General features: G+C 39.4%; 12 protein-coding genes across 13 annotated transcripts in view; 9 read left to right on the forward strand and 3 right to left on the reverse strand.

The window, feature by feature from the left end:
* Positions 1 to 22530: 22530 nt before the first annotated feature.
* On the forward strand, positions 22531 to 29275 carry LOC104433480 (probable leucine-rich repeat receptor-like protein kinase At5g49770). 2 transcript variants are annotated; one of them, XM_010046245.3, is made up of 19 exons: positions 22531 to 22916; positions 24232 to 24358; positions 24500 to 24571; positions 24745 to 24819; positions 24929 to 25000; positions 25096 to 25257; positions 25408 to 25482; positions 25557 to 25628; positions 25724 to 25795; positions 25876 to 25944; positions 26037 to 26111; positions 26202 to 26273; positions 26340 to 26471; positions 26567 to 27039; positions 27116 to 27262; positions 27392 to 27531; positions 27618 to 27837; positions 28015 to 28250; positions 28601 to 29275. In XM_010046245.3, exons 1-19 carry the CDS (start codon positions 22763 to 22765, stop codon positions 29108 to 29110), a joined length of 2955 nt encoding a protein of 984 aa, XP_010044547.2. In that variant the 5' UTR covers positions 22531 to 22762; the 3' UTR covers positions 29111 to 29275. The 2 variants fall into 2 exon arrangements, with proteins under 2 accessions (XP_010044547.2, XP_039161772.1); XM_039305838.1 differs by lacking the exon at positions 27116 to 27262.
* An 8531-nt stretch (positions 29276 to 37806) lies between these two features.
* On the forward strand, positions 37807 to 44335 carry LOC104433485 (probable leucine-rich repeat receptor-like protein kinase At5g49770). Its single transcript, XM_039305846.1, has 19 exons — positions 37807 to 38065; positions 39376 to 39502; positions 39637 to 39708; positions 39862 to 39936; positions 40023 to 40094; positions 40165 to 40350; positions 40494 to 40568; positions 40642 to 40713; positions 40809 to 40880; positions 40961 to 41029; positions 41122 to 41196; positions 41287 to 41358; positions 41426 to 41557; positions 41648 to 42126; positions 42203 to 42349; positions 42478 to 42617; positions 42703 to 42922; positions 43103 to 43338; positions 43596 to 44335. The coding sequence occupies exons 1-19, from the start codon at positions 37930 to 37932 to the stop codon at positions 44112 to 44114; spliced, it is 2976 nt and encodes a 991-aa protein (XP_039161780.1). The 5' UTR covers positions 37807 to 37929; the 3' UTR covers positions 44115 to 44335.
* A 4847-nt stretch (positions 44336 to 49182) lies between these two features.
* LOC104454310 (probable leucine-rich repeat receptor-like protein kinase At5g49770) lies at positions 49183 to 55881 on the forward strand. Its single transcript, XM_010069125.3, has 19 exons — positions 49183 to 49655; positions 50906 to 51032; positions 51170 to 51241; positions 51401 to 51475; positions 51566 to 51637; positions 51733 to 51894; positions 52038 to 52112; positions 52188 to 52259; positions 52367 to 52438; positions 52517 to 52585; positions 52678 to 52752; positions 52843 to 52914; positions 52986 to 53117; positions 53221 to 53693; positions 53770 to 53916; positions 54044 to 54183; positions 54270 to 54489; positions 54668 to 54903; positions 55253 to 55881. The coding sequence occupies exons 1-19, from the start codon at positions 49502 to 49504 to the stop codon at positions 55769 to 55771; spliced, it is 2964 nt and encodes a 987-aa protein (XP_010067427.3). The 5' UTR covers positions 49183 to 49501; the 3' UTR covers positions 55772 to 55881.
* A 5979-nt stretch (positions 55882 to 61860) lies between these two features.
* Positions 61861 to 68362, forward strand: LOC104433495 (probable leucine-rich repeat receptor-like protein kinase At5g49770). The gene is given in 20 exon segments (XM_010046262.3): positions 61861 to 62126; positions 63380 to 63506; positions 63645 to 63716; positions 63874 to 63948; positions 64038 to 64109; positions 64206 to 64367; positions 64512 to 64586; positions 64662 to 64733; positions 64841 to 64912; positions 64991 to 65059; positions 65152 to 65226; positions 65317 to 65388; positions 65460 to 65591; positions 65674 to 66095; positions 66098 to 66142; positions 66218 to 66364; positions 66501 to 66640; positions 66725 to 66944; positions 67098 to 67333; positions 67691 to 68362. Coding segments are annotated over 20 exon segments (2949 nt in total). The 5' UTR covers positions 61861 to 61981; the 3' UTR covers positions 68210 to 68362.
* A 7573-nt stretch (positions 68363 to 75935) lies between these two features.
* Positions 75936 to 82082, forward strand: LOC104433452 (probable leucine-rich repeat receptor-like protein kinase At5g49770). The gene is made up of 19 exons (XM_039310167.1): positions 75936 to 76505; positions 77337 to 77463; positions 77573 to 77644; positions 77764 to 77838; positions 77929 to 78000; positions 78100 to 78261; positions 78395 to 78469; positions 78545 to 78616; positions 78732 to 78803; positions 78890 to 78958; positions 79054 to 79128; positions 79230 to 79301; positions 79392 to 79529; positions 79616 to 80088; positions 80169 to 80318; positions 80422 to 80559; positions 80646 to 80867; positions 80989 to 81224; positions 81336 to 82082. The coding sequence occupies exons 1-19, from the start codon at positions 76409 to 76411 to the stop codon at positions 81843 to 81845; spliced, it is 2907 nt and encodes a 968-aa protein (XP_039166101.1). The 5' UTR covers positions 75936 to 76408; the 3' UTR covers positions 81846 to 82082.
* A 2145-nt stretch (positions 82083 to 84227) lies between these two features.
* LOC104433438 (probable galacturonosyltransferase 7) lies at positions 84228 to 91906 on the forward strand. The gene is made up of 11 exons (XM_039316615.1): positions 84228 to 84876; positions 85177 to 85210; positions 85292 to 85304; positions 85357 to 85416; positions 85613 to 85672; positions 88071 to 88152; positions 88244 to 88293; positions 88389 to 88687; positions 89695 to 90052; positions 90144 to 90689; positions 90968 to 91906. Exons 1-11 carry the CDS (start codon positions 84735 to 84737, stop codon positions 91244 to 91246), a joined length of 1923 nt encoding a protein of 640 aa, XP_039172549.1. The 5' UTR covers positions 84228 to 84734; the 3' UTR covers positions 91247 to 91906.
* A 1427-nt stretch (positions 91907 to 93333) lies between these two features.
* On the reverse strand, positions 93334 to 94814 carry LOC104433427 (protein LURP-one-related 5). The gene is made up of 2 exons (XM_010046173.3): positions 94418 to 94814; positions 93334 to 93990 (listed from the first exon to the last, which is right to left on the reverse strand). Exons 1-2 carry the CDS (start codon positions 94685 to 94687, stop codon positions 93595 to 93597), a joined length of 666 nt encoding a protein of 221 aa, XP_010044475.2. The 5' UTR covers positions 94688 to 94814; the 3' UTR covers positions 93334 to 93594.
* Positions 94815 to 100279: 5465 nt separating this feature from the next.
* Positions 100280 to 106055, reverse strand: LOC104433418 (probable serine/threonine-protein kinase PBL8). Its single transcript, XM_018872278.2, has 7 exons — positions 105851 to 106055; positions 105020 to 105296; positions 104302 to 104639; positions 104055 to 104190; positions 102415 to 102551; positions 102203 to 102326; positions 100280 to 101255 (listed from the first exon to the last, which is right to left on the reverse strand). Exons 2-7 carry the CDS (start codon positions 105075 to 105077, stop codon positions 100771 to 100773), a joined length of 1278 nt encoding a protein of 425 aa, XP_018727823.1. The 5' UTR covers positions 105078 to 105296; positions 105851 to 106055; the 3' UTR covers positions 100280 to 100770.
* A 1520-nt stretch (positions 106056 to 107575) lies between these two features.
* On the forward strand, positions 107576 to 110327 carry LOC104433410 (50S ribosomal protein L17, chloroplastic). The gene is made up of 2 exons (XM_010046150.3): positions 107576 to 107917; positions 109794 to 110327. Exons 1-2 carry the CDS (start codon positions 107656 to 107658, stop codon positions 110201 to 110203), a joined length of 672 nt encoding a protein of 223 aa, XP_010044452.2. The 5' UTR covers positions 107576 to 107655; the 3' UTR covers positions 110204 to 110327.
* An 8438-nt stretch (positions 110328 to 118765) lies between these two features.
* Positions 118766 to 120309, forward strand: LOC104433402 (protein LURP-one-related 8). The gene is made up of 2 exons (XM_010046138.3): positions 118766 to 119212; positions 119333 to 120309. The coding sequence occupies exons 1-2, from the start codon at positions 118946 to 118948 to the stop codon at positions 119765 to 119767; spliced, it is 702 nt and encodes a 233-aa protein (XP_010044440.2). The 5' UTR covers positions 118766 to 118945; the 3' UTR covers positions 119768 to 120309.
* Positions 120310 to 128572: 8263 nt separating this feature from the next.
* LOC104433396 lies at positions 128573 to 135526 on the reverse strand. The gene is made up of 4 exons (XM_010046126.3): positions 135314 to 135526; positions 131605 to 132674; positions 130462 to 130635; positions 128573 to 129214 (listed from the first exon to the last, which is right to left on the reverse strand). Exons 2-4 carry the CDS (start codon positions 131779 to 131781, stop codon positions 128855 to 128857), a joined length of 711 nt encoding a protein of 236 aa, XP_010044428.2. The 5' UTR covers positions 131782 to 132674; positions 135314 to 135526; the 3' UTR covers positions 128573 to 128854.
* A 5308-nt stretch (positions 135527 to 140834) lies between these two features.
* LOC120295448 (TMV resistance protein N-like) overlaps positions 140835 to 141342 on the forward strand; it is a 3176-nt gene continuing 2668 nt past the window's right edge. Inside the window, exon 1 of the mRNA XM_039316618.1 lies at positions 140835 to 141340. Within this exon, the coding sequence (XP_039172552.1) occupies positions 140835 to 141340 (506 nt within the window). The remainder of the gene's footprint in view (positions 141341 to 141342) is intronic.

Here is a 141342-nt window from a genome sequence, read left to right on the forward strand (position 1 = left end):
TTGAGAGTGTGCACGATAGAAGAATTCCAAAGTCTGAAGCTCCTTGTTTCTAGCCAATTCATTTGTTGAGCATAATCGTGTAAACAAAAGAGAGTCTATATTCGTGAGAAACCTTGAGGAAGTGTGGTAGAACATCTACACTGTGGAATCAAGGAAAAGCTGTGCTGTAACTTCTCTCTTGTTCATAGTGAAATCCAGCCGGTGGGCATCGGTGCGGAAGAGTGGACGTAGGCTTGGAATAAGCCGAACCACTATAAATCTTGTGTTCATTTCTCTCTTCTCTAACCTTTACTTTACTTTGATCGTATTTTCCTTTCTATCGATTGCCTAAAATCGCTTCCGTATCTCGAAAATTTGTTTGTGCACCTATTCACCCCCTCTAGGTGATTATACTAGCTATCTCAATTGGTATCAGAGCCTGTGTACTTACTTTTGTTGAAGTGTTTTACTTCAGAGTTAAAGATCCATGGCTAGTATGTTGGCTCCAGGGCTGGTAGAAGGGCAAAGCAATACCAGACCACCTTACTTTGATGGAAATGATTACAACATATGGAAGAACAAGATGAAAGCATTCCTAAGATCAAAGGATCATCGGAATGGGACGTTGTAGAAAAATGAATCATTCCTAAAGCTGCATCCGTCTCGAGAAAAGAGGAAAAGATGTTGTTGAGTCTAGCGAAATGACTCAAGAAGAGAAAATCAAGAGACAAGCTCTTGATGCAAAAGCAATTTATTCCTTATATTGTGCTTTATCCCCTACAGAATATAACAGAATATCTTCTTGTGTTACAGCTAAAGAAGTCTGGGATAGATTACATATTACTTATGAAGGAACCGATCGAGTGAAAGAGACTAGAATCAAAATTCTCCTCGGCCAATATGAAGCCTTCAAAATGAAACCAGGAGAATCTATAACTGATATGTTTAGTCGTTTTACAGATATTGTGAACGGTCTTGAAAATCAAGGTCAACCAATTTCTGATCCCATGAAAGTAAACAAGCTACTACGTGGACTCTCCAAGGATTGGAATCACATAAAGACCTCAATCAGAGAGACCCAAAGGATCATGCCTCTATCTGTTGATGAGTTGGTTGGGACTCTTCAGTCTTATGAAGTGGAACGAATCAATGAAGACGAAGACCCTAAAGGTAAGAAATCCATTGCGTTAAAATCTAATGATGATTCTGATGCTACAGATTTTGAAGACGATATGGATGATGAGGAACTTGCTCTCATGATAAGAAGATTCAGAAAGATGAATAGAAAAGGAAGAAGATTCAATCCAAAGAAACAAAGCTTTCAAAAGCAACAGACTAAGTCTGTTGAGGATGATGAATCAAACAAAGATATAGTCCGCTTTGAATGTAAGAAAATGGACACATCGGACTAACTGTCCTCTTCGAGGAAGAAGAAAGGAAAACTGAAAAGTACCGAAAAGCTCTTAAAGCTGAAACACGGAGTGATACAGAGTGTGAAGAAAGTGATGATGATTATGCCAATATATGTCGATGGCACAATCGGATTGATTCAAATTCCGAGACAAATTCAGACTCGAAAGCGAATTTGAGGTAAGTAACTTCAAAATCCCTATTAAGGTTTCAAAGTATATTGATGAATTGTGTTTCAGTCTTAAGACTTCTCTTAAAAGAATTTCCGAACTCAAGAAAGAAAATTCTGCTCTAAAACAACAGGAAAATATTTTGAAAGAAAAAGTGAAAAGTTTAGACAAGAATGTTTCTTCTCTTAAGGAAAGTGAAGATAATTTGTTAAAAGAAAATGCATTCTTGAAAAGAGATATCTCAAATATTTCCAAAAGATTTTCTATAGGATCTGAGAAACTAGAAAAAAATCTTTCTGTTCAAAGACCTTATTTTAATAAATCTGGTTTGAGAATGACTGATGAAACCATTCCTTTAATTGATTTTCCTAAGGTGAAAGAAAGAATCAAACAAAGACCCACAAGAGATGCTTACAAAAATCATTTTAAAAGAATCTTTGTAAAACCAATAGGTCGCAATGCTCTCGGATGCTCAAAATGCAATAGTGCAGATTATTTTGAAAAAGAATGTCCTATGATTTGGAAACTTGTTAAAAGATATGGGCAAAAACCGCATATCATACTAACACCAATTGACCCAAGAAAATATGGGTACCAAAGAAGGCTTGAGTTTCTTTTTTAAATGCAGGTCACTACCAAGAAAAAAGTAAAATGGTATCTGGATAGTGGATGCTCAAGACACATGACAGGAGACTCAAATTACTTCATAAAGCTTGTTCGAGTAAATGGTGGAAAAGTTTCTTTTGGAGGAAACAACAAAGGAAAAATTATGGGATTTGGAACGTAAAGATTGGAAATCTCAAAATCAGCAATGTTTCCTTAGTGGAAGGGCTCAATTACAATTTGCTAAGTATTAGTCAGCTATGTGATATTTTTGGTTTCAAAATCAACTTTCAAGAGGGAATATGTTCGAATTAGTAAAGATTCTACTCAGTCATTCATGGGTCAAATACATGGAAATATCTACCTCTTGGATGTGAAACCAGATGAATCACAATGTCTAATCTCAATCCAAGACGAAGCAAACTTATGGCACATAAAGCTTGGGCACGTCAATATGAAGCAAATAGCCAAAATCTCAGCAAAGAAGCTTATTCGTGGACTACCCAATTTATCATATCAAAAGTCTGATCTATGTACACCATGTATATTGGGAAAACAGGTAAGAAATTCCTTTAAACCAATAAATCAAGTTTCCACTAACCGTGTACTGCAGCTTTTGCATATGGATCTTTTGGACCAACAGAACGCAAAGCATTGGAGGTAAGAAATACTGCCTGGTAATTGTGGATGATTACTCACGATTCACTTGGGTATATTTCTTGGCAAGTAAGTCTGAAACCTTCTCTCAAAATAATAGAAAAATCGCTATGAACCCACTCCACACATTGACGACCCTCGATTGTCGTGGAAATCTCGAGGAGTCAAATACGGAACAAGGTATCAAAATAATAGAAAAATCAGTCTAGTACCGGCCGACGAGAATTTTCCAATTTAGTGGTGTCACTCACGATTAGCCACTCGTCTCGCCGAACCGACCTATCTCTCGATCTCTAATCGATTTATATCCGTGCCGTAATGATCTCGGCAGATGAGCACGATCGAGTAACCGATCCCTAGTCGAATTCTCAAGTCTATTGTATTAAAATTCCTTAATGACTTCCCCAGGTAGTCTAATTTTCTTAAGAATGATCAGCTCTGAGAACAGCCCTATAGGTGCGTCAATGAAATGCCCGATTTATTTAGTAGAAGACCGGATTGAGAATCTAGGATGTCACAAAACCCATCATTTCCCACTCGCACATGGTGGGCCGAACAAAATTTTATTTACCTCTCTGCAACATTCATACCAGTGAATAATTCGTGCGACCAACATACTTTGAGAGCTTGTTGCCATATATCTGTTAGGAATATATAGCAGCTTATAATGAGCATCACAATTTTGAGTAAGTATAGTATGCAGTACTTTAGATCGATCGATCACATTTATATCATTCTTGATCTCTTTTTAACAATGATATATTGTATTTACAATTATGATTATCCCAAAAACAATCATAATTGGTCGACCAGTAAATACAAAACTAAAATGTAATTCTCCAAATTCGATCTTCCTCTTTTCTTGAAACTCTCAATTTCAGTTTAACTTGCTTTTCTAGAAATGTCCAATTAGATTGAGTCAATTCATGATTATTAGCAACATTTTAAGATATCAAACATTGAATAAAAATCTTGAGAATAAGTAAGAGTCATGAGGGCACTTAATGGAGGAACTATTTTCCTCAAAAGTCTCACATGGCATGAAAGTTGAGATAAAAACTTTTGCCACTCTTGTTGGTCGTTTCATGCATACTTAGTATGAAATACGTATTACAGTATTTAACTCATTTCTCATGGAGCGTATGTCTACACTTTCAATACCGTACAAATGATAGTTCAGACATACCTAGGTGATGTTTGATAACCATCCCAACAGTGATTGATTCTGATTTTTTGTTCTTGGGAGAAGTTTGGGAACATAATTACGTTTGATAAAAATTTTGTTCCTAGGAACAGATTTGGAGTAGAATCAAGAATAAAAAAAAAGTTTATTTTTATTCCGGGAACAAATTTGAGAATCAAGTCTTCTTCTATTTTCTTTTCTTCTTCTTCTTCTCTTTTCTTCTTTTTATTTACTACCATCCTGCAATTGCCCCTGCCGCTGTCCACCATTCACCGTCCACCATCCGCCTGGGCTGCCATTGTCGGCAACCGATCGGTGAGCTTCGCTGGAGGCTCGCTTGGCCAAGGCGAGGTTAACGAGCCTCCCATGAGCTCGCTGGAGGCAAGCTTAGCCACCGACGAGGCTAGGCGAATCTCGCCGGTGGCTAGGCAGGCCTCGCCCAACTCCGCCGAGGCCGGCCTAGCCACCGGCAAGGCTGGGAGAGGGCTAGGTGACCTCGCCCAGTTGCTGGTGAGGCTTGACCGATGAGGGCCAGCCTTGCCGAGGGTTGGTGATGCTCCGGTGAGATCACCGGCCCTCGTCTAGTCGATCGCTGGTTCGGCGATCGGCCGAAGAAGAAGAAGAAGAAGAATATGAGAAAAAAAAAAAAAAAAAAAAGGAAAAAGGGAAGAAAAGAAAAGAAAAAAAAAAAGGAAAAAAGTATAAAAATTATTTAAATATTAAAATAAATTGATTTGGAACATAATCAATGAGCACGGTACCAAACACATTTCTAATCTAGAATCAGAAATTTTGGACAGCTACCAAACAGCTTAAAATGCTTAGAATCTGTTCCCCATAACAGAATAAAAAAGAATAATTTCTTATCAGAATTTACTCCCGGGAACAAAATTATTGCCAAACGTGCCCCTAATATCTAACTTGAATTCACGTATCTACTCTTTCACGGAATTTATCAGAACTCATGTCGACATCATAGATAGATAAAGTAAAATACATGGGTTATTTTACTTTTAGACATCGTAAAATATTATGTCTTCATCTTAACACTTAGTTAAGTGGACATATATATTTTAAGCTTGAGCTCTTAATTATCACAAAGATAATAAGTTTAAAAACCGTCGCATCCTTATTTATCACATAATGAATAGAGACGATTATCCATGTGAGTGGGCTAATTTTGTATCTGTCTGACATACCTTCTCAACTTTATATAATGCACTAAGCATTAAGATGCATAAACGTCAACCAAAGATTCATAGGCATTAATAATGAATACACAAATTCATTAAATGTGAACACTTAAGAGAAATTATAATATTCAGTACATCAGCCTCTACGTAGTCCTAAAGATTTCACATGGCCACCGAACACATCTCTAGGTATTGGTTTCATCATAGGATCTGCTACCATTCTTTGACAAAATTATGCTTGGTACCTATATGTTTGGTCTTGCCATGATATTTTGGATTTTTGGTGTACGTTATTGCTGCTTGGCTATCACAGTTAACCAATAATGAGTTTGTAGCATTCTCAATAATACCTAAATGATCTAAAAATCTCTTGAGCCAAACACCTTTTTGTATTGTTGCTGAAAATACCACGAACTTAGCTTCCATCGTGGACAATGCTATACATGTTTGTTTCTTACTGCTCCAAGATATGACGCCATTATTCAGTAAGAAAAAAAATCTAGAGGTAGATTTTCTTTCATCTAAATCTCCTCCTCAATCAGCATTTAAATAGCCTTCAAGTCGCAAATCATTTCCTTGATAACTCAGCGTATAATCAGCAGTTCCCTTTAGATACCTTAGTATTCTTTTAACGGTTTTCCAATGTGCTTAACTTGGATTTGATTGATATTTACTTACCATTTCAATTGCAAAACATATGTTAGGTCTTGTACACATCATTAAGCTTCCAACAACATTAGCATAAGGAACATGTTGCATTTGTTCATTCTCTTGTGGAGTCTTTGGACACATTTTATGATTCAATCCTTTACCTTTTACAATAGGAGTATCTATGAGTTTACAATCTTGCATACAAAATTGTTCAAGAATCTTATTGATGTATGTTTTCTGCAAAAGAGATAATGATTTCTTTGAATAATCTCTTGAAATCTTAACTCCAAGAATGTGTACATTCACACCCATGTCTTTCATCTCAAAGTTGGAAGATAACTAACTCTTGACAGTATTAACAAACTCCATATTGCTTCCAGCAATCAGTATATCATCAACATATAATGATATGATCACAAATTGATCTTTGGATCTTTTGATATATATATATATATATATATATATATATATATATATATATATATATAATGATCCTCATCGATCATTGAAAAATCACATGTTATTATGGCATTATGAAAATGTATATATCATTGTCTCGACGATCGCTTAAGGCCATATATTGATTTCAAAAGTCGACATACCTTTTGTTCATGGCCTTTTATAATGAAACCAACAGGTTATTCCATATATATTTCTTCATTTAATTTTCCATTGAAAAAAACAATGTTTACATCCATTTGATGTAACTTAAGATCCATACTAGCTACTATTGCCAGAATAATGTGAATCGAGATAAATCTCACCACATGAGAAAATGTTTCATCATAATCAATTCATTCCTGCTGATTATATCCATTTGCCACAAGACGAGCTTTATGTCTTTCTATTGAGTCATTAGCTTTATGCTTTATTTTGAAAATCCACTTGTTCCCAATGGCTTTGCGTCCTTTTGGAAGATCAACTAGTCCCAAACATGGTTTGACTTTATTGACTCAATTTCCTCTTCCATTGCATACATCCATTTTTCCTTATTAGGGTAATTTAGAGCTTCATTTACATTTCTTGACTCATCTTCATCTTGTGGAACAACCATGAAAATTTCCTATTCAATGTCAAAATGTCGACGGAGAATACTTTTGTGACTTATTCGTTGTACGGGAGATTGTACACTTTGCACATCATTGCTCATTATACTTACACTCGGATGAGATAATGATAATATCGTCTCATCATGTGGTTGTAATTGAGAGTGAGTTGAATTCAATTCATCACTTCTCATGTTACTCCCACTTGGATGACTCTACTAATTTCATTATCTTGATCTAAGGTTTCGCATAGGGAGTAATCCTTACCTATTTCGTCATTCTTAGGAAATTTATTATTTAAGAATGTGACATCCCGTGATTCGAATATAGTTTTACTCTTACTTTTCTACTCACCTATAAACACATACCCTTTCGAGTACTCTAAGTATTTTATAAAAATACTCTTCTTGCCTCCGAAACCCAATTTCCCAAACTTGTGAGAGGGCTCATAAGTATAGGCAGCACAACCTCACAGTTTAAGAAAACTTAAGTCTAATTTTTTACCTGTTCATAACTCATATGGAGTGGAATTAATTGATTTGGAATGCACATGGTTAAATATATAAGCAATAGTTAATAAAACATTACTTCAAAAAGTGATAGGTAAGTTAGCATGCGTCATTATGGACATAACCATTTTCAGTAGGGTTTTGTTTTTTTTTTTTTTTCTGCAACACCATTTTGTTGAGGAGTGTAGAGAATAGACAATTGTCTTTCTATTCTTTATCATCACATAAATTTCTGAACTCATCAAATAAATATTCTCGACCACGATCGGATCTCAATATTTTTATTTTCTTATCTAATTAATTTTCTGCCAAGCTAAAACAACTCAATGCTTCAGATTTATGATAAATTAAATAGACATGTCCGAATTGAGTATAATCATCTATAAATGTGATGAAATAAACAGTCTCACGCCTTTCTCTCACATTTATTGGACCATAGATGTCAAAATGGATTAATTGCAAAGAAAATTAAGCTCTTTTACATTTTCCAAATGGTTTCCTTATTGTTTTTTTTACTAGGCAATGCTCACATATTGACAAATTGACTTTTTCAATGTTGCCAAATAAGCCCACTTTGGCTAGTCTATTAATATGTTGTTGACTAATAGACCAAGTCTAGCATGCCCCATGTTCACATAATTATCATATGAATTTGAAGGCGTGAAAAGGGAATAAAAAACATTGACATTACCACAGTTAACATTCAATACAATAAAATCATCTAGAAAAGAACCACAATTATAGTAGTTTGTATTCAAATACAAATTCACACCATTATTATGGAAGTTTAAACTAAAACCAAGCTTTACAAACACTAAAATAAACACTAAATTCCGACGAATCTTCAAAGCATATAATACATCATGTAGGAACAAAGTGCATCCACCATGCATGTTCAATTGGCAGATGCCAATTCCTTTTATTTCGGCTCTGGAGTTATTTCTTACATATATCCACTTAGTTCTAGTCAGTATTTGTCGAAATTCCACAAATGATTCTCTATCCTTCGCTACATGGTCTGTTGCTCCCAAATTTACAGTTCACAAAGGATTAGATTCAGTTAAAAACACAAAACTTGACACATAAGCAAAGTTTTTAAGAGTACGAGGGGTGACTACCTTCTTTGGCTCACAACAATTGCGAGCATAGTAACCATTCTGGTCAAAATTATAACATTTCATCCTTGAAATTCTTTTCACTCGATAACGTTTTCCTCTCTTATGTTGGTTAATTTTTAGTTTCTTACTGGCAGAAGTACAACCAAAGTGCCAAAACTTGGTACGAGGGGACACTTAAGTGCCAAAAATTTGGAAATGTACACTTAAGTGTCAATTTCTTTGAAAAGTGGGACACTTAAGTACCACCTCTGGTGAATCTTACCAAAAATCCTAAGTGACAATATTTAATTATTTTTGCTTGCCTACGTGGCTCACCAGAGAACTAACTCAGCTCTAACTCACCCGAAACAATGCCATTTCCATAGTTGGCCAAAATAAAAGGTCTGAATCTACAAAAATGACGTTGTCTCCCAAATTGCCCCAAATCTAAAATCCGAAATCGGCCAAAATCCTTATTGAAGTGCTCAAATCCAAGTCTCGAACTCTAATTTTGATTTGCCCAAAATTCCATCATCGGATATTGGAAATGGAGAGCATGACTCGCAACAACACCTCAAATTCCTCTCATCAAAGCGAAGGAGAAGGCCAGAGTTTTTGTTTTTGTGGGTTAAAGAGTCCTAGAAGAACATCATGGACTCAAATCAATCCTAGGAGAAGATTTTATGGATGTGCTTGATATAAAGAAGGGTCGAAGTGCAAATACTTCAAATGGGTTGATGCAAAATTCTCTGACTGAGCCACAGATGTGATATTGGATCTACTTTATAAAAGATATCAATTTCCATCTATGTTCGTGGACAACTTGGACGATGTTGACTCAATGTAAGCTCAAGCATCTTTAGCTAAACTTTTCAAGAATGAAGTCTCAGCTCAAGCATCTTCAGCTAAACCTTTCAAGAATGAAGTTTCAAGGATGAAAATTGAACGGAAATGTTACCAAGCGTTTATTATGGTGTTGTTTTGTTGTCTATCATACTTTATGATGAAATGTAAAGAAATTGAAGATGAGAAAAAGTTTCTTTGACTGCCATAGTTAAAAACGAGTGGATAAATGTAATTGTTTTGGATTAAATGTAGGCTTTTTTCTTTTTGAAAAATGAGAAGAAGTTTGTGTTGTTCTACAAGATCGTTGTGGCTTTGTTGTTGTTTGTGCTGTCAAGTATATTGTGGATTAGTTCTTGTGTTTGTGGGGACGTTAAGGAAATTGAATGAGTGAATTAGATGCTGCTTGTACGAGTGAATTAGATGCTGCTTGTACTATGTTTTTACTTGTTCTTGAATATAATAAACCAATAATGATAAATGTGTATTGGGTCAATGTATTGTGGTGGCTTTTGTACTTGAACCAAATATAAACATAAACCAGTAGCAAATATTGGAATTGAATGGAGTCGCCATAAGTTAAATTACCATCACCTTCTCCGTTTTGCTTAAGACCAGTATATACACAAGACAAACATGAGTTATTACCCTAGTGTTATAAGTTGTATTTAATAATCACTTAAGTGCTAGTCGTGATGAAAAAAAGATTACTTAAATGTCAAGTTATTATTAAAGTGATCACTTAAGTGTCACTTATAATTAAAAATGAACACTTAAGTACCAAGTTTTTTAGAATGTGATCAGTTAAGTGCCAATTTTTTGTAGGTTTTATCTAAAAATTGTGCTAGCCACCACCACCACCAGCTGTGCCACTAACCATCACCATTAGCCACATTAGGCGCTCCAGCCACCACTATGCTAGTGGTGTTACTGCACAAGATATTGGTGTAAGTTGAACCTTGCACTAGCTTGCACCAGTACACATGGTGTAAGATATGCAAACTGCACATTTGCACCATATGCAACATAAGCCCATAATTCCCACCACAAGCCCATAATCACCAGACATCACCAGTCACCACCACCAGCCACACTAGCACCCCAGCCACCACATTAGTACCCGCACAACAAACTCACTACCACCAAGCATCACCATCCACCACCACCAGTCACACTAGCGCTCTAGCTACCACCACAGATCCAATACCAACAGTAGCATGTAAAAGCAGAATCCATATCTTATAAAAAACAGAAGAATTTGACAAGCAGTAAGATCATTCCATTGATATTGATATTAAGTGACAAACTAAAGAAAAAAAGAAGATAACCATCCATAGCAAGTTATTATAAACGTTTACAAAATTGACTCCTAAGCTCCACAAATCTTATCACGCTCCATCTCATCAATTAATATACATAACACCCTATATTCATGCTTCTTTTGATGGTCCTTTCACTTGATTCATAACTCTTGCACTCTTTCTAACTGGACGTACAACTTCTTTTTCAACATTCTCAATATCCACTCACTCAAATTGAGCTGCAAATGTCCCAGGCTCAATTGATTCAAAAGGAGCTGCAACTGTCCCAGGCTGAATTAAATCAGATGGACCTGCAACTGAGTTTTTGCTCTTCTTTCTTGTTGGCGCAACTGCTGTTTTCTTTTTTGTTGGTGTAGCCGTTGATTTTTGAGTTGGGCCTGAGATAAGAACCTCTGAACTTCTCCCAAGCTACAAAAAGACAATAAATTGTCAACAAAAGTCTGCAGCATAAATTAAATTAAATGTAGTCAATAAAACTTATATTCATAATGACTGTTCCAATACGCTCATCTGTATAAATGCCATAACCATATTGTCTTAACCTCTTCCCAACTGTCCCTCTTGTTTGAAGAGGGGCGTCGCTTTCAAGAACTTGTGATTTGTTCGCTCTTTTTCTTGCCAGTGATTTCTTGGGCCCTTCAACTACAACTAGGGCTTCTTCGACCAATTCTTTAGCTGGGCGTCTTCTAGATGGTCTTTGTGTAGTTGCCCCTTCACTTGGCCTTCTTCTAGTTGTCATTCTGTGTAGCCCTTCAACTTTAGTGACACCTTCTGTTAAGCCTTCTAGTGGTACTTGTGGTGACCCTTATAGTGATTCTTCTGGTGGCCCCTGTGATGACCCTTGTGGTGGCTCTTGTGATGGCCTTTCAGTTGGCAGTTGAACTCCAACTTGCATTCTTCAAACTTGAGAAAGAGGCAAAAGACACCATAAATATAATATCGGGTCATATAATAACGTAAAGAAAAACTGAATACAAATTGTTGAATTTACTAGGTATTTCTTTCTCTGCTGAAGAACAGTCGACTGAATTGGCCGTTTAGCTGCTAGGGCCAATCATTCAGCTAGTCGTCTTTTACCTTGTTTTCTTTGAACATGTTGTTCAGTTTCATGATTTATCGAGGTTCTTCTCGTGACCTAATAAAGACATTACATACAAGGTCAAATAAGATATTATGTACAATGATAAACCACAAAGCAACATAAACATAAATTTTATTTTATGACTTACTGGGGTTCTAGTTGTCGACTAAAGAATAGTTGACTCACTTGGCCCTTCCGTTTGCCTTTCTCCAACTGTCTCTTCACTAGGCCCTTTAGCTGGCCTCAACTGTTCTTGTTGCTTCCTTAATTGACAACCTTTAATATTGTGCCTTGCTATGCGGCAATAAGAGCCCGTCATCTTTGCACCTGTCCTGCTCATTTTTTGCTGACCCAAGCCTTCTCCCTCCGCCACTCTTTGTCTTCGTTTTGACCTTCTAATTTTCTTCTTCAATGGCAAATGTTGAGATGCTTCATAATTCGTGGGCTCCCAAAACCTCCTACTTCTAATTGGCTGCATCATAAACCTGGTACAAAGCAATGTATTTTGATTTTTTGTACCAATCATCAATGTAATCCTTTGTAGTGTGGCCCTTCAATTGGATGTCACATATGACATGTGCACAAGGAATTCCACTTAGTTGCCATGCTCTACATGAACACTTCCTTGTACTTAGACGGACAACATACTTATCAGAACCCTTCATTATTTCATATCCATCATCTCCATTCCAAATGGGATGACAATGCTTACTTGCAGCCAAGTTCTCATCCAATTTCTTGGCAATCCTAGGACAACATTGTTTAGTTCACTTTGCAGCCTCATCTCTTCGTTTCTGCAGCTGAGTTAGGACCACAATTTGTATATCTTCAAGCATTGAGATGGTTGGTTTGCATCTGACATCTATTATCTTCGAATTAAAAACTTCACAAATGTTATTGTCGATGTTATCGCACTTGAATTCCCCATTGAAGAATGCCCTATACCAATGCTTCGGTTCTAGTTAAAATAATGTAGTGCAACATTCCTTTGTCAACTGAAGCAGTCCTTCTTTGGCTATTCTAAAGTTAGTCATGTTTGTACTCTTTGCTAATTGCCAAAATTGCAATTGCAACTTATCCCCTTTGTAGGTCTTTGCTCAATTTCCGTATATGTGCCACACACACATTCGATGTTCAACATGGGGCAACAACTCGGTTCTTACACGCGAACCAATCTCTCGCAATAATTTAAAGTAAGAAATGTAAGCAAATAACATGTTAATATTACAAAGCAAACTATTGACTAAATTTTTCAAAAAGCAAACATTACTTTTTGTTGGTCGCTCATAAACGTCCACCCTTCCTTGTTTGTTATCTCTAAGTCAGCCATCAAATTTTTCAAGAACCAGGACCAATTGTCCTTTTTCTCAATTTTTACAACAGCCCAAGCTAATGGGAACATCTGATTATTCGCATATCTTCCAATCGCCGCCAACAGTTCTCTCTTGCACAAGCCCTTCAAGAAACAGCTGTTCAATCCTATAATCCGTCTACAATCAGCTAAAAATCCTCGTTTGCATGCATCAAAGCACACATAAAACTTATTAAACTTGGTCCCACTATCAGGAAGCGGCCTTTCCATCACCTCTACATACACTTTACTTGAAGGGTTTTACAACCTACACTCCTAAGCATACTCCCACACCTACCCATATTCCTTGCCATATTGACCAATAAGTATCTTTATCACCTTTTGCTTTTCTCCTTTACACTAACTCCTAGATATATTGATGCTTACATACTCCTTCACCAGCATCCTAAAGTCAGTAATTTTCATCTCGGGCCTTAGCTTAATCAGATCGAAGAAGTGCTTGGACAACCATGCACTTGTTACCCTTTTGTTTTGAAAATTAATGGAACAAGTGTGTTTCTCTTAGTAGGCTCTAATCTGGAAAGACCTACTCCTCTTAACAAACGTGCCGTAAATCTTCCATGGACAATTTTGTTGCGAACATCTAGCTCTTATAAAGTTCTTAGTGTTTATAATGAAATCAATATTTCTTTGTGCAACAATGGAGTTCTTTAGTATAGCTTCCCTAAATTGTATCACATCTTGGAATTTCATACCTACTGAAAAAGTAGGAGAGGCAACGGAAGGATCATAGGAAGGAAACTTACTTTTTCTTCTATGCACAGCTCCTTGATCTTCTTCAAGCTCGTCCTTGGAAGTAGCAATGTTGATGCTTTCTTCATAATCCGTCTCTTGGCCAACAACACCAGCATCTGCAGGGCCTTTGTCTCTGTTGGGAACTTCATCAGCTACCTGCAAAGTTGCAAATCTATCTGACAAAAAGTCCCTTTGTTTTTTCCTTGACTGTGTAAGCTCCTCCTCGTCGTCATCACTTAAGATCAAGAAATTTTCAGCAGCCAACCCTTCATCGTCATCATCACCATCACTGAATTCAGCTACTTCTCAATCTAATTCAGTGATTGTGACATCACCTATGTCACCATCACTCTAGTAAACAACATCTACGCCCTTCTCCTCCCTGTCTTGTCCATCATGCCCTCCTTCATCCCTAACTTCAGTACTAGCTTAAATATCATCTCCTCCTTCTACTACTTGGGTGCTATCGTTGTCATCATCTTCATCCTCATTATCACTATTGTATTCAACATATACTTTTGCCTCTTCGCCATGAAAATAATGATATAAGACATCCCTAAAACCATTATAATCTTCTAAATTTCTTAAACCATCTCTTAACCCTTTTCCTAGGAACACGGTACAACAACTTTTGTACTTTATAAGGTAAATATGTCACCATATCCCTAACAAATCCAATATAAGATGCCTTCTTTATATCTGAAAAAGATAGTACCCTCATTCCCCCCTCATACTCCCACTCATCCTCCCCAATCGCAAAATACCCACCAAAGCAAACAATGACAGCAACACAGTTCTTATCATAAGTCATTTCCGCAACAAAAGAGGAAACAAATACAATTAATTTTTAGGACCACATTCATGAAAGACAACAGACAATTGTATGTGGAGGTCCTTACACTTTTTATTAAAGAAAAGAAGAAAGAATGAAAGATGCACAGATCAAATGACAGTTACTTTGATTATGTCGCATTCCCTTAAAATATGGAGACGTCCCCCAGATAAGCATGGGTCCTCATGACACCAATTTCAACATTGTAATTTAAAAAAAAAAAATGCCCATAAGTCCCCATGACAATTACTCTGAACCCTAACAATCACCATCGCACATCACATTTCACATTTGACCCATACAAATTACTTTCGCACATCACAATTCCACATCCGAGCCCTACGTCACACATCACAGTACTTAGCACCACATTTGAGCCTTAATTTTCCCCCCGCCGAGCCTTACGCCAAGCTCTACTTTTTGAGGTTGATCATAAACTGTCAATCCGAACCCTTAATAGGGTTCTAGCACCACTTCTAAGCCCTAAATCTTACATCAATACCATCCAAGCCTAAGATTTCCTAGCCAACTCCCAAATCTTACATCAAGTTGGAGTCCTAATAAACGAGTCGAAGCCCTAATTTCACCACAGGGGAGAGGAAGAAGAGAAGATACCTGAGTGAGCAATGATGGCGAGCTACGACAGCAAGCGACAACAACGAGCGACGATGATGAGCGATGACCTGTGAATGGCGACCTGTGAACGGCGATGGAGAGGACGTCAGATCTGGTGTGAACGCGAGCGACGGCCAGTTAAACCCTAAATAAGCTAAACAATGTTGTTTAGCACTATGGAAAAACGACGTCGTTTAGCTTGGCCAAGGCAGAGTGGATGGGGCGACATTGTTTTCCTCCTCCACTTGTGCCTTTTTTTTTTAAATAAAAATTGCCACATCGGTTAAGCATGTTGTTGGAAAATACCACATCTATATTTTGGCCAGATTTTGGCCGGATTAGTACTTAAGTGATCCATTTTGTTCCGATTTTGACACTTAAGTATACCTTTCCAAACTTTTGGCACTTAAGTATCCATTCGTGCCAAGTTTCGATACTCCAGGTGTCCGTACCTTGTTTCTTGCTAGTAGGACTTGATCCTTTACATTTCCACCTTGCGCTTGCACTTAGAGCTCGAAGCTCCTTCTAAGCTAGAACCAGCACAGCAAATATATGTTTCCTGCTCAAATGCCTTTAAGCAGTCATCTAATAGCTCAAGGTGGCACACATCATTCTCGAGTTCTTCCATAACATGATTAAAAACTTTTAGTGCTTCTTACTTTTCAAGTACATATTGAATTTTCATATTCAATATTTCGCAATTCTCGCTGTTCAATTTCTCTTCTTTGTTCAACTTAGCAATTATACTTTTAGTTGCTGAAGCCATTGATATGAACATATTAGACACATGCACGAATTATTAATGTTTATCATTTATGCATCCATTTTGCATAAACTCACCATATTAATGAACAATTTTAAATAAGGTTTCAAAATCAAAATATCACTATATTTCCAATCATTATCCAAAATCCTAACTTGAAATTATCATTAACATAATCGTTCATGCAAAAAATAAGTTCAGCAAAGTCACTAAAACTTTCTTGAACTTTCGATAAAAAATTGTAAATTAACATACTAATTTACAACAATAGATAACATTGAACTTTCAATAATTAAATATGTCAATTACACTAAGTAATATATTCAAAGGAAAAATATCTACTTTGAAAGAGATAGTTACACCTAAAACATCTTAAACTAATCTAAGAAAAAATAATTAATTAAACCCAAATATTTTCATTTATCTCATAAACTGGGAAGTCTCTTCTAATCTCTTAGTAAATTTTTTTGAGAATTTTGAAGGTACATTGGTCAATCACGGAAAAACCTTTAAAGAGCCCTCATGCCACCTCCAAGGCACATTCATTCTGCGCCATGTGACACTCAACCCAAGGGTTGAAGTCTTGGTTAACTCGATTCTATAGTACCCTCTTACAAAAGCTATTACAAGCCTTCTATAATTTGTGATCACGTTAACCTTCCATAGGCGATCTAATACTGCTTGTCATTAAGGTAAAATAGTGTTCATTAAGGCCGGCACCTTCTCAAAATTCGGCATAGGATAACCATTCCAAATGATTTCTTGTATCATCCGATTGACCCTAACTACGTGTGATACTACATAACCGTCATTCTACCGATAATTAGCTAATTCTATTTTTAGCCCTTAAAGTCTCGCATTTTCTTCATTCATTTTCAGAAATGTAGGCATGCGTGCAAAACGCATCATGGTTCTTGCAACAAATGCATAACAAAAAAAGATTACTTATAATCCACAACGAACAAATCGGAAAAACATAATTTTCCCTTCTTTTTTTTTCTTTTTTTTTTTTTTGCCGGTCAACAACGATCAAAGCAGGTCAACGGTGATCAATGTAGGTCAACGATGGTCAGCGTTGGTTAACGGTAGTCAACGATGGTCAACGGTCAATGATCAATGGCCAAAGTCAATGGTCAACGGTCAACGGTCAGCGTAGTCAACGGATTGGGTCTGGTCAAACCAACCCGCCTAGGTGACGTCATCATGACATCACTAGCACGTACCCTGCACATGCGCGGGCAACTGCCGGTTGACGTCACGATGACATCATCTTGTGCATGCCATGCACGCACCAGCGGTTGCCGCATGCGTGCCACGCACACGCGTGCAATTACTTGGGGGAATTGCTTCGGCGTGTTAGTTGTATGCGCCGATGACTCCGGATCTTCTAGTTGCGCGTCCGACGGCCCCCGGCGGCGGGCCACCCTTCGTTTTTCTCATCTCGACAAGAATTACGATCCTTGTCTATCAGAAATGAGTTTTGATTTACAAAAAATCATAAATGGGGTGAACTATACGCAGTGTCGGGATTTCCATCCCTGAGCAACCGACAGTGGTGTTTCACAAAATTTCAACAAAAAAAAAAATATAAATATCAACACTAATCGGGAAACATGAACAACATTGCTCTGATACCAATGTTGGGAAACGGATTCCCAAAATAACGATCCAACACTCAATCGAACACAAAAAACGAACACGGAAAACATCCACAGAAAACACGTTACATCGATCATAAGGTATATTACGGAGTCGAACATACCTTATCTTTCATAGATTAAGCACCATTATCGTAGTTTGATGAGGAATTCTAATACTGTCCTTCAAGAGGAGAGTACTATTTTTGGGGAAAAATTGAGAGAACGTAGAAAATAGAGAGCGTGTTTTCTTTTATTTTCAGATTACGTAGCAACTGCCCAGATTTCTCTTTTATTCAAAAATCCAGATTTTTCTTTTATCTACAATAACTGCACTCTTCTTCTATGGGCCCTTCACTTATGGGCTGGGTTTTTGGCCCAACATGGGCGGACGGGTTTAAGTAGCCCCATCAAACATAAAAAACCCATCACACGCAATTGTGTTTTTCACGGAATGTCTAGTTACTTATTGGAACATTGATTTGTTTTTAACGTGTCTTGACTTGTCAACTTATGAACTCATCTTCTTTTCATTTCTTCCTTCTCCATTTCGATTTTTGCTTCATTCTGGTCGAATTTCCCGGTCAATGGCCACAAAATTCAAAGTGAAGTAGCCCACGTTTTGCACATTTATTAAAAGCACATGGTAAAAATAGCTAGCAACGCACAATTACAATTTAGAAGAATCTTGGAAAATCATTTGGAGAAAACAAGAAAGTGTAGTTGCTAATATAGCGATGGGGAATCGACGACGACTTATCTAACTTGAGTGGAGTCTTCCACAAGCCAGGTGGTCACATCATCGACGACTTTTATAACAATTAATAATCAACTCCAAATCACGAAAAGGCAAAAAAAGGGTTTTTTTGGGGGGGGGGGGGGGCATGAGAAAAAAATCCCATTTTTTAAAATTATTTTCCTTCAAGAAAATTATCGTAAATAACAATTTTGTAATTCACGATGGGTCCATTAGATAAGCAACTAGATGTATCAGGATGACATTATATGTAAGCACGTAAAATGCTTTAAATATGAAAATATGGAGATATAATAGTCAAAAGAACTCATTGCTATTCAATTTGAATCGCTCACAAATTGAGGACATTATATTAAGTTCTAATAATTGCGTGTGAAAAAGGAATCATTCAAATGGCTAGAACAAGGGGTGTAGTTTCCCCACATAGCCCTAGGGACCACCACTTCCTAAATACATTGTAAAGATACAACGTGACAAACTTACTACAATTGACCTTACTTTTGTATTTTGTGGCAAAAAAAAAAAAAACCTTGCTTTGTTATTTATAAGTTATCCCATTTTAGACGCGGATGAGAATAATTGTGTCTTAAATAAATCATCATTGGACTAGCTGCCTTGAGTTATGTGAAATGTGTGAGAGCCAGTGAGAGGAAATCGTCCCGACCAACTACACAATTTAAGATGACTACCACAATTCAAGAAAATACTCTATCAAAAAAAATTCAAAAGAAGATGAATAGTATGTGCTTTATTCCTTTTGTGATTGACCGGATTACTCTACCATGGTAAAAAGAACAATAATTATTTTTTTTAAAAAGGATGAAAATGAGAGGAACGTTCTGATGCAGCTAGACGGCCATCATCAGAAGATGAGTTAGAAAAAGAATGTCATTTCGTCGTATTAAATCGGGAGAGAGTGTGAACAGAATTAAATTACAGGAATGAGATACTCGATTATGTCTGTGTATATATACAAGTAGCTTCGTGTTGGTGACAATAGCAACGGGCCAAGAAAACGAAAGATGACGAAGATGGCGGTCTATTTATCTTCATTTCACATTGAGATTGTCTATGTATCATCAGCTTTTCTTTAAAAAATATATAATAAAATTGGATGGTGAACCGAATAATCACAAGAAACCCATTCGACCAAAAAATAAAATAAATCACATGGAACCCTAATTCTCAAACTGACCAAAATCTTGTCCATGTCCCATTCTTGATAGGTCAAGTCAACCCTAAAAATGATGAGGATCTCATTAATTTCCCTTCAAAATGATTATATCGCCCTTTGAAAAGGAGACATTGTTGTGTAAAATTGGTGGTTCCAGGACAAGTTTTTCCTTTGACGTACTTATTTTAAATTATTTTTTTAAAATGATTGTTAAAAACAAAACAAGCATTATTTTGAATATTCAACGGCCAACCTGCTTGTGAAAATTTCAAAGGTTCCGTACACGAAGAGAAACGCAAATTCCAAACAAGGAAAAAAAATGATGATCATATGTTGCAAGACGAGTTCCATTTACCGGGTTACAAAAACGGTTAAAATGTCGCATTGCAAATTGTCATATTTTCTTAATTGAATACTCGGACACAAGCTAGCTAACTAAATCTCGAGAAAAGTATAATTAGAGAAGCTGACCATTAACATTAATTTAAGGACTTATAAAGATTGAAACGAGGTTTCTCGAATCAAGATGACAAAATTGAATGATTCGTCGCATCGGTTCCTTCACGCGTGGGTTTACAATTTGCATGATGACTTTTAAGCCCAAATTAAAAAGAAAAAAAAAGATGTAAAAAAAAAAAAAAAAAAAAAAAAAAAAAAAAGCAAAAAAGAAAAAAAAAAAAGGAAGGTAGCTGCTAGGGGTGAGCGTGATTTCCAGGTAGAATCGGGAACCGGAGAACCGAACCGGAGGTTCTAGTTTGGTTCCCGGTTCTAAGGAGGCCGGTTCCGGTTCCCATAGGAACCGAACCGCCAAAAAAAAAAAAAAAAAAAAACCTAATCCCCTCCACATCATTTCCCCCCTTTCTATGAGTAAATGTATCACATTGTCACGAAAAAAAGTTTGGAGGTAAATATGTCATAATTGGCAAAGTTCGGAATTTTTTATGTCAAATTTTTTTTTTTTTTTTGTAAATTTGTCACTTTAAGAAAAGTTTGGAGTTTTTGGTAGTTTTTCCCCTTTAAAAAAAACATGAAAATGAGAGGGATGTTCTTATGCATCTAGACGGCCATCATCAGAATTAGAAAAAGAACGTCATTTCGTCGTATTAAATTGGGAGAGAGTATTAAAAATAACTAAATTAGAGGGACGAGATACTCGATTCTGTCTGTGTATATGTACATGTAGCTTCATGTTGGTGACCATAGCAACGGGCCAAGAAAACGAAAGATAGTGATGACGACGGTCTATTTATCTTTTTTTTTTTATAAATATAAAACAAAATTGGATGGTGACGGATTTGACCCGAATAATCACAGGAAACCCTTTCAACCAAAAAGGAAAAAAAAAAAAATCACAGGAAACCCTAATTCTCAAACTTGCCAAAATCTTGTCCATGTCTCATTCATGTTAGGTGAAGTCAACCCTAAAAATGATGAGCTCATTAATTTCCTTCCAAAATGATTATATCCCCGTTTGAAAAGGAGACATTGTTGTGTAAAATTGGTGGGTCCGGGACAAGTTTTTTGTTTTAAGTACTTATTTTAAATAAAAAAACTTTTTAAATGATTGTTAAAAACAACTCACATTCTTTTGAATATTTGAGGCCTATTTGCTTGCGAAAATTTCAAAGATTTCGTACACGAGAAGAAATGCAAATTCCAAACAAGCCAAAAAAAAACGATGATTATTTTACGTCGCAAGACGAGTTCTAATTACCTAACTACAAGAATGGTTGAAATGTCGCAAATTGTCATATTTTCTTAATTAAATGCTCGGACACGAGCTAGCTAACTAATTATTGAGAAAAGTACACCGAGAAAAGCTGACACTAACATTAATCTAAGGACATATAAAGATTGAAACGAGGTTTCTCGAATCAAGATGACGAAATTGAATGATTCTGATACGTCTCATCAGTTCCTTCACGCGTGGGTTTACAATTTGCATGATGACGTTTAAGCCCAAATTAAAAAGAAATAAAAGATGGAAAAAAAGCGAGAAAAAAAAAAAAAAACCGAAATAGCGGCGCCCATCTTAAGGATGCCACGCTTCTTCACCTGCTCCCATCTATTGACCCGAAGCTCATTTAAATGCATTTACTTCGGTATTTTTCTCTAAATCCCCTGTCACCGGTATGCACTCGGAGCATGTGAGCCGACACATAGAAGATTCAAATTTCGATATAAGACGACGAAGTCGAAAGAGAGTCGATGTAACCTTTTTGCATCATTCGTTCAGTCTTCTTTTATTCATTAGATTAGTATAGTAGTTAGCTCAAATTCATGCCATTCGAGGGTAAAGCACTCTTGTAATCATAAACAATATGGCGAGGTTCCGAGGGTAGGTTTTTATTGTGCAATCTGTTCATAGAACATCACTAATATCAGGGTTCTTGCTTTCCCGTGCTATGTCGACACATTGTATGGGTATCGCAATGGCATAAGCATGATAAACATTCTCAAGAACTATAGATGAAGATGGTTGATAATTCTAAGAGAGTAACCGAGCGATAAAGTCATCGAAAATCTTAGGTCTAAATAAAGCATAAGAGGTAACATTTCAAGATCTCTATGGATAAAACTTCTCGTGGCATCGTGGACAATATATCTTTGACCAAATCAGGTAGTTCGGTAGTCAATTCGTGCGAAAATGCTTGTTTTATAAGCCATCTACTAAAACGCGAAAAAGTGAAAACAAGAGGAGCAGAAGAATATTTCAAGCGAGCCTCCGTTTACCTGGTCTTCTCCCTAGGCTTTTGGTGGAGACCCTGCGGGGGGAAAATAAAGTGACGGATGTTAATTGACCCTGGTGAGAACTACTCAGATGGTTTAGAATGAGTTTCTTGACTCTTAACACAAAGCCGAAACAGGAAGGAAAGAAAGAAGGCAATCATCAGACTCAAACCCATCGAGCAAAAGAGAGGAAAAAATCCAAAGACTGTCCCATTTATTCCTCCCTCCTTTCTTGCTGACTATGAACCACATAGCCTTTGACAGGGTTTTCAACAAACCCCACCACTTCCTGGAAGGCGGATTTTTTGCTTTTAGGAAGCGCTAAACTGATAGCAACATATCAGTCTTGAACGAGCCCTTTGGTAACCTGTTTTGATATTGGGTCAGAACGACGTGCGTTAAGATGGTGGTGAATGGGAAGATGCAGAGTTTTCCCTTTGGAAAAGGAACGACAGGTCGCGGAGACATGGCGAGCAAGAACCTCCGGTTGCTCTTGTTTCTGGTTCTCTTCTGTTCTCGGATTCATCTGATTTGCTCTACTACAAACCCAAATGACCGTAAGTGCACACGCATGTATTTGTTTATGCATGTTGCTATGGTCTGTGGATTTATTGTCGTTCATGTTCGTTCATTCTTTCCATCTGTACTTCTTTTGGGTTCATCTTGTTCTGGCTTGGGGATGGTGTGAGTAAAAGGTAGCTAGTCATCAAAACAGCTTTTCTCTTATGGATTTTTCCCTTTTGAGGTTTCAGGGACTTAAGCTGTCTGCGTAGAACTTAGAATTCCTCAGGTTTTTAAGGTTGTGGCTTGTCTGGCGAGACATGAACATGTTCTGTTATTGGAACCAGGAAAGGGCTACTTTCGGTCTCTCTGAGCCCGAAGGATCATCTGGATTTTGTCACGTAGTTGAGAGGACATGCTTAAAAGGCTGCTAGTTTCGCAGGTCTTTCTTGTCTTAAATTGTCCCTGGAGTCTTGATCAACAAGGGGCATATACTTTTTGCTATGTGCTTTGGGATTGAGTCGTTCCAGCCTCGGTATAACTACTCAAAGGAAGAACCGACACTGGTGCAAGAAAGAGGTCTCCCATTATGTTGTTAATCATTAACAAGTTCATAAACTTGGACACGATTGCATACATTATTCCCTTAAAAGGATTTCAGCAACGTGGAACTCAAGAATAAATAGAGATTAGACACGCGAGTATAGAAATTGAAGCATCTAGCGGTTATTGCCGCGAAAGTTATCTTGGCCGTCCATTCAGTCAATTCAATTATCTGCTCCGAGGCATGCAGATCATGAAATATTTAGCCCTGTTCGAACATGTTGGTCTTTTTCTGCCTTGCAGATGTAGAACTAAATTCTAGAGTCCTGAAATTTCGTATCTAATCATACGCTCTGAGCAAACAATAAGTTCTGGCATTGATCATGAAAGAAATGCGAGTGTTAAATTTAGTGAGAGAAAGGAAAAGGCAAACTGTCTATCTATATCCGTCCCTGAATACTTGCTCAAGCAATAGAACAAAGATGCCTCTGCTGAAACAACGGTAAGATCAGTGGGAAGTCTGGACTCATAATAACTGTGACAAAAGTGCATGCCCGGATCTCTGTTGATGAACATTTTAGTGGAAGTGGCTGTCACAACAACTAGCTGTTTTACCCAACTGCTGGAGCCATGAGAGAGCTTCTAGTACAGGATGACACCGTGTCTCTTGCAATCAGAATTTTTTTCTTTAAAAATCTTGCATCGACAATGGATCTCACAAGGCTTGAACGTGCATTTGACCTTATTGGCCTGTGGCCAAGGCAAAATCTGTTCCCTTTCCCATCTCAAATTTTCACTCTTTTTCTTTCTTGCCATATAATTGTGCAGTCACCGTTCTTTTAGCCCTGAAAGCCCAGTGGCAGGACACACCGCCCAACTGGGGCAAGTCCAGTGATCCTTGTGGCCTGCCTTGGGTTGGAGTCACCTGTGACAGTAATTCAAGAGTGACCGGATTGTGAGTGCTCTTTACTTGTTCTCAGTGGTGCTCATTCCTGTTCTCAGTTCCTAGAACTTTCAGTCCTTTTCCTTGAATATCAATAATGCCATTTTAGCGGCCGTTGACTGTGATACTTTTTTTCTATTTTAACTTTGACAGGGGGTTATCTAGCATGAATATCAAAGGGCCGCTGCCAGCCGACATCGGGGGGCTCACAGAACTCACTTCTTTGTGCGTTTCTCGTCTTTCTATCTTCTGTCATGAGCAAATTTTTATTCTTAGATGTGTAATAGGAATTGCATAGATGAAGTACTTCAAAGCAAAGATGGTCGTTTTTCGTGTTCAATCATCAACTAGCATATGAACGAGTCTACTTATTTGCCCATTTCACCTTTGAACTGCAGGGATCTTTCCTTAAACAAGGGTCTCACCGGACCGATCCCTTCGCAGTTGGGAAGTCTGCAGAAGTTGAATATCTTGTAATATCCTTTTTGACTGCATTCATTGCTAAGACAGCTTTTCTTTTTTCTTTTTTCTTTTCTTTCCCCTTTTTTCTCATGTATGGACCTTGATCTTTCCAATTTTCAGAATCTTGGCTAATTGCAGCTTCACCAGTAGTATTCCTGATGAACTGGGCAACCTCACGGAGCTGACTTTCCTGTAAGGCTTGTCAAAATGTGAATGCCACCAATTCAATGCTTATGGAAGTTTAGCTATATGATTTGCTTAGACTTTCAAACTGCCGTTCTTACCAGGGCACTAAATTCCAACAATTTTAGCAGTAATGTACCTGCTTCTTTGGGTAAACTCTCCAAACTCTACTGGTTGGACGTGTCGGAAAATCAGTTATATGGATCACTACCAGTTTCGACGAACACCACCCCAGGGTTGGACCTTTTGTTCAATTGCAATCACTTGTAAGTTCTCTACAATAATCCCACACCTAGTGTGATGAATATAGACTAAGGATTTTTTTATTCCAGATTCTACTGATAAGTGATGCAATCTTTGTGTTCTTTCGTCATTAACTGTTTGGAATGTGCTGTGTGCTGCATCTGTAAATTCAGCCACTTCAGCAAGAACCAACTGTCCGGCACCATACCAGCTAAACTGTTCAGTTCAAACATGTCTCTGATACACATGTAGGTTACCAATTTCTCACTTCATATAATACACCAAGCTTTCTGCTCTAACTTGTGCTAGCTTTTGTTGACAGATTATTTGATGATAACAAATTTAATGGTTCTATACCGTCCACAGTAGGCCTTGTTCAGACGCTTGAGGCTCTGTAAGTAAACCATGTTTTGTGCTTTGGGATATTTAATTATCAACCATTGTCACCTACTAAATTTAGTTGGACTCACGTTGCACAATATGGCACAGCCGACTCGATAGGAACTCCTTTTCTGGGAACGTCCCTTCAACTCTCAACAACATTACACAACTCAGTGAACTGTGAGTATAGATTTTTTCATCAATGGTATTCTAGCGAGATCACAGAAAGGACTCTGCTCATTCTGCCAAGTTTTCTTCAGGAATTTAGCATATAATGAATTGGACGGTCCTTTGCCAAATTTGACGGGTATGAATTTCCTCAGTTACATGTAAGCAAGACACCCTGGTTTTGTCTCTTCCTCATGATATCACATAGTTAATCCCGCTGGGTGGTTGACCGGGCATAACTGTACATTTGCAGTGACCTCAGCAACAACTCTTTTGTGGCTTCGGCAGCTCCAGATTGGTTCTCAACTTTATTATCTCTCACCACTCTGTAAGATTTCTCAGTGCAATTGGTACAATGAGAAGTTGTATGGCTTTCTGAAACTAATGTGCAACCTCAAATTTATCTCACTATGACCAGAATCATACAATATGGACTGCTTCAAGGGATCGTACCACAAAACCTCTTCAGCCTTCCCCAGCTAGAGCAAGTGTAAGGAAGAAATATTTCTAATTTGTGTCTCTTCTACCATTTTGATGATTTTTCGAACTTCTACAGTGATATGAGAAATAATGCTTTCAATGGAACGCTGTACATGGGTACCAGCGTCAGTCCCAATTTGGAGCTTGTTAATTTGGAAGATAACAAGATTGAATTGCTGACGACCAGTCCCTACCAGAACAGATTAATGTGAGACAGACAGTTCACAGGTGTTAAGACTTCAATTCTGAGATAGGATAGACATTATGATGCTAATCATTTTTTTATTTCCTTTTTTGCACCAGGCTAAAAGGAACTCCAGCATGCAATAATGCGCCTGTTCTCTCAATTTTGGGGTACTGCAAATTTCAGCCGAAACAAGCTTATTCTACCCCAACCTACTGTGGAGGTGCATCATGTCCCTCAGAACAGAAGCTTAAACCTAGAAGTTGCACGTGCGCAGTTCCATATGAAGGAATAATAACATTTAGAGCTCCATCATTCAGCGATTTGTCCAATGCCACTCTGTTTGAATTGTTGGAAGTAGACCTGTGGCGGACACTGAACCTAACTAATGGTTCAGTTTCTCTTCAGAATATCTTACATAATCAAAGCAGTGGATATCTTATAGTACCTGTGTCTTTCTTTCCATCCAATGGGACAGAATTCAGTAGGTCAGACATTGTGAGAATCGGATTCGCTATGACTAACCATACGTTTACATCGCCCCCCATTTTTGGTACCTATCTCTTCAGTGCAAATCCTTATCCATTCCCAGGTAACTTAAATTCATCCTCTCATGTATCAGGTTTGACTATCATTCATATCCGTTTTGACATGAACTACCATTCCAGCTCACGAAATAAGAATCAGCATCGGTGTCATAGTAGGGATTGCCATTAGCTCCTCAGTCCTGGTTCTTGGACTTGTGTGGTCAGCAATATATGCTATTAAACAGAAGAAAAGAGCACAAAGAGCAATGGAATTGAGCAAACCATTTGGTAATTAATGCATGAACTCTTCATCCTTTTGCTACTGAAGCACTTTGACAAGCTGATTGCTGAGATCATTGAAAAGGAGTAAACTAAATAAGTTGTTCTCTCACTCACATTGATCTATCCATTTTTAAGCATCCTGGATACCGAGGGAAAGTGATGGCGGAGGAGCACCGCAGTTGAAGGGGGCAAGGTGGTTCTATTTCGACGAAATCAAGAAGTGCACCAATAGTTTTTCTGAAAGTAATGAGATAGGCTCGGGGGGCTATGGAAGGGTAAAATTCACACGCTGCACCGATTGTACGTAAATTATAATATGCTTCGTATCACTGCTTTGTAATTCTTTTTCATGATCTGATAGGTCTACAAAGGAATGCTTCCTGATGGCCAAGTGTTGGCAATCAAGAGAGCTCAGCAGGGGTCGATGCAGGGCGCACATGAGTTTAAGACGGAAATCGAGCTACTTTCTCGAGTCCATCACAAGAATCTCGTCGGCCTCGTTGGCTTCTGTTACGAACAAGGAGAGCAGATGTTGGTCTATGAATATATGCCTAATGGGACGCTTAGGGAGAGCTTGTCGGGTACTTTCCTTCACCTAAATAGCATCGAGCTTTGTGATCTTTAGATTCCATATAAAACTTTCCATATCATGCTTTGTCCTCGTCTCGTTATTTCTAGCATAAGTGCAAGCAAGACTTTTCTGGTGAATGAAACTGCCTATCGTATGTAGCAATGGACGCTGAAAATTAATGATGCAGGGAAAACTAGCATACCTCTTGATTGGACGAGGAGGCTGCAGGTCGCTCTCGGCTCTGCGAAAGGACTGGCATATTTGCACGAACTCGCAAATCCCCCAATAATTCACAGAGATGTCAAGTCCACGAATATTTTGTTGGATGAAAATTTGGTGGCTAAAGTTGCGGACTTCGGCTTGTCTAAAATGGTGGCGGACAGCGAGAAAGGACACGTTTCAACCCAAGTCAAGGGCACACTGGTACAGCATACTCCTATTTGAATGTCCAGTTTAGGCGACAGAGGCGGGTTACTAGATCTTAACCGAGTCATAACCTCTAGTTTTTCATCGAACTCCAACTGACAATAAGTTCCCCTTTGCCTTCCCGAAACTTCAGCAGATGATATGTTAATGCCAGATTTCCTAGAATTAGGGAAAACACAGGACACTCCACATAGGTGAACTGAAAGTAAAAAGGATTTTATAGAGTACCATTACGAAGTCTGAGTAGGTTTGACGAAGTTGCAATGAATTATAGATATTCCTCAGAAGGTGAAGTGTATGCTTTCCTGATTTCGAGTTTTGATTGTTCGTAACTTGTGATCTTGCAGGGCTATTTGGATCCAGAGTACTACATGACTCAGTTACTGACGGACAAGAGCGACGTCTACAGTTTCGGGGTCGTGATGCTTGAACTGATAACTGCAAAGCCACCGCTCAACAAGGGCAAGTACATCGTCCGTGAAGTTCGCATGGCGATGGACAAAAACGACCAAGACTGCTATGGACTAAGGCAAGTCATGGATCCGTCCCTTCTCAACGTGGGGTGTCTCGCAGGGTTCACAGGGTTCGTGGAGTTAGCAATGCGATGTTTAGAGGACTTATCCATGAACCGTCCCAGGATGAATGAAGTCGTGAAGGAAATCGAGGTGATCCTGCAAGCTGAAGGAATAGCCACAAGCACGACGTCTGCGGCCAGAGACGTCAGAGCATCACATTATGGTGCTCCTACACATCCTTTTTACACTGATGTTTCGCTCAGTAGTCAGAATGTTAGTTACAGCAATTCGTTCGATCACAGCAGCGGGTACGCACTTTCGATGAAGATCGAACCAAAGTAAATGTAGATCGCGCTTATTTGAATCATCAAATAAGTATGGTAGTTAGCACGAATCTGTTCCATTTTGAGGTGCAGTTCCTTGTTCCTTGTATATAAGGATGAGAATCAAATACTAATTTTGTACAGCTGATCGATACACAAGATTCCAGTAATATTGGGTATTTTATGTCCCTTGATCAAATTGATTGTTGTGACCAAATTTTCGGGTGAACCACCTAGAATTTGGTTAATGGATTACTAAGTCTAAACTCAATTCGGATTTTCCCAAACCCATACTTAGGTTCAAGTTCTTAACATCCATTAGAAACCTAAGTACCTTTTAGTGCCTTTCTCTTTTATTTTAAAAAAATGCTAGATTTATGAATTCAGCGATTTAATTACACTAAATTTCTCTAACGTCCTTTCAATACCTTTCTCTTTTATTTTAAAAAAAATTCAGACAACAACTTGAATTGATTTTAATTACATTTCTATTTTATTTTTAAAAAAATGTTTCTCAAACAACTTGAATTGATTTTAATTTTCTCTCCTAACAAAAAAAAAAAAAAAAAAAAAAAAGAAAAACATGCAATGTGCAAACTACCAATTTAACACCTAAATAAGCAAATAAAAAAAAAAAATGCAGGACTTATCTCATGGCAACGAAAGCATTTGCCTTGTTAGATCAGAATTCATATAAATGATTTCTAATTAACACGCAATCACTCAATTTTTGTTTTCACTTCATTTAATTGAATCATTTAATTAATCTATATATATATATATATGCAAAACAATACTAATAATCTAATATAAAATGATATGACATGATAATATGACATAACTATATGACATAAATAAAATGCGGTCTATCCTAAAAATCGAATTGATTTATTCTAAAACAATCTTTTTTGGATTTTCCATGAAACTCGCAATCTAAATGTGCAATTTAAATTAACCAAATGGCCTAATTCTAATGATGGTTAATTTCTAATTAAATGGACCTAATAACAATCATTAGATGATGTGCATTTCATGAACCTAAATCTATATGATATGTGCATGATTTTTTTATTTATGAAAATTCGTAATTAAAATCACTAAAAAATAAAAATCTAACTAAAGTGAAAACTAAAGTGAAATATTATCTATTCTAAACTAGGCTCGAACTAATGACTTCCACCATGTCAAGGTGACACTCTACCGTTGAGTTATATCCCTTCCCTGCTCTTTTAAACATGTGTTTTAAAAAAATAACTAACCTATCGTGCAATCAATTCTAATCTACATGAAATGCAAATGCAAATTTTTTTTTTTTTTTTGTATTTTCGAGATAAACAGAACAATTAAAAGATAAACACTAAATTATCCATGTGTTATCAAAAATGTTATCCACCTTTTTTTTTTTCAAATTGAAATTCAAACTTAATTATTTCGCTAATAAAATCGATAAATTGATCTCGCCCGTGTCGCGATATCAATTTTTTTACAAGTTTACCAAACGCATCCGCATATAATTATTCCATCTAAAGCCTTATAGATTAAATAAAAATTCGGTTTCAATCATGCATTGGAAGATATTTCAAACAAAGAGATAAAATATCAAAAACTAAAACAAGATAAAACAAATCTACCTAAAAATAATCCTTACCAAAAAAAAAAAACTACCTAAAAATAAAATAAATCTCTACCTAAATTGAATTTTTTTCCAAAAATCTGAACGGTGAGGTGGATTGCGATGGAAGCTCAGCGCAGCTAAGGACGGGGCAAGGGCAGCGGCTGTGATGGTGACTCAGTGTGGCTCGACAAGGCCGCGACAAGCTCGATGGTCTATGGTACGGGACACCAGGAAACCTGCAAAGCTATCGAAAACTTAGATAATCCGTCGGGAGGCTTGCCGGTGTCACTGAGTCATCGTCGGTGCTGAGAACCGGTCACGGTATTGAGACCAGAATGGTGAGGCTGAGCAATATCGTTGATGCGCAGCAAGACCGGCGAGCATCACCAATGTTGGGCTGGGACTAATCTGGGCCGAAGAACCTGTAGTCGTGCCCGCACGCTGCCCAGATCGTCTTGAAACACTCAGGGACTGCCAGCGAAAACAGGTTTGCAGTGGGGGTGACGGTGAAGCACTCGGCGTGGCCGAGCAACAAGAACAGCAAATTAATTGATGTTAGGGCGCCCTTCACGGACACGATACCAGCACCGGAAAGAGCTGCAGGCGCACGTGAAGATCACTGACGTCGATGGAGTCCCATTGCTCTACCGAAGGTAAAGAGGGCAAAGCTTTTCCTCACGATCCACCCTTTCCTCTCGATTTCTGCCAAGTGATCCCCAAGAGAAGACTCCCCCTTCGTTGACTTTTAAACACCAAAAAGAACCCACGAAAATTCAACAGAAAGAAAAGCCCTCACGATTTCTTCTCTCTCGCACGATTGTGGATCATGGCCGGTCCCCTCACGATTTCTTCTCTCTCGATGCTCTCAACTGTGGCCGTATGTATGTTCAATGTGTGGCCCCCAACCCTACGCATTTTAACCTATTTATAGGCCATGGATTAGGATTTTTAATTTTCCAAAATCATATCCACGAAGATTTTCTTTTTCAAATGCAATATTTACTTTTGAATTGAAATCTCGTAAAGATAAATCCGTAAAATCTCCCGAGGATACGGGCTTGGGCTGATTTCTTCTCTTCGCTTAGCCTGACTCATCAAATTAGAATTTATGAACCATCAATTCGAACCCATCCGTCCGCGGCCCAATGTAAATGTGAATTAAAAAATAAATGCATCTAAAATTATATGCTATGCAATTAACTATTTTTTCAGGGATAAAATTAACCCATAATTTTTTTTTAATGCGATAAATAACTAAACAGGTCACCAAAATTTAGGTGTCAACATTGATGATGCTACGAAAACAAACGGTTAGGTATGATATACATTCTCAAGGATCATAGATAAAAATGATCGGCGATTCAATAGGTTACTCGAATGATAAAGTCATTGAAAACTCTATCGTAGAGGGAGAGAGCTTGTTCGGTTCTTACTCAAACCAACATTTCAAGGCCAACAAAAATAGAATTCCTCTTGGCTTCCTGGACTATATGTCTTTACCAAATCTGGGAGGAACGGCGATCAATTTATCTATATATCAAATTTTTAAAATAAAATAAATTAAAATTGGTTGGTTACCAAATTGACCCGAATAATCACTTAAAACCCTAATTCTCAGACTGACCAAAATCTTGTCCATGTGTCATTTATGAAAGGTCAACTCAATCCTGAACGGTGAGGATCTCATTAATTACCCTTTTAAAAGATTCATTTCGTAACCTTGTAATAAGGGGTCTCCCATGAATCATTAGTGAAAGCTTATCCTTTTGATGTACAAGGACGGCGGGCTCCAAGAATGCATTCTTTATTTTTTCAATAGAGTCCTAAACATTTTTACTTTTGGATAATTGAATCCATCTTATCAATTTTGGTAGAAAATTACTGATGTAGATGTCGGCAGTGCCATGCTCAAGTAAAATCAAATTTTGCCTGGACTTGCTTGGGCTAGGGCCTCTTGTCGGATCTAGCGAGGCTGACCTTCGCCTAGCGTCACTTGGCAAGGCCGCCCTAACTTGGGTGAGTCGAACTCCCTTCATTGTGACTCGCCCTTGCTCTACTAGTGGCAACCGAGGCCAGCCAGCCCAGCCATGGCTAGTGGCTGGCCACGGGCAAAAAGGTGAAGAAATAAATAAATAAAAAAGAAGAAAAAATCAGGACAAAATAAAAAAAAAAAAAAAAACTAAGATATTATTAAAAAATTTCTATGTCAAAGATAATTATCCCGCATTGCATTGCTAGAATCCACTTCATCAATTTCTAGTCAAAATTGACTAGATATATTCAATTGACAAAATTTAAAGATTTAAATTCAAGACTTTTTCAATAATTTTCCCATCAAATTACATGGAATTGAAAAGACATGATAATTGAATTCGAAGCTGTGACGTTAGGGATAGATTCAGTTTGTGTAGATTGATTGTGTATAGAAAGCCTTCCACAGGCATGCGATCCTTTTTTTTTTTTTTTTCGATAGAATTTCTCGTTACTCATTGAAACATCGATTGATTTTTCACATGTCTTTACTTGTCTACTTATGAACTCGTTGCTGTTCTGAAATCACTATCCCATTTAGCTTTTGGAGAGAAGCGATACTTGTTGAGAGCACTTATTTTGGCATCAAAATAAATCCTCTACCAAACCCTAATCACTAGCTGAACGAAATGTTCTTTGGGTGAAGTTGAACACCAAATTAAGGAAATGGGTCCTAAAAGGGATGAATCTTGCATTGTGTGCACCTCTTTGGGATTCACTTGCTTGGTGGTAAAAAATTGCTCCTAAGTCCTATTAAATAAGAGAACTATTCTGGCATTGCAGTCATTAATGTAGATCCAACCACCAAACCCTACTTACTATCTCAAAGAAATGCTATTTGGGTGAGCGATACCAAATTAGGTATCTGTCCTAGGGAGGACCAATTGAATGCACAACTTCCGAATCGATTCACTTGGCGGTAGGCTTGCTCATTATAGATCACCTATAATCCATTTACTCTTCCTTGTCCTTCTGATTCCTTGGGACTGATTTCTTGCGCCTCGAGAAGCTCGGGATTTCACATCCCTTCTTCATTTAAGATAACCTCTTAGTTAGATTATAACCGACTTGCTGAGATGAATTTAGTTTGATGTGGGGAACAAGACTATGGTACCTATAGAGCGATACGTGGAAACTTCTCTTGGCTTTTCATTGAGCCATGGCTTATTAATCATGTGTATTAATTTGCTCTTGTAACAAAGCAAAGATCAGCAATATATAGAAATGCACAAAGGCAATCCGGATAAAGTCAATTAGAAAGCGATTGAGCTCGCGCCATGGTTCCATGCTTGAGCACAAAACGTGTGAACGAGATTTGAATGGAGCAACAAAACCATGCAAATCTCAATGCAAAACAATAAAAAAATTAAAAATTAAAAATTAAATTGCTTTGTAATTGAACTTCTTGGAATCAAATTACATGCAACTAAATAGTCATGATAATTGAAAATATAATGAACTTGTCAACTTATGACCTCAGGAACTGATTCATTCTGCTAAATAGATTGCACACGGAAAGTCTTCCATTGGCACGTAGTCGAATTTTTCACAGAATTTCTAATTACTCATTGAAACATTGATTTGTTTTTAACATGTCTTGACTTGTCAACTTACGAACTCATCTCCTTTTCATTTCTTCCTTCTCCATTTCGATTTTTGCTTCATTCAGGTCGAATTTCCCCGGTCAATCGCCACAAAATTCAAAGTGAAGCACCCCACGTTTTGCACCTTTATTAAAAGCACATGGTAAAAATAGCTAGCAACGCACAATAACTATTCAGAAGAATCTTGGAAAATCGTTCGGAGAAAACGAGAAAGTATAGTCGCTAATTAGCGATGGGGAATCGATGACGACTTATCTAACTTGAGTGGAGTCTTCCACGAGCTAGGTGGTCATTAGCGAAGACTTTTTTAACTATTAATAATCAACTCCAAATCACGAAAAGGCAAAAAAGGGTTTCTTTTTTTTTTGGGGGAGGAGGGGGCATGAGAAAAAAATCCCATTTTTTAAAATTATTTTCCTTCAAACAAATTATCGTAGATAACAATTTTGTAATTCACGATGGTTCCATTGGATAAGTAATTGGATATGTCAGGATAACATTATATGTAAGCACGTAAAATGCGTTAAATATAAAAAAAGGGAGATATAATAGTCAAAAGAAGTCATTGCTATTCAATTTGAATTGCTCGCAAATTGAGGACATTATATTAAGTTCTAATAATTGCGTGTGAATAAGGAATCATTCAAATGGTTAGAATAAGGGGTGTAGTTTCCCCACATAGCCCTAGGGACCACCACTTCCTAAATACATTGTAAAGATACAACGTGACCAACTTACTATAATCGACCTTAATTTTGTATTTTGTGGCAAAAAAAAAAAAAAAAAACTTGCTTTGTTATTTATAAGTTATCCCATTTTAGACGTGGATGAGAATAATTGTGTCTTAAATAAATCTTCATTGGACTAGCCGCCTTGAGTTATGTGAAATGTGTGAAAGCAAGTGAGACGAAATCGTCCGGACCAACTACACAATTTAATATGACTACCACAATTCAAGAAAATAGCGGAATTTTCGTATGATACTCTATCAAAAAAAAATTCAAAAGAAGATGAATAGTATGTGCTTTATTCCTTTTGTGATTGACCGGATTACTCTACCATGGTAAAAAGAACAATAATTATTTTAAAAAAAAAGGATGAAAATGAGAGGAACGTTTTGATGCAGCTAGACGGCCATCATCAGAAGATGAGTTAGAAAAAGAATGTCGTTTCGTCGTATTAAATCGGGAGAGGGTGTGAACATAATTAAATTACAGGAATGAGATACTCGATTATGTATACAAGTAGCTTCATGTTGGTGACAATAGCAACGGGCCAAGAAAACAAAAGATGACAACGATGGCGGTCTATTTATCTTCACTTTTCACATTGAGATTGTCTATGTATCATCAGCTTTTGTTTAAAAAATATAAAATAAAATTGGATGGTGAACCGAATAATCACAAGAAACCCATTCGACCAAAAAATAAAATAAATCATATGGAACCCTAATTCTCAAACTGACCAAAATCTTGTCCATGTCTCATTCTTGATAGGTCAAGTCAACCCTAAAAATGATGAGGATCTCATTAATTTCCCTTCAAAATGATTATATCGCCCTTTGAAAAGGAGACGTTGTTGTGTAAAATTGGTGGTTCCAGGACAAGTTTTTTCTTTGAAGTACTTATTTTAAATAATTTTTTTAAATGATTGTTATAAACAAAACTAACATTATTTTGAATATTTGACGGCCAATCTACTTGTGAAAATTTCAAAGGTTCCGTACATGAAGAGAAACGCAAATTCCAAACAAGGAAAATAATGATGATTATATGTTGCAAGACGAGTTCTAATTACCGAACTACAACAACAGTTAAAACGTCGCAAATTGTCATATTTTCTTAATTTAATACTCGGAGCTAGCTAACTGATTCTCGAGAAAAGTATAACTAGAGTAGCTGATCATTAACATTAATGATTCGTCTCATCGCTTCCTTCACGCATGGGTTTACAATAAATTAAAAAGAAAAAAAAAAAAAAAAAAGGAAGGTAGCTGTGCTCATCTCAAGGATGCCACGCGCCTTCACCCGCTCCCATTTAATTGACCCCATTGACCCAAAGCTTTTATAAATGCATGTACTTAGGTCTTTTTCTCTAAATCCGCCGTCATCTGTACGCACTTGGAGCACGTAAGCCGAAACGATAGAATATTCAAATTTCGATGTAAGACGAAGAAGTAGAAAGAGGGTCGATGTGACCTTTTTGCATCATTCGTTCAGTCTTCCCTTGTTCGTTAAATTAGTATGATAATAAGTTCGAATTCATGCCATTGTGAGGTGAAGCTCTCTCGTACATCATAAAATTGATCAAATTGTATCGTGCTATGTCAACATATGGTATGAGTATCGCAATGGCATGGACATGATACACATTCTCAGAAACCATAAATGGAGATGGTCGGAGATTCTAAGAGGTTAGCCTGAGTGATAAAGTCATTGAAAATCATAGGTCTCTAGAGGCACAAGAGGTCTTGTATTCGGTTCTTATTCAACACGACATTTTAAGACCGATAAGAATAAAATTCCTTGTGGCATCGTAGACAATATATCTTTGATCAAATCAGAAAGGTAGGGCGTCGATTTGTGCGAAAATGCTTGTTTGTACGCCATCTATCTCTACCTGAAACAAGAAAAAAGTGTTTACTAAGAGGAGCAGAAGAATATTTCAAGTAGGCCTTCGTTTACACGTTCTTTTGGTGGAGAGATGGTGGAAGGAAAATAATGCTACGGATGTTAAAAGGGGGTGCATGACAAACCATTGTTTCTGTTCCAAAAACAATTTTTCAATTTCAAACTTGTTTCTAAAATAAAAGTCCGTTTGATAAATTTATTTCATTTTTCTATTTCCGAAATAGATTCTTGTTTTAGAAATAGGTTTGAAATAGAAATCAAAAGTAAAAATTTTCTATTTATCTATTTCTAGAACAAAAATGAGAAATAAAAATTCTTCTCATCGTGTCCTCCATCCGTTATCGTCGACCACCGTTCGTCGGTCACCAGCCACTAGTTGCCGGCCGCTGGTCGCCTGTCCGCCATCATTCGAAAGGAAGAAATTTTATGTCGTTATCAAACTAATTTCTATTTTTAGAGTAAAAATTTTATATCGTTATCAAATGATTATTTTTGCTTAAAAACTCATCTAAAAATAAAAATAGAAAAATCTATTTTTCTTCAAACAATTAACTTCTGATGACCAGAATGTTTATTATTTGCGCTCTAATTGACCCTGGTGAGAACTGAATGAGATGGTTGATGATGAGTTTATTGACTCTTAACACGAGCCGACACGAGAAGGAAAGAAAGAAAGAAAGAAAGCAATCATCAAACTCAAGCCCAATAAGCAAAGGAGAGAGAAAAAAAATCCAAAGCCTGTCCCATTTATTCCACCCTCCTTTCTCGCTGACTTTGAACCGCGTAGTCTTTGACAGACTTTTCCACAAACCCCACCACTTCCTGGAAGGCAGATCTTTTTGGCTTTTAGGAAGCGCTAAACTGATAGGCCTAACATATCAGTCTTGAACGAGCCCTTTGTAACCTGTTCTGATAATAGGTCAGAACGACATGCATTAAGACGGTGGTGAATGGGAAGATGCAGAGTTTTCACTTTGGAAAAGGAACGACAGGTGGCGGAGACATGGCGAGAAAGAACCTCCGGTTGCTCTTGTTTCTGGTTCTCTTCTGTTCTTGGATTCATCTGATTTGCTCTACTACAAACGCAGATGACCGTAAGTGCACACACATGTATTTGTTTATGCATGTTGCTATGGTCTGTGGATTTCTTGTTGTTCATGTTCATTCTTTCTTTCCATCCGTACTTCTTTTGGGTTCATCTTGTTCTGGCTTGGGGATGGTGTGAGTAAAAGGTAGCTAGTCATCAAAACAACTTTTCTTTTATCTTTTTTCCCTTTTAAGGTTTCAAGAACTGAAGTTGTCTGTGTAGAACTTAGAATTTCTCAGGTCTTTAAGGTTGTGGCTTCTCTGGCGAGACATGAACATGTTATATTATTGGAACCAGGAAAGGGCTACTTTCGGTCTCTTTGAGCCCAAAGGATCATCTGGAATTTGTCACGTAGTTGAGAGGACAAGCTTAAAAGGTTGCTAGTTTCGCAGGTTTTTCTCATCTTAAATTGTCGCTGGAGTCTTGATCAACAAGGGCCATATACTTTTCGCTATGTGCTTTGGGATTGAGTCATTCTAGCCTCGGTTTAACTACTTGAAGGAAGAACTGACATAGGTGCAAGAAAGAGGTCTCCCACTATGTTGTTAACCATTAACAAGTTCATAAACTTGGATACGATTACATACATCATTCCCTCAAAAAGATTTCAGCAACGTGGAACTCAGGAATAAATAGAGATTAGATGCACGAGTATAGAAATTGAAGCATCTAGTGGTTATTGCCGTGAAAGTTATCTTGGCCGTCCATGCAGTGAATTCATTTATCTGCTCTGAGGCATGCAGAGCATGAAATATTCAGCCCTGTTCGAACATGTTGGTCTTTTTCTGCCTTGTAGATGTAGAACTAAATTGTAGAGTTCCCAAATTTCATATCTAATCATACGCTCTGAACAAACAGTAAGTTCTGGCATTGATCATGAAAGAAATTTGAGTGTTGAATTTAGTGAGAGAAAGGAAAAGGCAAACTGTCTATCTGCATCCATCCTTGAATACTTGCTCAATCAATAGAACAAAGACGCCTCTGCTAAAACAATGGCAGGATCAGTGGGAAGTCCACACTCATAAAAACTGTGACAAAAGTGCTTGCCCGGATCTTGGTCAATGAGCATTTTAGTGGAAGTGGCTGTCACAATTAGCTGTTTTACCCAACTGCTGCAGCCATCAGAGAGCTTTTAGTACATGATGACACCGTGTCTCTTCCGATCAGAAATTTTTCTTTAAAAATCTTGCATCAACAATGGATCTCACGAGGCTTGAACATGCATTTGACCTTATTGGCCTGTGGCCAAGGCAAAATCTGTTCCCTTTCCCATCTTAAAATTTCACTCTTTTTCTTTCTTGCCATATAATTGTGCAGTCACCGTTCTTTTAGCCCTGAAAGCCCAGTGGCAGAACACACCGCCCAACTGGGGCAAGTCCAGTGATCCCTGTGGACTGCCTTGGGATGGAGTCACTTGCGACAATAATTCAAGAGTGACCGGACTGTAAGTGCTCCCTACTTGTCATTGGTGCACATTTCTGTTCCCAGTTCCTAGAAATGTCTTTTTTTCCAAACTCAGTGATGCCATTTTAGCCGGCCGTTGACTATGATATTTTCCTTTGGTTATGCCCTTGACAGAGGGTTATCTGGCATGAATATCAAAGGGCTGCTGCAACGTGAAATAGCAGGTCTCACAGAACTCACTTATTTGTGAGATTCTCCTCTTTCAATTATCCGTCATGATCATAAGCCGATTCTTAGATAAGGATTGCATAAATAAAGTCCTTCAAAGCATTGTGTTCAATCATCAAGTATCATATAAACGACTCTACTTATTTGTATCATTTAACTGTTGAAATGCAGGGTTCTTTCCTTAAACAAGGATCTCAACGGATCGATCCCTCCACAGTTGGGAAGCCTACCGAACTTGAATACCTTGTAATGTCCCTTTTGACTGCATACCTACATCAGCTTGTTTTTCCCTTTTCTCTCAAGTATGAGCATTGATCTTTCAAAATTTTCAGAATCTTAGCTGGATGTGGCTTGAGTGGTAGTATTCCTGATGAACTGGGCAACCTCACGGAGCTGACCTTCTTGTAAGGCTTGTCAAAATGCGAATGCCACTAATTCGATGCTTATGGAAGTTTAGCTATATGATTTGCTTAGACTTTCATATTGCCGTTCTTACCAGGGACTAAATTCCAACAATTTTAGAGGTAATATACCTGCTTCTTTGGGTAAACTCTCCAAACTCCGCTGGTTGGACGTGTCAGAAAACCAGTTATATGGATCACTACCAGTTTCGACGAACACCACCCCAGGGTTGGACCTGTTGTTCAAATGTAAACACTTGTAAGTTCTCTACAATAATCCCTCACCTAGTGTGATCAATATAGACTAAGGATCTTTTTATTCCAGATTCTACTGATAAGTGATACAATCTTTATGTTCTTTCATCATTAACTGTTTGAAATGTGCTGCATCGGTAATTTCAGCCACTTCAGCAAGAACCAACTGTCTGGCACCATACCAGATAAACTGTTCAGTTCAAACATGTCTCTGATACACATGTAGGTTACCGATTTTCTCACTTCATATAATATACCGACTTCTGCTCTAACTTGTGCTAGCTTTTGTTGACAGATTATTTGATGATAACAAATTTAATGGTTCTATACCGTCCACAGTAGGCCTTGTTCAGACGATTGAGGCTCTGTAAGTAAACCATGTTTTGTGCTTTGGGATATTTAATTATCAACCATCACCAACTACTAAATTTATTTGGACTAATATTGCACAATCTGCCACAGCCGACTTGATAGGAACTCCTTTTCTGGGAATGTCCCTTCAACTCTCAACAACATTACACAACTCAGTGAACTGTGAGAATACATTTTTTCATCAATGGTATTCTAGCGAGATCACAGAAAGAAATCCACTCATTCTGCTAAGTTTTCTTCAGGAATTTAGCATATAATGAATTGGACGGTCCTTTGCCAAATTTGACGGGTATGAATTTCCTCAGTTACATGTAAGCAAGACACCCTGGCTTTGTCTCTGCCTCATGGTATCACATGGTTAATCCTGCTGGGTGGTTGACCGGACATAACTGTACATTTGCAGTGACCTCAGCAACAACTCTTTTGCGGCTTTGGCAGCTCCAGATTGGTTCTTGACTTTATCATCTCTCACCACTCTGTAAGATTTCTCAGTGCAATTGGTACAAAGAAAAGTTATACGGCTTTCTGGAAGTAGTGTGTGACCTCAAATTTATCTCACTATGACCAGAATCATAAAAAATGGACCGCTTCAAGGGACTGTACCACCAAACCTCTTCGGCCTTCCTCAGCTAGAGCAAGTGTAAGGAAGAAATATTTCTAATCTGTGTCCTCTTCTACCGCGTTGATGATTTTTTGAACTTCTACAGTGATTTGAGAAATAATGCTTTCAATGGAACGCTGTACTTGGGTACCAGCGTCAGTCCCACATTGGAGCTCGTTAATTTGGAAGATAACAAGATTGAATCACTGACGACCAGTCCCTACCAGAAGAGATTAATGTGAGAGACAGATCACAGGTGTTAGACTTCAATTCTGAGATAAGATAGACATTATGATCCTAATCATTTTTTTTTCCTTTTTTGCATCAGGCTAAACGGAACTCCAGCATGTAATAATGCGCCTGTTCTTTCAATTTTGGGGTACTGCAAATTTCAGCCGCAACCACCTTATTCTACCCCAACCTACTGCGGAGGTGTATTGTGTCCCTCAAAACAGAAGCTTAAACCTAGAAGCTGCAACTGTGCAGTTCCGTATGAAGGAATAATAACATTTAAAGCTCCATCATTCAGCGATTTGTCCAATGCCAATGCCAATCTGTTTGAATCGTTGGAAGTAGAACTGTGCCAGACATTGAACCTAAGTAATGGTTCAGTTTCCCTTCACGATATTGGCTTTGATCAAAGCACTGGCTATCTTTTGGTACCTGTGTCTTTCTTTCCATCTGAGGGGACAGAATTCAGCAGGTCAGACATTCGGAGAATCGGATTCGTTATGACTAACCATACCTTTGAATCGCCCACCAATTTTGGTACCTATCTCTTCAGCGAAAATCCTTATCCATTCCCAGGTAACTTAAATTCATCCTCTCATGTATCAGGTTTGACTATCATTCATATCCGTTTTGACATGAACCACCGTTCCAGCTCACGAAATAAGAATCAACATCGGCGTCATAGTAGGGATTGCCATTAGCTGCTCAGTCCTGGTTCTTGGACTTGTGTGGTCAGCAATATATGCTATTAAACAGAAGAAAAGAGCACAAAGAGCAATGGAATTGAGCAAACCATTTGGTAATTAATGCATGAACTCTTCATCTTTTTGCTACTGAAGCACTTTGACAAGCTGATTGCTGAGATCATTGAAAAGGAGTAAACTAAATAATTTGTTTCTCACTCACATTGATCTATCCATTTTTAAGCATCCTGGATACCGAGGGAAAGTGATGGTGGAGGAGCACCGCAGTTGAAGGGGGCAAGGTGGTTCTATTTCGACGAAATCAAGAAGTGCACCAATAGTTTTTCTGAAAGTAATGAGATAGGCTCGGGGGGCTATGGAAGGGTAAAAATCATGCACTGCGTCTGTTGTATGCAAATCATAATATGCTTCATATCACTGCTTTCTAATTCTTTTCATGATCTGATAGGTCTACAAAGGAATGCTTCCTGATGGCCAAGTGTTGGCAATCAAGAGAGCTCAGCAGGGGTCGATGCAGGGTGCGCACGAGTTTAAGACGGAAATTGAGCTACTTTCTCGAGTCCATCACAAGAATCTCGTCAGCCTCATTGGCTTCTGTTACGAACAAGGAGAGCAGATGTTGGTCTATGAATATATGCCTAATGGGACGCTTAGGGAGAGCTTGTCGGGTACTTTCCTTCACCTAAATAGCATCGAGCTTTGTGATCTTTAGATTTTTCATATAAAACTTTCCATATCATGCGTTGTCCTCGTCTCGTTATTTCTAGCATTAGTGCAAGCAAGACTTTTCTGGTGAATGAAACTGCCTATCGTATGTAGCAATGGACGCTGAAAAATTAATGATGCAGGGAAAACTAGCGTACATCTTGATTGGACGAGGAGGCTGCAGACCGCTCTTGGCTCTGCGAAAGGACTAGCATATTTGCACGAACTCGCGAATCCCCCAATAATTCATAGAGATGTCAAGTCCACGAATATTTTGTTGGATGAAAATTTGGTGGCTAAAGTTGCGGACTTCGGCTTGTCTAAAATGGTGGCGGACAGCGAGAAAGGACATGTTTCAACCCAAGTCAAGGGCACACTGGTACAGCATACTTCTATTTGAATGTCCAGTTTAGGTGACAGAGGCGGGTTACTATATCTTAACTGAATCATAACCTCTAGTTTTTCATCGAACTCCAACTGACAATAAGTTCCCCTTTGTCTTCCCGAAACTTCAGCAGATGATATGTTAATGCCAGATTTCCTAGAATTAGGGAAAACACAGGACACTCCTCAGAAGATGAAGTGTATGCTTTCCTGATTTCGAGTTTTGATTGTTTGTAACTTATGATCTTGCAGGGCTACTTGGATCCAGAGTACTACATGACCCAGTTACTAACAGACAAGAGCGACGTCTACAGTTTCGGGGTCGTGATGCTTGAACTGATAACTGCAAAGCCACCGCTCAACAAGGGCAAGTACATTGTCCGTGAAGTTCACATGGCGATGGACAAAAACGACCAAGACTACTACGGACTAAGGGAAGTTATGGATCCGTCCCTTCTCAACGTGGGGCGTCTCGTGGGGTTCACAGGGTTCCTGGAGTTAGCAATGCGATGTTTAGAGGAATTATCCACCAACCGTCCCAGGATGAGTGAAGTCGTGAAGGAAATTGAGGCGATCCTGCAAGCCCATGGGATAGCCACAAGCACGACGTCTGCGTCCTCGTCGGCCACAGACTTTGGAGCTTCACATTATGGTGCTCCTAGACATCCTTTGTACAGTGATGTCTCGTCCAGTAGTCAGGATATTAGTTACAGCAATTCCTTCGATTACAGCAGCGGGTATGCGCTTTCGACGAAGATCGAACCGAAGTAAATTAGATCATGCGAATTGCTTATTTGAATCATCAAACATGTATGGTAGTTAGCTCGAATTTGTTCCATCTTGAGGTGCCATTCCTCTTCCTTTTATATAAGGACAAGACTCGAATAGTAATTTTGTATGGCTAATCCATACACAGGACTCCACTAATATCGGGGTAATTTTTGTTCCTTGATCAAATTGACAAGGCTACATCAATAAACTGTTAGCTCCAATATGTATTCTCAAAAATCATATATGAAATGGTTGGCAATTCAAGAGGATTAGCCAAGTGATAAAGTCATTGAAAATCCTAAGTCTCATGTAAAGGAAGAGGACTTGTTGAATTCCTACTCAAACACAACATTGCAAGGCCGACAAGGACAGAATTCCTCGTGGTGTCGTGGACAATCTATCTTTGCCAAATCGAGGAGATACGGCAATCAATTTATCTATATATCAACTTTTTTTTAATAAGATAAAATAAAATTGGTAACCCTAATTCTCACACTGACCAAAGTCTAGTCCACGTGGTCAGTTATGAAAATTCAACTCAACGCTAAATGATGAGGACCTCGTTAATTTCCTTTTTAAAAGATTCATTTTGTAACCTTGTAACTAGGGGTTCTCCACAACCACTGGGATGAATGGAAGGGGAGGTGAGGGGATTATGGGGTGGGACGCGTAAGTTTGTTTGACTGGTTAGTGTAAAGGTGAATAAAAAAAAAACTAGGGGTCCCCCACGAATAATTAGTTGTTGGTTACAAGGTGTAATCTCACTACAAAAGAGGTTGTTGGTTACAAGGTGTAATCTCACTACAAAAGAGGAGCCAAAGCTCTCTCAAGGGTCTGCAGCCGAACCGTTTGATATATAGGGATGGTAGGCTCTACGGATGCATTCCTTATTTTTACGTGCCGGTGTTTGCATGTCCTGTGACCCAATTGGTACAATATTTTTTTCTTGTTTTGTACCCACCAATACCCTCTAAATGTTTTACATCTATGCCTTTCCAAGGTTCAGATGAAACCTTTTAAGGATTTGCTCAGGTTCAAAAAGGTTTTTATTTTCTTTTTTTGGTTTAAAAATGAGATATTAGGGATGTGCAACCGGACCGGGTATACTCGGTTCCCGAATCAGTCCACCCGGAAAACAGGGTTGGGAACCGGTTCCCATTGAAATCAGTCCAAGAACCGGTTCCCAAAATTCGGTACCGGTTTAAACCAATCTAGGAACAGGTTCCGAGTGATTACCCACCTAGAAACTGGTTCCTAAACTAGTTTTGGAAGTAGAAGTTCAAAACCTTTTTTTTCCCCCGATTTCTATTCTTACTCTAGCAATCACACGACGTTTTTCCTCTTGGCTCTCTCAAACACGCACGGCACTCCTCCTTTGTCATTCCTCTTCCTCACTTGCTTCCCTCCCTCACCGGCTCCCTCTTGCACTGTCTGATAGAAGGATGATGTTCGTCGCTGCCAAATTATTATATATCACATGGATTGACTCGCCCAATTTCTCTTTTGTATGAGGAGTTATTCTTGCATAAATGAGTAGCTTCATATAGTAGTTGTGGAAATAAGACTAATATTAGACTCATGTTTGTTACTAATTCTTTGCCTTATGATTTTATTTATTATAATTAGCTCTGTAGATCCTTAATTTTTCGTTTAGTCAAAAAGTTATTGTATTTATTTATTATAAGTGCTTAATGTTTTAATACAAATTAGAAGGATTACGTTATTTTCTCGCGTATTAATATAAAATTCAAAGTCGTATAAGATATCGGAAGATTGTAAAATAGGTTCTAGTGAAAACAGGATTGACCCTGGAACCGGATTGGAAAAATATGGTGGGTCGTATAAGGTCCAATATAAACGGGATCAAGTATAGAGACTAGAAAAGGAGAACCGGTTATAACATGGTCGGATACGGGGTCAAGTCTAAACCCTACCCATCCTGGACCCGATCACCCCTAGGAGATATTGTAAGTTAAAGTGCATTTGTTTTGAGAAAAATGAATGATTTAGAAAATATTTTCCTAAAAATGATCTTATGTATTGCCTACAAAAATGAATAAATAAAAAATATTTTCATCGTTCATGAAAATATTTAGGGATAAATTATTTTTATAATGAAAATAATTTTCATTGATTAATTATCCCATGCAATACAAACGACAATCTTTAGGAAAAAATTTTAAAGTCATTCATTTTTTACAAAATAAACAATGCCAACATTGATATATATGAGACAAGATTTTTAAGTACTTATTTTAATTTAAAAGCTCCTATAGCGTGCGGTTTTAAAGATTTTAGAGATTCCATATTAAGAGAAATCCAAATCTCAATCAAGAAAATAGAATGGCTATTGTTGGCTGTATTTCACAAGACAAATTTCAATTACTTATTACAAGACAAATAAAAACGCAAAAAATCGTAATCTTTTTTTTTTCTTTTAAGGGTTAATACCACTAAAAACTCCAAATTGGTATATATGTGACAAATTTACCACTAATTAATTTTTGGGTCATAAAAAATCCAAATTAGTACACTTATGACATATTTATCTTCAGTTAGCTTCCATCAAATTTTACTGTGAAATTACTTGATACATGCCAATAACTCAATTAGTATGCCATTGCCACATAAAAATCCATATCAATTTGGGTAAATTTATCACAAATATACTAGTTTGGGGTTTTTTGTAATCCAAAACTTAATTGGTCATTTGGTAAGTACTTCTTTTATGCATTAATGTGGACATTTTTTAATAGTTTTTTTGGCTTTTTTCTTCTCTCTTTTCTTTTCTTATATTGAGGGCTTGACAAGGGTCATTGGCATTGGGCGAGGGTCGCCATGCTCTCACCAGCAAAAGCAAGGCCATGCAACCTCTCACCTAGATCTAGTGAGGGTCACGACGCCCTCACTAGGCCGTTGACCCTAATCTGCCCTCAGTAAAAAAAAAAAAGTAAAGAAAAAAATTCAAAATATCATTAAAGTGTTCATGTCAGTGTCAACCATGTCAAATAGGATAGTCAGAGTTTATGTCAGTGATTTCTAGTCAAAATTAATCGGATGATCTCAATTAACAAAATTTGAAAAAGTTTAGAATGAAATTGAGATAATTGAAAGATATAATAAAACTAAATTGGCATAAATGCAATAGATGTAGAATTTTTTCTTTTTTGGTAATTTCAGTTGTTAATCTGATCAATGACTTATAAGATTGAAGCGAGATTTACCTAATCAAGATGACAATGTTGACAATGCAAGCTGAGAAATTCAATGATCGGTCTCATTAGTTCCTTCACGTGGGTTTACAATTTGGATAATGACGTTTAAGCCCAGATTTAAAAAAATTAAAATGAAAAAAGAAAAGAAAGCAAGGCAAAAACAACCGAAATAGCGGCCTTCATCTCAAGGAAGGTTTTCAATGAAAACCGGCATCTTGTCAGTCCAGGAAGGCGCTGAAAGTCCTGGCAAGTTGGGCACTCCTTCCGGGTGGTGGTCCTACCCCTTCTGGTTTGTTTCTTCGGAGGAAGAAAGTGTTGAACTTCTCATGGAAGAAGATCACGGTCTTCCTTATGAACGGGAAGTCCATCTCAGCTATATCTCTACAGCTTAACAAACTCCATCATAAAGCGCTTTCCATGCTCATTTATGAAGGGAGGGAAGAAAGTGTAGACATTACCCTATACAGAATCCTGGCCCAAAAAAAAAAAAATCCGAAAACCGTAACCGAGTTCGGTTCACATTTTGATTTGGTTACCCCTAGTCTTCATGCAAGGTTGACACTCTAGGGGTGTCGGAACCGAACTAAAATTGAATTGAACTGGAATTTCGTGCATTTCGATTCGGTTTCAGTTTCAGTTCAAATAATGAAAAAATAACTATTTTTTTTATTCCAATTCGGATATTTTCGGTTTTGTTTAGTTAATAGAACCTAACTGAAAATTGCCCATCTTTTTAATATTATAATTTACTTCTCTCTACTTTTTCACTAAAACCTTTTCTTAATATCACAAAAGAAGACAACTGAAAAACCAGACAAAATTGGAGTGAATTGAATTGAGCCGAGCTAGGTTTTTGGTTCAAGTTATGTTCGGTTCGGTTGGGTTCATGGTACGATTCAAAGGTAATGCACACCACCCCCGCCCTCTTCACCTGCGCCCATTCAATTGACCCCCATGCCTTTCCCTTTTGGTCAGAAATTGGCCCCACTGCTTTTCAATCGCATTTGCTTCCGTCTTTTTCTCTTAATGGCATGCGCCGTCATAAAAGAAAATCGCCCATCCACTTGGAGCATTTGAGCCGAAACCGTGAAGATTCAAATGTCAGCATAACGCGACGAAGTAGAAAGGGAGCCGATGTGGCCTTTTGCTTCGTTCGTTCATATCCCAATTCCGGCTAACGTGTTTTTTTATCCATCAAATTGGTACGATAGTTAGATCGAATTCATTCCATTTTGAGGTAGAGCTCCATCGTCCTGTCGTCCATCATTAATAATGATGAGACTCAGAGTAGTTATATGGCGCGATCTATCCACGAGACATCATTAATATCAAGGTTCTTGCTTATTCTTGATCAAATTAATTGTACTACGTCAACATATCGTATGAATATCACAATGGTTATCAGGAACCACAGAACAAGATGATTGAGGATTCATGAGGTTAGTTGAGCGATAAAGTCATCAAAAACCTTAGGTCTCTCAAAGCTTAAGAGGTCTTGTCTGTGGTTCTTACTCAGCACAACATTTGAAGGCCAATATGGATATAACTCCTTGTAGCATCGTGGACAACTTATCTTCCACGAAATTGGGAAGGTACGGCGGTCAATTTGTCCTGTGAAAACGCTTGCTTTGTACGCCATCAATACCCGAAACAAGAAAAAGTGGAACAAGAGAAGCAGAATATTCAATCAAGCCTTTGTTTACACATTCTTCTCCCTTGGCTTTTGGAGGATCGACAGCCTGAAGAAATTAATGTTATAGATGTTAATTGGATCGTGACCGTGATGAAAAAGTCTCTGGTGAGAACTAAAGAGAGAGAGGTCTGGAAGGAGAATGTTCAAATGGTTGAGAATGAGTTCATTAACTCTTGAACACAAAGCCAAACCAAAAGGAAAGAAAGAAATTAATCACTAAACTCAAACACGACAGGCAAAAGAGGAAAAATCCAAAGCTTGTCCCATTTTCTTCCTCTCTCCTTTCAAGTTGACTTTGAAACAGATCTTCTTTGGCAGTGTTGTCAGCAAACCCCACCACTTCATTGTTCACACACCCATATTGTCCTAAAATGTAGATTTTTGCTTTGGTTACCGCTAAATTGATAGGCCAAACATATCAGTCTTGAACGAGTCTTTACCACGTGTTTTGATATTGGGTCTGAACGATATGTATTGAGATGGTGGTGAATGAGAAGATGCAGTTTTTTCACTTTGGAAAAGGAGCGAGAGGTGGCAGAGACATGGCAAGCAAGAACCTCCGGTTGCTCTTGTTTCTGGTTCTCTTCTGTTCCTGGATTCATCTGATTTGCTCAACAACAAACACAAATGACCGTAAGCGCACACGCATGTATTTGTTTATGCATGTTTCTATGATGAATTTCTTATCATTCATGTTCTTTGTTTCTTTCCATTTGTACTTCTTTTGGGTTCATCTTGTTCTGGCTTGGGGATGGTGTGAGAAAAAGGTACCAAGTCATCAAATAGATTTTCTTTTATCTTTTTAATCTTTTAAGGTTTCAGGGACTTAAGCTGTCTGTGTAGAACTTAGAGTTCCTCAGGTTTTTAAGGTTGTGGCTTGTCCCGCGGACATGAACATGTTATGTTATTGGAGCCAGGAAAGGGCTACTTTCGGTCTCTTTGAGCCTGGAGGATCATCTCGATTTTGTCATGTACTTGAGAGGCTGCTAGTTTCGCAGGTCTTTCTCGTCTTATAATGTCCCTGGATCCTTGATCAACAAGGACTATATAACTACTCGAAGGAAGGAAGAACTGACATAGGTGCAAGAAAGAGGTCTCCCACTATGTTGTTAACCATTAACAAGTTCATAAACTTGGATACGATTACATACATTATTCCCTCAAAAAGAATTTCAGCAATGCGGAACTCAAGAATAAATAGAGATTAGATGCGCGAATATAGAAATTGAAGCACCTAGTGGTTATGTGCGGGAAAGTTATCTTGGCCGTCCATGCTGTCAATTCAATTATCTGCTCCGAGGCATGCAAAGCATGAAATATTTAGCCCTGTTCGAACATGTTGGTCTTTTTCTGCCCTATAGATGTAGAACTAAATTGTAGAGTTCCCAAATTTCATATCTAATCATACGCTCTGAACAAACAGTAAGTTCTGGCATTGATCATGAAAGAAATTTGAGTGTTAAATTTAGTGAGAGAAAGGAAAAGGCAAACTGTCTATCTGCATCTATCCTTGAATACTTGCTCAATCAATAGAACAAAGACGCCTCTGCTAAAACAATGGCAGGATCAGTGGGAAGTCCGCACTCATAAAAACTGTGACAAAAGTGCTTGCCCGGATCTCGGTCAATGAGCATTTTAGTGGAAGTGGCTGTCACAACTAGCTGTTTTACCCAACTGCTGGAGCCATGAGAAAGCTTTTAGTACAGGATGGCACCGTGTCTCTTGCAATCAGAAAATTTTTCTTTGAAAATTTTGCATCAACAATGGATCTCGTTAGGCTTGAATGTGCATTTGACCTTGTTGGCTTGTGGCCAAGGCAAAATCTGTTTCCTTTCCCATCTTAAAATTTCACCCTCTTTCTTCTTTGCCATGTAATTGTGCAGTCACTGTTCTTTTAGCCCTGAAAGCCCAGTGGCAGAACACACCGCCCAACTGGGGCAAGTCCGGTGATCCTTGTGGACTGCCTTGGGATGGAGTCACCTGCCACAATAATTCAAGAGTGACCGGATTGTGAGTGCTCTCCACTTGTTGTCATTGGTGCACATTTCTGTTCCCAGTTCCTAGAAATGTCTTTTTTTCCAAACTCAGTGATGCCATTTTAGCCGGCCATTGACTGTGATATTTTCCTTTTGTTATGCCCTTGACAGAGGGTTATCTGGCATGAATATCAAAGGGCTGCTGCAACATGAAATAGCGGGTCTCACAGAACTCACTTATTTGTAAGATTCTCCTCTTTCAATTATCCGTCATGATCATAAGCTGATTCTTAGATGTGTATAAGGATTGCATAAATGAAGTCCTTCAAAGCATTGTGTTCAATCATCAAGTATCATATGAACGAGTCTACTTATTTGTATCATCTAACCTTTGAACTGCAGGGATCTTTCCCTAAACAAGGATCTCAGTGGATCAATACCTCCAGAGTTGGGAAGTCTACAGAACTTGAATATCTTGTAATATCCCTTCTGACTGCATACATTGCTAAATCAGCTTGTTTTTCCCTTTTCTCTCATGTACAAGACCTGATCTTTCAAAATTTTCAGAATTTTAGCTGGATGCAGCTTCAGTGGTAGTATTCCTGATGAATTGGGCAACCTTTCAGAGCTGACTTTCTTGTAAGGCTTGTCAAAATGCGAATGCCAGTAATTCGATGATTATGGAAGTTTAGCTATATGATTTGCTTAGACTTTCAAATTGCCATTCTTACCAGGGCACTAGATACCAACAATTTTAGTGGTAATATACCTGCTTCTTTGGGTAATCTCTCCAAACTCTACTGGTTTGACATGTCGGAAAATCAGTTAGATGGGTCACTACCAGTTTCAACGGACACCACCCCAGGGTTGGACCTTTTGCTCAAATGTTATCACCTGTAAGTTCTCTACAATAATCCCGCACCTAGTGTGATGAATGTAGACTAAGAATCTTTTTATTCCAGACTCTACTGATAAGTGATACAATCTTTATGTTCTTTCATCATTAACTCTTTGGAATGTGCTGCATTGGTAATTTCAGCCACTTGAGCAAGAACCGACTGTCGGGCACCATACCAGATAAACTGTTTAGTTCAAAGATGTCTCTGATACACATGTAGGTTACCAATTTTCCGACTTCATATAATATACCAAGCTTTCTGCTCTAACTCGTGCTAGCTTTTGTTGACAGATTATTTGATGATAACCAATTTATTGGTTCTATACCATCCACAGTAGGCCTTGTCCGGACGCTCCAGGCTCTGTGAGAATCTCCTCACCTAATGTTTATTTTGTGTTTTGGGATATCCAATTATCAACCATTGGCACCTATTAAATTTATTTGGACTCACATTGCACAATATGCCGCAGCCGACTCGATAGGAACTCCTTTTCTGGAAACGTCCCTTCAACTCTCAACAACCTTACAAAACTCAGTGAGCTGTGAGTATAGATTTCTTCATCGATGGTATTCTGGTGGGATCACCAAAATCTCCTCTCACTCCACTAAGTTTCCTTCAGGAATTTAGCATACAACGGATTGAACGGTTCTTTGCCAAACTTAACAGGGATGAATGCACTCAGTTACATGTGAGTAAGAAATCCTGGCTTTGTCTCTCCCTCATGATATCTCATGGCTAATTTCACTGGCTGGTTGACTGGGCAAAAATGTACCTTTGCAGTGACCTCAGCAACAACTCTTTTGCGGCTTCAGTAGCTCCAGATTGGTTCTCAACTTTATCATCTCTCACCACTCTGTAAGATTTCCCAGTGCAATTAATACAATGAAAAGTTGTATGGCTTTCTGAAACTGACGTACGACCTCAAATTTATCTCACTATGACCAGAATCATACAATACGGACCGCTTCAAGGGACTGTACCACCAAACCTCTTCAGCCTTCCGCAGCTACAGCAAGTGTAATGAAAAAATATTTCTAATTTGTATCCTCTTGCTTATACCATTTTGATGATTTTTCGAACTTCTACAGTGATATGAGAAATAATGCTTTCAATGGAACGCTGTACATGGGTACCAGCGTCAGTCCAAAATTGGTGCTCGTTAATTTGGAAGATAACCAGATCGAATCCCTGTTGACCAGTCCCTACCGGAACAGATTAACGTGAGACAGACAGTTCGCAGGCATTAGACTTCAATTCTGAGATATGAAAGACATTATGATTCTAATCATTTGTTTTTTTTTTTTTTTTCCTTTTTTGCGTCAGACTAATGGGAAATCCGGCATGTACCAATGCGCCTGTTCTCTCAACTTTGGGGTACTGCGAAGATCAGCAGCCACAAGTTTATTCCACCCCAGCCAAATGCAGAGGTGCATCGTGTCCCTCAGATCGGAAGCTTGAACCTGGAAGCTGCATGTGCGCGGTTCCGTATGAAGGAACATTCACATTTAAAGCTCCATCATTCAGCGATTTGTTCAACGCCACTCTGTTTCAATCGTTGGAAGTAGAACTGTGGCGGACATTGAACCTACCTAATGGTTCAGTTTCCCTTCAGAATATCGGCTTTAATCAAAGCAGTGGCTATCTTATGGTACCTGTGTCTTTCTTTCCATCTGATGGGACGTACTTCAGTAGGTCAGATATTGGGAGGATCGGATTTATTATCACGAACCATACATTTCAGCAGCCCACGGGCTTCGGCCCCTACATCTTCAGCGCATATCCTTATCCATTCCCAGGTAACTTAAATTCATCCTCTCATGCATCAGGTTTGACTATCATTCATATCCATTTTGACATGAACATCCAATCCAGCTCACGGAATACGAATCAGCATCGGCGTCATAGCAGGGATTGCCATTGGCTGCTCAGTCCTGGTTCTTGGACTTGTGTGGTTAGCAATATATGCTATCCGACAGAAGAAAAGAGCACAAAGAGCAACGGAATTGAGCAAACCATTTGGTAATTAATGCATGAACTCTTCATTTTTTTTGCTACTGAGGCACTTTGACAAGCTGATTGCTGAGATAGTTGAAAACGAGTAAACTAAATAAGTCGTCTCACTCACATCGATCTATCCATTTTTAAGCATCCTGGATACTGAGGGGAAGTGGTGGCGGAGGAGCACCCCGATTGAAGGGGGCAAGGTGGTTCTATTTCGACGAAATCAAGAAGTGCACCAATGGTTTTTCTGAAAGTAACGAGATAGGCTCCGGGGGCTATGGAAGGGTAAAATTCACGCGCTGCACCAATTGTATGTAAATTATAATATGCTTCGTATCACTGCTTTGTAATTCTTTTTCATGAACTGATAGGTCTACAAAGGAATGCTTCCTGACGGCCAAGTGTTGGCAATCAAGAGAGCTCAGCAGGGGTCGATGCAGGGCGCGCACGAGTTCAAGACGGAAATCGAGCTACTTTCTCGAGTCCATCACAAGAATCTCGTCGGCCTCGTTGGCTTCTGTCACGAACAAGGAGAACAGATGTTGGTCTACGAATATATGCCCAATGGGACACTTAAGGAGAACTTGTCAGGTACTTTCCTTTGCCTAAATCACATAGAGCTTTGTGATGTTTAGACTCCATATAAAACATTCCGGATCATGCTTTGTCCTCCTATCATTCTTTCTAGCATAAGTGAGAGTGATACTTTTTCTGGTGAATGAAACTGCCTACTGTTTGTAGCAATGGATACTGAAAATTAATGATGTAGGGAAAACAAGCATACCTCTTGACTGGAAAAGGAGGCTCCAGGTCGCCCTTGGCTCCGCGAGAGGACTGGCATATCTGCACGAACTCGCGAATCCCCCTATAATTCACAGAGATGTCAAGTCCACGAATATCTTGTTGGATGAAAATTTGGTGGCTAAAGTTGCAGACTTTGGCTTGTCTAAAATGGTGGCGGACAGCGAGAAAGGACATCTTTCAACACAAGTCAAGGGCACAATGGTATAGCATACTCCTATTTGAATGTCCAGCTTATGCAACAGAGGCGGGTTATGAGATCTTAACCGAATCATAACCTCTAGTTTTTCATCGAACTCCGACTGACAATAAGTTTTCCTTTGTCTTTCTTGAAACTCCAGCAGATGATAAGTTATGCCATTTTCCTAGAATTAGGCAAAACACGGGACACCCCGGATAGGTGAAATGAAAGTAAAAAGGATTATATAGAGTACCATTTTGAAATCTGAGTAGGTTTGACTAAGTTGCAATGAGGTATAGATAATCCTCAAAAGGTGAAGTGTATGCTTTCCTGATTTCAAGTTCTGATTGTTCGTAACTCGTGATCTTGCAGGGCTACTTGGATCCAGAATATTACACGACCCAGTTACTAACAGACAAGAGCGATGTCTACAGTTTCGGGGTCGTGATGCTTGAACTGATAACTGCGAAGCCACCGCTCGACAAGGGCAAGTACATCGTCCGTGAAGTCCGCATGGCGATGGACAAAAACGACCGAGACTACTACGGACTAAGGCAAGTCATGGATCCGTCCCTTCTCAAAGTGGGGCGTCTCGAGGGTTTTACATGGTTCCTGGAGTTAGCAATGCGATGCCTCCACGAATCATCCGCCAACCGTCCCAGGATGAATGAAGTCGTGAAGGAAATCGAGATGATCCTGCAAGCCGACGGGATAGCCACAAGCATGACGTCCGCGTCCTCATCGGCCACAGACTTTGGAGCTTCACATTATGGTGCTCCTAGGCATCCTTTGTACAGTGATGTTTCATCCAGTAGTAAGGATGTTAGTTACAGCAATTCGTTCGACTACAGCAGTGGGTACGCACTTTCGATGAAGATTGAACCAAAGTAAATGTCGATCGCTAGAGTCGCTTATTTTGTTCATCAAATTTGTATGGCAGTTAGCCGACTTTGTTCCATTCGTCATATAGTAATTTTATATCACTCCATACATACACAAAACATCATCAATATCGAAGTACTTTTTTTTCCTGTATTAAGTTGACGATGCTACTACCTCGACTGTTGCCTTCTTTTGGGCGACTAGATGTGGTCTTCCTTGGAGTAATAAGCCTTGGGAGGATATGCTTAGTTGGGCTTCGGCCTTGCTCTCGAGCAAAGAGTTTTATAAATGCATTGGCTGATTCTCTTTTGGAGCTCTCTGCCACATCATTTGGAAGAATAGAAACGATATTCTCTTTAGGAGTGTGCAGATTTCTACTTCGGCTATGAAGAAGCACCTTCTAAAGGTTGTTAAAGATAAGGCTTGCACCTTCAAAAATGTGGAGGATTCCCCAAGAAATAGAAGAGTGCAACGTTCCTGGGAAGTGGACCCTGCTATCTTCGACGTCTGAGTTGGCCTTGCCTGGGTAGACACTTGGTGCTGCTTTGTGTTCTTCCTTTGGCGTGTTGTCTTGTTTTGGTGTTGTCGACCAATTAGCCTTTTTTCGGCTTCCTTTCACTCATCATGAGCTTGTTCATCTTGAGTGACAGTTTTTTGAAGTCGTTTGTCTGTACATTTTGACATTCCCCTTAATATTACTTACCTTACCAAAAAAAAAAAAAAGTCGATGATGCTACATCGACAAACTGTATGAGTATGGCAATAGCATAGGCATGATACACATTCTCAAGAATCATATATGGAAATGATCGGCAACTCAAGAGGCTAGCCAAGTGATAAAGTAACTGAAAACTCTAGGTCTCCTAAAGCGCAAGAGGTCTTGTTCAGTTGTTATTAAACACAACATTTCAAGGCCAACAAGGATAGAGTTCCTCGCGGCGTCGTACGGCGATCAAATTGTTTATACATCAACCTTTCTTTAATTAAATAAAGTAAAATTGGAAGGTGAACAATTTGATCGGAATAATCACACGAAACCCTAACTCTCAAACTGATCAAAATCTTGTCCATGTGTCATTTATGAAAGGTCAGCTCAACCCTACATGGTGAGGATCCTATTAGTTTTTTTTTTTCAAAGAATTATTTCATTTCAAAAAGAGATATCATTATTTATGCTACATTTATTTTGCAAAAATAAATAATTTTAAAAATATTTTCTCAAAAATAATCACTTATATCATTTATAATAAATGGACAAAAAATATTTTTATCTCCACAAAAAAAATGTTTAATGATAGAAATAAATTATATAAATTACTTATTTCAAACAAAACAACCAATCACTTTTAAGAAAATATTTTGTAAACTATTCATATCTTAAGAAACATATAGAGCAAAAATTGATTTATAGGGACAAGTTTTCTTATGTATTTATTTTAACTAAAAAAACTTCTACATAATTACAATAACTCAAAATGTTCTGAACATCTGACGATTATGCGGTTTTAAAGATTTCAAAGATTCCATATTAAAATTAAGTTTGTTTTGCGTAAAATGTAACATTTCCATAAAATATTTTTTCAGAAAGTCATTTTGTGGCATCTGGATTATCGCTCGATAGAATAGCAAACCTCCAATGCTCAAAGGCTCAGACCACGTCAACGAGTTCATCATCAGACCACGGCATTCGTGCCACCGCAGTATTTGCCATCTCAGCCCATCTTCGTCACCATCAAGACACCTCGCTCCGCCAGGTCGACATCGCCGTAACGCATCACCGCCACATTTGAAATGCCACCGAATCAACCAAACGGAGAGATGAAAAACCATGGCGGAAAGAGGCGGCGGCGGCGACTCCCATTTCGCCCCCTTGCTGCCGCATTAGCCCCAGGCGTCGGCCATCCGGACTTATGGAGTCAACAAACCTGGCCGACTCAATCGGTGGAGAAAACGAAGACTGAAGTATAAAGGGGAGGTCAGCATTTCATTCCTTCTTCTTGCACGAACCTCCTTTCATTCTCTGTACGGAACAACGACCGGCTTTTCCCTCATTCCTCCCTGCTCGTCCGTGACGCCACAGCGACGCCGTTCGACCACCGACGCTGCTCAATTCAGCCAGTCCATCGCATCGTTGTTTCGCCACTCACGGGTCGTCTTCCTGGCCACTGCAACTCGCCGAACTGCGGCCACCGCTCATCCAAGATTTAAGGCAAGTGAATTACTCCCCTGTTTATGCTACGTAGGTTGTTGATTTCCTTGTGTTTTAGTTGCCTCAATTAAATTCGTGCTTAGTTATGTTCATCGATAGATTCGGGATATTCGTGTTGCTAGTAGTGTTAAGAATTGAGTATATTGAGTATATTAATATTTTGTTGAAATGCTGGTCGCTGAAATTTTAGTGCATTGAGTTTGAATATCACGCATTGTGGACGGAATCTGGGAACGCAATTATTTGGAAATTCGGTTTGCTGTGTACCGTGGATTTTGCCAATTTTATCCCAATTTCTGTGGTACAAATTTTATGAGACTTTCTCACGAAAGTTGTGCATTTTGGCTTATTCTACAAGATACTTAAATTTTAGATTTTTCGGACCCTGTATGGGCAAAATATATTTTAAAAACTCTTTGGGTCCGAAATTATTTTTATAAGCGATTTCCAGACCTTTGTTTGGTTTCCATTTTCTACCAGATTTTTACAAACAATTTGGACTAGTATCCTTCATGAAAGTTGTAGACCATATCTTCAACTATAATGTTCAATTTTTCCATTTTTTCCATGATTTTTGGAGTTCATTTAGGTGTCAAAATTGCAATTTCCTGACCCAGTTGCAATCTGGATTTGTGCTCTGTTTTGACCGAAATTCAGAAAATTATTGGGACCCGTACAAGCTAAACTAGACCTCAAGTCCTCCACAAAAAAATGTTCCTCAGAGTCTCTTCCACATCGTGTTAAAGTTTCGTGATTTTTTAAATGGATATGCTTGGCGAATGCCATCGATTTCTAAGAATAGGCGAACTGCCCTTTTTATTGAATTTGGTACTTGGAATTTCCCCTTTTGCCCTTGTCTTTTGGACAAATACTAATAATCAACCTTCCTATATCATTTTCTGATTTTCAAGTGGACAGAGGATTAATGATTGTAAAATTGAATGGGTCTTTGTGTTTTAACTCATTGGATGAGATGTTTCAATTGATTTGTAGAATTGATGCAACATAAGATGAGTTTGTGATTGGGAGTACTATCAATCCTTGAGACGACGATGCCCTGGGTTATAGTAGGGTAGCTCAGAGGAGTAACTGGGTTCCTCCGAATGCCTGGAGATATAGCACGATTCCTTCATATACCCTCACAATATCAAATGAGTGCGAGATAGCCAAGGGGTAATAGGGTTCCTAGAAGACGGTGGCAATCAATTCACAGTAATGATTAATTGCATTTTCATATTTATTCAAGCTTTACTGGGTTACGATTTTTAGGGAAAATGTTTTCTAATTGCTATCCTAATTTTGAGAAAGGTTCTTAGGTAAATTTATAACATAATGATCTTTGTCCTGTATATTTAAACTTCCTAGTATGTGTTATTATTGACTTATGTGGTATAGACAAGTTGGTAGTTTTTTATTTGTGGTTGTAAACAGGTCGGTAGTTTGCTTGCTAAGTTTTTTGTGCTCACTCGTGATTGATCATTATTTCTCAGATCAGTAGCAATTGGGAAGACTAGGCTAGGATTTTGGATGTACTATGGGTGGGAGAGAGATGACATAGTATACATGTCGAGAAGATGCAACTATTGGAGCTTTTGGGTGTAGTATGGAGTAGTGGTACCTTTTGCTCGTCCCCAGTGTACCCCAACCATGTCACCTAAAATATATATAAATATGAAATGAGATCGCATGGTTCATAATTCTGCTTGTGTTCCTTTGAATTTTATATATCCTAGGTGTTCTATAACCAGACATGCTTCTGCATGCTTAAAAAGTAAAATATTTTAGTAACCTTGCTAGCCGTAACATACTGGGGACGTCACACATTTTCTAAGAAAATAATAATATTTTTTAATGTTTGGAGAAGACTTGAAAATGAATCAAAAAATATTTTTCTTCGTTTGGTAAGGAAAATCTCGCTAAATTTATTGTGTCGTTGTTTGATCGGAAATTGTTGACATGGATGTCAGCGCTAACATGAATAATTTTGTAATTTAAAATAAATATAAATTTTTTTTTCGTTTTCCTTCTTTTTCTACTAGTCACCAAGCCTCAATGATAGGCCATAGGCGAGGGCCAACCTCGGTGGCATTGGGTGAGGTCGAGCCTTAGGAGATAGTAAGCTCAAGCTCGCCCAAAGTCGATGAGATCGAGGTCAAGATCAAGCGTCTAGCCCGGCGAGGTCAAGTGTCGATTCTAACAAGGTCAAGGTCGATCATTGCTCAAGGTTGGCCCTCGCCAGGACTTGGCAAACTCAAGCCTCACTAGCCTCAAGTGACGCTCAACCTTATCAAATTTTGTGAGGTGCAACCTTGCTGACTCTCTCCTATGGCCAGTCATCGGCGTATGAAGGAAAAAAAAAAAGAATAAAATAAAATAATATCAAATTTTAAAAAAAATGTAGAAACCGTCCGATCCTGATCTTAATGGACTTGAGCTTGGGTGCCAAGGACCAATCATGCTGCCAAGGGCTCAAGAACAACGTTGGGGCTCCATTCCTAAGCACGGAGTTTCTAAAAAAATGATTTCTAACTTTTAAAAGAAGGAATCATTTTCCTTAATATAAAGTTTTAGTAGGAATATCTTCCCAATTGATTAGGAAAACATTTTCCGTTGACTTAATTTTTTAAGCGAACCAAACAAGAAGATTATTTTCCCAAAAAATATTTTCCAAACAAATGGAGCCTAAGAGGAATTCAAATCTCAAACAAGAAAAAGAATGGCTAGTGTTAGCTATATTTCACGAGACAAATTTCAATTACTTATTACAAGAACAGTTAAAACAATGAAAACCGTAGCCTTTTCTTAATTAATTCTTTGTAAATGCTCTTCGGACAGAAGCCAGCTGACAAATTCTTGAGAAAAGTATACAAAGAGAAGCTGGCAATTACATTAATCTGACTGAGGACTTATCAGATTGAAGCAAGATTTTTATAATCAAGATAACAATGTAAGCTGAAAAATAGATTAAAAAAAAAAAATTCAACCGAAATACCGTCATTCATGCGAGGATGCGGCTACGTGGGACCCCTGCCCCATTCTCTGTACCTACCACCCTACCCGCTCCCATTTTTTTTATTGCATTTTTCGTTATCCCATTTTTTTAATCCGCCGGCGTTGGATATTCGTGTATGCACTCGAAGCATGTGAGCCTGAATTATAAAGATTCAAATTGACTAACAAATTAGTACGGTAGTTATCTCCAATTTGTACCCTTTTGAGGCGAAGGTCCTCCTCCTCATATGTAAGATGATGAGAGTCGAATGGTGATCTTGTATCGGGTGAATACCTTTTCTTTTCCCTTGATCAAATTGATGACTGTACATCAACAAAATGTCCGAGTATCGCAATAGCATAGGCATAGGATCATAGATGGAGATGATCCACCATTCAAGAGGTTAGCCAAGTGATGAAATCATCAAAAAACCCTAAGGTCTCCAGTAGCGTGAGAGGTCTTGTGTACGGGTTTTTACTCAAGCACGACATGTCAAGGCCAATAAGGGAAACTGCTATGGACACCAAGCAGCCTTTGTTTACACATTCTTCTCTCCAGGCTTCTAGTGGAGAGACGGCCGCAGGAAAACAATTGAAAAAAAAGGCTTGGATAGCGACCGCGATGAAAAGGCCTCTCTCTGGTGAGAACTAAGGCTTGGAAGAAGGATGGTCAAATGGTGGAGAACGAGTCATGGTACCTTTTGGCACGAGCCAAAACAAAAAAGAAGGATCGTCACGTTCAGACCCGACAAGTAAAAGAGATAGAAACAATCCAAAGCTTGTCCAATACCTTGTCTCCCCTCCCTTCTTGTTGACTTTGAACCAGACGTCATTTGACAGCGTCTTCAACAAACCCCACCACCTCTTCATTGTTCACACTCACAGATTGTCCTGAAGAATATAATTTTTATTTTTTGGTAGGTGCATAGACCTAACGTCTCAGTCTTGCACAAGCCATGCTGCGTGTGTTGATACTGGGTCAGAACAATATGTAATAAGATGGTGGTGGATCAGAGCAGATGAGGAGTTTTGACTTTGGAAAAGGAATGAGAGGGATGAGAGGTGGCGGAATAATGGCAAGCAAGAACCTCCGGTTGCTCTTGTTTCTGGTTCTCTTCTGTTCTTGGATTCATTTGATTTGTTCTACTACAAACGCAAATGACCGTAAGTGCACGCACATCTATTTGTTTATGTATATTGCTATGGTCTATGAATTTCCTGTAATTCATGTTCTTTCTTCCTTTCTTTCTATCTGTACTTCTGGGTTCATCTTGTTTTGGCTTTGGGATGGTGTGAGAAAAAAGGTAGCGAGTCATCAAAACAGCTTTTCCTTCTTCTTCATTTTTAAGGTTTCAGGGACTTAAGCTGTCGGTGTAGAACTTAGAATTCCTCAGGTTTTAAGGTTTTAGCTCGTCTGGCGAGACTTGGACATTTTATGTTGTTGGAACTAGGAAAGGGCTACTTTTGGTCTCTTTGAGCCTAAAGGATCATTTGGATTGCGTTATGTATCTGCGGAAATGCTTAAAGAGGACGCTAGTTTCGTGGGTCTTTCTTGCATCAAATTGTCCCTCGAGTCTTATCAACAAGGACTATATACTGTGCGCTATGCGCTTTGGTATTGAGTCGTTCTAGCCTTGGTAGAACTACTCATAGGAAGCACTGACATAAATGCAAGAAAGAGGTCTCCTGCTATGTTGTCAACCATTACCAATTTCATAAACTTGGATAGTATTATACATGTTCCTTGAAGAGAATTTTAGCATCTTGGAACCCAAGAAGTAAAAGAGATTAGATGCACGAACATAGATATAATGGTTATTGCCACAAAAGTTGTCTTAGTTGTCCATGCAGTCAATTTGATTATCTGCCCTGGGGCAATGCAGAACACGAAATACTTTAGCCCTGTTGAACATGTTGGCCTTTTTCTGCGTTGTAGATCTAGAACTAAGCTGGTATATTCTGGAGTTATGATATATCATATCTCATCATACGCTCTGTATGAACAATAAGTTCTGGCATTGACCACGAAAGAAATGGGAAACAACTGAATTTTAAAGGAAAGGGAAAACTGTCCATCTGCATCCACTCTTGAATAGTTGCTCCAGCAATAGAAAGAGATGCTTCTGCAGAAAAAAACTGAAGATCAGTGGGTAGTCTAAACTTATAAATGAGACAAAAGTGCATGGCCAAATCTCTGTCGATGAGAAGTTTAGTGGAAATGGCTGTCACAGCCATCTTTGCCCGCCTGCTGCAGCCATCAGAAAGCTTTAGTACACGAAAACACCACGTCTCTTGCAATTTAAAATATTTTCTCCAAGAATCTTGCATCGGCAGTAGATCTCTGGAGACTCAAATGAGCATTTGACCTTTCCCATCTTAAAATTTCACTCTTTATTTTTTGCCGTATGAATGTGCAGAAACCATTCTTTTAGCCCTGAAAGCCCAGTGGCAGAACACACCATCCAGCTGGGGCAAGTCCAATGATCCTTGTGGACACCTCTGGGATGGAGTCACCTGTGATGGTAATTCAAGAGTGACCCAACTGTGAGTGCTCTCTACTTGTTCTGGGTGCTCATTCTTGTTCTCAGTTCCTAGAATTTTCTGTCCTTCTCCTTGAATATCAATAATGCCATTTTAGCAGCCATTGACTGTGAAACTTTCTTTCTGGTTTCAATTTGACAGGGGGTTATCTGGCATGGATATCAAAGGGCCGCTGCCATCCGACATAGGGGGGCTCACAGAACTCACTTCCTTGTGTGTTTCTCATCTTTCGATCTTCTGTCATGATCAAATTCTAATTCTTAGATGTTTATTAAGAATTCCATAGATGAAGTACAAAGATGTCGTTTTTTGTGTTCAATCATATATGAATGAGTCTACTTATTTGTCTCATTTCACCTTTGAAATGCAGGGATCTTTCCTTAAACAGCGGTCTCACCGGACCGATCCCTTTGCAGTTGGGAAGTCTACAGAAGTTGACTATCTTGTAATACCCTTTTTTACTGCATTCATTGCTAAGACACCTTATGTTTCCCTTTTTTCTCATGTATGAACCTTCATCTTTCCAATTTTCAGAATGTTGGCTGAATGCAGCTTCACTGGTAGTATTCCTGATGAACTGGGCAACCTTTCGGAGCTGACTTTCTTGTAAGGCTTGTCAAAATGAGAATGCTACTAATTTGCTGATTATGGAAGTTCAGCTGTATGTTTCGCTTAGACTATTCAAATTGCCATTTTTACCAGGGCGCTAAATTCCAACAATTTCAGTGGTAATATACCTGCTTCTTTGGGTAAAGTCTCCCACCTCTACTGGTTTGACGTGTCAGATAATCAGTTAACCGGATCGCTACCAGTTTCAACGGGCACCACCCCAGGGTTGGACCTTTTGTTCAATTGTAGTCACTTGTAAGTTGTCTACAATAATTCTGCACCTAGTGTTATGAATATGGATTAAGGATCTTTTCATTCCAGCTCCTAGAGATAAGAGACACAATCTTTATGTTCTTTCCTCATTAATTGTTTTGGACTGTGCTGCATCCGTAACTTCAGCCACTTCAGCAAGAACCAACTGTCTGGCACTGTACCAGATAAATTGTTCAGTTCAAATATGCCTCTGATACATATGTAAGTTGCCAATTTTATCACTTGATATAACTTCCCTAGCTTTCTGCTCTAACTTGCGCAAGCTATTGTTGACAGACTATTTGACGATAACCGATTTAATGGTTCTATACCATCCACATTAGGCCTTGTTCAGACCCTCGAGGCTCTGTGAGTAACTACTCTCCTAATATTTGTTTTGTGCTTTGGGATATTTAATTACCAACCAGCGGCACCTATTAAATTTATTTGGACTCACATTGCACAATATGACACAGCCGACTCGATAGGAACTCCTTTTCTGGAAACGTCCCTTCAACTCTCAACAACCTTACAAAACTCAGTGAGCTGTGAGTATAGATTTCTTCATCAATGGTATTCTGGTGGGATCACCAAAATCTCCCCTCATTCTTTTACATTTCCTCCAGGAATTTAGCATATAATGAATTGAGTGGCCCTTTGCCGAACTTAACAGGGATGAGTTTACTCAGTTACATGTGAGTAAGAAATCCTGGTTTTGTCTCTCCCTCATGATATCACGTGGCTAATCCCACTGGCTGGTTGACTGCGCAAAATTGTACCTTTTCAGTGACCTCAGCAAGAACTCTTTTGCGGCTTCGGCAGCTCCAGATTGGTTCTCAACTTTATCATCTCTCACCACTCTGTAAGATTTCTCAATGCAATCGGTACAGTGAAAAGTTGTTTGGCTTCCTGAAACTCGTGAATAACCTAGAATTTATCTCACTATGACCAGAATCATACAATATGGACCACTTCAAGGGGTTGTACCACCAAACCTCTTCAGCCTTCCCCAGCTACAGCAAGTGTAAGGAAAAGATATTTCTAGCTTGTGTCCTCTTTCTTCTACCATTTTGATGATTTTTCAAACTTCTACAGTGATATGAGTAACAATGCTTTCAACGGAACATTGAACGTGAGTACCAGCATCAATACCCAGTTGCAGATTGTTAATCTGAAAGATAACCAGATTAGTTCGCTGACGACCAGTCCCTACCAGAATGTGTTAATGTGAGACAGTTTATAGGGATTAGACTTCCATTCTGAGATACAGTCGACAGTTTTATGCTAATCGCTTGTCTTTCTGCTTCAGACTAGTGGGAAACCCGGTATGTAATGGGTCTGTTCTCTCAACCACGAGCTACTGCAAAGTTCAGCAGCAGCAAACTTATTCTACCCCAACCAACTGCGGAGGTTCATCATGTCCCTCCAATCAGAGACTTAACCCCGGAAGCTGCACATGTGCAGTTCCGTACGTTGGAACATTGACATTCAAAGCTCCATCGTTCAGCGATTTGTCCAATGCGGCACTGTTTCAATCGTTGGAACTAGACCTGTGGCAGACATTGAACCTTACTAACGGTTCAGTTTTTCTTCAGAATATCGACTTTGATCCAAACAGTGGCTATCTTTTAGTACCTGTGTCTTTCTTTCCATCTAACGGGACGTACTTCAGCAAGTCAGACATTCAGAGGATTGGATTCGATTTGATTAAGCAAAATTTTAAGCCGCCCCCAATTTCGGTACCTATCTCTTCAGCGCACTTGCTTATCCATTCCCAGGTAACTTAATTTCATCCTCTCATATATCAGCTTTGACTATCATTCATATGTGTTTGACATGAAAAACTGACCCAGGTAACAAAGTAAGCATCAGCAAAGGAGCCCTAGCAGGGATTGCCGTTGGCTGTGCAGTCCTGGTTCTTGTACTTGTGGGGTTAGCAATTTACGCTATTCAACAGAAGAAACGAGCACAAAGAGCAATTGAATTGAGCAAACCATTTGGTAATTAGTGCTTGAACTCTTCATCATGTTGCTACTAAAGCACTTTGACGGGATGATTGCTGATATCATAAAAACGATATATAAATAAGACCCAGAATTTTGTTGTCTCACTCACATTGATCCATCCATGTTTAAGCATCCTGGATACCGAGGGGAAGTGATGATGGAGGAGCACCACAGTTGAAGGGGGCGAGGTGGTTCTACTTCGACGAAATCAAGAAGTGCACCAACAGTTTTTCTGAAAGTAATGAGATAGGCTCCGGGGGCTATGGAAAGGTAAAAATCATGCGCAACGCCGATTGTCAATTTATAATATGCTTCAATTTACTGCTTTGTAATTCTTTATCACTGATATGATAGGTCTACAAAGGAATGCTTCCCGATGGCCAAGTGACGGCAATTAAAAGAGCTCAGCAGGGGTCGATGCAGGGCGCGCATGAATTCAAGACAGAAATCGAGCTACTTTCTAGAGTCCATCACAAGAATCTCGTCAGCCTCATCGGCTTCTGTTATGAACAAGGAGAGCAGATGTTGGTCTATGAATATATGCCTAATGGGACAATCAGGGAGAGCTTGTCGGGTACTTCCCCTGGCCTAAATCGCATCGAGCCTCGATAGATTCCATCATATAAAACATTGCATACCATGGTTTATTCTCATCTCGTATGAGGTTTCTTGTGAATGAATCTGCCTATTGTTTAGTAGCAATGGACACTGACTATATTCGACGCAGGGAAAACTGGCATACATCTTGATTGGAAGAGGAGGCTGCAGGTTGCTCTCGGCTCTGCGAAAGGACTGGCATATCTGCATGAGCTCGCGAATCCCCCGATCATTCACAGAGACGTTAAGTCCACAAATATCTTGTTGGATGACAACCTCGTGGCTAAAGTCGCGGACTTCGGCTTGTCCAAAATGGTGGCAGACAGCGAGAAAGGACATGTTTCAACACAAGTCAAGGGCACGCTGGTATGGTATCCTCCCACGCGAATGTCCCATTTAAGGCGACAGAGGCGGGTTATGAGATTTATCCCGAAATATAACCTCTAGTTTTTCATCAAACTCCCAACTGATAATACGTTCCCCATTGTCTTCCCCTAAACTTAAGCAGATGATATGCTTATGCCAGATTCCCTAGAATTAAGGAAAACACAGGACAGCCACAGATAGGTGAACTGAAAGTACAAATCATTTTAGAGAGTCCCATTTTAAGTGTGAGTAGGTTTGATTAAGTTGCCATGAGCTACAGATTTCCTCAGAAGGTACAGTGTATGCTTTCCTGACTTCGATTCCGATTCTGACCGTTCGGAACCTCTGAACTTGCAGGGCTACTTGGATCCGGAGTACTACATGACCCAGCAACTAACAGATAGGAGCGACGTCTACAGTTTCGGGGTCGTGATGCTCGAACTGATAACCTCGAAGCCGCCGATCGAAAAGGGCAAGTACGTCGTCCGAGAAATCCGCACGGCGATGGACAAAAACGACCGAGACTACTACGGACTAGCGCAAGTCATGGATCCGTCCCTTCGCAAAGCGGGGCGCCTAGCGGGGTTCGCTCAGTTCCTGGAGCTGGCAATGCGGTGCGTGGAGGAATCATCCACCAACCGCCCCAGGATGAACGAAGTCGTGAAGGAAATCGAGACGATCCTGCAGATGGACGGGACCGTCACGGGCCTGACGTCCGCGTCCTCGTCCGCCACGGACTTTGGAGGACCAAACATTGGTGGTCCTAGACAACCTTTGTACACGGACGTTTCGCTCAATAGCAAGGATGTCGGCTACAGCAATTCGTTCGATTACAGCGGCGGGTACGCGCATTCGGCGAAGATCGAACCGAAGTGACCGCGGATCGCGCGAGTCGCTTGCTTGTTCCTTTCTTTTTTTTGGTTCAATGTTCAATTACTTCTTGGTGCATCAGGCCCTTCTTTGAGGGTAATGCAACTTATTTTGACATTCTCATGATGCATGAATACATGCTTATTACAGGTTATGTAACTTTTTTTGAAATTTTCTTTATACAATTTTTTGGTTTTTTTTTTTTTTTTTTTTGAAATATTATTAAGACATTCGGTAAAAAAATGAAAGAGATTGTGTAATTTATAATATTTAGAAGAAGGCCAATTTTCTGTTTGGAATGGTTGATTGAACAGAACCAAAACTATCAAAATGGCATTTATTATAAAATGATTGTTTCTTTTTATTATCCAAATCGAACTGAAAATGTATGAAAATTTGGTTCGATTTTCCGATTCGGTTCTGAGATCCATACTTAGCAACCACAAATTGTCAACTTGAGGCACAATTTTGCGATTATACATCAAAGTGCCACCTCCGGTCAACTAAAAATATGGTCAATGGAGAGGAGTTGTAATCAATTAGTCTTGATTACACTTAAAGCTTTTCTAAAGTATATTTAAGTTGACTTTCCAGCTGTAAACACGAGCTTTGACTTTGCTAAAATAGTAGTTTATAATAATTCACCTACTCAGTGGTTTTCTTAATTCTTGTCCCCCGCTTGATCTCCAAAGATAACATATTTTTTTCTAGCATTTTTTACCTACTAATTATACCTACTAATTATCCAAATTAAAATGCTTGGACCATCACAAAACATATCGAGGTCCCGGAAATTCGAGTCTTGAATATTTGGACCTCCTTAGATTCTCAATTACAATAGCTAGACAGGGGATTCTCGTGTCGAAAAGGTTGTGAAAACCATCGATAACCGTCAATTAGGATCATACAACGCATGCTGATTTCGATTAGGACAGGCGAATGCTCCTGAATCCGCATGGTCAGAGGCTTGCTAGCGTGACGGTGCCGGTAGACTGAGTTTCTAGCGGTTCTATCTTGACCACAATTTTCAATCCTAGAACAACTGGCTACTTGTTTTTAGGTCAGTTTATTCTTAAAAACTTAAAAAACAATTCCCTAAAAAGATAATGAATCTTAAAATCCTTTTGTTTGTCCTTTCTAACTAAGAGCCCATTTGGTTTGGTTTTGGGGAAATGACTTTAGGAAAATGCAAATACTTTTGAGGTAAAGAGGTTTTCCGAAATGTTACACCGTTTGATAAATTGTAACATCAACTAGCGTTGGAAAATAGCTTTAGCATAATTACCATTTGGTAAAACCCATATTTGTAAAGGGCTTTTGCTATTTTTTATTTTTTTAATCTGAAAATTAAATCCAGTGTAGCTACTGAACGACGAGATCTAACCTCTAGACTACCGAATCTAGAGGCCTGAGGTCGCAAAGGCCAGATCTGGCGACCTAAGATCATTATCTTAGGCGACGCCACCTAAGGTCACGCACTTAGGCAGCGTCGCCTAAGTCATGGGTCACGCCACCCCAAGTGGCAGTCGCCGGAGATGCACAACCCCCAGGCGACGGTGGCGGTTGCTAGAGAAGACCAACTCTTAGGCGGCAAATCGGGAGAAGATGAAGACGAACAGGAAAAAGATGAATAATGACTCGAATGAACAATACACTTGCATTTCCAAAATGTTAAAAGCTCAAAGCAGGTCCAGACCTGTATTGAGCTTTCAGCATTCTCAATGTTAAAAGTTGGCCAAACAACTTCTAAAAATGCTTACTAAACGCCTAATATTTTCCCCAAGGGGCTTGGGAAAGATGAACCAAATAGGGCCAATAATTCTCTTGAATATCAATGTTCATCCCATCTCTCCTCCATGAACACTTCGCGGCATGATCTTTCTTTTTCCTCTATACATTTTATTATAATGAAACGTCATAATGCTCATAAAATAACAATATTCATATTGAACGACATTTTAATCTTGATAAATGTCGTAATATCTATATCATAAAATAAAACAAAAAGGTATGACATTCACTTGTTTATAATAAAACTAAGTAATTATCTAAATAAGAAAAAATTCCCATTCTATAAACATTTTGCTCTCATAATGTAATGTTTGCAATTCTTTATATACTATCGTAACTGTAATAATGAAAAGTCATATCTTCACATATTATATAATGTGCCACACTTCGGAAAAAAAAAAAAAGTCGTCAGTGATGAGGCAACGTTGTAAAATTAAATAACAAGGCATTTTATAATATCATGTGTACATTATTATCATCAATAGTAATAAATCTTTATAGAATATCATAAGATAAAATAAATGTATTTTACGATATTTTGAACTCGATCACATCTTCACATAGTAAATTTGCAAAATTCAATTTTGTTTAGGTCTTACGAGCTACGTTGATTGAATCCAAGTGAAAAATGTCCTAATTATATTTTTGGTGTACAGATGACCAACTAAAATCATCATTTCTCAAAAGAAATAAGGGGTTCTGTGCGAAAAAGAGAGAACTACATAGCCAAAATATAAAAAGGAAGTGCGATGGCATTTATGGGAATCAAATCCCACCGAGAGGCATTTTGATTTCCCAAGGAAACCGGACGAAAAAGTCATCCGGTTTCCTTGGTAAATTTTGGGGTGCAGATTGCACCGTTACTCTGCATGGAGTGATGGTACAGTCAGCTAAGTATTTTTCGCATGGTTAAGGGGAGGAACCTCTCGCGGGTTTCGGTCTCCAGTTGATGTTTCTTGTTACTTTCAAAAAATATTGTAAACTCCCAATGAAATGAGACTGAAAATTACTTAATCAATCATAAACCTATTGTATGGGTACCGGATATTAATGAGTTGTAAACATTTGCATGAAGTTTCAATATAATTCTCATTTTTATGGGAAATCGTTGACATGATAGTGCAGTCAAAGTTGGTCGTCCTATGTGACGCACTTTACGTTAGCAATTTCCAACAAAAACTGACGGAAATGACTATATTTAGGGTGAGCATAATCCGAATGGGCAATTCTCACTTTGGAATTGAGAACCATCCACTAAGGATAAGTTCCAAAAAATTGGAACTAGGAACTGCCCATCAATTCCATGGACCTGGGAACCAGACTACCAGTCTAGTTCGATTCGTGGGTGAGTTCATGAAACTGGTCTCCAATCCTTCCAAAATTGCATTCATCAATTAATACCATGGTAAACCTACATTTAAGCTTATTAACCCTTAAATTCAGGTTGAACATCTCCTATCAGTCTCCTCCATCCTCTTCATCCGTTCAATTTGATTTGACTGAGAAAGCAAGTAAGCGGATTATTAGAATAAACACAAAGTAGGCAATTTAATCCTATTACGCACTCAAGAGATAAAATGAATCAATAACGTCCAATACTACAAATATATATATATATAGACATAAATAATTAGTCAAAAACTATAAAATAATTAAGTAATTAAATTAATTTTTTTAAAATATATATATACTAGACCGCTCCGGTTCAAGTGGGCGGCTCACCCTCGGAACTAGGAACCAATACTCACCGGTTCTAACAAATTGGAATTGAGAACCAGACTGTTAAATATTACTCGAGTTTGAGCGTTTGCTAAAATGCGAAATTTGGTGGACTCCCGAAGGAATTACAAAAGAATAAAATAAAGAAGAAGGAACCCCTGCAGTTTCGAATTCCTTTGAAAAAGGAAATCCGGGCACATGTATTATAATAAAATAGGTTTCCCTTTTGGCGTGAAGTTCCTCCGTGAAGATTGAAATTGGTGGGGCTCAAGGTCAAACTTTGACCTTGGGCATACTTTTATATATACAGGTTTTCTTTCTCTGCGGCTGCTGCACGAAGACCTACGTAAAGAACCCTACGTAGAGAGGAGCCGCATATTAGAGGAGTTTTCTTGGCACATCCGCACCGCTTGCAAAGGCCGCGAAAGAGGTCCTTTTTTTCAGGTGTTGCTGCTGCACCCGTACACGAGAGAAAAGGAGGAGCCGCATGTCTTCAAGCTGAAGCGCGATCAAGAAAAAGAGTTCTTTTTCAGTGTTTATTTTGAACTTGTGTGATAATTTTATGCCGTGACTTGGGTTTGGATTAAATTGGGGTTTGGAAAACACCGAGAGAATGTTTGAGTGACTTGAGTGTGTAATCTCCTTGTATCGCTTTATCTATAGTGAAATTCGATACTGCTCTCCCCGTAGACGTAGGTCTTTACGACTGAACCACGTAAATTTGATGTCCGATTTATTTTTCTTTTTCCGTCTATATTTTGTTCAATCGCTCGCCCAATCGCAACAAGACCAATCCCTATGGGAACCACCTGTTTCAAACCAGTCCGGTCCGATTCCGGGCGGTCTAGACGATTCCTAGTTTCTTTGCACACCTCTAGCTATATTGGAATTAAGCTAAAGATTTAGAATTAAATTGGTAAAGTTGAAAATTTTAGAATTAAATTGGCATACATATAATAAATTTAGGATCAATTGGACCATTTCCCCTTAAATAATAACATTCACCAAGCATGTCAAAGGAATTTAGTGGATGCACAACATAAATTGACCGCCAATTGAAATGAAGATTGATTTTTCGGAGTCTACTATTCCTTGTTGATTCCACAGCCGACTTTGCTATTGCTACTAGTCATCATGGTCATTGTTCGATATGGTACAGTGCTAGGGACCAAATTAGGGTTCAGACCATGAAAAGTACTAGTGAGGTTGACCTGTAAATAATGGAAAGATTCTCTTTCCGTATTCCTAGACATTCTTTATTTTTTTCCCATCAAATTGACCTAAGTCAATTGCTATTGCCCTAGGTTATGTAACTCTTTTTGACATTTTTTAAATAATTTTTTGGTTTTCTTTTTTGAAATAATAGATTCAGTAAAAAATGAAAGAGATTGTGTAAATTGTAATATAAAAAGGATGGCCAATTTTCTGTTCAGTTTTGTTAATCAATCAAACCGGAATTATTTAAATCGCATTTAAAAAATGATTATTTTTTTATTATTATTCAAACTGAACCAAAAATATATGAAAGTTCAGTTTGATTTTTTGATTCGGTTCTAACGCCGGTATGTAGCAACCACAAACTGTCAACTTGAGGCATAAAATTGCGATTCCACATCTCAATGGAGAGGAGTTGTTATCAATTATTTTTAAGCTTTTTTAAATTATATTCAAGTTGACTTTCCAGCTGTAAACACGAGTTTTGACTTTGCTAAAATAGTAATTTACAATAATTCACCTACTCAGTGATGTTCTTAATTCTTGTCCCCCGCTTGATTTCCAAAGACAACATTTTTCTTTCCTAGCCCTTTTACCTACTAATTATCCAAATTAAAATGCTTGGCCTTTCACAAAGCATATCAAGGTCCCGAAAGTTCAAGTCTTGAATATTTGAAACTCCTCGATTTTCAATTACAATAGCTAGGCAGGCGATTCTCACGTCGATAAGGTCGCGAAAACATTGGTGACTGTCAATTAGGATGCATAAAATGCATGCCGATTTCGATTAAGACAAGCAAATGCTCCCAAATCCGCATGCTTAAGGGTAGGAACCTCTCGTGGGTTTTGGTCTCTGGCCAATGTTTCTTATTACTGTTGAAAAATATCGAGAACTCCTAATGAAATGAGAGGAAAAATAACCTATTATATGTATACCAATTATGTCATATCATTTGAGTCATAAACTTTTGTATGAAATTTCAAAGTAATCATTCTGATTATTTTTGTGAGAAATCGTTAATGTGACAGTTCAGTTAGTGTCAGTCGTCCTATTTGGTGCATCTCTACATTAGTGATTTTCAACAAAAATTTACTAAAATGGCTATATTGGTAGTTCGCTAAACTTAAGGACTACATTGATAGAATTGAAAATTTTATAATTATATTGCCATTCGTACAATGAGTTTAAGAATGATTGGACAACTTCCCCTTAAATAAAATCATTCAATAGGCATGTCAATGGAATTTGGTGGATGCACAAAATAAATTGACTGCCAATTAGGATGAAGATTGATTCTTCAGAGTCTACTATTCCCTGTTGATTCCACAGCCGACTTTGCTATTGCCACTATTCTTTATGGTCATTGTTCCACATGGTGTAGTGCTAGGGACCAAATTAGGGTTCAGAACCATGACATATAATAGTGAGGTTGACCTGTAAATAATGGCGCGATTCTCTCTTCATATTCGTGGACATTCTTTTTTTTTTCATCAAGTTGGCCAATGTCAATTGCTATTGCCCTAGGAATTGGTTTTATATTCCTTCCACTTGCAGTTTGTTTGTGTGGGGATGTATTGAGACTCCATGTGATCATTTAATTCATGAAGATGACATTTCTCCACTTCTTTGGTAACGAGACACTAGGCCTCCCTAACTAGAAAGATCTTGACCTGCGAAAAACCAAATTAATTTCACAAAAAACCATTTACCTAACAAGATATAAGTCGAAGTTCGAGTGACCCACCTCACCAATTGTGAAACTGTTTGCCTTCAATAATGCAAGAAATCAGATCTATATAATGGGCAGCCAATTGACATATACTTTTTTCTTAACCACAAATTTTCAGAGAACGGATATCATTTTAAAGGCAAAACTATCAAGGCTTCAATTCCTAACCACATGTGGAGAATTGAAACCCTAAATTGCATCATGTCGACTCCCACATGCAAATGGAAAGCACTTTCCAATCGTGCTCTTTCTCAATCAAGTCTCCGTTGAGCTACTCAATGACTTGCCTAGCTAGTAATAATTAGTAACTATTTCCCAAAAAGAAAATATTCTTCCCGTAGATGGGCTATAGACATTGATTGGCTAGACTCGCCACTGTCCATAAATTCTCAGTTACCATCTTCCTTTTGTTTTTTTCCATCTAAATTTGTGTTTTAATCTCATGATAATTATTAATTTTTTTTTTTTAGCTTTTTTATCTTTATTTTTGGATTAATATTATAAAAAAACCTCAAATTAATATATCTATACAAACTAATTTTCTAGTACATTTTGATAAATTTATTCTCTATTAATTTCAATTGAATTTTACTGTCAAATTATTGAATTAAATAACACGTAACGGTTGATTAATGTACTAAATTGAGGTTTCACTTTGTCACGGGTAGCATTAATTCAATTTAATGGAAATTAATGAAAGTTTTATTTATCATAAATGTATGAATTTATAGCTTTTCATGATCAAAAAATTAATTTAAAGTAAATTCATCCTAAATTCGTGATAAATTGAGATAAATTTATCATTTTCGTGACATTAACCGTATTTTTGGCCCTTGTGTCCAGAAATAGTTTTTTCAGTTAATGGGTTTCTTCTAGATGGGGCATTGGATTGAGTTTTGTCCCATGCGAATGTGGGGTCCATGTGGGGCTACCTCCTCACCTACTGCCCAACTAGACATTGATTACCCCCATTTACCAGATTTATCTCTAAAGAAAACAAAAAATGAAAAATAAAATAATAATAAGAGGAAATCTTCTGCCACCACATGCATTGCATTTTACTAAACAACATAATCTTTTATTAAATGACTGCAAATTGAGAAGTTTTGACATACTTACGTTATAGCAAATCACCTTCCTTGGCAACAAATAAAAAAAGTTATGACAGCAGCCAGCAAGACGTGATGGTGCCTTCAAGTGTACTAAACACTAGCAAATCATTGTTCTGTCCATGTTTGCTCAAGCTTTATCCTCAGTTGGAAACAAGGACGAGAGAGAGAGAGAGAGAGGGAGGGAGAGAGAGCGGTGAGATGTCCATTGTGGTGATGTTTAAGTGTGTTTAACGACGGGCATGATGAAAGCGAGGGGTGTGAAGAATGATGGCTGATGCTCAGTGGTGGTGGTGGTGGTGGTGGTCGGAAGCTGGAGGGAGGTAGATTGGCTTCAAAGACAAGGCAAAATCAATCAAAAAGCAAGCACACACCCAACAAATCCTCCCCTCCTTTATTTTAATTTCTTGTTCCATTTCCCATCTCCTTTTTCTTCTCTTAGAGTAAAGATATTTTGACAGGGTCATCAACCAACCCCTCCCAGCACCCCCCCCCTACTGAATTTTCAACCCATCAACATCATATTCACGTTCTCATTATGCTCTGCAAGTCGTCGCAGAGGACCGGGACAATAGCAGCCGGAGGAGCCTTGGAGGCAAGACGAGTTCTTTGACTTGTTTTTCTCCTTGGCTACGGAAGGTATGGAGGAGGCCTTCCTGAGGGTGATCTTCCTGGTGGCGGTGCTTTTGTTTGGGAAGGATCTGCAGCTGGTTTTTTCTTTCACCAATCCTGATGACTGTAAGTGTACTTGCTTATGTGTGCTGTTGGTGACTTTAGCGTCTGTCTTCTGAGTCAAACGGACTTTTTTCAGCTTAAGAACTTTCTGGGGAAGTGCCCGTTTTGGCTAGTTTTCATATGGAGATTATGACGATAGCAGTAGCAAATTACGAATCTTTTCGTCTCTCTAATGGGAGTCACAGAGCAGGGCTGGTCAAATGACTTTCCTAACAGGGAAAGGAAGCAGTGGTCTTGTGTGATCCTTTTTGATTTCGGCGCTTTCGTATGAGTGATATGAAGCTGATTTTGAACCTGGACATGTCCCTCTACTCAGATCTTTAAGGATTCCATATGGTGTACGCATTTCATAGTCTTGGGGCAAATACTGTGCATTATGGACTGTAGAATGGCTACTTTCTAGTCTTCAGGGACCGATAGATTCGTGTTCCATTACATATTTTTGGGAAATGCTTGTGATGGAATCTCATATTCGTGTCTCGTACATCTCTTACTCCAGAGCTTGTAGTGTTTTCGAGGTTGGATTGCGTAAAGTTGGATAGATAAGGGGGACGTCACAGATCGGGGGTCATTTACAATCAACCCGAAAAAGAAATCTCGCAGTGTGATAGATCTTAGTAAATACTTGTCCGCTAATTTCTTGGGCAGTTCAACTGGGCTGTGGGAGGAAAATTCTATTAGGGCAGCATTTGAAGTTGCAAATGTTTATAGAGTGGAAACTTTTCTAGGTGGTCATTTGCCCATAATAAATTAGATTCAACTTTTGGTGCTTAAATGATCATAGTCCATCACTGAATTGACCATGTCGAAATATGCATGACTGTGCTTGATCAGCCGTGGCTCTCCAATCCCTCAAGATGTCATGGCAGAACACGCCGCCTAGCTGGGAAAGGTCGAGTGACCCGTGTGGACTCCCTTGGGAAGGAGTAACCTGCAATAGCAATTCGAGGGTAACTTCATTGTGAGTTCCTTTCTCATATCTAGTCCAAATCCACATTGATTTCAGATCTTTTGCTTTATTGTGTTGTATCAATTTAGCCAGAGACTCACCAGTATTCATTTACTTTTAGGGGATTATCAACCATGGGAATCAAGGGCCAGCTAATTAGTGAAATAGCAGGACTCGCTGAACTAAGATCTCTGTGAGTCATTCTTCTTACTATGAATCCATGAACTCTTATGCTCTTTCCCATTCTCAATTATATTAAGTGACTAACATGAGTCGGCTTTCGAGCTTACTTTGTCTATGTTTGAATTGCAGGGACCTTTCCTTCAACAAAGAGCTCACTGGTCCGCTCGCTCGGCAGTTGGGCAATCTACAGAAGTTGAACATACTGTAATAGCCATCACATCGTCTCTCTTGACTATATTATTTATTCCTGGACATTGATCATATCGTGAGTGTTGGCTTCTTTGTAATTTTCAGGATTTTAGCCGGCTGTAGTTTCACCGGTAGTATTCCGGATGAACTGGGCAACCTTGCAGAGCTATCATTCTTGTATGCCTTCGGTCTCGGTCATGTTTTGTGCTTTGACTTGGACGCCAGATAATCATTTTGAGCTCATCTCTTTCTTTGGTTCTGAACCTGTCAATATAGGGCGCTGAACTCGAACAACCTCACAGGTAATATACCTGCTTCCTTGGGTAACCTCTCCAAGCTTTACTGGTTTGACCTGGCTGATAATCAATTAACGGGGCCTATTCCGATATCGACGGACACATCCCCTGGGTTGGACCTCCTGTTAAAAGCAAAGCACTTGTAAGTCTCTTGTTCCCTCGACTTGCAATGCAAGTGAGCAACTGGATGTGAACTAGGGATCCTCTTTCAACAAAAAGACCACAGCTTTGGGTGACAATACCGAGCATAATGATGACTTGAATTAATGTTGCAGTCATTTCAACAAGAACAAGCTTTCAGGGCCCATTCCGGAAAAGCTATTCAACTCGGCGATGGTTCTAATACACGTGTACGTTTCCGTGCTAATTTGGCATCCTACATTTTGCTCTTGTCCTTCTTAACACCGGTCTGTGTTTGTCGACAGCTTATTCGATGGAAATCAGCTTAATGGTTCTATACCGTCCTCAGTAGGACTTCTGCCGGATCTTGAGGTTCTGTGAGTAAAAGAAAACTTTCCACATTTACTTTCTCAGTCATAAACATCCTTCAAAGTACATTTTCTTTCCTTTCTGCTAACTAGTTTTCTTGCAAACTGTTTGAATGTGAGGCAGTCGACTTGACAGGAACAAGTTATCTGGAAAGGTCCCTCTGAATCTCAACAACCTCACAAACCTTAGTGAACTGTGAGGAACACTTCTAATATGATGATGTTGCGACAATATGAAGGGTTTAACAAGACTCGTTCTGATTTTATCAAGTTTTTTTTCAGGAACTTTGCCCATAATGCATTGACTGGCCCTTTACCAGACTTGACGGATATGAATTCCCTCAATTACGTGTGAGTAGACATGCTTGGAATGAAGTTTCGCACCTATTTTTCTAAAATGTGGTGCTCTGTGCTATGATTGACATGGCGAAAATTCACTGTCGCAGTGACCTTAGCAACAACTTCTTTGACCCTTCGGAAGCTCCAGATTGGTTCTCAACTTTACCTACTCTAACCACGCTGTAAGTCTTTATCGCTTATCGGCATCAGATAGGTGGCATTTCGCAATACTCCATTTAGCAAGTGTTGAACTTTCAGAATTTCGCTGATTCATTCATGACAGGGTTATAGAATATGGACCGCTTAAGGGGGTTGTCCCACAAAAGCTTTTCAGCTTTCCTCAGCTACAGCAAGTGTATGAAAAACATCAATGATCATCGTTGTTTATGCATTTGCATTGAAAGATAACGCTAGTAATTCATTTTCTTTCTCAAACTTCTTACAGGAAATTGAAGAACAATGAATTCAATGGTACGCTGAACATGGGAGACAACATCAGTCCCCAGTTGCAGCTTGTCGATCTGCAGAACAACCAAATATCATCGGTGACGCTGGGCTCTTCGGGTTACTCAAATACACTGATGTGAGAGAGCTCACAAAAGCATGCTAATTTCTCTCTGATCATGAGCATTTTCCATCAACCTTTAAACTCATTTTCATGTCCCTCAGGTTAATAGGTAACCCCGTTTGCACTACCGAACTCTCGAACACTAATTACTGCCAGCTCCAGCAGCAGACGGTGAAGCCTTATTCGACCAGCCTCGCCAGCTGCGGAAGCAAGTCGTGCCCTCCCGACGAAAGGCTCAACCCTCAGAGCTGCGAGTGCGCATTTCCATACGAAGGGACCTTATATTTTAGAGGTCCCTCCTTCAGGGAATTGTCCAATGTGACCTTGTTTCACATGCTCGAAATGGACTTGTGGACGAAGTTGAATCTCACTCCGGGTTCGGTTTCTCTTCAGAACCCCTTCTTCAATCTTGACGACTACCTTCAAGTGCAGCTTTCACTCTTCCCCCCGAGCGGGAAATATTTCAGTCGGTCGGATATTCAGAGCATCGGTTTCGACTTGACAAACCAAACTTTCAAGCCTCCCAAACCATTCGGCCCCTATTACTTCATCGCCTCCCCCTATGCTTTTCCAGGTAACTTGCCTTCATCCTCTTTGTCGATACAATTTGTTCCGACTACGAATTTTCTGAGACAGGATTAACATTGTTTGCAGACAATGGAGGAACCGCCATAAGCAAAGGTGTGATAGTTGGGATCGCTATTGGCGGCACGGTTCTGGTTCTTGGCCTTGTTGTATTAGGGTTATATGCTATTCGACAAAAGAAACGGGCGGAGAAAGCTCTCGAGTTGAGCAGACCCTTCGGTAATATTTCCTTCCCATGTGAACTGTAACTTGATTCAACGCAGATTGAAGCCATGGAAAACCAGAAGCAGTGTTGACTTACATGCTTTTGTCCATCTATCAGCATCCTGGGCACCCAGTGGGAAAGATAGCGGAGGAGCGCCACAACTGAAAGGAGCACGATGGTTCTCCTATGATGAACTTAAGAGGTGCACCAATAATTTCTCCGATAGCAATGAATTAGGCTTCGGAGGATACGGAAGGTACATTCACCGCGACAGTCCTTTCAGGTCAAATGAGACCTTGTGCTGTCTCTTTCTTAATCTTCTACTACTCGGTTTTCGCCTCAGGTGTACAGGGGAGTTCTTCCTGATGGTCATATAATAGCAATCAAAAGAGCTCAGCAGGGGTCGATGCAGGGTGCAACCGAGTTCAAGACAGAAATCGAGCTGCTTTCGCGGGTTCATCACAAGAATCTTGTTGGCCTCATAGGATTCTGTTTCGAGCAAGGAGAGCAGATGTTGGTCTATGAATATATGCCTAACGGGACGCTCAGGGATAGCTTGACAGGTACTCAAATGCGATGTGGACACTGTGAATCAGTAAATCGCGATATCGATAGGCACGACACTCGTGACTCGTCCTAAGCGAAGGATGTTGTTATATTCATAATGTGTGTGTACTAATGCAGGAAAATCAGGCATTTATCTTGATTGGAAGAGGAGGCTTCGTATAGCTCTAGGTTCGGCTAGAGGACTAGCTTATCTGCACGAACTCGCGAATCCTCCAATTATCCACAGAGATGTCAAGTCCACAAATATCTTGTTGGACGAACATCTGACGGCCAAAGTCGCGGATTTCGGTTTGTCCAAACTGGTATCGGACAGCGGGAAGGGGCACGTTTCGACGCAAGTGAAAGGCACGCTGGTAAGTGGTATTCGCGCTTGTTCGACCACTTGTCTTTGTTAAAGCTCCTCGTTCATGGAACGTATGACAAGATCCGCAGCAACATTCACTGGAATGCTATACGTTTCGCAGGGCTATTTGGATCCCGAATACTACATGAGTCAACAGCTGACAGAAAAGAGCGATGTGTACAGCTTCGGGGTGGTCATGCTTGAGCTCATCACTGCAAAGCAACCGATTGAGAAGGGCAAGTATGTCGTCCGCGAGATTCGCACCGCCATGGACAAGAACGACCAGGACTACTACGGCGTGCGGGAGATGATGGACCCGTCCATGAGGAGCATGGGCTACCTCGTCGGGTTCAGCAGGTTCTTGGATTTGGCAATGCGATGTGTCGAGGAGTCGGCTGCGGACCGCCCCACAATGAGCGAGGTGGTGAAGGCGATCGAGACCATGTTGCAGAACGATGGGATACACACCAACTCAACGTCCGCATCGTCGTCGGCGACGGACTTCGGGTCGACGAAGGGCGCTCCTCGGCATCCGTACAACGATGCCTTACCCAAGAAGGAAGTTAGCTATAGCGATTCCTTTGATTATAGTGGTGGATATGGACTATCTACAAAAATTGAACCCAAGTGAAAAACATGATCAATTGATCTGCTCAGTCACTTGTTTTTCTTTTTCCTTTGTTTCTGCTCAGGTTTGGCTTGGTCCTCTTCACAATTTCTGCAAGTGAGTAACCTGTCTTACATGTGTAATAGTTTTGATCAGCCGCATCAAGTGAAGGAAGTTCTTGTGCAAGTGCCAGGCTGCTATATATTTCATTCTCTCATTCTGTTAATGAAGTTATGTTAGTTATGTTAGTTATGTTAATATCATTGTAGCAGCATTTGACATTCTTAGCTTGTCTGGTTGTCTATTTATCTTGAATCAATGACCATGTTCATAGCAAAAAGGATTTACATGAAGGAGAGAAGAAGATAACACCGATGCCTCTGAAGGTGCAATTGGAGAAGGTTGGAAGAGACAAAGCATTGTCTTTTAAACAGGTCCCTCCCAGCACCACAAATTGTAGGTTGCTGCATTGCTGGTCTATAAACCCTTCCATTTTGGCGGTTGATCACTCACCTACCAATCTTACTGTGGGGTTCTTCACTTTGCATTTGTGTTGTTTCTGGGCTCTTTGTTCTTTTTGCTCCTTGTGTAGGCCGTTTGGTTTGCTTTTGCCACTATTTTGGCTTTCCTCTGCTCATGTGCAGGTGGTCTTATTTTACCTTAACACCCTTTCACTCACTTTGACTGTTCTTGTCCTCATGAGTGTAAGTTTTTGGTGCTGAATTCTTGTTGTATAGCTTCTTACTTCTCTTTGGCTTTAGTTAATATAATTCTTACCACTTATCAAGAAAAAAAAAAAAACACCGATGCCTCTAAATTACTACCAGTTTTGAGCTTTAGCCAATAGATGGAAACAATGGTACACTCAAACCGAGATTATAGATCATATGTTCGTGTCTTCGGATGGTGATCTGTCGAGCCCTAATCATGTTATGTTGCATTTAGATCTAGCCCTAAGATGACCGATAGTTTCATATTGTCGAAGCTTAAACACGACACGTTTATTAACTTAGTTAACTTGTTTTAAGAAAACTTGTGTATAAATAATACCCAAATGTGTTGTTTCGGCATGGTTAACAGATTAACCTATTTGATCTAACATGTATAAGCATGGAAAAACTGGGTTACAATGACATTGAAAAGGATAGGTGTCTTGGCTTGTCTACAATTTGCATTACGACACGATACAATCAAGTTCTATCCTGAGCATGCTCAACTATTTGTCATGTACACGAGTTGGATTGAAAATTGCCAACCCTAAGTGGATTTCATTCGGTGACAACATATTATTAAGAGCAGTTGATTTATTGATGTGAAAAACTTTTAAAAGGCAAAATAAGTTAATAAATACACTTTCTAAATTCGTGTTCCTTGATAATCGAAAGGACGTGAGGAAGAGAGATCATGATTAGTATTGGTAAGTTTTGGGACATCGTCATATTCATAATGACCCCACATCTCTTATAAAATATCCAGAATAGTGACACGACAAATTCGCAAATGAACCAAGGAGAGGAGATGGAGTGATGTGGAGATGGGAACTAGAGACGTGGATTGAAGAGGCCCGGATCTAAATGGCCCGGTTTAAGTCCATTTCGCCAGCCCATTGTTATAGGTCCATAAACAAAGTGGCTGATTGGGCTACAAAGGCCCATCATTCAAATTCCATTTTTTACTTTATGGGTAGCAAACTCCCCACCATCCCAATCTCTTTAGGATGTTTTATGTTAGGACACCCCTATGTCGGGGTTTTTGTTTAAGAGCTCTTGAATTTAAATGAACATCAAGGAATATTTCGACCAAAAAAATCACAAAAGTGGTGGAACTCAAGTTGCTCACGATTTTTCAACATGGGCTTGGTGGCCCACGGGTTCATCATGGGCTTGGGCAGATAGTTGGGCCCGATTCATAGCTCAACTTGACTCAGGCCCGCCCGATGATCCCCCATAGTCCTCACAATCTAATACATAATTAGTGAAGATGTTGCACAATTTCGTTTCTCCAACCACGCTCTTAGATAAATAAAGGTAAGACATGGATATTACGTAATTTAATATCGGGGTCTAGCCGCATCACGCAATTTGTGATTTTTTATCAATTGAACACAACTTTTAAATTGAATATTAAAGCGGCTCAAATTGATTAGCTTAATCCAAAAGGAACAGGATGCTTTGATCCAGAAATTACCAGGCTCTTTTGAAATTAAAATATTTCATTATCCCATCCGATCACTTTTTCTGTTCACATTTCCTATCTTTTCCAACTTTCCCTTTCCTCTTTTCTGGCCACATTACTTTTTTGTCCTCTTCACGGCTTTACTTTTATGTTTAAAAAAAAAAAAAAAGAGGAAAAACGAACGTTGCACGATCTTCCCGTGCAACTCAGAGCAGGCTAGCCGCAAGCCGCAAGCCGCTCGGCCAATGGCGGGCTTCCACGTGCGTCAACGCGAACTCCGATCCGTAAAACTGACGGTGACTCTAGACTCGCCCCGTCGCCATGTGCGATCCCTGTGCGCCTGTCTCTTTCTCTCTCCTCTCTCTTTCTCTCTCCTCCCCCGTGTTGAAGTCCGTTCGAGGAGTGCGAGTGAGAGAGGAGGGAGAGCGTGCGCGATTCGCGATCCAAATCGGAACTCGGACCCGACTCAGCCTCGACGAGCGATTCCGCGGACCGAGTTCGCCGATGAGCGGCGGCGCAGCGGCGGCGGCATCGCCTCGAGATTCGTCCAATCTCCCGGCGGCGGAACCGAATCGGTGCTCCTGAGATCTCGGTAGAGGCCTCGGCATTTCGTCGGCGGATTCCGCGCCTCGCCATGGTGGTGGCGCCGGTGCTGCTGCTCGGAGCGCGTCGCCATTGAAGCCGAAGGAATCTCGCAGAGAGAGAGAGAGAGGGAGAGGGAGAGGGAGAGAGGGAGCGATGAAAGGCGGTGGTGGAGGGAGCGGGGCGGGGAAGCGGCGGTGGCGGGGCCTGGTGATCGGAGTGCTCGGCCTCGTCGTCCTCTCGATGCTCGTGCCCCTCGGGTTCCTGCTCGGCAGATTTCACTCCGCTTCCACTTCTGGTAAAATGGAATTTCCTCTCCGCTCACGCCATTTTATGGATCTCTCGGGAGGTCGTTGTCGATGTGCGGTGTCCGGATCGTTCCTTCTTATCTACTTCCTGACTCGTGATTTCTGTCGGTTCGGCTGTCATCATTGGCGATCTCCGCGGCCGCTGCTCATCATGAGCTTATTTAATTCGATCGGTCGCTGTCGTGTGCTCTAGATCTCTGACGTAATGCCGCCGCCCCCTATTGGGCGGCATCTAGATGTGATTAGTCTCTTTCCCTCATTCATTCGTTGTGTTTTTGCGTTTTCTGCAGTTTTCGTGTCTGACCAACTCGATGCAGCGGCTCTGTAAGTAATGCTGAATCTTCTGATTCGCTTCCTATTTTTCTATTCACGGGTCAATTTCTTGTTCAATTATGCAATTGTGAGGTCGGCTTTCGGTGTGATGACTTGATGTTGATTAGTTGTGCTTATCTTTTTTGATGTGGGATCAGAGTGGTATTAGGAGTTATGACAAGTACGATGTTCAGAGTGGGAATCGGTCTAAGTCAGAGGTAATGAGTTTCTGTGCTCCTTTTGGGCCGTGCGAGCGGCACTTACCTCATTCTTGTTCCTCAGAACGCTTCACAGTTCATTGGTTAAGATTTTATTGTGAGTTTTAGCAAAATTGTTTTCTACCTGTATGGAAGTTTTATGGGGGACATTTTATCCTACCATCAGTCATTAAAAAGCTTGTCTTTTATACTGCAGAAGGATCAGTCGAAACACGTACAAGATCTTATTAAAAAATTGGGACCAGCAATTTCTAAGGTGCTTTATACAGTCTTCTAGTGTCTTTCTCTTGCTTTGTTTTGACGACGTATATCAGCATTTTTCTCGAGATTTGATGGTCTTTTAACCAATTCTGTAAGGAAATTTACCCATACTAGTTAGAATCACCAAAAATATTGTAAAAGTAGGCTTCTGCCACTTATATGCAAATGTGCATCGACCCGTTATTGTCAGTGTGATAATAATCCTTCTCCACCTTTGACATGTGTGACAGCTTGGGTTCCTTACTTTTAGCTCGACATATGCAGTGTCATCTGGATATAATGCTTCACACGAAACTTTTCATCTTGTCCATGAGACTTGAGATGGGAATGAAGGGGCTTTGTACTTAAAAAGTGGATAATAGAGATGAGCGTGTGGGAAAACAATAGTCATTTTGAGATGCTAATTTGAAAAACACGGGATGGTGCTGTGTGCATCGGGAGAAAACACTACGTAGTAAATTTAATTTTGAAAAAAAGAGGAAGAAATCCTTTTGATGTTGCAGTTAGCATTAAGTAGGGGGTATCAAAATGTTTTCCTTTCTCTGCTGAAAGCATGTTATATGTCATGTCTAAGCCATAGATGCACATTTGCACTTCTGACTTTTCTCGCTAATCGGCTAGCTTGGGAAGTTTTAGGTTATTATTTGACTCTTGCTCCATCTACAATCCACTTTCGCTTGTTTCTCTGGGTACTTAAACTGAAATGGAGCAGTAAGAAGATACTCTTTTGTAAGAACGGAGGCTGCTACAGAAGATGGAAAGTCTCGCATAAATAGATGATGAGCTTTCTCAATCCACTTTTGTGGGTCCCAAATATCCTTGTGGAAAACATCCCATTGTATTGTATGAGTGTGGACATCAGTGGAAAGGGCAGTGTGGCTCTATTAAGCCTCTAATCCTAGGAGATATGGGGCACCTTTTTTTTAGACAATGTGGTGCAAAAATCTGCAGTTAAGTGGAACGGAGAAGATTGTTTCATGGCAATTTTTTTTCGCTGTTTCTAGGAACCTCGTAATATTGACCAGAATAACTGGGGGATTTAAAAGTTTTCTTGTTATGAATTTGTTGCGACTTGTGAGTGGCTCTTAAAAGGGATGCAGAACCTAAGACGTGAGTTAAGAGATTAAGGATAAACTTGGATGTGAGGTTTGGTCAAGGTGTGTGGTACTTAATCAGAGTGCAAAAGCATAATTAATGATGAGAAAAGGTTGCATTGATGTTGCCAGATTATTATTTATTGATGTGAAGTTCATACATCTTGTGTTGGTACTTGACAAAAGATAATGGTGCAAGTGGCATGATGTTTGGAAAAAGAGATGCCTGTCATGCAAATGAATGACCATATGTTTAGAATGTGACAATTATGGTCTTTTTCCTTTCAAAGTTACCTGCGATAGAAATCTGCCTTGAATTGTTTGCACAATTTTTTTGGCTCTGTCAATCTTTTTTTCATCGAAGCAGTTATGAGGAGACTCCTTCACAGGAAATAATCTTCTTTTGGCAAACTTTTGGGTCCTTTGTCCAAGCTTATTATGGCTCCTGTAACCTTGCTTTCTGTCTCATCTATCTTTTGCTGCACTTGTACTGTTTTTGCTCTAAAATGGATTCCCAAAGCAGATGCCATTAAGCTGAAAAGTTCTATTCTAGCAAGGTGAAAACTGTAGAGAATCTATGGAGTTCTCCTGATGCATTTAAATCAAGTTTAAACTGAGTTCTGGAAATACATGCTCTGAATTTCCTTAATGCTTACTCATGGAAGCAGTTTATGTTTTAACATCTGTATATTATGAAAAATTTTATTCTGCAAATTGCATACCAGTTTCCTGTCAAATTTAATATGACAAACATTATTGCAGGAAACTTGATTGACATGTATCTTTTTCACATTGTTTGTCTAACCTTCCTTTCCCTAGTTTGTTTGCTGATCGTTTTCTGCTGTATGATCTGCATAGATTTTTTATTTATTTATTTGAACTGTCTTTTCCCCAATCTAATTCTTCTTATATATTTTATTATTTAAATTATGTGTTTGAGCTTTTGATGGTCCTTGGATCATTAAACATCCTAGAAAAGTGAGAAGTACTTGTTGATGCTACTCCAGAATACTGTTCCTTCATGCTGTTTTTTTCGAACTTATAGTATATGCAGTGATTATTTGTTATAAGGATCATATTTGATGCACTCATCCTTATAATTTGAACTGTTACTTCAAAACTATGTGCGATTTTTTGAAATCTTGCTTCTCTTTGTCAAAAAGTGAATATATTGTCTGTCCTCAGGCTTCATATATGAGAAGATGACAATTTATCCGATGCATGCTCACAAGCATCTGATTCTGGCTCAGCCCACATGTTTTGTTCTTCATATTCCTTTCTTTTCTTGTTTTATATCAGGACATGCTTAAAAATGTTGAGAGTGGATCAAAGAACCATTCCATTAGTTCAGTAAAAAAGCATGACAGTCGTCAAGGAAAAGGTTTGGTTGGAAACTAATCTGCTTCTGAGATGCTGTCTATTGTCTTCTTAGAATTTTTCGCTGAGATCATTTAAATTTCATACGGTTGCAGGTTCTCCAGCGCCTGCTAAAGTAGATTTGCAGCCTGTCCCCAGTTCAAATGTGTGTATGCATCCAAACTATTCGTATTAAGCCTTCTGAAAATTTATCCCTTTGAATTCCTGTTGAGCCTCAATAGTCAAATCAATTATATGCAGGTGCCCGAAGCTCAAAAGGTCGAAGGCTCTGAACCTAACAATGTTGCAATTGTTGATGTTGGCAAATCATGTGAGCTGAGATTCGGAAGCTACTGTCTATGGCTGCGAGAACATAAGGAAGATATGAAGGATTCTATGGTGAAGAGATTGAAGGACCAGCTTTTTGTGGCAAGAGCATATTTTCCTAGTATTGCAAAACTTCCCACTCAAGAAAAGTTTTCTCGTGAATTGAGACAAAATATTCAGGATTTCGAGCGTGTTCTCAGTGAATCTTCTAAAGATGCTGATCTTCCTCCTCAGTAAGTCATAAACTGCATGAAATGCTTAGAGTGATGGAAGTTTGCTGATAGGGGCCGGACTGTACCTTCTCTGTTTGATGTTGTCGAATTTGTCTCTGTTCATCATGCATTTGCTTTTTTATGGCTTTTCATGGAACAGCTACTGACATTATCACTATGTCAAAGTACTGCATTGGCGTGTAGCTTGACAAGTATTATTGGATGCTTTTGCTTGTTTTGATTGGCATATACAGTAACTTTAGACTAGGGATTCGTAATAGTCTTCCAGTTACTCTTTCGACTAAGATAATGGCGTTTCCACTCAAAAGTTATGCTGTTGATTTAAAGGAATGAGTCATGTTAATTTTCTTATGATTGTCCTTCCAATTCCTTCCTTTCAGACCCTATTGTGCCATACTCTTATGATCAATGAAGTCATGTCTACCATATCCTATTCATTCCTTTTCATAGTATCTATGTTACTGCTTCCTTTCCAGTTTGTGAAACATAGTAGTTACGGCAGACTTTTTAATCTTCAGAAAGTTCCTTTTTTAGTGGTTCTTCGGATCAGCATCATTGTTATCTGATGCATTAGGAACATGTTGCTGTAAAGGAGTTCTTGTCCACAGAGCTAACAATAGTCATAGAGTGAGGCACATTTTAGATCTATTTAACTACCGTTCTTGACTATACCTGCCTTGCGTGTATTGTGATCCACTGCTTCCTTTTAGCTGAGTTATTATGTCATTGCATTTTCTTATTTTCTTTCTGAATAATGCTAAGATATTAAGATCAGCCTGTAGGATTGATTTATAAAGTGATGTGACAGACTTCTATCAGTTATTTGAATAGGATTTATTTATTAAATATCCGCTTATAATTTTCCACATGATTTTGTAAATTTCGTAAATTGTCTTAATATTTTTCGTAGTACTCTTTTTTCCTCCTGTCAGGATGTAAGTATACTGCCATATTCAATATTCCTTAGTCCTTACCTTTTTCCTTTACATAATGTGTTTATGTATCAGGATTGGACAGAAGCTGCAAAAAATGGAGGCTTCAATAGCAAAAGCTAAATCATTCCCAGTCGATTGTAATAACGTTTATAAGAAGTTGAGTCAAATCTTGGATTTGACTGAGGATGAGGCTAACTTCCACATGAAACAAAGTGCCTTCCTTTACAGATTAGCAGTTCAGACCATGCCAAAGAGCCTTCACTGCCTTTCTATGAGGCTCACAGTGGACTATTTTACATCACCTTCAAGTGATATGGAGGTTCCTCGTTCTGAGAAGTATTCAGACCCCACATTGCGTCACTTGGTCATATTCTCCAAGAATGTACTTGCATCTTCAGTGGTGATAAACTCAACAGTAATGCATGCAAAAGTATGATTACAGATTTCTGATACGAGCTTTGATTTTTCAATTGTTGAAATTTGTTGGTCACTTGAATTACTATATCTCTTACTGTTTGCAGGAAAGCCAAAATTTAGTTTTTCATGTGCTGACAGATCAAGAGAATTACTTTGCAATGAAGCTATGGTACTTTAGAAATGCTTATAAGGATGCCACTGTTCAAGTACTGAATGTTGAAGAGCTTGATTTGGACTACCATGATAAAGCAGCTTTATTGCCTCTCTCTTTGTCAGAGGAATTTCGTGTTTCCTTTCACGGCATAAACAATATGTCAATCCTCAAGACGAGAACAGAATATATATCTATTTTTTCAAATTCTCAGTATCTTCTCCCTGAGGTATTCCCAAGTTTGAAGAAAATCGTGGTTCTAGATGATGATGTTGTTGTCCAGCAGGACTTATCTGCCCTTTGGAGTCTCAGTATGGGAGGGAAAGTGAATGGTGCTGTGCAATTTTGCTCTGTGAGATTGGGTCAGCTACAAAGTTACTTGGGTGAGAACAGTTTAGATAAAAATTCTTGTGCTTGGATGTCCGGTTTAAATCTGATTGATCTAGCTAGGTGGAGAGAGCTAAAACTCACTGAAACTTATCGGAGGTTGGTGCAAGAGGTGAGGACGCAACTGCCTTGTGTACTTATTTTTTCTTTTACCGCTGCTCTAAACAGTAGGTGCTTTGTAATGTAATGACTTATTGCGCTGAAATTCTCACACAAACACACACAACCCTTATCTAGCAAGTGTTTCTCCTGCAACTTATATGCATCTGTTTCTTCAGTTTTGGAGTGACGTTATTGGTCAGAGTCTTGACTAATTTTCATTTGCTAGATCATCAGAAATGTTATTGTGGATGCCTGGCTAACCTACTTCTCTCTGGATGTATATTGCAGTTGGATATTGGGGAGCAATCAATTGAAGCTGCAGCACTGCGTGCAAGCTTGCTTACCTTTCAGGACCTTATTTTGGCTTTGGATGGCGAGTGGGTTTTGTCAGGACTGGGGCATCGTTATGGTCTTGATAGCCAAGCCATCAGGAAAGCTGCAGTTTTGCACTATAATGGAAACATGAAACCATGGCTTGAGATGGGAATTCCTAAATATAAGGGCTACTGGAGAAAGTTTTTGAATCTAGAAGATCAAATATTGAGTGTATGCAATGTGAACCCTTGACTGGGTAGTGATTAAACTGCATGAAGCTCAACTGCCTTTCTGCTGGTAGCATTGTCTTGCAAGTGCCTGTTTACTTGGTACTGTACTAACCAGTTGAAAGATTTCTCAGAAAGGTAGCTGTGAATCACGTGCTGGCAGCCATGAACATTGACATATATTTCCCATTCTTTTGGTAAATAAAGAATATCTACTTGCCTTGCAAAGCAGGAAAGGAAGACATTCTGTGATCATGTCTGAAGTTTTGCAAGGGGCTGATCTCTGTCTGGCAGTGAATCCATTGGACAAAGAGAGAACATGAGTCTTTATTCTTTTGTTCCATAGGGTTGGAATGTGAACGGCTTGAGTGGAAACCGGCATGAATAATTGTTTCGTTCAAGGTGCTACTACAAGGCGCTCCTGGGAAGAGAAAAGTACCACTCGATGATAATTTTGGACGAGAAAGCAAGTATTATAGAGTGAGTTACTTGTTTTCCATCACATTTTTTTATTCTGGACATGTCTTTTCGAACTTGATTTTTTTTTGGGTGTTCAAAGCAATGGAAGGGCTAATTCTTACATGTATTTGTACCAATTGTACATTCTTGCATTTTATGAAATTGAGCCAACAGTGACATATCTCGAGCTTGTTCCAGGAGGAATTAGCATGCTGTTGATGCCAAATTGTCAAGTGTGGTACATGCCTCTGTGCTTTTCTTCTGTTTAGGTAAAAACGTCACGACTTTTCCTAAAATTCACGCGCCAGGTGTATACGGATGATACTTTTGGACCATTCAATTAGGTGGCCACTATAGTTTCACATGAGGCTCATCAGATCCCATAGTTCCGGGGGATAAATATGTTACCTGTACTTGGAACATGTAACATACGAATCATTTTTAACATCAGGGTAGTTTCTCTGACCATTAACATGCCCCTTTTGCATATGAGAGCCCTCTTTATATAATCCAGTGAGGATTCATCTGGCTTGATGCGCGGATAAGCTCTATGTTTTGCAGAGAGTGAAATTTAGGCGATATAATGACATTCATTACGCATCACAGGAGTCGGTCTTTTATTCACTAAGTTTGAGAAGACTGCTTCTGTGGTCCCTGAATGTCGATATTTCAGCAGTTTAGTCCTTGATTTTGTGCATTGCATGCGATTGAGTTGAATCCGAACGTAATTATGCTCATCCTGGAAGCCCATCGTTTTGGCTGTGCATAGTGATAGGTAATCGACTTGAACAGTGTAAAAGTGGTCGCTTTCGAAGTTCCGGTCAAGGACAAGAATGATGATTTAAATCCATTATCAGCAAGTGTAAAGGAGGAGTTATGTCACAGAAGCTTACAAATTTAGAGTAGTCTCATCTTTCAAAAGCCAGTGTCGGTTAAATTATGGACCCCTCGACATAACTTAAAAGTGCATTTTTACGAACCAATCAATAGAGATTTCAATCATTTGTGCTCTTGCGTGGCAACTAATGCTAAAAGTCATATATTAGAGACTGTAAATGTTGTTTTTGCTTATGATAAAACCGTAAAATCGCCATTGCCATGGTAAAATATGCACTAGAAAGTGAAATTTCTAAGGACAGCATATAGATAGGAGGCATTACCTTCGGTTACTTCTTTTGCCTGGTTACATTGGTTTTCTTAGATCTTGTATATGGCTTTTGTGTACCTTCTCCAAACCCTCCATCTCTAGGTCAATTCTTGGTGCCAAGAAATAGTCTTCACTCAAATTGAAGAGCAGCACCTAATTAGGGAAACGAGTGGAGAGACGGGGAAGACTCATGGACAGAACGCGGGTAAAAATGTTTTTCATTATTGGGAACAACTCGAAGTAATTCAAACTCGCGCAGATTTATGGATCACAAAGTTGAAGATGTCGACTCGTAGTTTCATGAATCGTACTTTGGAGTAAGCCAAGTTACTGGCATCGACAAAGAGAAAGATGCACGACTCTACTTACGAATTGCAACAAATACATCTCATTAGGGCGTGAAGATGCGCGGCAATAACAAATTATGCATCCCCGCATAAACCTTCGCCCGCTCAATCTTGTGAACAAGTTAGGTCTATCATGCTAAGTTTGAACTGCAATTGGAAATCCTGTCTGAAGATGAGCATATATAATCATAAAAAGCATTTGTACAGAGTTTATATCCATGTCAATCCATTCTCATATCAAGACTCATGAAACCAATTCTGTATCTAATCCCGCAAAGCACGCTCAGTAGTTCCTCTTGGCCTTTCTCAAAGGGGAACGTGGAGACTTTGAGCAGGTTTCAACAGTACAGTATCTGCATCATCTATTATTTGGTTCTACATATGTGCCTCATCAAACTCTAACTAGGCTTTCAATTCTAATTATGAACACAAGACCGGAACGGCGAGGGACTTGGAGCAGATGCGATCCATTATGACTACGAAGGCCATGACGAGGTCACTGTTGCCGCCATCTTGCACCACCAAGTTGAACACGTCGGTCCCAAGCAAAACCGTAGGGCTCGCCCTCTTCCGAGTGATCTTGGCCACGAATTCTTCACTTCCGGAGCGCCTGATTACGCAGTTTCGGCTTCTGAATGACCCTTCGACTGTGAATGCCGGTTTCTTGGAACCCCCCACGAAGACTTCCGCTACGTCCTTTCTTCTTCGATCGAGGAAGGACGACACTCTTCTCATGGAAAAGAGCTTGAGGTTTTGGCCCTCTTTGCACTCATCTTCTCCTCTGTATGCATTCCACTGGCACTGCATGCTCAGAATCTGTAGATGAAAGGGGGAACAGAATTGGATTAAGACTCAGAGCCATAAAAAGTTCATATTAACGTCTGCAGGGACTTCGGTCGAACTGCGCAGGAGAAAGTATATCCTATGGCGCTTCTCTTACATTGGATTGCGCACTAGTACGATATTGTGGCCTAATCAAGTACTTGCACGTAAAAAACAAAAATACATGAGTGGATTGGTGATATTCTATCACCATATCACTCATCATCGCATGTTTCAATATACAAAATTTCATCGATATGTCTAGAATGAGTTAAAACAACAATGAAAACTACATATGCTAGATTAAATTAGCATCTTAAACATATACAACAGCAAAGTAAGTGACTTTATGAGATTCCAAATCAAGAAATAAAGCTGGGTTCCAATTTCCTCGTTCAAGTTACAAGGATGGCGGTTTTACCTGGGGTCTCAGACTCATCAAAGCATTTCCGGCTCCGTCCATGAGGACAAGCCCACCCCCGGCGGAGCAACACCCTTTCCTCGAGTAATTGTCCACGCGGAAAACAAGTCTCCCGTGCTCATCGAAGACGGTGAACCCGTCAGTCCCTTGGAAACTCATGCTCGATCTCTTCCATACCGTGAACTTGGTCGGGCATTGATCCGGACGCCGGGAGCTGCCGTTCCTCGCTTCGCCCTCAGATTTATTCTCAGCTGGATGAATTCTAGACATCGAGAGACACGACACCTTTCAAAGAAGAATGAAGGAGATTGAAGATCCAACAGAAAGTTGATGGAGCAAAAGAGTTGTCTGAAACTAGAACTGAATTCAAAGCTCCTTTTATAAGTTGAAATGAAGTTGGTTGATACAAGGAACTGCATGGAGAGAGAGAGAGAGAGAGAGCCTTTTGTGCCTGATGTTTTCTCTTATTGGCCAGTAGTGGTCCATTACGTGGGGTTCTACTTAGCTCTAATTTATGGCGTTATCAATGAGCTTTTGCTTTTCTCCCTCTAATCTTTGTCTCTTTTGCATCCTTTTACAGACATCACTTTCACCGTGCCATCAATGAGTTTGCAACAGGTCACCGATGTAGATGATGATTTTGCCTTTTGTTAGTTCCATGTCTTCTCTTTGCAAGGCATGGTTTGGCACCTATAAAGATGTGTGCAATGGCATCTTAGATTTAAGTGTTTCTTTCTATTTCATATTCTCTCCAATACTTCTTTCATTACATCGCCACTAAAGTTGCTATTCTCAATCCATCGTCAAATTTTCTAAAATTATTAATTTGGATTAGATGGAGGAAGAAAATCTTTACTTGTGCAATTGGTAAGTATGAATAGCAAGGAGTTCTCACAATAACCTACTCTCTATTAGTTAGAAATTTGTCGTCTCATTCAAACACAAGTGACGAACTTTGTTATCATGGTTGAATTGAATTCTCTTCGTCTAATAACTTAGGCGGAAGTAGATCTTCCATGAAGCACAATCTAGCTAATGTTCAAGAATTTTGCAAACAATTTAAACATGTTATGATTAGAACCACGACTTGGCTTTTGTACTCTTGCTACCGTCGTGGTTCGGAAACTGGCATGGAATCTCCTTCTGATGGCAGCAATTCAGTGTGCATTGGCCATAAAGATTTGAATAGCACGTACGAATAGGGATGGCAAGGTCAAATGGAATGTTTTGATGGATAATATATTGGCAACTTGAGTTGAGACATGAAGGGTCGTCTGGGATTAAACTAATTAAACAGCTTGGTTGAGTGCCCCATGTTTTGAGTCAGAAAAGCACTGAAACAAGGACATGAATAAAGTAATGATTAGTCACATTCTCTAAATAGGAGCATGGCAAAAGAAAGGTCATTTTCGCATGAGGAGAAAAGGATTACAATAAGGAAAATGATGTCTAATCAATGCTAGCCGACATCCATTAGGGCTTCTTGTCCTTAGGAAAAAGGAAGAGCAGAGAGAAAAAGGGTTAGGTGAGAAAAATCCATCCATGCAGCCCCAAACCTACGAAGTTCTTATCCATTTTCCTTCATTAGTGGTTTCCTATAACTAGTTTTTTTTTTTTTGGTCGGTCTATAGCTAGTTAAATTTCTTTAATTTTAGTTTATTATTTGTTTCAAGTGCTGACGGCCAAAAAATATACAATTTCCACAGCCTTTCGGCTGAAGAAAAGCTTGGTCCCATGGTATTCCGTCGTCTGGAACAAATCGCTTTTGCCTCGGTACCATTTCCATCTTTGACTTATTACCCACCCAAGTTTTTTTACTTTTTCCTATGGTAGGATTGTGGATGGCTCTTGTGCTTTTTGCAATCTAAGACCACGCTCTATTGATCATTTGTTTTTTGGTTGGTTGCCATATTACGGCGAGCCTCGCTATGTTTTGGGCTGCGAAATGGAACCTCCCTTGGCAAAATAGATCATGGATGGAAAATCTACATTAGGCCACCAAATTCCTCTCCAGCAATGATTTCTCTCAATGTATTGCTCGGTTTACTTTTGGGGCCCTTTGTCATCTAATATGGAAGACGTAGGACATCTTTTTCTGGAATCATGTCATGTTTGTGCCTGCATTGAAAATGCATCTTGTCAAAGCCATAAAGGACAAGGCTACTACGTTCACCTATGTTGCAGATCCGCCGAGGAACCGAAGGATGCAACGAAGTTGGGACTTGATCCCTCTATCTTTTCTCTTGAGGTGTCTAATATTTCCTTGTAAAGTTGCCTAATAGTTGCCACCATTTTGATTTCCCCTCTTTCTCCTTTTTCGCTCAACACCCATCCACTCGTAATGACTTGTTAGTCACCATGAGTGCAAGTTTTGTTGGTGCATAGTTCACTTTGATGTAAATTTCCTTTTGGTTAAAAGTCAATACTAATCTTATCTTACCAATATATATACACACACACACAATTTCCACTTGCAATATTAATTTGTAGATATATATATAGATCCTTATCCAAAAAGTCATAAACCTATTATGCGATATCAATTTAGTTCTAAATCTTTCAATTGTATTAATTTAGTTCTAAACTTTTTGAAAATTTGTTAATTTAATCTTAAACCCTTGAAAATTTTGTCAATTCAGTCATAAACTTTTTTAAGGTTGTCAATATAATATTTTCGATCAATTATCTATATAATAGATTTAGAACTAAAATGACAAAACTTCAAAAGATTTAGGGCTAAATTGATATAATTAAAAGATTTATAGCTGAATTGACAAATCGTGAAAAGATGTAAAACTAAATCAGCATAATTGAAGGACTTACGACTGAATTGACCATTGTACAAAATCTTTAAAACTTGAACCAACATGCATTGCAAGATCTCAAAGTCATTTCGGAAATAACTTTTTTACACTAGCAATGGACGTCCTCTTTCTTCTAGTTAAAGAGAAACCTATGAAAGGGGAAAGACAATAGGAGTGTTAGTCACTTATTTAGGTGATTTGCCAATAAAAGCCTATAGGCCATGTATTACTTCATATACAAAGTGATTGATCATGACTCCAAGCTATCATAAGTTCCACTCTTGCAATTAATGGTACCTAATTAGCTATAACAAGATCCTTAATTATGGCACCTAGTGACTGGGCAATATAAATGAAACGATTTGGTGATTTGGTTTTTGTCTTCTATTAGCACCTCTATCTTTACACGTCAGTTTTGCATGGAGGATTGATGGAAAATTGCTAAACTCGATTATAAGTACAATACAAAGATTGAAAAGGTCAGATGTTGCATAATTTACAAGAAGGTGCACCCTTTTTAGAGCTTATATAATCAATTCTTTACGAACAGAACCAAATATGAAACTCATTTGGCGCAGATAATTGGATGGTTTCATCATGCGATTAGAGCGAGACCTTCACATTTATGTCATCGTGGGTTGACTTGCGAACCGGATAAAGTAGTGCTCCAGCACGACGATTGATATTTAGGTCGTACCACACGCGATGTCTCTAAAGACGTAATCCCATTCAATCACCCAAAAGAAAGACGTCCTTATCCATCCGCTTTAGCACACTCCACTTCCCTTAATTTAATCGAGCAAAGTTAGGCACCGAGCGAGAGAGAACGAAATCGATAGTGGGATCGAGTGATGCAACCTCACCACTCCACAAGAACAGGGTTCGAGGTTTTGGACCTCGTTATGTCGACGTTCCATGATGTTGTGTTCCGATTCATTGCACAACATACAGAGGAAGAAACCCAAAGAATGAAAAAAGATAAGACCATGTGGACCGCACAAACCTAGTCAGGAACATGAGAGCTTTTCCTAGTATAAACTCTTTTCCTAGTATAAACTGTTCGATGCATACCCAAAAGAACACCATGTCAGCACAATGCAATGCAATAGAATACAATACAGCATTGATAAGATAAAAAGAGCAGCAGAGAACGATGTTGCCACCGAGCAATGCCAGTCCCCATCGACAAACTATCCTCCTCCTCCATGTTTCAGCCTCAGCCTTGATAATGTTGTCTAATCTTATTTTTATCCATTGGATGACAGTGGAGGGGGAAGAGGATGGTGACTAGCATAGGAATGCAGAAAGTGGAGGCGGCGTGAGAGATCAAAAAATTTAAATAAAAAAATGACCTCTTTATTATTATTTTTTAAATTTGTATGTGGCTAATCTTTAGGGACGAACCCTTTGAAATCTTTAGCTAGTCGCCCATGTGTGGTGGCTAAGTCAAGTCAACTGGAAGAGACTGTAGCAAAAAAGAAAAAGGACAAAAAATTGCATAAAATAGGTTACATTTCCTTTTTTATAGACATGGTGGTTGGCTGGGCAGTTTAAAAAGTTGCTTATATATTTTTCAATGACACGGTACTAATTTACGGGCACTAATCTAAATTATTTGGATGGTCCTAAATTCCTTGGATGGTCCAAAACCACGGCCGCAAATTAACAAACGACCATCCGCACACATATATATAAGGGATTTCAATCCTTTTTCCCCATTACATATATTATATTCAAGGGCAAATGTGTGAGTTCACAATTCTATCTTTATCTTTTGCATATTGAAATTTTCGTCTTTTCCATCTTACAACAACAATATATTTTCATCTTTTCACACGTGCAATTTCCTTGAATTGTGTAGTTCTACCATCTACAACGACAACATATTTTCATCTTTTCACACGTGCAATTTCCTTGAATTGTGTAGTTCTATCGATCATCCTATTCCATTACTCGACAATTCAAATATTCGTAATAAGATAATTTCATGCTTTTATCTTTCAAATGCCTATCTCTTGTACACACAAGGTCCGACGATTCAAATATTTCTTAATAAAACAATTTCTTGCTTTTATCTTTCATATGCCTATCTCTTGCACACACGACCGCATGTGCACGTTTGCTAGTCCTCTTATATAGCGACCTAATTATCAACTTGGAAACATTTTATTTAACACGTCTTGTTATTATTAGGCTAGTAGGTTCAACCACCTAATAACATTATTTATGGACTTGGAATTGGCCTATGTCTTGTAGGCTTGTTGGGGGGGACCAAGAATCGTTAGGAGGGCGAAGAGGACAAATTATTATCTATACATGTAGCAATTGGTCATAATAACTATATAGATTCCAAACTTACCTATCTAAGTTGAGCTTCCTATTCCCAAAAAAAAAACAAAACCCCTATATCTTTTTTCAAAGTCACGAGATCGATTCAAGAACAGTTAATGTAGAAAAATGGAGTTACTAGATCAAAATCACTCTAATATTTAATTCAATTAAATTATAAGGAATAATCACACGAAAAAAACAAAATGATTGATAGTGTATTATAGATGACTCCCAATGACTCCCAATGTCCATAGGAGCTTCTCATTTTTTCCAAAAAAAAAAATGATGAGAAATTTATAATTTTTTTTTTTTTGGTACTGAAAGAGGGAGCAATTTAGCAAAAGGTGGGGATAGAAAGCAAAACTAATGTGCAAATAGTTGAGGCTAGAAAAGATTCATTCTCAAGAGATTACCTCTCTTATGAGGAGATCCTCATTTTGCTTTAAAGAACACCCAGAATACTTCTCTTTTTAAAGGGGTCTCAAGAAACTGATCTGTCGCTTCCAATAATGCATCCACTTTTGCCAAGAAATCCGCATCACACAGCCCATTGCCTTTGCACAGGCTCGTGGCAATTGTGAGAGCGCAGGCCTCTACTTTCGGATCGGCACTTCTGTCTTGCACTACTACATATTGCATGTTAACCAGACAGCAAGAATGAGCAACTGTTCCAAAAAAACATGCCAACTTTCGCAGCCAGACAAGCAAAAGAAAATACACACAGCACTAGAGCTGTAACAGTTAATAGGAGAATAACTATTAAAGAGTTCCCTGAAACTGTCAAAACTCACAACCATTACACACATTTTCTCAATTCCCAAACTGGAACTGCATCATCAGTCATAAAACTTTAGCCTCTTTCAGGGAACCCTGCCCTGACCTCCCCAAAGGTAAAAAAAACAAGAGAGGAGGAAAGAAACTCTAAAGGTGAGATAAAGAACTACCCCATCCGAAACTGAAGCAGAAAGATTAGACCTTTTCACATGAGAAATTTACCACTGTATCAGCGAAACAAGACCTTGAGATTAATACAACCACGAAATCCACAGACCAGGGTGGACTTGACTGGAACTATGGAACACCACGACAGCTTTTGACTTCTTGCATGAGGAAGCAAATGCACCCACCATTATAGTTAAGCGACTTTTCATCATTCTAAAGAGGCTTGGGGAGGAAGAGGCACAACTAAAGGAGTATACACAATTTAGTAGCAGTTACTCATCTCACTCGACATGCTGCAGGGCCACCCGGTGAACAGTTAGGGTTTGGAGACCGGCAGTTAGCACCAGGACCCACATTGCTTACGAACCGGCGACGGGTCCGATAATCAGAAACTCCACCCATTGGAAAGGAACCGCCAACTCCGAGTGTCAATGGCATTTCATTTACACCATCATTACTACCTTGTAGAGGTTCCAAGGTTTCAACGACATCGCTCATTAGGGGTCTTGCTTTGGGGTTCTGGCTCAGACAATAGTAGGCTAAACTGCATGCCTTTTGAGCCGCTCTTGCTGAATACTGATTCTCCAATCTTGGATCGATTATTTGCAACAATTTTCTTTTGTCGTTCAGTTTGGGCCGGGCCCAGTCAACCAAGTTCTGCTCCTTGCTTGGTCTGGTCTTGTCAAAGGACTTCCTCCCAGTCAAAAGTTCCAATAGAACAACTCCAAAGCTGTACACGTCGCTCCGCGCTGTTAAGTGACCTGCTCATCAGGTAAATAATACATTCATAAGCATGGAGAACTTTTTGAGCTGCACTCTTCAACAACACAATCGTCAGAAGTTTGGTCTTTTAATGTAAAGGTTAGGAGTATCAATTCTTGACACATCATGAAATCACAACAGGTCATAAGTTGTACCTAACTCGGACTGCCAAGACTGTACAATTGCAGTCCTCTTCCAGAAACTTGCAGTGGCTAATAAATTGAGAAATTGGTAGCAATAAAAATTAAATATTCCTCAGCACAGATTCTAGATTATGAAAACAATGCCACAAAAAAGTGAAAACTTCTTTCCGCATCCGACCAACAAATTTCAATATCTACTAGCATTTATAACTTTATTGAGGAAATATGACTTACGTATGACATCGCTTAGTTATCACTTCTACATAATCTTCCCACAATTCATTTTCCTCTGATGAAAATAGTAAGTAAAAGAGTAAATCTAGTGTTGTGTGTTTTGAAAAGAAAGATGGGTTAACATAGTTTGTTTACTTCAAGAACACCAGCATTTCACATGATTTCTCTTCATCAAAGTCAATGCATTATCTAGCTCATCCATCCTTAATGTCATAAGACATTTACCATCTTATTGTTTTCTTATAGGTATTTTATCACCATATTACCATAGGAACAAACACACTGTCACTGTAGACTTTTGCCATTAGAAATACAATGAGAATACAAAGACCATAATTGTTGCGGCAAATTAAGAGTCTCCTGCATTTTAACCAGCAAATGGACAAAATATAATATCACCACCGGCGCCCATGTCACACCAATATATATAGTGTACGTCATTGCCCACTCGTAAAGAATGTTTAAAATAGTTTGCTCCTAATTCATAACCTGCTGGGATATACCCGAAATAAGTGCAGTTTATGATTCAACAGTAAAGTGAAGAAACACCGAAACAGCTCATCACCTACCAGTCATTACATACTCAGGGGCAGCATAACCATACGTTCCCATAACACGGGTTGATACATGAGTCTCATCACCCTGAGGCCCAGCTTTTGCAAGTCCAAAGTCTGAAAGCTTTGCTGTATAATCCTGTCAATCGTAGGAAAGTAGGTAAATAAAGCTCTCGTTCTTTAATAAAGGGATTCTGAGGATGGTTGAGGGTAAGCGGCAAACTCACAGAGTCCAAAAGTATATTTGAGGTTTTGAAGTCCCGATAGATGACTGGTCTTTCTGCATTGTGAAGGAAAGCAAGTCCTTTGGCAGCCCCAAGAGCAATCATCATCCTTGTAGCCCATGATAAAGGAACAGTTGCTTCTAAATACCTCACGAAAAGACCATATTGTATTGAGTTCAAAGAACCAGCATATATTTTTGTAAATGCACCAAATGAGCTCATAATTAGTATAAAGGTTTCAATTAGGTGGATTTTCTCAAAGAAATGAAAGCAGCAGACGATAGTAAAGTTACCAAACTTTTATTGTCTAGACTTCTTTCAATAAAAAAATTCTTCTTTCGAATTTTTCAATCAGATCTTGTAGCTTTGAAAGTTAAATTAGTGACTTTGTCAACCATCCACTGGAAAAGCTAACGAAAAGCTACTATGTCATGTCATGAGGCAGTTGGCACATAGATATAATAACATGCCATCTTAAGTGCCGCATTAACTTTAGATTAAATGAATCAATCTTCCAAAATAGAGCAACCTCATTTGAAGATTTTGAATCAAGATTTTCCTGATTGGATGATGCAAAATGTTGAGTTGCTACTTTGTTGATCCATACATAATCAATTGCATGAGTGGCAAGAACTTTCAGTGGACAAATCACAATTTAGCAGCAATACTAACTGTTTTAGACAATGAGTTGACTGCATCACAAGTGACATGATGGTGGAAGCTCATGCACATAGATGAGATAAAAAGGGAAACACTAGCCTATATAATTAGTTAAACAAAATCCATTGTTAGACATTGATCAGCAAAGTAAAACCCCGAAAGCTGAGACTGAGGAGAAAATGGGGACTTATGTTGGTGCAAAAAAAGTATCCAATAAATGGCATATACGATCAGAGCATGGACAACATACTGAGCTACATGTATGCTAACCTAAGTGAAACAAAAGCAACTCCAGAGTAATAAATCCCATAAAAAGAGATTCAACATCTCCATCCATATGCTCACCAGCTTAAAGATAAATAAAGTCCAAACGCAGCCATTGAAACTGAACATGTGCTACAATGATTTGACCACACATATATTTTTTTAATAAATGACAGGACTAATGAGAAAACACCATCCTAAAGATAAAGCAACATGTTACAATGAAATAAATGAGGGTACTTTTTACGAAGATCATATTAATTAATAATAAACTGCCAGGTGCAAGCTTTTGCTATCCCAATATGGAAGAAGAGGCGATGTCTGTTAGTGAGAAGGGAATTTGAACAAAGAAGTTTGACAGTTTTGGCTTAAGCTGTCGCATTTAAAGATGCATTCAATACCATAACTGAGTGAGGGTACTGCATTCAACCAGCAAAATCCAACTCACAAGATGAATGAGATGAACGTGCAGGTAAGATATCAAATTTCATCTCAATTTTACAGGCCTGAACAAGCACTTAGACCCTATTGTAATTCCCCTTGTCATAGATATGTCAGAAAATAATAATTGTAAGTAAAAAAGGTCATGATCACTTGAAAGAGGCTCATTTTCAACAAACACGCCAAATAGCATTTATACTAGCCACTAAGACATAATTTTAACACAAACTATACACGTGACACTTAAATACACAGGAGACAAAGAAACATGTACGCACTTCGGAATAGGTGGTTCTCAAGACTCCCTCGGAACATAAACTCATACACAAGTAGTCTGTGATCTTCCTCGCAGCAATAACCAATCAATTTCACCAGATTTGGATGTCTAAGCTGTCCAAGAAAGTTGACCTCGGTCTGCCAAACATACATCAACAGTCAAACAAGCTGGCGCAACTCAAAAATACTGCTAATCAAAGATTTAAACAGAAGAAGAGGTGAGGAGTAAGTGAGGGACAAAGACGATACAAGCCATTCCCGGTGGCCCTGAAGACCTTCCTTGTTGAGAACCTTAACAGCAACCGGAAGAGATTTAAGGCCAACCCTCACATTCTCATCAATATAACCTTTGTACACAGTCCCAAATCCACCCTCCCCCAGGATGTAATCGGAGCGGAAACTCTTGGTAATAGTCTCGAGTTCATAAAGTGTGAACGCAATCACATGGGTGTAGAGCACAGCATTTTTTCTTGAGTCCTCAAAGTTTCTGGGGGTCGAACAATCACTCAGATCTGACGTGGAGCGGCTATGCTTTCTCTCTGGTGGGTTTTTAACGGGCAATGGAGATAATATTTGAAGTTGTTGGACTGCCAAAAGGACAAACTAATTGTAAGATAAATGAAGCCCTTACTGCTAATTATCCAAGGAGAAAGGAACCCAATTGCCCAACATTTAAAATCTGACCCACGAATGAGAATTACCAAATATGTTTATAATGGGTCATCAAAATCAGAAACAACCAGGAGCCGATTAATGCAAGAAACATAGCCAATTAATGTAAGAAACATTGTCAAATTCAGAAAGTCGAAGTAAAAACTTCAGCTCCAACGATCATCATCATCCTCATCATTACCCAAAAGGGAAAATTAAGCAAATGGTAAAAAGTGTCTACAAGAGCACAATGTGAGAGGCGAAACAAGAGCACTAGATCTAGAGATAGAAATGCGAGAGAAACGAAAAAGCTGACCTTGCGCATGCGCATTAGCCACAACGGCGGATTCTTCTCTAGTACCGCAATTGCCCATCTTATTCGCCCACCGCCGTTCTTGTTCTCGTTCCTGGTCTGAGCGTTCTTGTTCAGATGAAGCAAAAGCACAAACACCAGCAGCGGAAAGGAAGAATTCCTAGTTGCAGAGCTCCAAGTGATTGCCTTCCTCTTCCCTTTTATCCCCTCTTCTCTTGACCCTTTACTGTATGTATATTATACTCTTCTTTTCTCTCTCAAAGTAGATGAAGAAGACTTTCTCTAGTTTGAAAAAAAAAAAACAGGAGAGAAACCCATTAAACAATGCAAACACACACCGGGGGAGAAGACAACCAACACAAAAGATACTTAGAACATGATCGCTATTAAACAATGGCCACTACACATCTCCAGATCCCAAAAGTCGCCCCTCTCTCTCTCTTTCTCTCTCTCTCTCTCTCTCTCTCTCTCTCTCTCTCTCTCATAGTAGGGATGGCAACAGGGCAAGGCAGGGCAGGGCGGGGATCGCGTGTCCCGGCCCACCATGGCTCCTGGGACCCGCGACCCGTGCAGCTCGCCCCGCGCCAAAACGAGAAAAGAAAAATGCGATCTTGAAACTCTTGATAGTCAAATGACACTTTCCAGAGAGGAACATCAAAATCAACCCAAAACGAATTCGAATCTTGCGGACTTCGCAGCACTCGACAGACGGGTTTCACACCCAAAACCCAAAACTCAAAACCATTTTCAGATTCCGACTTGACACTTGAAAATGCAGCTCAGATTCAAGACAAAGCCAAGAGAGAGAAAGATAGAGAGAGAAAGAGCACTGACGGGTATGAATGGCGGCTGCCGTGAAGTGGGTTTTGAGCTGAGATGGCGAGCATTGAACGCGAAGGTGTGGCTGGCGAAGGAGACGAAGATGATCTCATCGCATGCCTCTCTCCCTCTGCGCCTGTGTGTGGATGATGGAGAGAGAGATTTTAGAGAGAGAATTTAGAGAGAGAGTGTGACAAGAAAGTGAGGGTTTGATGGTGAAAAGTAAGGAGTTCAGTCACTTCTTTTAAGGATTAATCGGAGGAAGCCACGTGTCGACATGGATATTTTAAAGATTTAATGGTTTTGGTTTTTCTTTTCTTTTTTAAATTTTTATTTCTCCAGATGGAATTTCTCGTTGGTCTCATTCTCATTCCATTGGGTAAGACCACGGTCAGAGGATTTGAAAGCTTAACCAATATTCGGCGATAATTCCGTGATCAAATTTGACATTTCATTTCGCCAAACTTAGGTTGCGCGATTTTCGCTGAAATATTAGTCATGCGCGACTTGCTTGCTAATCTTAAATTGCGTGATTTTCGCTGAAATATTAGTCATACGTGACTTACTTATCAGTTATGGATAATTATAAGTAGCGATATGACGTCCTAAATTAGAAATCAAAATATGGAAATAATAGGATTTATAATTAATGGAGAATTCAATTATTCGAATTTAAGAGGAAAACATGAGATATAAAATGTTGGCCGTAAGTTTACTATTGTAATGTTGATCAATATCTGTAAGAGCGTGATTTTAAGTTTGAGCAGAGATCTTATTTTACAACTTAATAATCATAAAACAATATTGCTTTTGGGGACCAACTCAATTTCGACTCACCCCCAACTCGTGGTATGATGATGCTTCCATTGCACATCTAGTAAGAGTTTGATTTTGTAGATATGTATCTTGTCGAACTATGCGGTGTTCAATGTGAAAAGCCCTTTGATTATAAGTATCATGATATGCAATGTATTGAGCAAAAGCCGGAACTCATTTCAATTGGTCATCAAAATAGGTTCAAATTAATTTTTACTTGACATTCCCCTCTCTTAGGTTTCAATATCTCCTCTACCCAAACTCTCTTAAGAGCTTCAAAAGATGATTATTTGTAGAACTTTATTTATCCCCCACCATGTCAAGAGAAAATGCCCAAATTTCCTTTTATTTTTTCGTTATTTGAATTAGGAGCAACCTTATTCTTAGACCTAAAATCCTTAAAATAAAATAAAATGTATTGACATCAGAAACATCAAATCAGTGCACCCATTCTATATCTACTCAAAACAAATTTTTATATCAAAAAAAAATCTTAAAGTGACATTTTCATGCCACAATTACATTAAACTTATGTATTCATACTATATTTACCCCCAAAAATCTCTGATTTATTGTAATATGAGATAAATGTGGCACAAATGTACTGGTTTAAAAATTATTTTTGAGTCAAAGTGGCAAGAGATTTTATGAAATAAAAATTAGTTTGATGTAAATACGGCACAGATGAACTGATATGATTTTTTTTTTCTTTTTTTTTGTGGTATTAGCTTAAAAGAGGAAAGAACAAAAAGAAGAAGAAGAGAACTTGAAATTCATGAGCAATAGCAAAAGGCCCAAAGTGGAAAAGAACAAAAAAGGCCCAAAGTGGATAAGAACAAGAAAGGCCCAAATTTGTAGACATGGAGCAATGGCCCATTCCTCTCTCTTCCCTCCTTTCCTCTCTCTCTCTCTGTTTTCTGGTCTTCTTCTATCGACTCCAGTACTGCACTGTCATCCTCTGGATTAGGATAAGCGCTTCTCCAGCTCTGTAGCGTGTCCGAGCTATGGCGATGGTGGCCTGCGGATGCAGTTCTACCGATGCCCGATGGAGCATGGCGTCTCTCAAGTCGGCTCTCCCTTCCCTCCCTCCCCTTCCCAGGACGGCGGCGGCGGCGGCGGCGGCTTCTAAGGCTCCTCCTCCTTCCGTCCGGTTCTTCTCCGTCGCCAAGAGGACCTCCTTCTCTCTCCCTCGCGGGCCCCGGTTGCAGCTGGGCTCGTTCGCGGGGCTGTCCCCGCTCAATCCCCTTCTCTCCCTCGGACTGTCTGGTACGTCTCATTCACCTCCTTCGGGTTTAGTGGGAGTGTCCCCGTGTTTTGGCGTCATTGCTTTTGTGGGTTTCTTCTGTGCTTGGTGAATTGGCCTGTTGGCATCGTTTCTGTGGTGGTGGTTTGACAGAGTTGGTGGAATGATGTCTAGGACTTGGGATAGAGATGTAGATTTGACCTTCTGTAGTTGAAGCTGGGCATGATGTGTGCAGCATTATGTGTGGTTCGTGTGTCTTTGTTTTAGTTAGGGGTTTCATGCTTCAAGTTTCGTGAGAATGTGATTGGTTGTCATTTTCGAGTGGCCGGTTCTGTAGTCTAGGAACATTTCGTGCGGTCTTGGATCAAATGAGTGGTTATGCCCTTCACATTAAGCAGGGAATATAGTGAGAACTCTAATGCTGGGGGACCTCACAATTATATTTCATGTACTGGTTACTTGTTTGCCGTGCTGCTACTTCGTAGAGGAGGAACTTAGAGGTCTCCATCCAATGATTTGAAGACATTGGTTTGGCAGTAGGTGCTGCCTCCCTTTCTTTGGCTGGATCAGCAAGCAACTGTTTAGTCATAATAGATTGTAAGCTATAGAATCCCTGTGTTGAAAGCAGTGTGTTTGGTTTGAGGCTGATGTGCCCATAATAGTCGTTGGATCAGGCATTGCTCGGATCTTGGACTTCGTCTGGTTGGGTGTTTCTAGATGAAACGTGTATGGTTGTTGAAGTATATTAGTTGAATACTTTTTCTTTTCTCTTCTTTATGCAGACCATAATAAGCTGATACTCCTCCAGTTTCCTCACAAACACTGTGCCCAATCTGTTTTTGTCATAAAGGAAAACTATCTGACACTAGTCAAAAAATCAAGAACAGGGAAACACCTGCTTATTAAACTGCAAAGGTGAATGGAATTTAGAAATACATAGTGAGATGAGGACTATGTGAGAATTAAGATTATTAGAAAGAGACATGGCTGTCCATCATGAAGGGTTGGCTCTACACTTCTTTCGGTGCTTACTCAGGTGCTGTGTGATTCGTGCGATCATGGTCAAACTGCAAAACGCAGGAGATGAAACAAGGTAACCTGACGAAAGATGAGGAACCCTTGACCGGTCTTTAAAGCTGATATTTACGTTAAAATGAAACTAGAGGTACTCTGGTTCATTAATTGACCTTTACAGTTGGCTGATAACCTGGACTACTGCAATCCCTTGTGGCCTATGCATCTTTGTGTGAGTTATGTTTCATGTTTCCAATGGAGAGAGCTTCTTACTCATCTGTGTTTTAGTGATAAAATATATGAGCTGACACCTACAATAGGGGCGCAATTTGCAAAGTTCTTTTTTCCCCTTTTCCGGTGGTCCATTCTTTTGCGCAGAACCTGTTGCTGGTTCTAGCTCTTATACCTGTCTCTGCATTTATGGCTTGTTTGTCTCAGTTTTTTTTTTTATGCATGAGAAGTAAAGAATGAAGGTTGAGTAGGGTAGAATATCCAACCTTGTACCTAATGTCAGTTTGCTTATGCGAGGAAAAGGCAATCATTGACATTCTGTCCAATAATTTCCTGATGACGTATGATGATGGCACCTGTTTCGATGGCTGGGGGAAGAACCTTTTAAACTTTTCTGAAGTCAATTCACTGAAACAGCCTCAACTTGCTGAAAATGGGCTTTGCAGTCTTTACATAGATCCTCAAGTTTGAGGTCCACTAAATCTGAGTTGCAATTTTGTGATCCATCTTCCATCTCTAAACTTCTGCAGAAATTGAAGTTATTCTTTGTTAAATTAGTAGCTGTAGCATCTGATTTCCACAGATTGTGTGTTGTGTTTGTTCAAATTATCATGTTCGTCTTTGCAATTTTATCTGTGAATGGCTTTCTTCCAGATAACGATAGCTATGAACACAACTTCACCCTCATTGACAACGGCTCTCGAGTTTTTGCTATGAGGCATGGCAGGCGGGTTCCCAAGCTCAATAGGCCCCCTGACCAGCGACGTGCACTAATTCGTGGCCTCACAACTCAGCTTCTCAAACATGGTCGGATCAAGACCACCAGAGCAAGGGCCAGTGCCATTAGGAAGTACGTGGACAAGATGATTACTTTGGCAAAGGATGGATCTCTTCACAAAAGAAGACAAGCCCTTGGCTTTATCTATGAAAAGCAGATTGTTCATGCTTTATTTGCTGAAGTCCCAGACAGGTATGGAGAAAGAAATGGTGGCTATACCAGAATCATTAGAACTCTGCCAAGGCGAGGGGACAATGCACCTATGGCATATATTGAGCTTGTCTAGTTAACCTTTCTCCTGGCAAATTTGTGGAACATTTTTTAACTAAATGACTGTAGCCTATTTTTTGGCCATGAGAATTGTTGTCACTTACGAGGAAAGTAAATGTTATTGCTTCATTATTTACCTCTGTTGTGGCTTCATGTTTTCATTGACACACCATTTCAACTCTTACCACCTGTCAAAAGTCAAAACTTTTCAATGCGAACGTATTGTTTCTCAATTTTGTTAGGCATGTTTGCTCTGTGGTAAAGTAGCAGAACTACTTGTTCTGCCTTTTTGGCATAAGTGGACCTAATAGTTTAAAGCAATGTTATCAAGAGCTTATCCGAAGGATGATAGTTTTTTCTCCTAACATTTTCAGCATGACTGTTGTCCCTCCTTCACATGGTGTTCTATTCTAGAGGAAAAGTTTCGTATAGTCACCTCCAATTTATCTTGATCTTCCATATGTTTAGAAATCGTAGCCTCTCTCTCCGATCTCATAATGCTCGAGTTCTTCCCCGGGCAATTCAAATTGTCAATATTTGAATAAGTACTAGGTAGCCGCCTTCTTCAACACTCGTCTAACGTATTATTGCCACTGGAATTGCCTAATATCTGGTTAATGCTAGCCCAAGATTATAAGATTCCTGCAACCGTTTTCATGGGAAATTAATGGCGCATTTGGGCTCCGTTCGTTTCGTGGAAAATAATTTCCAAGAAAACGTTTTCCGGATTTTTCGATGTTCGTTTCATAGAAAATGAATTCCTTAAGAGAAATGTTTTCCATGAAATGAAAAAAGTTTTCTAAATTAGGGAAAAATGTTTTCTACTTTTGAAAAGTAAAAACATTTTTCCTCTTAATTTCTTGTATCTCACACCTCTATAAATCATCACTTCTTTCTCCCATTTCTTCTTCTTCTTTTCTTTTTTTATTCGAATTATTTTGTTAATTTTCTTTTTCTTTTTTAATTCGAATTATTTTTAATTTCATTTTTCTTTTCTATTTCTTTTCTTTTCTTTTTCTTTTTCATTTTCTTTTTAATTTTTCTTATTCTTATTCTTATTCTTTTCTTTGTTTCCCATCTTCTTTCTTGGCTAGTTGTTGATCATTGCCAGGCGAACCTCGAGCTCGTCGATCTCAAGCTCGCTCTGCACTCTTGCTTATCATTTTCTTTATTTACTCTACCATACAGTTGTACATTGTTCAAGCAAAAGCTCTACATGCTTTGCTTCTTTTTACTTTTATTTATTAGAACACAAAAGATGTAGGGGAATAATATGCCACTCAATTGAAAGATTCTTATTTATGCTGTACATGTTTTGCTTCTTTTCTCCTTTACTTCTTTTTAAAATCATACGAATATTTTTTAAAGTAGATGAGCATTTGGTAATAATGAGGGAACAAAGATATAAAGCAAGTTTGCCCGAATTTAAAAGCAAGTTCATATTTTATGGATTTATAAGTCGGTAAGTGATGCATTATTAAGTTTTGAAGTCTTAGAAAATATTTTCCTTAACGAACACCGGAAAATATTTTTGAAACATTTCAGGTTATAGTCGAACATAGAAAATATTGTCATTTTCCTAGAAAATGACTTTTGGGAAAATATTTTCCGAAAATGACCAATTTTTCGCGAAACGAACGGACCCTTAGTAACTATTTTATTCCAGGAACAATTTCTAATTGAAAATGATTTTTTTTATTATGTTCCCAAAAACAAATTTTAAGCATTTAAAGGAACTGTCCAAAATTTTCATTCTTGGGATAGAATTGCATTTGGCACAATCTTCAAAATTTCTAATCCAAACCATTTTCTTCTAATTTTTTAATAATTTTTATTGCTTTTTTTCTTTTCTTTTTTCTTTCTTTATCTTCTTCCTCAGTTGGTTGCTCACCTTGAGATGATTGGTGACCGGCCAAACAAGGGTTGGCAACCTCGCCAAAGGGTCGCCAACCCCCAACGAGGCCGCGCCTCATCGGCCGAACCTCGTCAGCAACTAGGCAAGGTCGAGGCTTACCCAATTGGTCGCTGGCGATCGGTGGCAGAGGATGGCGTCGGCAATGGAAGAAGAAGAGAAAAACAAGAAAAACAAGAAGGAAATAAGAAGAAAAGAGAAAAAAAAATTCAATTGGTTTGATAATGGAATTGTTCTTGGGAATAAAAAATCATTTTTTTTTTCTTCTCGATTCTATTCCAAATCTATTATCAAGAACAAAAAATTTACCAAACAGATTTATGTTCCAAATCTACTTCTAGGAATAAAAAAATAAAATTAAAATCAAACACTATTTGGTTAGTTGTCAAACGTGCCATAAATGTGAAGATTGGCTGTATTTGAGAATATTTGGCAATCCAGTACATTTATCATTGCTGTGTTAGAGATCATTGAGAAATCCAGACCTACAAGAGTTGCACATGAGTAGTTTGACGCGATAATTTGGACAACTTGGAGGATTAGCAAGTGCTCTAATTATCCATAATGCTAGTTTTTCCCTGACGAATACTCATGATGCTATTTTGGCAGCCAGGATTCCTCGTCATTCTTGACTTTTATCGGTGTCCCCGTGTGACTTTAGTTACATTACTGCAAAGTTTCTTGTCCTCTTCGGAATCCATACAGGCTTGAAAACCTCGAAGCTAGGACACGTGGGTGGTTTTGCTAAAAGGAGACTGTCCTTAGCTTTCAAGTTAATCACGCAACTAAGGTACAATTAGCTGTTTCGAGCTGTATATTCTCTCACGTGTGAAGGTGCCGACCTACTATCCTAGGACTAGCGATGGTTTCCGACACCTGTTGCGGTGATTGCAAGTGTTTTGTTCTTATCATGACTGCTACGGAAGGAAGAACATGGATCCTTTGGGGACCATCTAGTTATAACCCTTTGAAAAGGAAAAGATGGTCCTTGTTTTGACTTCTTACCTCGACTCTTCGTTGCATTGTGTGCTGCGATGTTTCAGCATCTCTTTTTCCTGTCCGCGTGCTGAGTGTGTATCCATGGCTTGAACTTTCAAGCACATTGAACATGAGACTGTCACGCTGAATCCACGCTTCGGCAGGCCCTGAATGACGAGTGCTGCATGGAACCAAATGCCTTCCGAGACTTCCGCGGGGTCCGCCTCGTTGGGTTGGAATCTCTTTGTAATGAATTTGGGAATAAGCACACTGTTCTCCAGCCTAATGTCAATTTGGGGAGTACCTTCCGTCATCTATATTATTCCATTCCGATTTGTAAATAATGTACGGCCTACTTGTTATTCAATGATGACACAAGTGCAATTTCTCCTTCACAGATTCTCTCTCTGGTGTTTCCTTTTTCTCTCTCATTGCCTGTCAACTGACTTGCGGTGAGTGTTCGAACAAATGACGACTTTAGCAGCTTCTTGTGAACCGCATATAAATTAATTATGCAGGCATCCGCACTTTGGCACCTTTCTCCGTGTTCCTTTAGTTAAATCTCGATTAATGGGAACCAGTGGCCTTTAAAGTTTCGCATATTGCCGTATCGGGCCTGTGCTTTTGCGTGCTTCTAGTTAACAAGTCCCTTGCTTTAGAAAAGAACTGCTTGGAGGCTTTTCTTTCTGATTGGAGCAAATTGATTGACCATAAGGGTGTGCTCTAAAGTTTTCGCCTTTGCAAATTCCTTTTCGGGTTCCCTCTGCCTTTATGACGCAAGCCGAGAATAACACGTATGGCCGACCCAAAATGACACCTCGTTTTCTAATTAAGGGGGGGCATGACACAAGCCTTTCGCCCTAAGTTTGGCCACAGGTTTGGTGAGGGAAAGAAAAGGATAGGAGAAGGGATGGAAAAGGAATGCAAATTGGTTTTTGAGAATGTAACTTGCATAAGATGATGGTGGTGGTGATGGAGATGGAGGAGGAGAAAGGAGGAGGAAAAGGGTGAGATTAGAAAAGGGAGATAGTACACACAAAGGGTGGAGCCAAACGAGGCGTGTTGTCATTGCTGTTTGGGAGCAGTGAATGGGGGAATCGAATCGAATCTAGAGGAAGTCTTTGTACACCGCAATTGCAAAATGGCCGAGGAAGAAAGTGAAGGTGGGGCAAAAAAGGAGGGCTCGGATGGCGAATCGGAATCAGAATTTGGCCTCACTACACAACACAACACAAACCCACAAATCACAAATCATTCTCCAACAAATAAAAGGAAGAATTCAAATGAAATATACAATGTATAATATATTTTAAAAAAGGAATTTAAAATCGAGTATGTGCCTGTCGTTTTCGCGCAAGCATGCCCACTGGGCCACCCCCACCACCCCCACCCCCACCCCCCTCCCCTTGGGATTCAACACTCAAACCACGTTCTTGAAAATCATGTCTTGTTTGAAACGAGAAGCAAGGAACAGGCAAAATCGCACACTCTCATCATCATCAACTCGATCCCATTTGATGGGGCGAGACGATCCAGAACGCGTCGCCGACACACCGAGAGCACTCTTTTCCCGTTTCCTTTCTCTTCCCAGCCCCCACTCTCACCGACCCCTCAAAGCTTCACAAGATCACTAATCAGCAGCCATGACCCACCTCATTTTACTCAAGAACACCCCTACCCAACATCTCTTTCCTTTCCAATTCTGACCCAAACTAATTAAAAAAAATATCTCATATATACTATATATATAATCAAATATAAAAAGCTTTTTGATAGGCCACAACGATAGCACATGGTCCTACCTACTTATCTTATTAATTACCGCCCCAACACCGCCTTGCAATGATGACATCTTTGTCGCAAATGTCCGTGGGACTTATCGAAATCTTTTTTTTTTTTTTCTGGTAAGGGGGACTTATCTAAATCTTGATAGGCCACGAAACCTGAAATAGATTTTTATCAATTTGTTGATTTTTTTTTTGGGGGAGAGGGGGAAGGCAAGATTGCTGGTTTTAATGGCGTGGTGCTGTGAAAAGTAGGTGCAAAGGTTGGGGGGAGTGAATTGCGGGAGAAGGAATGCGACAGGAGAACAAGATGTTGGGTCGCTTTCGTCGCGCACGGAGCCGAAGTTCTTTTTTGATTGGACGGCGAGGGGTTTGAGAAATTTTGCCCACATGATTGTAGGCAGAAAAATCTAAGGTGCAGTGCATTGCACTGTAAATATTTAAGATTAAGGTTTATTTTAGTTGGTTTTGTTGGGGTAGCTTGTGAATTTAACCCATTTTTTTGTGCGAGTCCTAGGTATTTTGGGTGTGATTTGTTTTTATATCGACCAATGACTTATTTAAGCCATCCCGTGTTGGGTTTAATTTCGCATTAATTATGGAACGAAATAACATGATTTTGTTTTGAGTATTGATTATCACCCAATTTTTGCGTTTTTCACGATTAACTTTATCGTAAAGTGATATGATGTCGAGAGATGAGCTTTCCCAGGGGAGTCTTTTTTAAGCTTGGGATTGCACTGAAAAGGGTTCAACTTAGGCGGCTTTCACTTTTGATTGACAAGAAACATCAACACGCTCTAATTTCCTGTTGAATCAAAGGATGCAACACCATAGAATTGATTGGAGATCAGGAAAATTTATCTGTTTTCAAGATTACTTACGTACACGAAAAAAATGGGAATGTTAGGTGAAATATTGTAATTGAATGACGGATATAAGGATAATCTCGCAATTTAGTGTACAACTAAGTCGCATTTCACGGGATTCCAAAGCAGAGGAAAATCTCCGACCGACAAAAAAAAAGAAAAGAAAAAAAGTAATGGAAAATCAAAACTAAAGTTCACAGCTCTTTTGGCAGTAAAGAACGTTAAATTCAACCAACGCGGTATGTGCATGCCCGATTTCTTCAAATTGATTTCTAGGTGAGTTTGTTCAATGAGCGTCGTATGAGTTGTTAGAAACTCCTCGTCCATGCAATAGGGGAAATATTAGATGATTTTCTAGGTGGGATTGGAGGCCATAAAATATCCTTACCCATACAATCAATAGTGTCACTTTCCAATGAATCGGATTTTCACCCGATCGTTACTCAATGCTTGAGCCGCCTTCGTTAATTGTCCTTCAGCAAAGTCAACTTTGTTTATCTATTAATCTATAGGGTTAAACAATAATTAACCCTAGGTGGACTATGATGGTTATTGGTTAATAATATCTCTGCTTGTTAAGGAAAGTGAGTGGTAAACCAAGAGGGTGGTAGCTTTGAAACTTTAGGTGCCATGGCACCAAATGAGAGTGACAACAAAATTATGCAGGACCAAAAACAATCTTTTTGGCTCACTTCCTTGTTTAACCAACCAAAAACTATTTTTAACTTTCCATCTCATGCTCTACTAATCAACATTATCAACCCAATATTATAATATACAAAAGAAAAAAAAAACAAAGAAATGGTCAAAAGGGTCTGCGTTCTTGAAAATGGCCCCAGCATCAATGAACGGGTGGCACGGAGGCCAATAGCAGATTGATTTTATCCTCAAAATTATAATAAATAAATTAGCAGAAGAATAAATTATTAAGAAAATAAGAAAAAAATAGTAAGTAGCACAGAAGTGTCTGAGAGCTTGGGGTGACGGCCGTCGCCCTCTCCCCCACCGCGGATTGGCCCTCAGCCACAAGATTTATAAAGGCCTATTTTTTTTGTTCTCATTGTCATTATTCAATTCCACCTTTGGAAGTAAAGATAGATCGGGTTTTTTTTTGTTCTATTCCATTTTTTACATTAAATTAATATTGTATATGTATATATGTAGATAAATAACTTATCGTCGACATAAACTGCTTCTAAATTATTCCTTTCGAGCTCCGCCACCCACCACCCATCTCTTTCTCTCTCTGTCTCTTCGACGTCACACGAGGGAGAGTGCTCTGTTGCCATGCATAGTTTCAATTGATGTTGTGATTGGCTTCGTGGGTCGTAATTTTGTAGGGTGGTAAATTATATAATATAGTTTGCTCAAGGGCTAATTCTCTAAAAAAAACATCAACTTTAAGTTTGGTCCTAGCTTTGCCACAAACTTCTTCTTTTTCATTAAAAAAAACCTCAACCTTTACTATAATCTCATATATGTCTTCACGTCCAAAAATCACCATTGATCTCTAATATTATTAACATCTGTACTTTGCTACTGTTCCTTATAAAGTGAGGGCGTTGATAAAAACGCAGGTTCTAGTAATAAATTTTTAACTAGTTCTGATAACAATAATTTTGAAGGTCTAATACTAAGAAAACCTCTAACTTTAAGTTCACTCCAAATTTTACTTTAAACTTTTTTTTTTGTGACCCAGGGAACTTCGTACGGCCGGCAGCCGGAGGTAAACCACTGGGGGCGACACATGCTAGCACACACGTGTCCACTGGGTAAGTCGCCAAGAGTCTCAAAGCTAGCTGTCGCCAAGAGTCTCAAAGCTAGCCTTCCTGCAACTTGCGTTGCAGGAGCTTCGAACACTAAACCTCCTCGATGGAAGTCTAGCGCCTACCCAGCTGAGCCACCACCGCGGGTGGTTACTTTAAACTTTTTCTTTTGTCTTACAAAAAAATCTTCAATTTCAAGTCTAGTCTCAAATTTACCGTAATTTTTTTTTGTTCCATAAAAACCCTCTAATTTTTACTTGTGTCCTATATCTGCCCTGTTAATCCTTTGTCCAAAATTGTCCTTAGTGATTCAATATGGCATTTCTATGGCATTGCTCTAATTTTTCCCCAAATTTCATATCCAATAAATACGCCTTTTGGAGATGAATTTCCACGTCATCCCAACTGTGAATATGAAATTTGGGTAAAAACTAGACCAATTAGGGATTGTTTTCTTCAATTGTTCTTACTCTTAAGAGAGCATTATTTTCATCTCAATATAGGATCTTCGATTTTGTGCTCGGTTTTCAATCTCTCATGCTCAAGAGTCTTTCATCTTTTGTGCTCAAGAGTCCGCCATCTCTTGCGCTCAGAGACATTGCACTCAAGACACTCAGCTCGAGATGCTTGAACATTTCTCATTCAAGAGTTTTCGATCTCTTTATTATCAATGAGAAAATTTTGGACAAAGGGTTAACAAGAACAGATTCGAAACTCAAGTAAAATTTAGCGATTTTCTCCGAAAGTTTAGAGTAGAAGTGAAACTATATCTCCCAACCGTGGGTAGCCGCGCTGGTATTAGAGTCCCTCTCTCATCGCCGAGGTCATCACCGAGATCGAGAGTTTGAATCATGCTGATTGCTAGCGTTATAAGTGGGAGGGTCATGGTGTTGGGATCATGTACTAGTCTTTCCCGAGATATAGGAGCTCAGCCCTCAAGAACCATTCAAGCACGGAAGGCCCGTGGTGGAGTCCTCGGTTATAAAAACATTAAAAAAAAAAAAAAAAAAAACAAGTGAAACTATATCTAAAGTTGGGAGTTTTTTAGGGTATCAAATCTAATTTTGAGTAGAATCTTTGGATACATGAGTAAATTTGAGATAAGAGTGAAAGACGCGGATTTTCACGGGTCTTTGACGAGACAAAAAGATAAAAAGTTTGGCGGACGATTCACACACGGAGTAGACTTCTAGCGACGAGTGCGCCTTTTATTGTCTGGTCCAAAAGCTGAGAGGCATATTTACATTCGGACACCCTTCTCTCTCTCTCTCTCTCTCTCTCTCTTCCTCTTTTTCAGATATATAAATAAGGTGGTACAAGGTCGTTCCTCTGCAACTTGCACCTTCGAATCCACAAACAGAAACTCCAGCTTCTCTCTCTCTCTCCCTCCCTCTCTCTACAGAGATAGCTGAGTGAGAACCAGGGCCTTCGCAGTTTGCAGCTATAGATATGACAAAGGTACATCCGAACGCTGCCGCCGCCGCCGCCGCCGCAGTCCAGGCCGCCGCCCCGGCGAGGGCCTTCTCCCTGTCGTACGGGAAGGAGGAGGTCCTGACGGTGTGGAAGAAGTCGTTGCTCCTCAACTGCAACGGCTTCACCGTGTTCGACTGCAAGGGCAACCTCGTCTTCCGGGTCGACAACTACCTCGCCGGCAACAAGGGCGAGGTCGTCCTCATGGACGCCGCCGGCAAGCCTCTCCTCACCGTCCGCCGCAAGGTTAGCCCACCGTTTTTTTCTCTCCTCGCGGTCGTTATCGTCCAGAGTTGTGATGTGGATTTTGTTGGATCGGGAACTGACCGAGCATTATTTTTTTTTTTTGTTTTTGATTATCTCCAGAGGTTGAGCCTCAGCGACAACTGGCAGGTCTTCGACGGCGAGGCGGCGGCGAACCCCCGCTTCACGGCGAGGAAGAACGCCAACCTCCTCAACAACAAGGGCCTGGCCCAGGTGAGCAACGGGACGGCCGGCGGCGGGGCCTCCGGGAGCGGGAGCTCGTCGCCGTCCTCGGCGCCCTCCTCGCCCTCCTCCTCCTGGTCCCCGCGGAGCGGCGGCCGGAACGTGGCGTACGAGATCGAGGGCTCCTATGCGCAGCGGCGGTGCACCGTGTACGACGCCACGCGACGGGTGGTGGCGGAGATACGGCAGAAGGAGGCGGTCGGGAGCGACGTGTTCCGGCTGGTGGTGCAGCCGGGGATGGACAGGTCGGTGGCCATGGCCCTCGTCATCCTGCTCGACCAGATGTTCGGCTCTTCCAGGCGCTTCTCGAGCTGAACGAGAAACGCCCCCCACCCCGCGCGAAACGACTTGCGTTTTTGGGAAAACGCAATTCGAGAGACGTAAATAAATTTTGACGTCACAAATATGGAATTCGGAAAAGACACCGACCATCGAGAATCGCCGTCATTTTTCTCTCTCTTTTTTTAGACAGTCACAGAAAATCATATATATTTCCCCACTTTTTTATGATTTTTTCTGTCTTGTTCTTGATCTGAGCCCTTTTTTCTTTTTTTCGTTGCTCTTTCTTTTGTGAGCTTCGTTTTTTTCCTTTTAAATGAAAAACCAAGCTCCCAGTGGGGGATGTATATGTATATTCTGTATCATGGTGTAATTTTCTCTTTTTTTATTTTATTTTCCACCTCTTTTTTTCTCTTTTTCCTTTTTTTTTTCCGGTTCTCAGGGTCGGAAAATGGGGTGATGTATTGATAAAATCCCTCTCTCTCCCTCTCTCGCCCCTTGTGTGATTTCCTTTTGCTGCGGAAATTCTAAAAAAAAATAAAAAAAAAATAATAAAGCAGTAGAAGTAAATTATGGTTTCTAAATTCTCTGTGAGTGCATTTTCTTTTCCCATCTATGTATTGATGCCATAGGTTTTCGGTTATGCTGAAATATATATTATCGACCATATAAATTGCGTAATTATCAACCCAAAAGTATCTTACACGTGAATTTTGGAAAATTAAGACACGTTGCTAATATACCTTAGCAACGTGTAACATTGAAATTAAGCAATTTGGTTATCTTCCTTAAAGCAACGAAAGATATTTTTGAGATGTGAAAGTCGCATTGAATTCGATTTAGGTAGTTAGAGAACTATTGGAAACATGATTAGGTAATCTTTATGGTTGAACTTTGCTCAAAAAAAAAAATCTTTATGGTTGAACAATATAAGGAAAGGACAACTAAAAAAAACGAATAACTATTTAAAGTAAATGGGTCACCGCCCATCTAAAATCTAGACTCAAATCTGTGGACAGAAACGTTCTTTGAAGCCATCAATTATGGAAAAAGAAGTATTAAAATTAAGAAAATTATGGATGGATCTGCCTTTAAATTAGAGCGGAAAATTCAAGTTCCGTTCCAATTTGGAATTCATTACCATGCACGGTAAGGAAGGGATCGATTCAAATAAAAGATTTGCTTGGGAGTTTGGACAAGTTTCGTCAAATAGGAAATAGAATGATGAAATAGACGTGCATATATAAATATAGATATAATTGATTTATTTTGAATATATTACTTGTCTTTATATATATGACAAAGGGATCAGGACAAGAAATAAATAGTTAGGTCATCTATTATGATCGTCTTATTCCAATATTTTTTTCCCACAAGTAATAAAAATACGTCTATAGCTAATGATCCCACTTTGAGATCCCCGTACATGCATTAGGCCTAATACTCCAAAAAAAAACCTCCATAAAGCTCTTGTCCCAATTTTATCTTTTGTTTTATAAAAAACCTTTAACTTTAAGTTATGTCCTAATTCTACCCTACACTTTTCTTTTTGTCCCATAAAAAACACCAACTTTAGGTTTTAAAAAACTCTCAACTTTAGGTGCAGTACCAATTCTATCATAAACTCTCATAAAAAAGTGCTAGATTTAGCTCTAGTTTCAAGTTCATTCTAATTTTTTCCTCAGAAAATATCACAAACTTTTACTCGAGTGTTAAATCGACTCTCCATTAACCCTCTATCAAAATCACCCTTAGTAATTTTGCACCCTTCAATCTTCCATGCTTAGGAATGTTGCATCTCTTGTAGTTGAAGAGCTCGTACTTGGGATTTTTCTATCTCTCAATTGTCAATGAGAAATTTGAACAAAGAGTTAATATGGATAGATTTATGACTCATGTAAAAGTTTGTGATTTCTGCAAGATTGTAAGAAATTTAGGATGAGATTGGGATTGGCTGGTAAAATCGGGACAAAACCTAAAGTTGGGGGTTTTCCCTATATCAAAAAAAAAGTTTGTGGTGGAATTGGGACGGAATCTAAAGTTAAGGATTTTTTATGAGACAAAAAGAAAAGTTTATGGTAGAGATGGGACTAGACCTAAAATTAGAGGTTTTTTATGAGATAAAAAGTAAAATCAAGACATAAGCTAAAATTGGAGGTTGTTTAGGATATTAGGCCACATCATTACAACCAAGATTAATTTGGGGATTATTATTTGCCTTTTCAAGGCATATTAGGTCAAGAATAAATTATGTTCTATCCCTCCAATTTCACGTTCTTTCTAATCACGTCTTTATATTTTTAATTTGTCTAATCAAGTCATTCTACTTTCACATATTTTCTAATCAAGTCTAGCACCAAATATGACCAAATTCAGGCAACATGACCGTCGAACAACACTAAAGTGTGACGTGGATGAATTATGCAAATGCCCACCTGTATGCGTGTGGAAAAATTTAGCCAATGGAGACAATGTCATAGTATGATGCGGGTAAAACTCAGTCATTGGGGAAGCCCACGCGGATGTCCACATTGAAAAACTTTACTTAGGTCACACTATGTCATCCTCAGATGGCTAATGTCGGGTGGAATCGGCTATCATTTGGCATCAAAAATGGCTCAATCAGAAAAATTTGTAAAATTACAAAGACTTGATTAGGGGAAAAAAAATACAGGGACTGGATCAAAATAGGCGTAAAAATAAAGAATAAAATTAGTGATTACTACTTCTATATAGATCGATATTTTATTTAATACCTATTTTGGGAATAAAATCAAGGGGATTCAGTTTGTTTAGGCACGAGAGGAAATTGTCTAGTTTGAGAGGGCACCTCCCTAATTAGGAATACCGCACGTTTCGACGATGCGTGTCGAGAAGATGGTTTTTAGCCTAACTCCTGCCTCTATAATTATTCGGATGTCTCCTGTCATGCACGGTTTTAAATATAATTCACTTAAAAATTCTTTTGGGTTATTTATATATATGGTAAAATCAATATAAAAAGATGAATATGCAATAATGCAATATCGTATACTAGAAGAAAATTTCGTTTGTTTTGATCAGATTATGAGAGGAATCGAAAGTGAAATAATTTTCAGGGCAATAGTTTGGCTTCCATGTCGGAATACATCTAACTCAAAATTAAAGTGCAATTAACGTTGGTGTCAACGGATTAATTAAGTCTTTCTCCTCCTTTTTTTTATTTTTATTTTTATTCTATTCAAATTGATGTAAAGAATGGTAGGAATCGAACTTTTGTGATGACGACGTGGCTCAATCACAAAAAATTCATCATACCTTATTTTATAATTCTCATATTTGATCAGTTCCATGATATGATTCATGTTATAATCATTTTAAAATAAAATAATTTTCTAAAAATAATTACTTATGTCACTTACAAAAATGAATTAAATTAAAATATTTTTATGGGAAAATTCCAAAATGGGACCCAAAGTGTCATATTTTTCTCAAATAAGGGCCCGGAGTAGACATTTTTACAAATAGAGACCTGAAATGGCATCACTTTCTCAAATAAGGACCTGGAGTAAATGTTATTTCAAATAAAGACCTAAAGTGGTTATGTTTGTTTCAAATAAGGACTTGACTTTTCGGCGATCAAAGTATTTTCGTCATTTGGCATTTTCTGACTTTTTTCCCTTCCTTTTTTTCTTTCCTCTTTTTTTTTTTTTGGTTCTTCTTCTTCCTCTTCACCATGGTCGGCCGACCACCAGTGATGCCCACAGAGGGCTGGGCAAGGGCCACCCACGTTAGCCACAAGCGAGGGATGGCCTTGCCGGCCCTTTATAGTAGCTGGCAAGGGCCGACCTCGTAGATGGCCCCTGGGTGAGGGTCACCACGCCCAAGCGACGCCATCCCTCACCTGTGGCTGGCGTGGGTGGCTTTCGCCGGCGAAGGCGACCCTCGCCCAGCCCTTTATGGACATCACCGATGTTCGACAGCCATCGACAAAGAGGAAGAAGAAGAACTAGAAAAAAAAAGGAAAAAAAAAAAGAGAAAATGCCAAATGACGAAAATACCCTTGATCGATCGAAAAATTTAGTTGGTCGGCAACCAGCGAGGTTAGGTCCTTATTTTAAAACAACCAAAGCCACTTTAGGCCCTTATTTGAAACAACAAAAGCCATTTCAGGTCCTTATTTGAAACAAAGTCCACTTCGGGCCCTTATTTGAGAAAATAAGGGCACTCCGGGTCCTTTTTTGAAATTTTCCCTATTTTTATTGTAATTTTCTGTCTATAATGAAAAAAACTTATTAACTAATTATTTCACACGATCATTTAATCATTTATTTTCTATAAAACAAATAGAGTTTTAACGTGTTTTTCGCCCGCCACGAGCAAGGGCCGCCGTGCCCTCACCTGTGGCTATCGAGGGCGCAGAGGCCCTTGCCGGCCAATGGGTGAGGGTTTCGACCCTCGCATGGATTTGGGCGAGGGCCAACGCCCTTGCTTGTGGCTGGCAAGGGCGCGACGACCCTCGCCAGTGGCAGGAGAGGACACGGGGCCCCTCGTCCCAACCAGCTTGTGGTCGGCGACCTCATCGGCAAAGGGCTAAGGAGAAAAGAAAAAAAAAAAAAAAAAGAAAAAAAGAAAAAATAATAATTTAAAAAATCTGAAATTTTTTTAAAAATTTAAAATTTGTCCACTTGGCACCATATAAGACCGTCGATGACCACATCAGCAATTTCCGGCTTAAATTAGCCAGATGGACTAAATTGGTACCAATATGAAAATGTTCAGGACTAAATTTATCAAATTGAAAAGTTTAGGACTGAATTGATACCAATACAAAAGGTTTATGACTGTTTTGGTACTTTTCCCTATGATGCCGGTTTAGCTTGTCTTAATTATCTTACATAGTAATACGCAAAAATATATTTATATATGTAGGTACACACCTATGCAAACCGTCCACAGTGGGATAGTCATCTCCTTTATACACCATCGTAAGAACGATAAAAGTTTATTCAAATAAAAGGTAGCGTAGAACCTACATAACCCAAAGTTTAATGAAGTATTCGATTGAATAATACTAAAACTTTCGCCATCGACATGACATGCATCAAGAAAACGTATTCCATAATTTGATGAAGCATTTATTTATTATAAACCGAAGTTCTATTTAATGCCTAGGAAATTGGTATGAATTTGGTCAGACGTAAGGAAGATGCGTGCACCTACCTTTGCTACCTGAATTAGCGATCTCTGTCCTGATTTTTATAAAAACGTTGCTGAGGTACACATGATATGAACCGAAAACAGTTTTCTTGTAAAACATAGATGACGCTAGGGCAAATTGACGTGATTAAAATAATGATGCCCTAAGTTTTTGAAAAATGGAATGCGTGACCGCGCTTGACAACGTTGCAGCCCAATCCCGAAACGAAGAGAAAGATATTTTGATTGGGAAAAGGTAATGAGTTTGGTAGGTTCGTGACTAGTGTATCCGCGCACGGTGCTCGCCTCACCATGGACGGTGCCGGCTTTAACTAGTTCAATGATCTTTTGGGTTTGGGCGGTTTGGAAGCACGACGTGCCTGTTCAAACGAAAATATCTTATGATTTCTCAAATAGGATGACGCCTGCTTCAAAACGTAACGTTTAATGGAGAATGCCCAAGATGGATTCGAGGTACATGGAGGATGTGTGTACTTGCACTTTACCAGTACATTATTAGAGAAAGGCTAGTAAAAAAATTTGACCTTTCGCTAGCTATATTATAGGGCAAAGTCAAAGCATTATGATCATGTTCATGTACATGTATCTACGTACCAATAACACTTAATGACTCTCATGGTCGATCACACCAGCCAAGTCATTGCGGGTCACAACTTTTGGAAGCAAGGTCAAGACACGAGCCTAGATGGCATTGACAACTGGGAAAATTATCCAAAAGGTTTTAAACTTATTACACTTTTACTGATTTATTCATAAACCTTTCAATTTTACCCTTACAAAATTTTCGTTATTGGGTTAGCTATACACTTCACATGTTTCTAGCGATTCACATGGTATCATCAAATGATACAAGTCTTGAATAAGAATCGACAACGCACTAAAACTCCATTGTTAATGATCCTTTACTCCAACAGCATCTAAGATTCCTTGAATAATGTGATATCTCACACCGGGTAAATCCTTAACCCTTCCCCCTCTTACTAAGACTATAGAATGTTCTTGTGAATTATGACCAATACCAAGTATATAAGCAGTGATTTCAAATCCAAAGGTTAATCGTACTCTAGCAACTTTACATAAGGCAGAGTTTGGTTTTTTTGGGTGATAGTGGAAAATTTGACAGATAAGTCACCCTTACTACCACTCTACAGAATTGTACATGAGATTTTCACCTCATACAACTCCTCGTTCAATTCTTTCGAAGTCATTGGGTCCTTTTCCTCATTCGAGAATCTCCTCCCTTCTTCCACTCCGTCCCGAATAGTAACTAGGACCAATTCAATTACGTTTTCATGTTCCAATTGAACACTTTCCATTTTAGATTATTTCTCAAAGGAGAAGATTCTTCTTTTTACCAAACATCTACGAATCCAATCACAATCTTGTAATAAGAATAAGAGATCTTTTTTTTTTTTTATCAATCTCCTTGCCCCTCATTCTTCAAGAATTAGAAAGATCATTTTTAAGTTTGAATTTGTTCATTTGAAATCTGGGTTCTTCTACTTCATTTTTATTTACTTATTTTTTTTATTTCTTTTCTTTTTCGATTTCTTTTTTTATTCCCTTCCATCATTCCTTAAGTCCCATAGGTTTGATCATGTAGAATTTGACCCTTTTAATCTAATCCTATTAATTGAGTACAACCGGTCAATTTTGATTGGAATTCGCCGACGTGAATTCGCCGATGTGAATGCCGATTGTCTGATGTGGCATACCTGATGCTAACATGAGTAATTTTTAATGATATTGTAATAATTTTTCGATCTTTTCTTTTTTTTTTCACTTTTTTCTTGTTTTCCTTCTTGAATTTTTTTTTTTCAAAAATAGTGGCCAGCAAGGGTCGTTGAGCCCTTGCCGGCCCCTAGCAAGAGCATTGCTGCCATAGGCGAGGATCACGTAGCCCTTGTTCAAATCTAGGCAAGGCTAGCCTCACCATGGCCTCGCCGGCTACAGGCGTTGACAGGAAAACTTAAGAATCGATGGGCTAGAACCGCTGGAATTGGCGATCAGAAAATTATAGGTGAAGGAAGAGCGGCCCTCATGCAGCCCATTGACGAAACCTACTTGCCCCTTTCTTGAATGTAAGAGGTGAAGGGACTTGAGCAATCAAGGCTCGAAGATTCAGACGAAGCAGTATGAGTTGAGAGTCGGCGTTCGTTGCTGGTGCTCGGAAGGCTCCTCGCCGGAGTCGCCCTTCATTCATTCTTGCACGTCCGTCCCCCTGAGAAACCCAATGCAAGCGCCAAGCGACCCACCGGCCGCGAGCTTGAGCGAGACCGGGGAAATTTCCGACGAATTTATCGTCACCACCTTTCCTTTGCCGGGTTCCTCATTCCGGCCAAATCCCCTTTCCTTATCCTCTCCAAGTTCCCAGTTTTGCTCTTGATTTTCCACATTTGGGCAAGGCTGTGTGAGGGCCGTGTGACCCTCACCCGTGGTTGGCGAGGGTGTTACGGTTAAGGGTGAGCGATTCTAGATTTCATACCGATTCCAGAAACCTAAAATCTACTCTCATTTTTTAGAACTTAGAAGCATATCCTAGAACTTGGAATCTGTCCATCGCAAGTTTAGAGTCAATTCTAGACTTTGCCAAGTTCCACATGTATTATTAAATAAACGATTATAATGAATTATCATATAATTCACTAATTATAATTTATATTTAGACACAAAAAAATATGAAATATTAATAAAATAAAAATCTCAATCATAAAATGAAAACTCGGACTAGTGATTCCAATTTATACACTCATCATAAATACCGTAGAATATCGCAAGATCGCGCAAAGATGTAAATCAAGAAAAATACAAAAACTTGTACTAGATTTTAGGTTACAGGTTCCAAGTTCCACCAACCTAGAACTTGGAACATACCATTTGAAACAAACTTCTCAATTTTTAGAACCCGGAACCTAACCTACATATCTTAGAACTCGAAACATGCCCCTCAATTCGGTTCTCAAGTTCCAACTCTTTAGAACCATGCTCACCCTTAGTTGCGGCCTTCACTAAAACAAAACTTTTGAAGGAAAACAGAAAAAAAAAAAGAACAAAAAAGAAAAAGAAAAGAAATAACAATAAAAATTATTAAAGTATTATTAAGAATTATCTACATTAACACCAATCATATCATGTGGGACGGTCGTATTTCTATCGGCGAATTCCAGCCAAAATTGATCGAATGGATTCAATCAATAAAACGTAAAAAGATTTAAGATCACATTTTTTTTTTAATATTGAAAAGTTTAAAATTGAATTAACAAAAATGCAATAAGTTTAAAACATTTTGGACAATTTTCCCTTAGCAACTGCATCCCCGTCGCTCGGCAATTGGGGTAAAATGAATTAATGACTACATCCTTCAATTATCTTCGGTAACAGTCGTTGAATTTCGCATGAGTTGAACACAAATTACTTATCTGAAAAGGGACAACAAACTGCAGGTCAGAGCTGAACAAAATCCGAGAATTACCATTCACATTGCACGGATACACATCGAAAGGCCAAAAAAACCACCATCCTAGTGAGGATCAAGAGCCTCCACATATGTTGCTATGTTAATGCAGTGTGTTATTACACAAGCCTTTGAATCACAAATGTAGAAACTTCAAACACGACTTGGAAAGCTCGACAATAATCGCGGATTCGATCATCAGACTCGTGCTCAACTAGTAACTTTTCAAAGCTACATAAGTCATAGGAAAAAATAGGTTCGTCTCATCGGCACCCCATGAGTATAGGCTAGTTCTCGTTAAGACAGTTAAAAAGGGTGAGCATCGGAACGACGCGAGGCACAACTCTAATTACTGAAAACCTGATTATATGCGGTTCGTAAAAGTCGTATTCACAAGCCCAAGTCCTCCTTTCTCTATTTGCCAAAAGAAAACAATGAGAGAATATATACGTAAAATAATACCTTCCTTCCTAGTCAAAATAAAGTATCACTCGAGCGTTCTCGGAAGCCCTTCGATGGCGTAGAATTGACTGGGAAACTTCGAGCAATTTGCGAGCATTGGGAGTCTCCACAGAATTCGATCCATCAGCCTTGACCTTACAAGTGTTGATGAGCATCTTATCCAAGACGCGCGCCTCTTCAAGGATAAACTCCACCAGGCCAAGAAAGCTGCTCGAGCGGCGATCCCTAGGATCAAACCGAACGATGTCGACCCGCCTCAAGTGTTGATCCAAGCATTTGAGTTTATTCTTCCTCTTTAAGGGTCCCGAGTATCTGTGCGTACTGTGCGTACTGATGGCCAATGCCTTGCAGTCCCTATCGAACTCAAGCTGCAGAGGAGAGACCGAGAACAAGGGAATGTGATCAGTCTACAACATAGTGAAGAAGTCCCAACAACATCACTCTCGCTATTGGTATCAGTCTTAAAGATGCATTTGGATTCAATTACACATGCGACGCTCTGCACTTTGTGCCAATGGAAATGCTTCTCTGGCAACATCTGACAATGAACCTGCCTGCTAGAGACGATCAACCTCTTGAAACAACTATTAATTTGATGGATGGAGTTATGTAGGTCTCACATTGGAGCATTTAAGCTATTTCCAAAGCAATCACCTTACTTGATCCATGCTCTGATTTTCTCTTCAACATCTTAAAGGTGTTCCCAGCATGCGAGGATTTCCAGCCATGACTGCCACCAAGAAGCAGATCACCTACTAATCCAACTGGGTTAGGCCAAAAAAATTTGGCTAAACATAGGCTCTAAAAAGAAGATATAGGAGGTGAAGGGGGCTCTGAGCTAGAACAATTGATTGAAGGAAAACCAGCAGGTCAAGATAATAAGGAGGTTCAGGAAATTGCACAGCTCCCTTGGTCGAAGAAAGAGGCCTTGCTCAAGAAATGGGTTGAGTTTTGACCCTACTACCAAATGGTTGGCGGTAACACAAAACTCGGTCAGTTTCATGGGAGTCGGGTGCTTGTCCCAAACAAGGAAAGAGGGTTGGGAAGGTAAGCTTATGAGTAAATCTTCTCTCCATACCTTCGAAAGCTGCCAATTACACTAAAGAAAAATGGGTAGAACAGAGCTTTATGGTTGAGCCATATCAACACAAGGCCCCATAACCCTCTCACATACCTTAACATTCATTGAGGCACACTCCCATTTACATTAATTAGTATAAACGAAAATAATTATCCCACTTAATAATAACCCTCGAAAAATATTTCAACAACCATTAGCATAACTTATTAATCTATTAGAGTAGAGTTTTGTACTTGGGCTACATCATCACAAAGCTCCATTCTAGATTGCATCTAAAGATTTCTGGCAATTTCCACAACAATGAAAACAAACTAACCCTATTTCCACATTCATAAAAAAAATAAAATGTGCTTCTTGTAAGTCAAGAGCATCAGAAGAAAAGAAAGGCAGCAGTAAAGACATTTAAATACTCGATGAAGGGGACCAGATCAGTTCCTCCTCCGTATGATGCTTGGTTTCTGTTAATTCTTCAAGCATACTGGTACAGATACTACTATATTTACTCAAACAGAGCTAGTTTTGACAGGAATTTACCCGCTTCCAGAATGGTTGAATCATCTTGATGACCAATTTCTCCACCTGTGGTGAACTTTCTATCATGTTCAATATACCGTGACATTCCAATGATTGACAACGAGTGTTTAGAATAAGAGATTTGCAATTGGGAAGCAGAGGAGGCAAATCTCCGTTCTCCAAAAGCGACAGAACCTGCACATCCAACCCAAAAACAAAAAAGAGGAAGAACCGTTAGAAATTTTCTCATTTAGTTTATACGAAATCTACAGAAACCATAATCCTCATACAGGATCTAATTTTCAAGAACAAACCAGGGTTCGCACTACAAACAAAGCCAACATTACAAAGCCATAAAGTGAATGTATTGCCTCTGCTTCATGAAACTAGGACCTACTGTCACGCAGAAATTACTGCAACTTATGTCACCATTCAGGGCTACGAAGCAATTGACAGGGGTGTCAAAAAGCCATTGGCCTGATAAACCAAACCACTTTTGGTTCAGAACATTTATCAGTTGGTTTTTCAATGTTCAGGAAAGGGAAAACACAGAACTGAAATGGGTCAGTTTCAGAGCCAAATCAACAATTTGCTTGTGAACATTTGGGTAAAGATCCGAGCCAAATCAACAATTTGCTTCTGAACATACATGTAAAGATCCGAGCCAACTTGACAATTTGCTTGTGAACATACATGATTCTGAAGGGAGGAAAAGAATAAAAAGATTCAGACTAAGAACCGCCTTGCTTGCTTTGCCGGAGTGTAAGCATCTGCCCTTAGTTGACAGTCATCAACCACTGAATAAAAGGGTAGTAAATTCACACGATAGAAAAAAGCTAGTAAATTTGCATAAGATCCCATTGTTCGCTGAGTCCCGAAAATATGGCAACAACATTACATAGTACGAAACTTCTCCAACTCGTGTTCTTAAGGAAACAGATTCTAATAATCCAGGAACATGACAAACCAGGGCTCGAGAGCTACCTAAGCATGTGCTTCAACATGTCGAGACATGAGTTTTCTATCAAAGCTAACCATTTAACAATTCATCAGTCATCTCCACTTCTCAAAAGCATAATACTCGAGGCACATCCAGAAGTCGAATCGACCACCTAGACGAAGTATAAATTCAAAGGCAAAACATGAGCAGTACTAAATCCCCACCTGAAGGAACCAACACCCAACTACAAATTCAGTAGCATTGCACAGCTTCTGAAGAATACCCCTTGCCAAGTTGCGTGGCCATTTGTAGTTATCAAACTGATCGCCGACACCGATGCTCATGGAGAAATTCAACTCAGCCTCGGCCACGGAGTCGGCCTCGGCCACCGTCAGGTCCATCCTGGGGAAGCTACCCGCAGGCGCAGCGTCTGCAAATGAGGAGCCGAAACCTCCAGCGGGGGGTCTCCGGGGGACCAGTGTTCCCACCCATCAATCACCAATTCTCTCATCCTCCTAGACCAAACCTCGATCCGGGCCGCGCCGCCGCAGCACCGCAGCTCGAGGGACTCGAGAGCGGGACTGCCCGCGAAGACTGCCCCCATCTCGTCATCCGTCAACCGCAAGTGCGCCATCGACAGAACCCTGAGAGAGGCCCAATTGGGGGCGCCGCCCCTCGACGGCTCGAGCCCCATCCGGCCGCCGCACAGCCGGAGCTCCACCAGCGAAGTGCAGTCGCGGACGAGGCGCGGCACGGAGCAGAGATTCCCGGCGCGCGGGAGCTCCACGCGGAGGTCCTTGACGCGGCAAGCGGTGGCGGTCCAGAGCCAAGACTCGAGCTTGGGCTCGAGCTCGGGAGTGAAGTAGGGAGATCAAGGTGGAACCTTGCGAGGTGGGTCCAGGAGCGGAGGCGGAGGACCGCGTCGACGAAGGCGCAGAACGGCTCCACGGCCGCCGCCGCCCCCCGCCGCCCGGCGGCGGCGCCGCCGGAGGGGAGGGAGAAAGCGAGGGTCGGGACGGCGTCGTGGAGGGCGCGCCACCGGGACGACAGGCCGCGGGTGTGGAAGACGTCGGCGGTGGGCAGGAAGGAGAGGATGTGGTGGATGACGGCGTCGGGCAGGAGGCTGATGCGATCGTGCTCTCGCCGCGGCTGCTCGACCTCTTCGCCGGCATCGTCACCTGCGATGGTCGAGGTTCGACGTCGTCTACGACGCGGAGTGAGGGAACCTGGACATGCGCCACCCGTCGCCATGGTTCCTGTGAAATGGTCCCTGTTTATTCCTTCTTCTTGAATCCTAAAATTTATCACAAGATTATAATTAAATTTTAAAATTAAAAAAAAAAAAGTTGCTATGGAGTCCTAAATTGATATAATTGAGTGATTCTACTAACTCAATTGATTTAGACCGATGGAAAATATTGACCTGACTTTTTCAAAAAAAAAAAATTTATCCTGCATGAGCAATACCATGACTTAAATTCTAATTTGTTTAACTAAAATAATAATAAAATAAAAAAGTATTTCAAAAACAAAAATTAAGTTATAGGCTAGAGCGATAAGCCCTTGCTATTGCCCCCATTGCCCGAAAGGCCTGATGACCATTACCGACGGCAAGCTTGGGCCTAGTGACCTCGCCCAGATGTGGTGGCCCTTGGCGAGGGTCACTGGCCTTGGCTAAGGCCTCGGCGACCCCCACCAATACTTTCCGGCGATAGGGTGGTCGGCAATAAGGGCGAAGGGCCTTGCCTTTGCTCTTTCTTGTATTTTTTAAAAATATTTTGTATTTTATTAAATTAAGCTTATGGCTAAAACATTAGAATTAAATCCAAAACGACGTTGTTTTAATTTAATGTTCTATGTTTTAGCCACGTCATTGCCACGTAGGAGAGAGAAAATACTTAAAAAAATCACGTCAACATTTTACGTTAGTCTAAATGGACGGAGTTAAATGAAAGGATTCAATTATAGCAATTTTATGAGTTTAAAAACTAAATTATACTTTTTGTAAGTTTTAAAATTTAATTACACTTTTGTGATAAATTTTAGGATTTCTAGTTATCATATTCATATTATATATTAAAAAGCCAAAGCCATTAAAAAAACCCAACATATTTATCATAATTTTTTTTTACGACACAAGAAATCCCAAACTTATACCTATGTAGGAACATTTATCTTTTGTTAGAATTCTATCAACGAGGATGCAGTCGTGACCTATCTCAACAGGTTTAGGAGTATTGCCTAAAGGACGGGTCTAAGACTCATGATTAGGCGCAGGCTCTCCCAAGCCCATATCTCGCGTGACATTAAGATATTTTTAAGAATTTCGTAAAAATGAGTTGCCACTAACCTATTGGACTCGGTTAAAAATCAAGTGAGGCACGGGAGCATGCCATGCTTCCTACGCAACCAGATAATGTAGGGTCGGAGACTTGATTATACTAATTGACCAATTAGTGCCCTTTTAGTACATAATTTTGTTCATTTTAAAATAAAAGATTTTTGTCAAATAGTTTGGATTGATTTTATACCATGTGAGTGCACAATCATTAAAGTAGCAATTAGTAGACAAGGAAAACATTTAAATAAATTGCATGGGAGAGCAAAGATTTTACATCAAAGAAAAGATAAATACTAATCCTAACTAGACTAAAGGGATCAAAACAGCAAAAGCATGCAAACAAGAGTTTTTGTGAATTTTTTGACAATTGAAACTCTAAAGTAGAGCCTTAAGGGCTTACTCAATTTTTGGCACACTTTAGAATTAAAAACTTCCATTTTTTAAGAAAAGAGCTCGGATAGTTTGTTTTTAAAATTTTTCAAATGAAATTCTGAATTTTCTAACATTTTTTTTAATTTTCTAATTTTTCAATTTAAAAAAATTAATAAAAAATCGATTTTTTAATGTTTTCTGAGTTTTTGAATTTTCGGAAATTCTTTTGAATTTTTATTATTTTTCGAAATTTTTAAAGTTTTTATGAAAAATTTTATTTTTTGAAATTTTAAATATTTTAAATTATTATATTCGAGAAAATGGGTTCGGACGAGTAAATCCGATCCCACCATTGACCCGACCTAAACCCAGATTCGATCCTATCGGATTGAAAAAGAAAATAAGATTTTTAATTAATTTTTAATTTTTTTTTAAATTTTAAATAATTTTTCTGTTTTTTTTTTTTTTTGCTTATTCTCTGTTTTGTCTTTTTCCCATGCACTATCTTCTCATGCACGCCGCCTTCACTCTCACGTCTCCCTCTCACGTCTTTTCCACCTTTCTATTTTTTTTGTTTTTTGTCATTTCTTTTCACTACCCATTTTTATTTATTTTTTCTTGTTTTTCTTTTAACCTTTTTTTTTTTTTAGGTCGTCTTCTTCCCTAGTCTTCTTCACGATGTCCCCGCTCTGCCCGAAGCTTCCTCATTCTGCACCACGCACAACGCCGGCCGGATTAACCGGCTTTGACCGCCGGACCAACACCGTCCACTGGTCATCCCCCTCGACCGACGTTGGCTACCGCTGGCCACATATTCCGATGACCACTAACTCATTCTCCGGCGTGACGAAAGACTTCGTCGAGTCGAATACACGCAAATATTTCGCAAAAACCACGCGAAAACACAATGAATACAGGCGAAGCAACAAGGGTTCAGCAAGCATGGGGGCAAAAATGAGTCGGTCTTGCGTTAAAACGCAGGCTATTCTTCGGTTTTCTTTAAGGCATTTTGTCGAACAGATGGTATGCACTAATGAAACGAGAAGGTTTTGCCTCGATCGACACTCAACTCGAGCTTAGGCTTCTACGTGAGCATGGCAGCACGCACAAAAACATCCAATGGAGGCTCCACGGGACCGAAGCTCGCGTGAACTGGTCAACCGCGAGTTCCGGTCCGGCGCCCTGCAAAAATGGAGCATACATGAGCAGAGAAGACCTACATGGTTTGGTTCGGTGGGGATGCTGCGACGGATGGTGGCTGATGGACGGGCCACCGAAGATGGTGGATCACTCCTCAAGCTCCAGCTCTCTCAGTTTGCTCTCTCGGTGCTCGCTGTTCCGCCTCGCTCCTCCTGCTGGTTCTCTCTGTCTCCAGAAGAAGGGCGTCGAGGAGTGGGATCCCGTGCACGGTTGAGCCACTCTTTGGCTCTCTTCCCTCTCTCAAGAACCTCTGTCGCTGAAGAGCTCTCTCTCTCTCCAGCACTTCTCTCGCTCCAGCTCTCTCCCTCTGCTCTGGTGTTCTCCCTCCGTTTTTTTTTTTTTTTCCTTTTTTGGGTTTCCCCTCTTTTTTTTTTTTTTTTACTGTCTTCCTTTCTCTTTTGCTGCAGGTTCGTGCGAGACAGGCTGGAGGAGGACGAAGGCTGGCGTGGGCCGGGCCAAAAGGGAAACGGGCCTGGGCCGCGCAGGGGAAAGAAAGGCGGGCGGCGAGCCGGGCCAATGCCAGATCCGGCCCGACCCGACCTCTAGGCGTTCTTTCTTTTTTTTTTGGTTGTTTTGTTGTTTCTTTTTTCTTTTTTTCTTTTCTCTTTTTTTTTTTTTTTGTGACTAATTCCTAATTTTGTATGTGATTGGGTCATAAATAAAATAGTAAAATTTATGTGTCAACAGACACCAAAAAGCAACCATGTTGACATGACCTAAGGAAAAATAATAATGATATTATTTTGGCTGAAAAATCACTTAACAGAATCTTAAAGAAAAGTAAATGTATCATATAAATACCAATTTTATGATTTTTATGTCACAAATCATTTAATAAAACCTTAACGGAAAATAAATGTGTCACATTAGATATACTTCAGAGTTTTTTTATGTCACAAATCATTTAATAAAGCGAGGGTCGAGCCGATGTCGTGGGAAGGGAGAGGATGTGGTGGACAATGGCGCCTGGGTAGGAGGCTGATGCGATCGTGTTCTTGTCGCTACTGTTCGACTTCTTCATCGGCATCGTCACTTGTAATGGCCAGGGAGCCGGAACATGCGCCTTCCTTCGCCATGGATCTTATGAATTGTTCTTTGTTTTTTTTTTTTTTTTTCCTTTTCCCTTACTTAGTAAATATTAAAGGACTATGTGCACTATACGTCCTAAATTTATCGCAAAAATATAATTAAGTTCTAAAACTTACAAAAAATACAATGAAATCTTAAAATTTATCAAATTGGTACAATCATGTTCTCTTGTTAACAACCTCAATTATTCTAATAGAAAATGTTAACATGGCATTTTAAAAAAGTTTCCTCCCTCTTACATGGCATTTATTATTATTATTTTATTTAAATAATATTAAAAACTAAAATAGCTAAAATGTTTTAAAAAATAGAAAAAAAGGGAAAAAAATGGTAGGGACTCACCGATGGTTGTTGCTGCCTCCACCCATCGCCAACATTAGCTGAGGGTGGCCGGCTGGCCCTAGGCAAGGGCCGACAAGCCTCATTAGGCCTAGGCGAGGCTCACCCAAATCTAGGCAATGCCGCCTAGATCTAGGCACCCTCCTTGCCAGTGCAAGCTAGGGTTGGACCGCCCCCCTTAGGTGAGGTCGCCAATCCCTACGATGGGTAGCAGCAACAACAGTTATTGGAGTGTCCCTACCTTTTTTTTTACCTTTTTTTCGAGTTTTTTTTTAAAATTATTTTAGTTTTTTTAAAAGGAAAATTTTTAAAAAAAAGGAAAGAAATCAATTTAAAAATACCACGTCAACATTTTCGATAGATAAATTGACGTTGTTAATAAAATGACTCGATTTCATCAATTTGACAAGTTTTATGATTTGATTATACATTTTGTAACTTAACTGTACTTTCGTGACAAATTTTAAAACTTATAGTGCACATATCCCTATGTTAAAGGGCCAAAGGCTTTAAAAAAAAACCTAACATATTCATCCTAAATTTTTTTGTAACATAATAAATCCCAAACTTATAATTGCATAGGCATGGATACCAATTTAGGGCTTTTTTTTATGTCACAAGAAAACAATTTAGAGTAAATGTGTCACATTAGGTATAATTTCGAGTTTTTGATGTCACAAAAAAAAAGTCCAAGATAAATATGTGGGTACAATTTGGGGTTTTTCGACTTTTTCTCAAAATTTGATGGAGGATAAATGTTTCGTATTAAGCGTCACAGGGCATTAGGTCAAGAAAAAAGGGAACATTGTCGAGAAAGTTATAAATTTATTATACTTTTATTAATTTGATTATTAAAAAATAAAGGAGAACGTTGTCGAGAATGTCATAAATCTATTGCACTTTTATTAATTCGGTTATAAATATTTTCACCGTGTTGATTGAGTCCCTCAACTTTTCACTAGAGGGGACTCCTGCAACAAGATTTGAATCTAGGCATAGTGTATCGAGAGTTTGAACATTACCAGCCGAGCCAACTCATTTTGGCTATTTATTCGCACTTCACTAATACATAATTATAGAAGGCAAATAAAAAAATTAACGTTTTGCCAGCTGTTATAGTCAAAGTCAAAGCATTTCGATCATGTTGTGTACATATATCCATGCACCAGTAAAACGTAAAAATGAGAAAATATTCAGTGATATGTGCAAGCTACGGAATCTGCCCTTTCATTTTCCAGCGGGTCCCCACAGGACACGTGTCGATATTTGAGTGGTATGTGCACCGCGTCAACGGACGATGCACACATACCACTGAATATTTTCTCGAGAAAAAGGGTTTAAGAACATTGAGTTGGCGCACAGACCCTGCTGTTTCGATAGTCTTTTCACGTGCTGGGAAGTTCAATAATGTGTTTGCTTTACCGTCAAAACAATGCTTACGGCTGTGAATTTTAGGGAAAAATGATAGCTCCGTGTCATGTAGCATATTAGTTTATTCGAAGTTATTTCTTTGTATGTCCTCCAAAACAGAGGTTAGGCCGAATGCAAGCAAAAATAAACGTGATTAAAGACCCAAAGAATGATGAGGAAATGATGAAACGTTGCGTTGTTTAACTATAAAGCCTAATGACGCCACAAAAGGGAATAGTTGAGGATCGGCTCGGAGTGGCCAAGTGAAATGAGGACGGACTGATGGCCCATTGTCCAGACCGAAGACCCGTCTGATCAATAGGTATTCAGCCTGCTTTCGGGCCTTGAAGCACCTCCGGACCGAGCCTTAACAACCTTCAGATGACCTCATCGTTAGACCGCCGGAGAACGGGAAGCTGAAACTGAATGTCGACGGCTCCTGGGTAAACGGCGAATCGGTAGGTTCGGTCGCTGGTATCTTGCGGGATCAAGCGGGGCATCTCATCGACGACTTCGCGAAACAGGTATGAGCCTCCTCCCCTGTTCAGATCGAAACCCTAGCTATCTTGAACGGGTTGGAGTTTCTGAACTCAAGAAAGCAAACGCACGTGGGAGAAGAAGTGTTCGAGCAAGTACAACCGGTAGAAGTAGTCTGTGAAACAGATAGTTTAATAGTACAAGAAAGCATAGCGGGCCGGGCCGCACCTCCATGGAATGTGAAGCGGAACAATGCAGAAGCCTTCTTCTTAAAGCCAAAGGGACATCGCTCACCTACTGTATGCAGGATGCTAACAACGCTGCTGATCTGATTGCGAAGCTTCATAGAAACCGATCCCTTCTCAAAACTGGCAATCCGCACCTCCTCCTGCACTATCGGAAATTCTATGTGCTGAATACTACCCATTGATGTCTTGTACTTATCGTATTTCATGAATGTAACAAATATCACTTTTGACCCAAAAAAAAAAATCCGAACCAAACCGGACCACCCTTAAATGTAGACATAGCTAACAAGAAAGAGGCAAGCATGCAGGTCAAACCATCATAGATTATTAACCAATAAAGATCATAAACTAATTATTCCACCAAACCCCGCATTCTCCAATTTTTAATAACACTAGCATAGACCTTTTCAAACAAAACAGTTGATTAGACACGAATAAGAAATTTTCCACGATTGACTCAAATCAGATTGCGGTGAACTGAAGGCTGTTTGCCCACCGTCCAAGCTGTGAACCAGTCTGGACAGTGGCACAAACAGCACAACAAACGAGGTGCGACTTGCACCAAGTCCTTGTTGAAGTTTTCCATCATTTACCGACAGGTCAGGGTTGCAATCAAATCAAATATCTTTCAACGGGGACAAGTTATTAGGACATCCAGAACATACTAATGAGAAACGATGAATCGAAACCAAACACGGATAATTCTAATTTGAATTAAATCACACAACAAGTCATTCCATGTCCACTATTTAGGTTGCAAATGCATTTTGGGATAAGCTCTTGGACCAAATCAAAACAAATGGCTCATGCAAATGAATTGATCAAAGAGCGGCCGGCTTTTTGGAGCAACTTGAAGAAGTCCGACAAGTGACGCCCACGGCAAGGAAAGCTCACCGGTTACTCTCTCTCTACCACCCTCTATTTTTGGCTCTCTGTTTTCTCTCTGACTCCCGGAACCATGGATAGACCAAGAAGAAGAAAACTCCGGCCGTCTCTTCCCCCTCTCCGTTCTTTTGTTTCCTGTTTTTCCTTTTTTCCTGAGCTCTCCTTCTAGACATCGCACGCACCTAACGCTCTCCTCTTTTTTCTCTCCCCCGTCCTCTCTGTTTTCTCTCCTTTGGTTCCCTCCCCTTATCCACCCGAATCCTGTGCTCTCCCTCGGTTTTGTTTCTTTTATCTATCTCTGGTTTTGTTGACAAGAAGTCAAAGAAAGACAGACAAAGGAGGGACGAAAGAAACTGTGAGACTTTGACTTCAACCGGAAGTGTGAAAATATACAGGTAATTAGAGACCAGGACCTCTCGCTCTGAGACTTTGACTTCAACCAGTAAGGGTGCCTTTCACGCTATCTGTGAAGGGCAAGTGGCCGACAAGAGGATCCAGTCATTTTCCTTTGGCTTGACCTGTAACCAAGAGTCTGAATGAGAGGGGGAGAAGGGGAAGTTTCGGGGCAGCTCGCCCATTTGGCCCGATCTTTAAAGAATCTCGAAGTCACCTGACATTAGCTTTTGCTGTGGGAAAATCAGCATTGATGTGGAAAATCCGACAAGTGTTGACCACTTTGACCGTGTCCGAGCGTGTCGACGTGTCCAACACGTGTCGGACACGACACGAAAGCACGGTCAACGTGTCCGTGCTTCATAGGTTCTAACACATTCAAAGACTTTCCACAAATTATCTCAGGTAGGTTTCGAGATAACACAGCGAAAAGCCATGGCTTCAAGAAAAGGAGGCGTGATGAACTACAAATGAAGACTTGTCCGAGGCAGGTGATTTCGTGGATGTGCAGAAGTGATCTTTCTTCGCATCTCCTGTCGATCCCAATGAGCCTAAATCAGTCAACAGTTGTTTTGGAACAAAAAAAAGTCAGTCGACCATTCCTCTTATAAATTGCCAACGAGCGCAAGGTAACTGGAAAGTCGCAATTTTGAATGAGCAAAAAAGTTTGATATCCTTTCTGTAGCCAAAGATCACAAGAATGGAACGTCCTAGAGAAAAGTCTCTCTCCCTCATTGGTGAATCCTCATCGACATTAGGGAGGGACTACGAGGTGTTCTTGAGCTTCAGAGGGCCCGACACTCGTTTAACCATCACTGACTCTCTCCACGCGGGCATGATCCAAGCTGGGATACACGTCTTTAAAGATGACGAAGAGCTCCGTGTTGGGGAAGAGATCGGAGGCGAGCTTCTGAGAGCAATCTCTAATTCGAAAATCTACATGCCGATCTTCTCTAAAGACTATGCTTCTAGTAAATGGTGCCTCCGCGAGCTCACGTCCATGGTGGAGCATAGGAAGAGAGACGAGAAAGTGATTTTGCCCATATTCTACGAGGTGGATGCATCCGATCTTAAGCTCAATACCGGATCTTATGGTACGGCTTTACAAAAGCATGAGAGAGAGTCTGGTGAAGACGTGGCAAAGCAATGGAAGGAGGCCCTAAGAGAGGTCGCTGGAATCAAGGGATGGAACTTAAAAGATCACGGGT

The sequence above is a fragment of the Eucalyptus grandis genome, chromosome 1 (genome assembly GCF_016545825.1).
Source record: "Eucalyptus grandis isolate ANBG69807.140 chromosome 1, ASM1654582v1, whole genome shotgun sequence".
NCBI lineage: Eukaryota > Viridiplantae > Streptophyta > Magnoliopsida > Myrtales > Myrtaceae > Eucalyptus > Eucalyptus grandis.

Bases quoted from the DNA above. Each gene is read 5' to 3' on its own strand.
- LOC104433485 (XM_039305846.1), top strand. From the start codon at position 37,930: ATGCAGAGTTTTCACTTTGGAAAAGGAACGACAGGTGGCGGAGACATG. The intron at 41,030-41,121 runs GTAAGCAAGACA...GTACATTTGCAG, and splicing joins ATGAATTTCCTCAGTTACAT to TGACCTCAGCAACAACTCTT. The intron at 41,197-41,286 runs GTAAGATTTCTC...CACTATGACCAG, and splicing joins TTATCATCTCTCACCACTCT to AATCATAAAAAATGGACCGC.
- LOC104433438 (XM_039316615.1), top strand. From the start codon at position 84,735: ATGAAAGGCGGTGGTGGAGGGAGCGGGGCGGGGAAGCGGCGGTGGCGG. The intron at 84,877-85,176 runs GTAAAATGGAAT...CGTTTTCTGCAG, and splicing joins TCACTCCGCTTCCACTTCTG to TTTTCGTGTCTGACCAACTC. The intron at 85,417-85,612 runs GTAATGAGTTTC...TTTATACTGCAG, and splicing joins GGAATCGGTCTAAGTCAGAG to AAGGATCAGTCGAAACACGT.
- LOC104433418 (XM_018872278.2), bottom strand. From the start codon at position 105,077: ATGGGCAATTGCGGTACTAGAGAAGAATCCGCCGTTGTGGCTAATGCG. The intron at 104,191-104,301 runs GTATCGTCTTTG...TATGTTTGGCAG, and splicing joins AGGGCCACCGGGAATGGCTT to ACCGAGGTCAACTTTCTTGG. The intron at 101,256-102,202 runs GTAGGTGATGAG...CCTGATGAGCAG, and splicing joins CCCTGAGTATGTAATGACTG to GTCACTTAACAGCGCGGAGC.
- LOC104433402 (XM_010046138.3), top strand. From the start codon at position 118,946: ATGACAAAGGTACATCCGAACGCTGCCGCCGCCGCCGCCGCCGCAGTC. The intron at 119,213-119,332 runs GTTAGCCCACCG...GATTATCTCCAG, and splicing joins TCCTCACCGTCCGCCGCAAG to AGGTTGAGCCTCAGCGACAA.
- LOC104454310 (XM_010069125.3), top strand. From the start codon at position 49,502: ATGGTGGTGAATGAGAAGATGCAGTTTTTTCACTTTGGAAAAGGAGCG. The intron at 53,118-53,220 runs GTGAGACAGACA...TTTTTGCGTCAG, and splicing joins CCCTACCGGAACAGATTAAC to ACTAATGGGAAATCCGGCAT. The intron at 54,490-54,667 runs GTACTTTCCTTT...TTAATGATGTAG, and splicing joins ACTTAAGGAGAACTTGTCAG to GGAAAACAAGCATACCTCTT.
- LOC104433480 (XM_010046245.3), top strand. From the start codon at position 22,763: ATGGTGGTGAATGGGAAGATGCAGAGTTTTCCCTTTGGAAAAGGAACG. The intron at 24,820-24,928 runs GTAATATCCTTT...TCCAATTTTCAG, and splicing joins CTGCAGAAGTTGAATATCTT to AATCTTGGCTAATTGCAGCT. The intron at 25,258-25,407 runs GTAAGTTCTCTA...CTGTAAATTCAG, and splicing joins TTGTTCAATTGCAATCACTT to CCACTTCAGCAAGAACCAAC.
- LOC104433427 (XM_010046173.3), bottom strand. From the start codon at position 94,687: ATGTCTAGAATTCATCCAGCTGAGAATAAATCTGAGGGCGAAGCGAGG. The intron at 93,991-94,417 runs GTAAAACCGCCA...TTTCATCTACAG, and splicing joins TGATGAGTCTGAGACCCCAG to ATTCTGAGCATGCAGTGCCA.
- LOC104433452 (XM_039310167.1), top strand. From the start codon at position 76,409: ATGGAGGAGGCCTTCCTGAGGGTGATCTTCCTGGTGGCGGTGCTTTTG. The intron at 77,645-77,763 runs GTGAGTCATTCT...TTTGAATTGCAG, and splicing joins CTCGCTGAACTAAGATCTCT to GGACCTTTCCTTCAACAAAG. The intron at 81,225-81,335 runs GTAAGTGGTATT...TACGTTTCGCAG, and splicing joins CGCAAGTGAAAGGCACGCTG to GGCTATTTGGATCCCGAATA.
- LOC104433396 (XM_010046126.3), bottom strand. From the start codon at position 131,781: ATGGACCTGACGGTGGCCGAGGCCGACTCCGTGGCCGAGGCTGAGTTG. The intron at 130,636-131,604 runs GTGGGGATTTAG...TTGGATGTGCAG, and splicing joins TTGGGTGTTGGTTCCTTCAG to GTTCTGTCGCTTTTGGAGAA. The intron at 129,215-130,461 runs GTAAATTCCTGT...TCTCCTCTGCAG, and splicing joins TTCAACCATTCTGGAAGCGG to CTTGAGTTCGATAGGGACTG.
- LOC104433410 (XM_010046150.3), top strand. From the start codon at position 107,656: ATGGCGATGGTGGCCTGCGGATGCAGTTCTACCGATGCCCGATGGAGC. The intron at 107,918-109,793 runs GTACGTCTCATT...GCTTTCTTCCAG, and splicing joins TCTCTCCCTCGGACTGTCTG to ATAACGATAGCTATGAACAC.